The sequence below is a fragment of the Trachypithecus francoisi genome, unplaced genomic scaffold (genome assembly GCF_009764315.1).
Source record: "Trachypithecus francoisi isolate TF-2019V2 unplaced genomic scaffold, Tfra_2.0 Contig01440, whole genome shotgun sequence".
NCBI lineage: Eukaryota > Metazoa > Chordata > Mammalia > Primates > Cercopithecidae > Trachypithecus > Trachypithecus francoisi.
Window position 1 is genome coordinate 27,885,600 of NW_022681431.1, and position 144,179 is coordinate 28,029,778.

A 144,179-nucleotide genomic window follows, 5' to 3' on the forward strand; every position below is an offset into this window, starting at 1 on the left:
CATGTGGAATATATCAGTAAATCTTTCACATGGACTTAAAATATGTATTTTGAAGTTGTTGTGTATATCTAATAGATCATTTTTGTCTATCGTGTTGCTCAAATCCTTAACTATATTTGATGATTTTTCTACTTCTCTTTTTGTTCTATCAATATTTGCTTCGTACATGTTGAAGTTATATTAAAAGTTGTAAAATATTTTAACTATAATTATTATAACTTCATAATAACTTGACCTTTTGCATTAGTATACATTCTTCTTTTATCTCTACTAATGCTGTTAGACTTAAAGTCTATTTGCTTTATTTCGTAGAAAGTTCTTGTGGTGTATATTTGTTCATCCTTTACTTTGAATGTTTGTATACCTGAAAATGTGTCTTTTTTCAGCAGCATATGGTGAAAAATTTTTCCAAATTTTAGGATCATTGTCTTTGATTAATTACAGACCATGACACTATAACATAACAACATATCATTGCAATTTGAAATATAACAGTGGTTTTTAACGATGGTACCACCTCATTACATTATGGTATTTCCTTATACCATGCCCCTACTGACAGAATTAGTGTCTACTGACCAACAGAAATAGTGTGAGATAACTTTAAGAAACAGAAATTTGTAATGTAAAACTCATTATCATGCATTTTTAATAAGCAAATTATCTGTGAAATTATACAAATATACATATATTTTCTGGTCAAATTAAAAATCACAATATGCAGGTTTGAGTCCCAGGAAACCAGGCAATGTACATTCTTTTTTTTTCCACTTTTTTGTGTCCATCCATCGCAGATAATTACTCTAGAAGACTGAATAAATGAAAAAAGTCACCTTTATCAACAAGTAAGTTACAATGACAGCTAGTTCAACAAATAGCATGCAAGTAACCTTATTGCAAAGTAGACCTATATCATGCAATTTATTTTTAGCCAACATTTTAAATACACAAATGCTAAAGAAGTAAAATTAACTAGAGAAAAGAATTTAAAAATAACACTGTAAGAAATTTTTAAGTGAAAAATTTCAGTATCATTTATATCTTGATCATGTCTATTATAAATTCTGAAAAATATAATTCTGAAAAATATTCTTCAAATTATATTATATATAGCTATATGACTGTCACTACTTAATATGTATTCATCTATACATTCTCTCTCTTTCTCTCTCTCTTCCTCCCCCCCGCCAACCCCCTATCCATAAAATATTTGGAACTCACTCATGTCCTTTGCAGGGACATGGACGAAGCTGGAAGCCATCATTCTCAGCAAACACACACAGGAACATAAAACCAAACACTGCATGTTCTCACTTATAAGTGGGAATTGAATAAAGAAAACACATGGAAACAGGGAGGGGAACATCACATACCAGAACCTGTCAGGGGTTGGGGGCAAGGGGAGGAAGACCATTGGGACTAATACCTAATGCACATGGGGCTTAAAACCTAGATGATGGGTTGAAAGGTGCAGCAAACCACCATGGCACATGTATACCTATGTAACAAACCTGCACAGTCTGCACATGTATCCCAGTACTTCAAGTAAAATAAATTTTAAAAAATGAAAGAAACTTACAGTGATATCATGGCATCTCTGTTGTCCAGACTACCCTTTAGGTTCACTCTCACTTTCCGGTGGCCTGCATATTAAAAATAAAAATAAGATTATACTTTCTTCAGGACGATTTTACAAACCTCTGTATTATCTATCAGTCTTGAAACAGTTCTGAATTTTTATCTAAGAACTGGGTTCACCCATTATTTGAGAATACCCTATCACTAAGAACATCTCTGCCCTGGTAATCAAGACTAATAATGCACATCTTTGCATCACTGAATATGAAAAAAAGCACAGTGATATATGTTTACCTGAAAATAAACTTAGATCACTTTTATATTCATAATATTATTGGTTAAGTATCTTTAAACTTTTTTGCTATTCGTTTTCAACCCTATTAATTTCCATTCATTTTACTAGCTATGTTTTCTTCCCTAAAGATATTTGATATCAGTTTTTCCATAATAGTTATCCAATATAAGAAAACCACTTTAGCATACTTAAGTATTGACTAAATTATGACTAGTTTAGGTGCTGTATATTATTTCAGCAATTTCAAATCAACTTTTAAAATATATTCCCTCCTCATTTACATTGCCATATTATTTTAAGTATTTTAATGAAATTCAATTCATTTCAAGTAAAATGAAGGACATAGTTATATAACTCCTAGGCAGAAATCATTTTATAGCATTTTCCTTGAAAATAAATAATCCAGTTTTGATGTTTACTTGTATTCTTGTAGCATATATTCAGATATTTTTATTTTTAATAACAAGTTATTTGTTTTATATTTTCTGTAGAATAGATGTGGCTATCATCTAGATTTTTAGTCTTTTATTACATATTAATTTTTAATCTTTTTCTACTTCTAATTGCTTGTGTTTCCATTTACATTACTACCAAAAAAAAGCTAAATTACTTTCCTGGGTTTTCCTATTGCCTTTCATTAAAATAGGATAAAAATTCACTAAGAGATATAAATATTACAAAGTTATTTAAGTATTATTAAGTTAAAATACATATTTCACAAGATCAAATAATAAAAGAAGGTAATAAATTTAAAGATAAACTTTAAACTTTCATGGACAGCTAAACTTTAACTAATCTTGCCCCTAAAAAGTCCAGATTCTTATACGATTAAAATTGTCATTTTTTTAAGTTAAAAAAATTAATATGCAATTTATTAAAGTTATAAATAAAAGGAAAAACCTAGTTTGTCCTTACACTTTTAATTTCAGCTTAAATAACTTATTATTTTAATTATAGATCTAGAAAATTTGGCAGTCATTTCTAAGAAGGCTCTGATCAATTTTGGTCTCGTTTATGAACTTACTCCTTTAAACTTTTGTTATTGCATTATTCATCACATGTAATATATTTGCTTAACTTCCTAAGTATAATTGGTTGACAAACCTTCTTTTTTTAATTATACTTTAAGTTCTAGGGTACATTTGCACAACCTGCAGGTTTGTTACATATGTATACATGTGCCATGTTGGTGTGCTGCACCCATTAACTCGTCATTTACATTAGGTATATCTCCTAATGCTATCCCTCCGCCCCTCTTCCCACAATAGAACCTGGTGTGTGATGCTCCCCTTCCTGTGGCCAAGTGATCTGATTGTTCAGTTCCCACCTATGAGTGAGAACATGCTATATTTGGTTTTCTGTTCCTGCCATAGTTTGCTGAGAATGATGGTTTCCAGCTCTAGAAGACTGATGGCATTTCTATGCATCCATGTCCCTACAGGACACAAACTCATCCTTTTTTATGGCTGCATAGTATTCCATGGTGTATATGTGCCACATTTTCTTAATTCAGTCTGTCACTGATGGACATTTGGGTTGATTCCAAGTCTTTGCTATTGTGAATAGTGCTGTAGTAAACATATGTGTGCATGTGTCTTTATAGCATCATGACTTATAATCCTTTGGGTATATCCCCAGTAGTGGGTGGCTGGGTCAAATGGTATTTCTAGTTCTAGATCCTTGAGGAATCACCACACAGTTTTCCACAATGGTTGAACTAGTTTACAGTCCCACCAACAGCGTAAAAGCATTCCTATTTCTCCACATCCTCTCCAGCACCTGTTGTTTCCTGACTTTTTAATGATTGCCATTCTAACTGGTGTGAGATGGTATCTAATTGTGGTTTTGATTTGTATTTCTCTGATAGCAGTGATGATGAGCAGTTTTTCATGTGTCTGTTGGCTGTATGAATGTCTTCTGTTGAGAAGTGTCTGTTCATATCCTTTGCCCACTTTTTGATAGGGTTGTTTGTTTTTTTCTTGTAAATTTGATTGCATTCTTTATAGGTTCTAGATATTAGCCCTTTGTCAGATGAGTAAATTGCAAACATTTTCTCCCATTCTGTAGGTTGCCTGTTCACTCTGATGGTAGTTTCTTTTGCTGTGCAGAAGCTCTTTAGTTTAATTAGATCCCATTTGTCAATTTTGGCTTTTGTTGCCATTGTATTTGGAGTTTTAGACATGAAGTCCTTGCCCATGCCTATGTCCTGAATGGTATTACCTATGTTTTCTTCTCGGGTTTTTATGGTTTTAGGTCTAACATTTAAGTCTCTAATCCATCTTGAATTAATTTTTGTATAAGGAGTAAGGAAAGGATCCAGTTTCAGCACTCTACTTATGGCTAGCCAATTTTCTCAGCACCATTTATGAAATAGGGAATCCTTTCTCCATTTCTTGTTTTTGTCAGGTTTGTCAAAGATCAGATGGCTGTAGATGTGTGGTATTATTTCTGAGGACTCTGTTCTGTTCCATTGGTCTATATCTCTGTTTTGGTACCAGTACCATGCTGTTTTGGTTACTGTAGCCTTGTAGTATAGTTTGAAGTCAGGTAGCATGACGCCTCCAACTTTGTTCTTTTGACTTAGGATTGTCTTGGCAATGTGGGGTCTTTTTTGGTTCCATATGAACTTTAAAGCAGTTTTTTCCAATTCTGTGAGGAAAGTCACTGGTAGCTTAATGGGGATGGCATTGAATCTATAAATTACTTTGGGCATTATGGACATTTTCACAATATTGATTCTTCCTATCCATGAGCATGGTATGTTCTTCCATTTGTTTGTGTCCTCTTTTATTTCACTGAGCAGTGGTTTGTAGTTCTCCTTGAAGAGGTCCTTTATATCCCTTGTAAGTTGGATTCCTAGGTATTTTATTCTCTTTGAAGCTATTGTGAATGGGAGTTCATTCATGATTTGGCTCTCTGTTTGTCTGTTACTGGTGTATAAGAATACTTGTGATTTTTGCACGTTGATTTTGTATCCTGAGACTTTGCTGACGTTGCTTATCAGCTTAAGGAGATTTTGGGCTGAGACGATGGGGTTTTCTAAATATACAATCATGTCATCCACAAACAGGGACAATTTGACGTCTTCTTTTCCTAACTGAATACCTTTGATTTCTTTCTCTTGCCTGATTGCCCTAGCCAGAACTTCTAACACTATGTTGAATAGCAGTGGTGAGAGAGGGCATCCCTGTCTTGTGCCAGTTTTCAAAGGGAATGCTTCCAGTTTTTGTCCATTCAGTATGATATTGGCTGTGGGTTTGTCATAAATAGCTCTTATTATTTTGAGATACATTCTATCAATACAAATTTATTGAGAGTTTTTAGCATGAAGGGCATCTATTGAGATAATCATGTGGTTTTTGTCTTTGGTTCTGTTTATATGCTGGATTACATTTATTGATTTGCGTATGTTGAACCAGCCTTGCATCCCATGGATAAGCCCACTTGATCATGGTGGATAAGCTTTTTGATGTGCTGCTGGATTCAGTTTGCCAGTATTTTATAGAGGGTTTTTGCATCGATGTTCATCAGGGATATTGATCTAAAATTCTCTTTTTTGGTTGCATCTCTGTCAGGCTTTGGTATCAGGATGATGTTGGCCTCATAAAATGAGTTAGGGAGGATTCCCTCTTTTTCTATTGATTGGAATAGTTTCAGAACGAATGGTACCAGCTCTTCCTTGTATCTCTGGTAGAATTCAGCTGTGAATCTGTCTGATCCTGGACTTTGTTTGGTTAGTAGGCTATTAATTATTGCCTCAATTTCAGAGCCTGCTATTGCTCTATTCAGGGATTCAACTTCTTCCTAGTTTAGTCTTGGGAGAGCGTAAGTGTCCAGGAAATTATCCATTTCTTCTACGTTTTCTAGTTTATTTGCATAGAGGTGTTTATAGTATTCTCTGATGGTAGTTTGTATTTCTGTGGGGTCGGTGGTGATATCCCCTTTATCACTTTTTATTGCATCTATTTGATTCTTCTCTCTTTTCTTCTTTATTAGTCTTGCTAGCAGTCTATCAATTTTGTTGATCTTTTCAGAAAACCAGCTCCTGGATTCATTGATTTTTTGGAGGGTTTTTTGTGTCTCTATCTCCTTCAGTTCTGCTCTGATCTTCATTATTTCTTGCCTTCTGCTAGCTTTTGAATGTGTTTGCTCTTGCTTCTCTAGTTCTTTTAATTGTGATGTTAGGATGTCAATTTTAGATCTTTCCTGCTTTCTCTTGTGGGCATTTAGTGCTATAAATTTCCCTCTACATACTGCTTTAAATGTGTCCAAGAGATTCTGGTATGTTGTATCTTTGTTCTCATTGGTTTAAAGGAACATCTTTTTTTCTGCCTTCATTTCGTTATGTACCCAGTAGTCATTCAGGAGCAGGTTGTTCAGTTTCCATGTAGTTGAGTGGTTTTGATTGAGTTTCTTAGTCCTCAGTTCTAGTTTAATTGCACTGTCATCTGAGAGACAGTTTGTTATAATTTCTGTTCTTGTACATTTGCTGAGGAGTGTTTTACTTCCAACTAGGTGGTCAATTTTGGAATAAGTGCTATGTGGTGCTGAGAAGAATGTATATTCTGTTGATTTGGGGTGGAGAGTTCTGTAGATGTCTATTAGGTCCGCTTGGTGCAGAGTTGAGTTCAATTCCTGGATATCCTTGTTAGCTTTCTGTCTCATTGATCTGTCTAATGTTGACAGTGGGGTGTTAAAGTCTCCCATTATTATTGTATGGGAGTTTAAGTCTCTTTGTAAGTCTCTAAGGACTTGCTTTATGAATCTGGGTGCTCCTGTATTGGGTGTATATATATTTAGGATAGTTAGCTCTTCCTGATGAATTGATCCCTTTACCATTATGTAATGGCCTTCTTTGTCACTTTTGATCTTTGAAGGTTTAAAGTCTGTTTTATCAGAGACTAGGATTGCAATCCCTGGTTTTTTTTTGTTTTCCATTAGCTTGGTAGATCTTCCTCCTTCCCTTTATTTTGAGCCTATGTGTGTCTCTGCATGTGAGATGGGTTTCCCAAATACAGCAGACTGATGGGTCTTGACTCTTTATCCAGTTTGCCATTCTGTGTCTTTTAATTGGAGCATTTAGTCCATTTACATTTAAGGTTAATATTGTTATGTGTGAACTTGATCCTGTCATTATGATATTAGCTGGTTATTTTGCTCGCTAGTTGATGCAGTTTCTTCCTAGCATCGATGGACTTTACATTTTGACATGTTTTTGCAATGGCTGGTACCTGGTGTTCCTTTCCATGTTTAGTGCTTCCTTCAAGATCTCTTGTAGGGCGGGCCTGGTGGTGACAAAATCTCTAAGCATTTGCTTGTCTCTAAAGGGTTTTATTTCTCCTTCACTTATGAAACTTAGTTTGGCTGCATATGAAATTCTGGGTTGAAAATTCTTTTCTTTAAGAATGTTGAATATTGGTCCCCACTCTCTTCTGGCTTGGAGAGTTTCTGCCGAGAGGTCTGCTGTTAGTCTGATGGGCTTCCCTTTGTGTGTAACCCGACCTTTCTCTCTGGCTGCCCTGAACATTTTTTCCTTCATTTCAACTTTGGTGAATCTGACAATTATGTGTCTTGGAGTTGCTCTTCTCCAGGAGTATCTTTGTGGCGTTCTCTGTATTTCCTGAATTTGGATGTTGGCCTGCCTTCTTAGGTTGAGGAAGTTCTCCTGGATGATATCCTGCAGTGTTTTCCAACTTGGTTCCATTTGCCCTGTCACTTTCAGACACACCAATCAGATGTAGATTTGGTCTTTTCACATAATCCCATACTTCTTGGAGGCTTTGTTCATTTCTTTTTACTCTTTTTTCTTCACACTTCTCTCTTTTCATTCATTTGATCTTCAATTGCTGATACTCTTTCTTCCAGTTGATCTAGTCAGTTACTGAAGCTTGTGCATTTGTCACGTATTTCTCATGTTATGGTTTTCATCTCTATCAGTTCTTTTAAGGTCTTCTCTGCATTGATTATTCCAGTTATCCATTCATCCATTCTTTTTTCAAGGTTTTTAGTTTTTTGCGCTGGTTACATAGTTCCTCCTTTAGCTCTGAGAAGTTTGATCGACTGAAGCCTTCTCTCAACTCGTCAAAGTCATTCTCCGTCCAGCTTTGTTCTGTTGCTGGAGGTGAGCTGCATTCCTTTGGAGGGGGAGATGCACTCTGATTTTTTGAATTTCCAGTTTTTCTGCACTGCTTTTTCCCCATCTTTGTGGTTTTATCTGCTTTTAGTGTTTGATGATGGTGATGTATTGATGGGGTTTTGGTGTGGGTGTCCTTCCTGTTTGTTAGTTTTCCTTCTAACAGTCAGGACCCTCAGCTGTAGGTCTGTTGGAGTTTGCTTGAGGTCCACTCCAGACCCTGTTTGCCTGGATATCAGCAGCAGAGGCTCCAGAAGATAGAATATTGCTGAACAGCGAGTGTTGCTATCTGATTCTTGCTCTGGAAGCTTCATCTCAGGGTGTACTCCACCGTGTCACGTGTCGGGTGTCGGTCTGCCCCTAGTGGGGGATGTCTCCCAGTTAGGCTACTCAGGGCTCAGGGACCCACTTGAGCAGGCAGTCTGTCCGTTCTCAGATCTCAACCTCCATGCTGGGAGATCCACTGCTCTCTTCAAAGCTATCAGACAGGGGCATTGACCTCTGCCGAGGTTTCTGCTGCTTTTTGTTTAGCTATGCCCTGTTCCCCGAGGAGGAGTCTACAGCGGCAGACTGGCCTCCTTGAGCTGCAGTGGGCTCCACCCAGTTCGAGCTTCCCGGGGGCTTTGTTTACCTACTTAAGCCTCAGCAATGGTGGGCACCCCTCCCCCAGCCTTGCTGTCACCTTGCAGTTAGATCTCTGACAGCTATGCTAGCAATGAGGGAGGCTCCAAGGGCGTGGGACCCTCTGGGCCAGGTGTGGGATATAATCTCCTGATGTGCCATTTGCCAAGACCCTTGGTAAAGTGCAGTATTAGGGTGGGAGTTACCCGATTTTCCAGGTGTTGTGTGTCTCAGTTTCCCTTGGCTACAAAAAGGGATTCCCTTCCCCCTTGTGCTTCCCAGGTGAGGCGATGCCTTGCCCTGCTTCAGTTCTCGCTGGTTAGGCTGCACATGTCCGACATGCCCCAGTGTGATGAACCCGGTACCTCAGTTGAAAATGCAGAAATCACCTGTCTTCTGTGTCACTCACGCTGGGAGCTGGAGGCTGGAGCTCTTCCTATTCGGCCATCTTGGGCACGCTGCCCAAATTGCAATTACTATATATGTATATATGTATGTGTATGTGTGTTTGTGTGTGTGTGTGTGTGTGTGTGTGTGTATAATTTTTTCTTTTTTGAGTCTCAGTCTCTCTTTGTTGCCTTGGCTGGAGTCCAGTGGCACAATCTTGGCTCACTGAAGCCTCTGCCTCCCAGGCTCAAGTGATCCTCCTGCCTCAGCCTCCCGAGCAGCTGGGATTATAGATGCATGACACCAAGCCTGGCTTTTTTTTGTATTTTTCTGTAGAGATGGGATTTCACTGTGTTGCCCAGGCTGGTCTTGAACTCCTGGCTTTAAGTGATCCACTCACCTTGGTCTCAGAAAGTGGTGGGATAACAGGTGTGAGCCACCACCTCTGGCCATTAGTTATTCATATATGAGTTATTAAATTCTCATATAAAGACAATAACTGAATTTGAATTATTACTCATTACATCTACCACATTGCTATTTATTGACTATGTTCATAAATTATACAAATAACAAATCTTAAATATGAAATCAACGTACTCATCGCTTGAATAGTCCTCAGTTCTCCATTTTTTCCTTTGGAAATAAACTTTCACCATTATAGCAATCAGTACACAGAAAATAATAAAGAAAGGAATGAATAAGAAAAATGGCCATCTCATTGGTTTGGAATGGTAAACGTTCTCCATGTAGCGCCTTTCTAGGAGAGAAAAAAATCACAGATTTGAAAGCAAGCACCAGAAATATAGTAAAGATGTTTCTGTATTTTACTAAGTCTACCAGAATAGAACCTTTGAACAATTTAATAATTTTAAAATTAACATATTTTATATGAAATAGATAGCTTGAAAACATAAGTGCCCAAAGTGACTCTTGTAACTCTTTTTAAAATGGATAGCTATATATCATGGGCTAATATTTTGCTGAGGATTTTTATATCTCTATTCATGAAGAATATTGTTTTGTGATTTTCTTCTTTGTTGAGTTCCTTGTTTGAATTTGGCATCAGGATTATGTTTTCCTCATACAATGAGTTGACAGGAACTTCCCCCCTACCGTTTTCTGAAAATAATATTGCTTTCTTTCAAGAATTTGGTTTGGTTCACCTGTGAAACCATCAATGCCTATAATTTTTTGTTGTTGTTAATTTTTTTTTTTTTTGGTGGTGATTTAAAAAATAAACCCACAGATTAAGAAGATGTGTGGTTTCTGACTTTTTGTTTATGCCCTTTGGTTTATAATCCAAATAGTCCTTTTCACATCTGACTACCTTTATCAGCCTGTTTCTTGCCTGTAGTTGATTGTAGACCAATGAACATATATGCTACCTTGATCACTTTCAATCTGAGCTAATATAATTCCTTTGAATTTCTCATGTATCAAATAAAACCACAATCCATTAAACAAAGACCACACTCACAAATTTCTTTGACATATGCCTTTCTCTGTATTGGATCCTGTGAGGCTGTTATGAAATTACCAGTTTAAAATTCTTAGTAGCCTTATTGTTTGAAAGTTTTTATGATGCATTTACATAAAATACTTAGAAGCCCTTTTGTATGGATGAAAGAGTCTCTAAGAGATATCAACTTAAGTTTTCCTGAGATTTTAACAGAGGTGTTTACAAAGGCCTTGCTTAATTTTGATTTGAGATAAAATTTTATTGCTCTTATCTCAAATTTGGCCTTTCATTGTTTCTTACTTTAAGAAACTTGCGGAGAATGAAAATTAGTTTTACTTTCAAACCGATAAAATCCTTGCATGGACCAATGTCCTAGAGAGTCTCATTAATGTTTTTTTCCAGTCATTTCATAGTAGGTATGAGTTCAATTTTCCACATTACCAAAGGCAGCAGTGATGCCTAACAATTTACCACTTCATAATAATGGTTTCACTTTCTGCAACGTGTTTTTAAACTGTCCTTGAATTGCTCACCAACTTCAACATGTACTAAGACTTCAATAGTTTCCTGCCTTTCTATCTTCCATGCACTATCCAATTTCAAAGCTAAGGCCACATTTTAGATTTCTATTACACAACATATCAGTAGCTAAATTTTTTAAATTATTTATTGCTGTATAAGAAATTACCTCAATGCTTAGTAACTTAAAACATTCTATTTTGCTCACAATTTTGTTGGTTATGAATTTGAGGAGGGCTTATTAGATGGTTGTATTTTTGTTTCTGAGTGCAATCAAATTTCAGATATTGCTGATAATTTTCAAGAAGTGAATGAGAGAATGAGATTTCCAGGAATGAGAGAAGTAAGGATTCCAAAATACCTAGATAGGGTCTGTAGGAAGACCATGAGAGTCCTAGAATGTTAGTTCTTCATATTTTGTTGATCAATCATACCACTAAAACCAACCTGGAAAGGAGTGGTCTCCACTGCTCATTGGGAAATGGCATGTGTGTGCATGAATAGAAACAATTAAGAGCAGCCAATGGGAAGATAAGCTAATTGTTGTTAGTAAAATGGAAATAGCTTGAAAATACATTAATTACAAAGTTTTAAACTTACTAATCTATTACTATATAACATAAAATATAATATTTCCAGATACTGGAATTAATGTGGAAACTACCTATGACTCAAAATTAGAAAAACGGCTCTAATTGTATGTACATTTAGATTTTTATGTCAAAGAAATGTCCTAGCCCTAAGTATTATTGGATATGCCAGTTAACTTCTTGCTTTCTCTAAAATTCATCTAGGCTTTTCCTCTGCTTTGATCAATATCACAGGGAGTCACACTACCCAAGTTCCTTGATCTGCTGTCTTCCAGTCAGTTTTTATCACTGGGAATCACTGAGTAAAATTTGGAGGATTCGAAGAGTAAAAATAGCTCTGATATTACTCCCCCTTCCTCACCAGCATCACCAACAGTGACTGTATATTCTCTATACCTCCAGTTCATGCTGGACAGTAACTCTCCCTGTGGTTCCAATCCCGCTATACATCCCTGACCAGAGTTATATATCATGCTAAATAGCCCAGATTCTGATTCTAGTAATACCACCTCTTTTTATTGTCCCTCTAACCCTAAAAAGTGGTAGTCATTTTCTGGGTTGCCTCACCTTTCTCTGATTATCATCTCATCTATGCAATTACCAGATGCCTTACACTGCGTTCTTTCTGTTTGAAAGACTAAAGTGATTTGTGTCTTTACACCTGGGTTCTGACTGATATATCATATTTATAACACATGCTACATATGTTGTAATATATTACTCTCTGGAAGTGGAAGTAAAACATACATATTCGTATGCAGTTTAATGTCCAAACATAGTCTAGATATAAATTGGTAGACAAAATATTATGTTATTAAATTTAATAAATTCAAATTATGTTTTAATTATATTTCTGATATATTATTAATACTTACCAGGGAGCCTGGCTGGTACAGCTACAAGTGGAAAATTGCCACTGTCAATACTCCCACCAGGCCATGTATCTGATTGAACTGAGCAATCTGGAGGTAAATATGAAGCACTACAGTGACAGTGCTTTTTGTTATTGCATACCTAAAAGAAGGAGAAATATCACCTTATAAGATAAGCAACTAGATTTATATGTGTTCAAGTAGAATTATAAAATAATATGTATCTCAGATAAGGCCAATTTTCCTATATGTTGTGTATGGTGAGTGTGTGTGTGTGTGTGTAGCAATGCATTTAGTTTCCTAAAATTAGACTCAATGATTTCTATTTTCACCTCATAGTATGCTACTTACGCCTCTATGGTTGCATTTGTCTGTAGTACAATCATAACCCAAGTATGAAGAACTCACACATCTTTGATTCTTGCAAACCTGAAAAGGATGAGCAAAAATAAGTTAATTGACATGCCATCTAGAGTTGCTATTTAATTAAAAGCATTCCATACCATACCATATTACCATGAACTAATAATTCTTAGCAACAAGAATTAGAATACTAACAATGAACAGTTAATGTATTGAGCTACTATCTTTCCAGCACTAGATGAGACACTGATTATCTAGGAGTAAGCAAAACAATAACAGCTTCTTCCCTGCTTAGACTGGGATAGCAGGTACAAATATGAAATGAGTAAAACATAAATAAGTATGTAATAAGTGCTGTAATGAAAAAATTGACTTATGAAAGCATAAAATACAGGAAATGTGTCAAATATTTGAGAACAGTAAAACCTTCTCATTGAGCCCTGATGATAGATCAGAATTAATTGGTATAGAAGTAAAAGACAGAGTATTATAAAAAAGAAATAATATTTAAAATGATTCTGCCTTGGAAGAACATATTGAACCTTTGAGAAATCTAAAGGGCAGTGTGGCCATTCAGTCATTCATTAAATACATATTTGAGTGCTACATATGTACCTGGCCCCAAGAAGGCATCAGTGAACAACACGAATCTCATCTTGTTCATATCATAACAAAGAGAGAGAAACAAACAAAACACTTGATATTATATGAGAGAAGATATTTATTGGCATGATTGTGTAGAATCTTATATTCTTCATGAGCAAGTTGGACAAATACAGCAATTTGCTGAATTTACATATTGGAAGAGGGAAAGCTGATAAAAGTAGGTTTTGGAAAAGACAATGGAAAGGGCAATAGCCTGAAGATGCAAAGTTAGAACGTCACTGCTGTGGTCCACAGAAATGATAACTCTACAGTGAAACTGAGTGGCGATGAGGATAGAAACCAGTAGATGTATTTGAGATAGAAAGTTTAAACCAGCTGAGCTGGAGAAATACACATAGGAAAAAGAGATGGATGAATGACACCAAGGATTCTGACTTGTTTAATTATCTTGCTGGTAGTTAAATCAACTGAGATAAGGAAAGTTAAGCATAAAGACAAAGGTTTAGTAATTGTTTTCACAGATCTCTTTCGACCTATATCAAAGAATACTATGTTTCGGCCGGGCGCGGTGGCTCAAGCCTGTAATCCCAGCACTTTGGGAGGCCGAGACGGGCGGATCACGAGGTCAGGAGATCGAGACCATCCTGGCTAACACGGTGAAACCCCGTCTCTACTAAAATATACAAAAAATTAGCCGGGCGAGATGGCGGGCGCCTGTAGTCCCAGCTACTCGGGAGGCTGAGGCGAGAGAATGGCGTAAACCCGGGAGGCGGAGCTTGCAGTGAGCTGAGATCCGGCCACTGCACTCCAGCCTGGGCGACAGAGCGAGACTCCGTCTCAAAAAAAAAAAAAAAAAAAGAATACTATGTTTCAAAAGAACAAAAAAGGTTTGATGAACTCATACAAACACCCAAAGCGACTAATGGTAAGCCCAAGAACATGTAATTGGAAATATTTTTTACTTTAAAAGTTTGCTAAAGAATATTGGCAATATTTTGGGAGATTTTTTCTCTTATAATATAGGATCATAACACACTCACTTTTAAAGTCAGAGAGTTAATCTGTTCACATAGTTTTTGCCCAGTATTATTGAGTATGAAAAAATACATTTTTGTGTTGGAGAATTATGGCAATGCATACCTCTGTTTAAGATTTACAGGGAAATGGACTAATGATGAATAGATGGCCAGGTTATCTTGGATGGCTGTGGTACTAGCATAAAAAGTACTAGCTCTGGATACTGTATACAGATTAGTGCTGCTGTAGTTATAAATCTATTCTGTTAGCATGCTTCCTTCACATCTAACTACAATTTAAATAGAGAAGTTAGATATATAATTTGCAGAGCTATTGTCCAGAAAAAAGTAAACCTAATTCTCAGAACCATTAAATATATTAACTGTCTAGAGAAACAAAAGTTGAGGAAGGGTTGTTGGTATTACTGGTACCCTTTTTCTGCAATGAAGTGCTGTTGTGGTTTTTGGTTTTGTCTGTTTGGTTTTTGTTTGTTTGTTTGTTTTTGCTTTAACATGCCTGTGGCAGAGTGCCTAACTTCAGTTGCATCATGCAAGAAGTTTCGCTAGGGAAAAATTGCATCCAAATTAAGAAACTAGCTAAAAGAAATTAAAATTATTTATAACCATATAGCAATAGTAATATTAGATAAAAAATACAATTCTTTTTTATTCTTCACCGAACTCTCTAAAACAGATTTATTTTTGTTCTGAGATCAGAATCATAATGCAGCCTCCTTTATTGTCATTAGGCAGAAGAGGTTCCTACAGAAACCCTCTTGTTATGGAGGGACTAAAATACTAAGGGAAATAAAATCTGTACATACTTTTTTTTTTTTTTTTTTTTTTTGAGATAGGGTCAGTCTGAGTCTGTTGACCAGGCTGGAGTGCAGTGGCATGGTCTCAGCTCACTGCAGCCTATGCTTCCTGGGTTCAAGCAATTCTCATGCCTCAGCCTCTCAAGTAACTGCGATTACAGGTTTGTGCCACCACGCCCAGTTAACTTTTGTATTTTCAGTAGAGATGGAGTTTCGCCATGTTGGCCAGGCTCATACTCTTTTTTTAAAGGCATAATTGTTGCAGAGATAAAAATCATTTTTAGGTTCAGAAAATGTGAAACAATGTGATTCCACAAAAGCAACTAAAACTGAAGGCAGTGCTCCTCCAGTGGCCACCGATGGCCCAGCATTTGGATTTAAATGATCATTTGCACCCTACAACAGTGGCGAATTCCAAGCAGGTTATATCAAACTTTCAATAAATAGTCTGGGGAGGTCCATCAGAAAAATGGTGATATAGGAAACAAAACAAAATCTGGCTGAAATAACATTATAGGAGCTCCGCCACCAGTCAAAGGTCTATAGCAACAAGTAAAATACTGAAGAACACATTGTCACAGTCAAAATGGTAGAAAATGTTATGGCATTTTTGTCTGAATGAGGCAGCAGCTAGATTCTCAATCCCTTCCCTCAAACTGAAGGATGCAGCACAGATCTTATTGGCAATATTCTAACTTGTCTGGTAGCTGCCTTAAGGACTGGTTTTTGATTTGCCTAACTCAAATCTCAGATGGAAAGAAGCAGTATAGACTGCTAGGGAAAGCTGCAGGGAGAGTAACATTTGCAGACACCTGGGGCAAGAGATTATAGTAGAGACATAATTGCAGCTCCCACAATACCCACAGTGTCATGGGAGGGACCTGGCGGGAGGTATTATGGTGGCAGGTTTTTCCCATGCTGGTCTCCTGACAGTGAATAAGTCTCATGAGATCTGACGGTTTTATAAAGGGCAGTTCCCCTGCACACACTCTCTTGCCTGCCTCCATGTGAGATATGCCTTTGTTCCTCTCTTCTGCCATGATTGTGAGACCTCCCCAGCCATGTGGAACTGTGAGCCCATTAAATCTTGTTTTCTTTATAAATTACCCAGTTTTAGGCATGTGTTGATTAACAGCATGAGAACAGACTAATACAGTAAAATTGGTATCAGGAATGGAGTGCTATACCCAAAATGTGGAAGCAATTTTGGAACTGGGTAACAGCCAGAGATTGAAATCATTTGGAGGGCTAAGAATAAGATGGGAAAATGTGGGAAAGTTTGGAACTTCCTAGAGACTTGTTGAATGACTTTGACCAAAATGCGCTTAGTGATATGAACAATGAAGTCCAGGCTGAGGTAGTCTCAGATGGAAATGAGGAACTTGTTGGAAACTGGAGAAAAGGTGACTCTTGTTATGTTTTAGCAAGGAGAGTGGCAGTATTTTGCCCCTGCCCCAGAAATCTGTGTAACTTTGAACTTGAGAGAGATGATTTAGGCTATCTAGCAGAAGAAATTTCTAAGCAGCAAAGCATTCAAGAAGAAGCAAAGTATAAAAGTTGGAAAAATTTGCAGCCTGATGATGCAATAGAAAAAAAGAACCCTTGTTCTGGGGAAAAATTAGAGTCTGCTGCAGAAATTTGCATAAGTAATGAAGAGTCAAATGTTAGTCATCAAGACAGTGGGGAAAACATCTCCAAGGCATATCAGAGACTTTCATGGTAGCCCTTCCCATCACAGACACAGAGACTTAGGAGGCAAAAATGGTTTCCTCGGCAGGGCCCAGGGTCCCCCTGCTCTATACCACCTCAGGACTTGGCACCCTGCATCCCAGCTACTCTAGCTATGGCTAAAAGGGTCCAAGGTACAGCTCAGCCCATAGCTTTAGAGGGTGCAAGTAATAGTAAATCCACCGGAATAGTAAATCCACCACCTCATTAAAGCATAAATTTCACAGGACCTATAAAACAGTAAAACACACACACACACACACACACACACACACACACACACAAAGAAAAACAAGGTATTTAGGCTAGAAATAGCATGAAAATGGGGCAATTAAACAACCTGCCACCTTGCCCAAGTTTGTAGAATGGCTCTGTTCCGTGAAAGTTCTTTACTAATTTCTTTAGTATTATCTGAACTTTGGGGTCAACCTGAATATAAAGCTTATGGTCATCCCAGATCCTTTCTGAGTATGCATCTTTCCTAGGCCTGTGTGTGGTTTTTTAGTTTCTCAGATACATGGTTGATTTAAAATGTATTATTTTTCCAACTCATCCCATCCTCATCCTAGTGTTCTTAAATGGCTACTTGATGAGACATCACTTTTGTCATGAACACTGTGGCAGGGTATTGCCTGTCATATATTCTTCATCCCATTCACTAACTGTGGATATAACCGGAGTTCCAATCAACCATTTTGAAGGCAATATGAAAGAGGGTCACAAACAAGATCTATAGCTAAAAACTGGACTGAGTCTGGATCATTGATGACATAATGGCACCCAGTAACTGCACTGGATGGACAAACTCCAAAATTACTTTGTATTATGGGAAAAAAAATAACTACCAACTATTTAAGCCACTCTTGGTGGTTCCCATTTCCTGTGCAATTCCTACCTCACATAACATATTTTAACCTGTTTAGAAACAACGGAGAATTTAAAATGTAAGATAGTCTTGAGCATTAATTGGTAAGAAGTTTTCAAACTAAATTTAATGAAAGCAAATGTGTTGCACTATTTTTTAAATGACTTACATTTTGTGTGAGAATTTGGAATGACAATTTTTTTATTTATATACGCTCTTACTTTCTAATTTTCTAAATGAATATTAGTAAAGTTAGTATAGCTTTCCTTTCCCTCTTTTCTTCAATAAGGGGCTTACTGTATTGTGTTACTTATTAAGCCAGAGAGGCTTTATAATTTAAACACGAGACTAATTTGACCTTGCACCTCCTTATGTATATATGTGTTTGTATGTAAGTAGTTCATATTTCATATAATAAAAAAATCTCGGAAGGCAAAAACTATTGATATATATGCATGGCTACCATTTGAGTGCAAAGTAAGAAAGATAGATATGTAGATAGATAAATATTCTACAACTCCATATGTGTGTGCATGTCTATGAAAAATTGATGGAAGGTTCCTAAAAATAAAAAGCTATTACATCTCAGATATGTGACTTTGATTGATTTTTTCTTTATTCTGTGAGTTTGTTTATTATTTTTGTCAGTAAAATGGGCATATATTATTTTAATGGCTATTTTAAAATAATTATACCAAAAGATAATTTATGACATTAGATGTATTCTCTATGTAATATGAGATAATTTAATAAAATACAGTAAATGAACAATGCAGTTCTCAAATCAGGTAATACACACATTTCAATGAAAAAAGTACTAAATAACCAAAGAAATAGTCATAGCAATGTCATCTATGCATGATTGCAAATATTTTATTCTTTTAATGTTTGTTTTTTTCCTGATTTTCTGTATTGAATATGCACTTAAATTCTGAGAGAAAATACTAATTATGTATCATTTAAGAACAGAGTCTAGGCCAGGTGCAGTGGCTCATGACTGTAATCCCAGCACTGTAGGAGGCTGAGGTGAGTGGATCACCTGAGGTCATGAGTTTGAGATCAGCCTGGCCAACACGGCAAAACCCCATCTCTACTAAAAATATAAAAATTAGCCAGGCATGGTGGTACCGCCTGTAATCCCAGCTACTCAAGAGGCTGAGGCAGGAGAATCATTTGAACATAGGAAGCAGAAGTTGCACTGAGCAGAGATCACACCACTGTACTCTAGCCAGGGCGAGAGTGAAATTCGTCTCAAAAAAGGACAAAATCTAAAATATTAGGAAATTATTTGGGAATAAAAGACTACCTACCTTATTTGGACCACAAGAAGTTCCATCTTTTATCCACATCTTTTGACTGTCTTCATGATCACTGGCAAATTCCACAGCAACGCAGAGATGTCCACTTATATTGGCATAAATAATAGTGGCTCTTGGAATTGGTAATAAAAATTCACCTGCATATTTACATATTAATTTTCCGCACTGCAGATTGCTATAATTTATCCATAAATAAGAATTATTAATTTTAATTTAGAGAAGTACAGTAATATAATTTCTAAAATAGATTTAAATAAAGTATTCAAGGTTTGCAAGAGAATATACACAATTCATTTTAAAACACCAAAAAAAAAGGGCCTTGCCTAAATTGCCAATAATAACTGAACATTTTAGTAATTATGATCTAAGGTTGGTGCAAAACTAATAGTGGTTTTTGCCACATTTTTAATGGCAAAAGCCGCAATCGTTTTTGCACCAACCTAATATTCCCTAGTTAGTCTGACAACTTTTTTTGTGACTCCTTCACTTTCCTTTGAAACTGAAACAAAATCAAACCCAAGCTCAAATGAATTTAACATCTGTTCACCTTTTGAGTGATTTTAAAAATGAAGATTTCAAGGTCACTCACATTAATTAACAAAAATAATCACTGATTAATACTACAGGGTTATCGCTATATATATCACATAAGGTAGTATGTCCTACAGATTAATGTGAGCATTTGCCTATAGTACATGCTGCAAACCATAAGATTTTTATTTGGCCCTTGCATCCTGTTTGGAATCTTAAATGCTACCACATGACCATTGCTACATCAGAAGATTCAGGAAACCATGGAGGCAGAGTGACTAACCCTAGATCAAGTACATATGTTGAGATAGACAACATATGTTATCTAAATAGCCTCCTAATCAGCAAAATCTCAGCAGTGATGAAAATCTAGATGTCTTCGAGCAGTTTTCTATGGTCTGAACTTTTCTCCCTTTGGTCAAAAGAAGACAACGAAAATGGGCAAACCAGCCCCTGAAGTGGTCAGGCGTCATCGAGCAAGGACTTGGAGTTGATAAAAGTTGTTCTGCACTCATAGTGCACACACCTGTTAAACATTAAGTAATTTCATAGAACATCAACCTTAGGCAAAGCCATTCTGCGACCATGAAAGATTAAGAAAATAAGCAAGTTCACTTCATAGATCATGTCTGAACACAGAGGAGAAACAAACATTGTCCAAGCCACAAATTTACTGGACATTCAACTAATATGTGTGACTATTGCTTCTTTAGCAATTACAGCTTTAGCTTCACTTTAGTCTTCCCTCTTCATATATAAGATTAAGATACACAATCATACAATTATTAATATCTCTACTTTAAAACATCTAATTTACAGCAAATGTTTATTTCCTGAAACCTTCCTAAAAATCACCTAACTCGAGTCCAAATCTCTAGAACTGGCATGCTCCACAATTTCTCGTAATGTGCATTCTCACCACTCAACATGTAAAAAAACCCAACTTGTTCAACTTCAGCTGCCTTCTTGGTGGTCTTTGGCTGGAAGGCATTGTAGTAAGGTAGGAGTGTAATCTAAAACACACATGCTTACACTTTGAAGGCACTGGAATGTAACCAGAAAAGGAAGGACTATATAACTGAGTTTTAAGAATGGGAACTGTAGCACCAGATATTCTGTAGATGTGGCTTTGTTTAATAATTTATGAAAGCACATCCAAGGTTGAAGATTCTTAGCTTGAATAATCCAAGACATAACTAAAATACAGGCCTAATATCAGTTAGTTGACTGGAAACTTAGACTGAGAAGTAAAATCTGAATATAAATTTCAGATTTATATGCAGCCTGAAACCTGGATGACTACTGAACTAATTAAGCATGTGTGGTGAAGAATCCAGGGAGCACATAAAAAGCATCTCCTGGAAGCATAAAGAAATGAACAATGTTTTCAGCTCCTGCTCAGAGATTTGGTTTGTAGTTTGAGTCTAGCGATGTTAAATCTCTTCCATTACAAAATTCTAGCCTTCAGAAAAGCCAAAGTGAATGCAATTTCCATTATGTAATAGTCATATTATATGATACAAAGTTAAAAATATGCTAAACATACAAAGAAAAAGTGAAATATAACATAGAGGGCCCATACATGACTAGATATCAATACCAATACTACCCAGACATTGCATTCAGCAGAGAAGCCCTTTAACGCAGCTAACATAAAAAGCATCAATGATGCAAAGCAAAATGTAGTCAGAATAGCTAGACGTTTTCCTTTAGTAAGTATATACTTTAGCAGTTACAAAACAAATTTCTGTGCATTTGAAACTTGAGTATATGAGGAAGCAACTTGTCTACTAAGATGTACTTTATGGTACTTAATTAGAATTTGAATTATTACTAAGTTCATATCTTAAATTCAGAGATTTAAATAAATGAATATGTGCTACATGTATGTGCATATATGAAATGCATGTTCTAGCTCTGTTGACTGAGAAGGTTGAGAGGTAATGAGAAACAGTAGACATGCAGACTACTGGTGCTTAGGTATTTATTTTCAAATACCGTCTTCTAAGAAAAAGAACCAAGGCTCCTTGGATAAATAGTTGAATCCAGAACAGAAGTAGAAGTGCAATGCAGCCTATGACATCTTTTCATGTGCTGGAAAAATTTGGAAGTTATTAAAAAGTCATACAGACTTTTGAAAAGGACACATTAACCAACTCAAAGGGATTTCCAATAGTCAAAATTAAGATAATTTGAGAAAGTATCAAAATAAATAATGATAGTAATGTATTCTATCCTATTAAATAAAATAACAATTACTGTGTCTAAACTGATACACATAAATATATAGATAAGTAAATAAATAAAAGTATAGAAGTAACTACTTCTTCCTACAGTACATTTCTAGCTAATAAGGGCAAAGTCAATAATACAGTTAGAAAATCACTAATGGATTTTAAAACTAGTTAAAGTGTGAGGAGAAACGGAATATGCCCAGGGTCTCAATACAACTCCTCCAAAATTACATGTTAAACCCAAAAAGAAAACAGTAATTTCACAGCTGAAAGATTTAGAGAATAATGACTTTATAAAAACATTTAATCTAAAATGTTCAGTACTGAAAGAAAATGGCACATACCTTTACAAAAATCCAGGGTACAACAACATCACTTCAGTGACAAACATGCCAAAATGTATAACTTACATATAAGTATGAAAAATTTCAAAGAAATCTAAATTGTGGGAAAATTCTTCAAATTACTTAACCGATAGTATTTTTAAAAAACTAATAAAAAGAAACAAATAAAAACAAAGAAGTTCCAAATGAAAGAACTCTAAAAATACATTATGAGTAAATATAAATATCTGACACTGGGTTTGTTCCTGAACAAGGAAAATAGCCTAAAATTACTCAGAACAATAAATGAAATGTCAATATGAACCATGTTTGATAGCTATAATAAGTTATGTAAGAACATATATTTATTTTCAATATAAACACACTGATATATTGAGGAATAAACAAGCACAGTTTTCATCTTACACTCAAACGGTTCAGAAACGTAATTATGAAGAGAGGAGAGGAGAGAAGAGTTAGAACAGAAGGGTAAAGCAGTAGGAAAAATGTAAACAACCTGTAAACCTAGGCAAAGGGTATATGGGAATTCCTTGCACTCTTCATGAAAACTAGAAATTTGTTACAGAAGTTTTACTTTACTTTGGAAATAATATCAACATAAAATTTTACAACAAAGGAATGGGTATCAGTAACATTCTAGTTCTAATTTATTTATTTATTTTTTATTTTTGTGGTGGAGTCTCGCTCTGTCGCCTAGACTGGAGTGCAGTGGCGCAATCTCGGCTCACTGCAACCTCTGCCTCCCAGATTCAAGTGATTCTCCTGCCTTAGCCTCCTGAGTAGCTGGGAGTAGAGCTACCCGCCATCATGCCCGGCTAATTTTTGTATTTTTAGTAGAGATGGCGTTTCACCATGTTGGCCAGGTTCGTCTCTTAACTCCTAATCTCAGGTGATCCACCCGCCTCAGCTTCCCAAAGTGCTGGGATTACAGGTGAGCCACTCCGCCCGGTCTTCTAGTTCTAATTTACAAAATAATAGTAACAGATAATAGTTAGCACTCATATAGTACATACTACATATCAGTCACCACTCTAAGTATTTTTCATACAGCATTTATGTTTCCCACTGGCACCAAACTGGTGATGTTATTAATATTCATATTTTACATATGAAAAATAACTGAAATACGTGCCTGAGGTCACACGAATAGGTAAAGAGTGGAGTTAGGATTTAAAACCAAAATGTCTGGCTGTAGAGCTCATATTCTTAAAAACCACGCTTTGGCCGGCCGCGGTGGCTCCCGCCTGTAATCCCAGCACTTTGGGAAGCCAAGGCAAGTGGATTACGAGGTCAGGAGATCCAGACCATCCTGGCTAACACGGGGAAACCCCGTCTCTACTGAAAATACATAGAAATTAGCCGGGCGTTGTGGCGGGCGCGTGTAGTCCCAGCTACTCGAGAGGCTGAGGCAGGAGAATGGCGTGAATCCGGGGGGCGGAGCTTGCAGTGAGCCGAGATCACGCCACTGCACTCCAGCCTGGGTGACAGAGTGAGACTACTTAAAAAAAAAAAAAAAAAAAAAGAAAAAAAAGAAAAACATGCTTTGCTTCTTAATTCATGTATTTTAACTTCATTACTAGGAAGATTGTCATGCTTTGTAAAAATTAAAGTGATAGCGTCACTGCACTCCAGCCTAGGCAACAGAGTGAGACTCCGTCTCAAAGAAAAAAAAGGAAAATTAACATAATAGCATGTATAATAAAAATGATTACTGATGGGTAATTAATGTACCTTATGAAAATTAAACACTTTGTGGAAAAATACAAGGGATAATTTGGGTATAGGAAAGGAGAAATGTGTCTATGATATTTATAATTTGAACAAACACGGTCTTACTTTATGTTCAGGGGATATTTTGCTTACATATACACTTAATTGTTTGATGTTATTTTCAAATATAAGGTGATAAATAGAAGGTCTAAGACAGATTTCTGAAAACATACTCAGCTTCACACTGTATGTATCCTGAATCACCTATACCACAGTTTCCAGATACATCAGTCTTTGAATTAAGGTAAGAATAACATTCTCTAGGACCAAACTCTGCTTCTGGAAATAAAAAGATGTGGTTAGTCATATCAAACTTATATTAATTAAAATTAAATAACAAATACACTTAAAATTCTGAAATGGTTTAACATATTCATTGTACAAAATAAGATCATACTATAACAATCAAAATAAAAACTAGATTTAAGATCACACAAAACCACTTCCATGAAATGTTTAAAAATTGAAAGGACTCTGGTATGCTGTCCAAAGACATATCCTAGACATACTCCAGAGTTAACCACTGTATTCAGTTTAGCCTCTAATCATAGTAAGTCTATAAATGCATATCATATCTATTAGTAGGTAGGAAACTTTTTTCCCATATTGACTTATTTGTCCATTATCAGTTTTAGCATGAATGTCTTTTCAAGTCAAACCACTAACCAATTATCTTATGTTTTACATCATAATTTCCTCAGATCAGAAATATATTGGAGTCACAATTGATTCATTTGCCCTCCCATCATCCAATCCACCTGCATAATCTGTATAATTTTAATTATCATAAGATCCAGCCTACATGGCCAGGCACGGTGGCAAGCCCAGCACTTTGGGAGGCCGAGGCGGGTGGATCACAAGGTCAGGAGATCGAGACCAGCCTGGCTAACACGGTGAAACCCCATTTCTACCAAACCTACAAAAAAAAATTAGCCGGGCGTGGTGGCGGGCACCTGTAGTGCCAGCTACTCGGGAGGCTGAGTGAAGTCTCACTAACAGAGTGGACAGACTCAGATCTCAGCAGCAACCCACAGGTGCTGTAGTGAACTGAAAAGTAACAGTTCATTTTGTCCTAGAGGTCATTTGCAAAGCTGGTTACGGGTAAGAGGCCAAAATTTTAACCTTGGCTAGGGTAGCAAACCATTGCTGGTAGACAAAAAATAGGCCAAAACAAAGAAATAAAGCCAAAATCTACAGACCAAAATGAATTTTAGGTATCCAAGAGAAACTACTGAAAGACAGTGTGATGATACATTTTATGTGTCAACTTGGCTAGGCTATAGTCCCAAATTATTCAATTAAACACTAATCTAGGCATTGCTCTGTAGGTATTTTGTAGGTGTAATGAAGTCTAAAATAAGCTTATTTTATTTAAGAAATATTATCCTAGATAATCTGGATGGACCTGATTTAATTATTAATAGTTGAAAGACCTTTAGAGCAGACTTCCCTGAAAAAGAAAACAATTCTGCCTGTGAACTTCAATTTATGCTTCACATTTCTATTCTGCCCTTTTAATTGTCTTGCCCTACAGATTTCAGGCTTGCCTAGCCAGCCCCACGATCTCATCAGCCAATTGTTTACATAGATATACATTCAAACTTCTATATACAATAAAATATCTCTATATCTATATCTATCTACCTACAGAGAGGAAGAGAGAGTGCAGAATTACATATCCAAAGAATTCTGTTTCTCTGGTGTAGTTCTGGTTGATAGAATTGATAAACAAAGGGGTCAGTGACGTTTTAACTTGGGCATATTCTCATTTGTTCTCAGTGTCTCATGATAGATGAAAGCCAGCAGGCTTACAGTTAATGAAGACGTCACATCTCTGTTGGAGCTCTGTTAAAGCACTATGCCCAGAGGCAGTCAATAACTTCCCAAAATATTTTATCTAAACTTTCAATTCCCTGGAAAAATCTCTATTTGGTGGCTGGGGCTACTTGATTTGATTTGGAGCTCAGTTAAAAAAAAAATGAAGAAAAAAAAATCTTGACTTTCAGAGTGAGGTAAATTAGATAGGTTGGTCATGGCATCCCTTAAATGAGAACAAATTTGCAAAATAGACGGCGAGAATAAACCTCCCAACAGTGCACAAACTGCATCCTGGGATACTGGTCAGAACATCCTGCAGCAAGGAGATAAAGGAACATAAGGGAAAACGCCCAAATTGGTTCAAGCACAGAAACCCATGATTTGTGTCCTTGGAGTGACCTATGCTCATTATAATAGTGAAAAAGGCACCCTTGGGTGGAGAATTAAAATGCTAATGAGAAATGTGATGTATGTACTAGCATGTACAGCAATAGCACATGTGCATTCAGGAGACCCCTCACGACATTCTAAACAACAGTGCCCATGCCCACGCTTTTATGAATAATCATGTTAGACTCCAATAAGGGGAAGTTCCTCAATGCCAACTGACCCTCTTATTCTTGTGCAGCCTGCTCTGATGCAGCTATCAGAGTGTACTTTGCTTTGCAGTGAACTTCTTTACTTACTTTCCCTTTGGACTTGCTCTCAAATTCTTTTATGCAATGAAGTAAAGAATCTGAACTGGTTCACTGACAACAAAGGCATTACTGAAATAATATATATCTGCCAGCAACATCACCAGTGCCTAAGGCTGTGATTTCAGTTGAGGCAAACAAGAGCTCAATGGAAATTTTAAAGGAATTCCTGGAGAGTTAGATGACTATATGAAATGGAATAACTCAAACCTATTATTCACTCTGATTCAAATTTGTCAGTCACAAAATGATTAGCTGTTTTTCAGTTGCCATCGACTCCCAGGTTGCCAATCAAATAACCTGAACCTGAGCAGGCTGGAACTGAAGTCAACCACATGCAGAACCGAAATACTAAAATCTAGGTGCATGGACCAAATTAAGAAGCAAGGGGTTGGATGCAGTGGCTCACTTCTATAATTCCAGCACTTTGGGATGCCAAGACAGGAGGATTACTTGAGACCTGAAGTTTGAGACCAACTTGGGCAACACAGCAAGACCTCACCTCTACAAAAAAAAAAAAAAAAAAAAGTGAATGGTGATATGTATCTGTCGTCCCTGCTACTTGGGAGGCTGAGGCCAAAGGATCACTTGAGCTCGGGAGTTGGAGGCTGAAGTGAGCTATGACTGTATCACTGTACTACAGTTTGGGCAAGACCCTCACTCCCCTCTTCCCCCAAAAAATGAAGGGAGGAGAGTCCTGTTTTGTTACAGTAAAAATTTAAAAGCTGAGGACCTGACACCGCCTCTTTGCATGACCCAATCAGAGCCTTTCTCATCTGTCTCATAGTTACCATCTACCTATATAACCTGCCCCCAGACGCTAGCTTAAGGAAACAGATTTGAGCATTGCCTTTTGTCTCCTTGCTGGTGGACCTCACAATAAAGCTTTCTCTTTTCTTGGAAGCTGATGCTATTAGTATTGTCCTCTATGCACATCTGGAAGTGAACTCATTGCTTGGTAACAATGTAACTGGATCTAAAAAGCTGCACACAGGCCAGGCGCAGTGGCTCAAGCGTGTAATCCCAGTACTTAGGGAGGCCGAGGGAGGCAGATCACCTGAGTTCAGGAGTTTGAGGCCATCCTGGCCAACATGATGAAACCCTGTTTCTACTAAAAATACAAAAATTAGCCAGATATGGTGGTGTGCACCTCTAATCCCAGCTACTCAGGAGGCTGAGGCAGGAGAATCACTGGAACCTGGGAGGTGAGGGTTGCAGTGAGCCAAGATTGTGCCGCTGCACTCCAGCCTGAACAACAGAGCAAGACTCCGGCTCCAAAAAATTTTTAAAAATTATTTTAAAAAAGTAGCTGCACACATACCTAGAATAGTTCTGAGAACAGAGTTTTCTAGTCATTCCTAACTCCATGGTGTTTAGGTCCTGCACAAGCAGGAAGCGAAAGCTAAGGCTGTCTTATAAACTGCTTGAAGTTTGAATCTGTCTTCTCACAGAGATACTTTTGGCATAGGGTAGAAAACATATAACTAAGGCATTAAAAGAAATCTGAAAGACTATTGGCAGCCACTAATAATGCGGATGTAGAGTGAGCCTTAGGAAGCACTCTGGGTCCGTATAATGGAGAGAGAAGACTCAAATAAATAAAATCTGAAATGAAACAGAAAACATTACCACTGATACTACAATGATATCTTGTGATATAAAGAATTATAGGAGACACATATAAATAGAACAACTATATGCCAACAAATTTGATAACAGAAAAAATAGATAAATTCCTGGACGCATCCAACCTACAAATATTAAATTATGAAAAAAATAAAAAATTGAAATACACCAACAATGATTGAGGAAATTAAATCAGTAATAAAAAAGTTTTTCTTTCACTCTCTCTTCTTTCTCTCTGCCTTTCTGTCTCTTTCTGTCTCTATTTTCCTTCTTTAATCTGAAAATCATCCACATTGTGGTACCAAATTACCCATTTTCCCAGGAGAACACGTTTTCATTTTGTAAGTTTCTTTCTTTGCATCTTTGTTTTGTTTTTCTTCAAACTAACAGTCATTCCTAATTGTATGTTCATTTTGGTTATTGATAAGTGCCTTGCAATCCCTTTTTACACAGAAATTAGAGTTAGACTTGCGACTTGTTCCAGTTGAGAATAAAGGTGCCCCACCTGTTTCTATGAACATCCTAAATATTTCCTCTGTCAATATTTTTTCTGATATAGGAATGAAATACTGTTGGCATTGTTGCTGTTTCCATATTATTTAGCCAACAATTTTGTATATGGTTTGCACCACGGTTTTCTTTTTTGTTTTTAACGTCAGTGCACATCACGCCTCAATAACTTCAGAGTCCCTGGACTTTCATGAAACTTCCTTATTGTTTCCACAGGTGATTTTGTGCACCTGAATGTGTGTGCCTACATATGTGGTTTAAACTGCATTTATATGACCACTTATAATTATTTTACTGTCTATAGTCATATTACTTATTATATATTTACCAAAAAAAAAATGGTGAATATGAAGTAAAAGCATAGTTTGTGTTCAGTCTACTTTCTTCCTTCTTGAACTCAGAAGTCCCATAGACTTTAAATCTTTCCCTCTATTATTTTGATGAAAGTCGTTAACAACATAATGATTTCACTTTTAATTAAATTAATTTTTAATTTCTAGCTACTGATATTTTACTGATTTTTTTTCTGGCAGTATTCTTTTTTTTTTTTTTTTTTTTGAGGTGGAGTCTCACTCTTTCTCTCAGGCTGGAGTGCAGTGGCATGATCTCAGCTCACTGCAACCTCAGCCTACTGAGTAGCTGGGATTACAGGCGTGTGCCACCAAACACGGCTAATTTTTGTATTTTTAGTAGAGATGGGGTTTCGTCATGTTGGCCAGGCTAGTCTCGAACACCTGACCTCGGATGATCTGCCCACCTCGGTCTCCCAAAGTGCTGGGATTACACGCGTGAGCCACCACACCTGGCCATATTCTTCTCTTTCTATAATTCTTCAGAATATTTAAACTAAATGTGACATTTTAAAAATCACAGTCATGTATCAGCATCTATTTCTGTTCAGTTTCCAGAAAAAACACATATATGAGAAATGAAATGATAATAAATACCTCCGCCAAATGTGTCCATACATTGTTTATCCCCACTCATACAAACTCCATCTATACAGACCCATTGATTCGGTCCACATGGATGCCCAGTCTGAATAAAGTGGTTTTCTGGACATGACGCAGATGTTCCATTGCAATATTCAGGAAGGTCGCATTCTTCAGAGGAAGGCCTACATATTCTTTCTTGTGACATAAACTGAAGGGGTGAGGTAAATGATATTGAATTAAGCAAAATGAGAATACATAAGTATAATGATAACTACTTATGTAGGTAATACTGAAATAGTTCAAAAAGCTCTTACTAGACAATTTTCACAGCATGGTCCTTCAGCACAATTTGAACCGGCTTTAAATCTACATGTGGCAGTATCACAGCATTTGGCTCCAATAAGGAAACAATTCTGTAAGGCAAATCAAATGATCTGAAGTATTTTCCTACTTGTATTCATATTGTAGACATATTCATAATGACAACATATTATATAACATACACATAGATGCTTAACTTACATGTTTGCAAACAGAAAAATAAAACCACTTACTCATTTACTTAACAGACATTTATTAATTACCTACTAATTGTCAGACCATGTGTTGCTCATATTGCTAGAACAGGTTTGGTTACACTGATAAAAGGATTCTCTGAAGCCCTGGAGTCTGCCATAGTCAAGTTACTGAGAAGAGCTGGCTCTTGTAGATAGAGATAGTTAAATACAAGACGTAAAATAAACAGAAGTTATACTTTAAAAATTCTATTGTAGTGACTACTTATTAGAGCCTTCTGAATCTAACATTGTAACAAGTTTCTGCATTTTATGGTATATTGTTGATTTATTTCATTTTTAATTCTCTAAGGTCTGGAAAAATGATATTATTTTTGAGAATAATGAAGTTGTCACCTTTACATCATTCACTCATATCTTATTATGCCTTGTTTTATGCTTTAGTTCATCTATGCCCAGTGAATATGCTTTTAAAACTTCTATTACTAAAGTTAGTAAAAGCAATAGATAAGAAGGCTAAAAGACAATGCATTCTCACACACACACACACACACACACACACACACACTCTCTCTCTCTCTCTCTCACACACACACACACATTTTTAAAATACCCAGAAATTTAAAATAGGATAAACTGGAAAAAGAAATTTGATAAATCACACAAAAATAAATCATGGATTTAGTAGTCTTCATATGAGTTATAGCAAGATACTTACTCGAAGCACAGAGTAGTCAGTATTTTTCACAGCTATTCTGTCTAAGAATTGTCACTGTCATTGCTATCTACTGTAATTCTAGAGGGGAAAGTTATATCTTAGTGATTTAAGCCTCAATTATATAACATTTAGAGAGCTTAGATACATGACTGTCAAATTGAAGAAGAAAGTTTCAAGATGTTTCCATTCAAACCCAACCAAGCAAAAACAAGTGGGTGATGAGGAACAATTTTTTAAAAGCATATCGGGCCAGGCGCGGTGGCTCAAGCCTGTAATCCCAGCACTTTGGGAGGCCGAGACGGGCTGATCACGAGGTCAGGAGATCGAGACCATCCTGGCGAACACTGTGAAACTCCGTCTCTACTAAAAAATACAAAAAACTAGCCGGGCGAGGTGGCGGGCGTCTGTAGTCCCAGCTACTCGGGAGGCTGAGGCAGGAGAATGGCGTGAACCCGGGAGGCGGAGCTTGCAGTGAGCTGAGATCCGGCCACTGCACTCCAGCCCCGGCGACAGAGCAAGACTCCGTCTCAAAAAAAAAAAAAAAAAAAAAAAAAAAGCATATCACATATCTCAGGATCTATAAACATACTTTACATACTTTTCTGGTTGGAGGGCTACATGAGTGACTACTGTAGGGCACAATGAAGTCTACTTAGTCTGTGATCCTTTTGAGCCTGTACTATTCACTGTGAGTTTCAATATCTCCTCTACCTCATTTCATTCCCTTTGTCTCTGCTCTCCTCATCTCCCTTCAACCCAGGCGCTTTATCTAAGATTTCTGTGGTTTGGGAAAACTAGCTGTTCTTAATTATGTATGTTACAAATCTTTTTGACTTAAATATTGACCCGGATTAAAATATTCAAAAACCACAAATGTGCTCCCTAGGTTTTCTTGCTCCATAGTGAAAGCTTTAAAATATCTCTTTATGAACAACAAAGGAATTTAGGTTAAATACTAGGTTTAAATTTCAGGCTTAAAAACTAGGAAAGTCTATACTGAAGAGGAAGAGATTGAACCCACATCAACTCAGTTGTGAAATTAGTGGACTTGAAAATTTCTTATATGAGAGATTAGAACGGTGCTTGCCAGGGACTTCAGGGAGGGGAAAACGGAGATGACGGTCAAGGGGTATAAAGTTTCAATTCTGCAAGATGAACACGTTCTGGAGGTCAAACATGACTACAGTTAACAATATTGTATCATATACTTGAACTTTGCTAAGAAGGTAGATTCTGAGTGTTCTCGCCAGAAAGGAAAATTTTTAAAAAGCAAAAGAAAAGGAAAAAATAAAATGCCAGGGTGAGATTACAGATATGCTAGCTATCTAGATTTTAGTGGGCATTTCAAAATGTACTCATATACTCAATCATCAAGTTATATAACTTAAATATATACAATTTTAAATTGTCAGCTATACCTCAAGAAAGCTGGCATAAATAAAGGAAAGTTACCTGTATATTCATACAAATCCACGTAGATCTACAAAGCACTGAACCACTATACCAATACATATAAGTGCACTCATTAGTTGTTATAACACCTACGCAGCCTCCTGAATCATTTGCAGAAAATTTAGCTTGATAAATTAAGGAAAATGGCAGTTTCACACTTGAATTAACAAGTAATTTTTGCTGCAATTTCAGTTCATAGCCTCCCAAATTAGTACCAACCTGTTTGGTCCCACAGTCACACTCCTCTCCTGCTTCCAGCTTTGCATTACCACACACTGCTTGCTGTTTGAAAAAAGGATCTAAGCGAGGCTGATTATGAAGACACTGGGACTTCTGCTTTGAAATAAAATGTGCAAAGTCTTCGATGCTGCAGTTACTAAAGATCTTCACACCACTGAAATGACTAAAGACACATCAAACTTCAAATTTTAATGTAAGGGTTTCCGTAAACTACCTACCCTTAGAATAAACCTATGTAATACCATTACACAACAGACCAAATTCCCAAGTCTGTGAGTGTCAAAGCTTTCAATCTCTGTGCACGAAAAGTCAACTGTGCAAGGAGTAAATCTTTTAGTGGAAGTAAATTACTAATCCATAAAGTTTTATTGGCTCTCCTATGACACTTATTCATGACACTGTTCTCTCTTGTTTAAGCTATTATTTTCCAAAGTGCCCCAATTGCTGTTTCATTTGTGCTCTTTCTTTTTATAACTTCTAAGTGCTGGGACACCCCTGCATTAATAAAGAAAACAGGATTTCCTTTTTTTTGTTTTTTTTTTTCTTTTTTTTTTGAGACGGAGTCTTGCTCTGTCACCCAGGCTGGAGTGCAATGGCACGATCTCCGCTCACTGCAACCTCCATATCCCCAGTTCAAGCAATTCTCCTGCCTCAGCCTCCTGAATAACTGGGATTAGAGGCGCAAGTCACTATGCCCTACTATTTTTTGTATTTTTTTTAGAAGAGATGGGGTTTCACCATGTTGGCCAGGCTAGTCTAGAACTCCTGACCTTGTGATCTGCCCACCTAGGTCTCCCGAAGTTTTGGGATTACAGGCGTGAGCCAAGGCGCCCAGCCCAGGCTTTTCTTTTTTTAAGAAATCTATATTTATTCATAGGTTATTGTATCCATGTCTATAGTTGTAAATAGCGTCTATGCCCAATAGCTCCGATACTTGTTTCTCTAGTGTTGTCACCTGAACTCGAGTCCAGAGTCTGATGCTTTATTCAGTGCTTCTTCTTAAGTGTATTTTATTGGCACCTTAAATATAAATTCCCTATACTCTTGATTCTTCTCCCCAAAACCACCCCTCACAAAGTATAACACAGTGTTTCAGAATGTGGACTCTGTGGCCCATCAAAACAAATGAGTTAAAATCTTGGTTTTGCCATTGTTTGCCCTTGTAAAAAATTTTAAAATTATATGCATTTTAGTTTCCTCCTTTCAACATGAAGATAAATGTATTATTTATCTCGTAAAGTTGTGAGAGTATTATACATGTAAAGTACTAAAAACTGTGCCTATGCATAGTTTGTACTCCTAATATTTTCAAATTCACTACAGGGAAACTCCAACTGCCTAGTTGCTCAGGACAGAAACCTTGAGGTTATCTTATATTTCTCACAAACCCCTTATCTGCCAAGAAATTTTGTCAAATCTGTCTACTCTATATATTCAATATGTGTTCCCCATAACAACTATCTACTCACAGACTGCCCGGTCTCTCGTTACAGATTAATGTGATCGCCTACTAGCTCACCATATGCTTCAATTCTTGCCCTTTGCATTTTTTCCTCAAAACACAATCAATTATGTTTCCTAAAAAAGTGGCAATTTTATATTAATTCCATATTTAAATTCACCTATAGTTTCTCAATCATTCAGAGCAAAATCAGTAAAATCAGTGTGATGTATTCACCAACTCATCAGAGGTCCTTCTCCTAATCAACTTCAACTCACTCTACTCAAATAGGTGGATCTCTTACTGTCCCCTCCATCAAATATTCAACTGTTTCCTCTGCCTGGAAAATGATTCCTTAGTATCCATGCATGGTTCCCTTTCATTCATTTCACATGTCTCTACAACATTTATGAAAACAGATATTTCCAAGCACACTTTAAAAATACCGCTTCCTTACTACCCTTTATTCCCCTTACTGACATTTGTTTTACTTCAGAATGTTTACCAAAAACTGAATGTTACTAATTCAATCATTCAATAACTATCTTCTGCTAGCTCTTTTTTTTTTTTTTTTTTTTTTTTGAGTCGGAGTCTTGCTCTGTTGCCCAGGCTGGAGTGCAGAGGCCAGATCTCAGCTCACTGCAAGCTCCGCTTCCGGGTTTATGCCATTCTCCTGCCTCAGCCTCCCGAGTAGCTGGGACTACAGGCGCCTGCCACCACGCCCGGCTAGTTTTTTGTATTTTTTTAGTAGAGACGGGGTTTCACCGTGTTAGCCAGGATGGTCTCGATCTCCTGACCCCGCGATCCGCCCGTCTCGGCCTCCCAAAGTGCTGGGATTACAGGCTTGAGCCACCACGCCCAGCCTGCTAGTTCTTTTAAAGGTGTGTACTATTGAAATCACGTGCTACAAATAATATATTAAGTTTAATTTTGTTACAATTTTGATTATTCTAAGTAGTATTAACAATGTTTAAAAAGATTATAATCACAAGGATCTATATTTTGATGGAAGACATTGTTAAAAGGAATGTGATGAGTTTTAAGGTAATAAACTTGATGGTATCAAACTCCAGTCATTTGGATTTTCAAGGGAAAATGTTATTCACATGAAGACCTCGAATAAATTTAGAATTTTCGAACAAACTAACAGTGTTAGTATGACTTGTTTTGTGATCACAACCTGGTTGAACATCCCCTTCAGTTCCATCAACCTTAAATAATGGAGTTATTATAAATTGCCAAGAATTCAATGATTACTATCTAAATACAAGAAACCATATAGAAAAAAAAAAACTGATAGAAATTTAATATTACTGAGACCCAGGCATTGAAAGATACGTTTACCATGTGTGAACTGGTTTATGGAATATACACTTTCTGGTAATGAAATTAACATTGTCATTAGAAAGTAAAATATCAAGCAGAATTGCATCTGATTAGAATACTTGTTTTGCAGCTTGAATCTATAGAGATTTGCTGGATGTTTTCATTCTCTATTCTCTCATTTTTTTCTTGATAATAGAGCCTCTGGTTGTTAGTTGAATGCATGACTTCATTGTACAATGCCTAAATTTCTCAGTTTTTAATAAATGAGTGAACATATATAGAAGTCAATTGATTGACCTAAGACGAGCCATAAGTTCAAGTTCTAGGAGGTAATGAGATAGACATGTTTTTGTAAGCTCCTTTATCCTACTGGTCACCTTAAATTTGATTAATTGTTGTAATTAAAACTTCCATTAGGGATATGAGATTATTTTGGGAATGGAAGCCACTGTGTAGAAATACAGCATGAAATTATACTGTGAAATATCACACAATTATACTGTGAAATATCACACAATTAATAGAAAGGTAATTTCTCAAAATAAACTTTTCTTTGATTGTAGCCATTATTCCTTTGTGTTTTCTGTAACTTACAGCAAAATCTAAATATAAATTTAATCCCAATGTAGATTTCAATCAAAATATTTCTTTATCAACCACATTTCAACCATTCATTTTCTCACTACAAAATTGCAAAGTATTTGCAAAAGAATGAAATATTCTAGTGACAATACAATAGAAAATAAAAGCATGGAGCATCTTTTTCCTTAATTCATAATCAGAACATCAAAACATGTGTCTAATATTCTGTATTTTTAAAAAGGAAGTGCCATTTGCTAGGAAGAACATTAATATAACCTATATTTAATTATAATTTTGAAGGAATTACTACAGGCATCTTAATTACTAACTGAAAACAGAAAAATAACACCTCACCACATTCTCTCACATTCTATTGTACATGATGGAAAGAATCAATTTGAAAAAATGGAAAACAAAGAAAGACAAAAATAAACACAATTATTAAATAAGTCTCATGAAATGCAAAAGATAGACATCTAGAAAGTATATTTTTGGACCACAGCAGATATTAAATCAGATAACAAAAAGATATTTAGGAAATCCACAAATATTTGAAAATCAACTAACCTACATCTAAAATAGCAAGACAAAGAAAAAACAACAAAAACTTGAAAATATTTCAACTAACTGGAAACGAAACACAAAATATTAAAAATGTGTGATGTGTAATTGAAGGTCAAGTTCTAGGAACTTGTGATTAGAAATGCAGAGCTTTAAAGGGTTTGCACAAAAAGAAGGGAGGTTTACAATCAGTTATTTGAATTTTACATTAAAAATTTAGAAAAAGGGATGCAAAAATTTACCACAAACTAAGTAGAAATAAAGGAAAACAAAGTAGATAGGCCACGGGAAAGAGTCAATATGATTAAAATATGGTTCTTTGAAAAAAATTAATTAATTTGATAAAATCTAAGTTAGAGTGATTATAAAAAGAAAGAAACTCAAATGATCAGTATCCGAGATAAAAGAGGGCATATCACAAATTATCCCATTGACTTTTAGAGGAAAATAAATGAAGGCTATGAAAATTTTTATGAAAAATTAATCAATTTTGAGGAAACAAATCATTTATTAGAAGAAGGAAACTAACCAAAATCTAAATAGCCCTATATCTCAAAAATGACCAATTAAACACCTTCCAAAAAGAGTTATCCAGGTCCAGTCAGCTCCAATGATACATGCTATAAAACAATTTAGAAAGAAATAATAGCAATAGTACAAAATCTCTTTTAGAAAGTTATATGAAACCAATGTAACTGTGATACTAAAACCAGTCAAAGGAATTGCAAGAGAGTTACTACTAAAGATCTGTGTCACTCATTAATATACAGGCAAATATACTTTGCCAATATTAGGGGGGAAAATCCAGCTACACAAAGGATTAATACATTAAAAGGATAATTCATCATTCCTCGATGCAGTTTATCCCAGAAAAGCAAGATTATTTAAACAACTAAAAATGAATAAAATATATTTCAGTGTGTCAACAGAATAAAGTAGAAGAAACACATGAGCATCTCAATATTTGATGAAATATATTCATAATGAAAACTCTGATAAATGAGGGTTACAAAGCTTTCTCAATCTGATTACAAGTCTCTCTGTAAAACCTTCAGTTAATGTATTTATTGGTGAAAAGTTACAAGTCTTGCCCTTAAATCAGAGTGAAGCAAAAACAGCCACACATGAAACTTCAGTTTTAAATAATACTCGAGGCCCAAAGCACTGCGATAAGGCAAGATACAGACGTTTTAAAAATATAAAGATCAAAAAGGAAGATGTATTTATAATATATAATTACATATGAATATAATTCTCATGAGACTAAATTAGAAGTTCCAGAATGAATATGTTAGTGTAGCAAGGCTTCAGGATACAAGCTCAATAAAAGTTAATCAAAATCATTTCTATAAACTTGTCACAAACAATTGCAAATTTCATAGTCTTATAAACATGGTGCAACTAGAAAAACAATAAGAAACCTATTTCCAAAGGAAAAAAAAAAAAACTAAGGAACGAGCTCCAACCATGATGGCAATAACTCATCAGGCATCCTAACAAAATTGCCTGTTTCAAAATTGAACAGAGAATATTTTGACATTATGCATGAGGATGTGGAGAGCCCAAAGAACTTCTTATATTTGTGATTTTCTTATCTTTCCCATCATTTTTTTACCATCACAACTATTGCAATCATTATAATCAACATGATGAGCAATATATCATTATCATCAATGTAAACAACTATATTGTGGTCGAGATAAATAAAAGTTTAATAAATAATACTCAACATTATTAATACAAACGATATAAGTGTCATCTGTCTTTGTTTGGATTGGCCATGAGAAAACACTCTAAAGCATGAACTTGATTGTAGGAATTTTATGTGGGAGGTGATTCTAGGCAGCAGGAATAAGGGTGTAAGGATGAAGAAAGAGAGGAGGAGGAAAAGTCAATGTCAGCATGTATTATTGAGATGGCAATAATGACTTCTTTCTGCTGGGCCCACAGAAAAATGTACAGAATATTTACAAAATTTTCCCTAGTTGGTCAGGAATCTGGTGTTTCACTAAAGTGGCTGAAGTTTGCTCCTAAAGAAGGAGTGCATGCCTTTCATTTTAAGACTTCTTTTAGGGTGTGCTAGGAAAAAGGCTGGTTGACCATCATAGATGTCAAAGACCCGGTCCTTGAATGCTTCTTTTGAAGTAAACACTTTTCTGGTGGAACTTGAAAATAAACATCTGAATGTGTTGTGCCCATTCTAAATAAATCCACATACTTCTTCCCCACACTTTCTTGTCTTTAAATGTCCAGTTTTACAGCATCTAGATCATTGACTAAGTATTCAAGTTATTTTCCACAACATAGGAATCTGTGTAGATTCCAATCTCTGACACTTCTCTCATACAAGGTGGAAAATTCGACATATTGTTTGCAAATATGCCAGCATGGGGACATTTAGCATCCTTACAGTCTTTAGGTCTAAATCTAATAGGACTCTATATGAAATTGACTTTTAAAAAACACTTCAACTAACATATTGAAAATAGACTGAGACTTGTTTGTTTTTTCCCTCCATCAATCAGTTTTAGAAAATCCCTACGAGGCTATTAGTGTGTAGTGACTGAGAAATATTGGTGAAATAGATGTAGGTGACATGAGGATCTGGGATCCCTGTTCTCTTATTTACTTGTACTATCTGGACCTCCGCTAACCAGCTCCCAGATTTACCATTTTGGTCATCAGATAGATTGAGCTTATAAATATTCTTTGTGGCTCTAAAACACCCCATTTATGATAAACACAATGAACTTCAATAACATAGCAACTTACTATTTCCTGGATACATGCTCAAGGCTACAAGAGCCCAGTAGCCCATCGGAAGCTATAGCAGAACTATAGGTCTGCACTGCAAATCTCCTGCTGATACTTGCCAGAGACTCCACATGTACGTAATCTACCAGGAATATCCTTAGTATCATTGTATTGAAATAATCACAAGAACCAAAGACAAGGCATCTGGCACCACAGCCTGGACCTGCTGCAGTGCACTTTTCACATTATCTTTTGCCAAAGGTGCCCTTTCAGATCATGTATCAGATCATGACAATCCTTTCATAAAGTTTTGTTTTCTAAAGTCATTCTGGGGTAACTATTTTAGGACAGGTTCCCCACCCCTGCCACCCCAAAAAATAGGAGCCTGAGATAAGAACTTAAGCACAAATATTTTAGGGAGCAGGAGTGAGGGAATGAAGACAGTGAGATGTTTCCTGCTGCAGGCGATGAGGCTTGATTCTCTAACACATCTGAGAAACAAAGAATGCCTCCAAGAATATCCATCAGAAAGACAAGAGGCTGGCTCCAGTTACTGCCTGGTTTCCTTAAATCCCCTGGCTATTTGATCCTATTTCTACAAAAATTCATAATGTACTATAAGAATACTGTTGATATCAGCAAAAAAAAAAAAAAAAAAAAAATCACTAGATCGTTAAGGCCTGATTAGAATACTGCAAAAGACTTTCTCTCATGACAAAGAAAAAGCTGAATGGCAGCATCTCTGAAATCAACAGATGCTGAGACTTCAGGCTGAACCAAGGCAGAATGAAGGACAGTCATGCAGACAAGTTCACACTAATAAATATGTTTTGTGTAGTGATCTCAAGCTTGCATTTGGCTTATCAAATCATGCATCAAGTTGTAAAATTATACAAGTAAAAATATTGATAAATGTAGTGATCGATCGCATGTGAGAAAGCCAGTGTGACATTTAATTACAAGTGATATTGAGATAAATATGCATCATGGGAGTTGGAATACACATTTTGGTCCTGGAGTCCTCGGTCACAGCTGATAGCCATTATTATTTATTTTAACACCTTAAACTGTCTTCAACTAAATACATTAAAATTACATTAAACTATATATGTAAAGTATAAGTCAGAAATCTTACATTGCTTCTGGATTCATAAGGCAGACAGCTCCTGAGCACTGGCATTGGTTAACGTCATCATAAGTGATCCCCATACTAAGGCTCAACAATTGAGCTAAAATAACTGCGAGAGATTCCAGACTTATGGTTCTGGGGTGCTGAGAAGAAAAAAATAGATGTACACGTTTTGGGAGATTATTTTGTTTACTTGGAGAACAATGCAATTATTAAAGAGTCACATGATAAAATGGAATAGGGGCATCTGTTATCCCCAAAAGTGGCATCCATGTTGGCCTAATTCATTATAAATATAAGAAAATTGTGAAAAATAAAATCTGAGGTTTTACTAGTATGTAAATGGATGACTCATTTGGTGGTCTCAGACAAAGAAAAAAATATTGCCCCAGGAATTTGTTAGTTATGTCTAACAACAATTACAGTCATATTTATATTCACAAAAGATAATATTTAAAGATAAATGCATAGAAAAACATAGCATCAAATTATGAAATTTGGTCATTACTAGAGGCTGGGAAGGGTAGTACAAGGGGGGGGTAAAGGTGAGATGGTTTAACGGTAGAAAAACACAATTAAATAGAATAAGGTCTAGTATTTCTAGGACAATAGTGTTACTTCAGTTAACAACACTTACTGTATGTGTTGAAATATTTGAGTGGAATTGGAATGTTCCTAACACAAAGAAACGATAAAGGCTTGAGGCGATGGGTATTCCAATTATCCTAATTTAATCATTACACATTGTATGCCTGTACCAAAACATCACATCTCCCCAATAAAAACATATAACTACTGTGTACCCATAATAAAATTAAAAATTAAAAAGTTGATTCTTCAAAGATAATATTTTATATAACCATTTCATACATGTATTTATAAACTCATGAGTTAACCCATTGAATTAATTAATATTATGGTAATAATGACTGATAATAAGATTTCTGACTTTTCAGTTGTTTCAATTTTATTGGGAAAATTAAAATACCTTTATAATTTCTCTTTTTGTAAGAGTAAGATGTTTATTATAGTGCATTTTGATCACACTATAACACGAATTTTGGGAAAAATCCACATATCCTGCTACCCCTTCAAATATATCTAATAACATTTTGATGAATATACTTCATGATAGGTTTCTAGGTATACATTTTGGTTTCTTCTGTTTGCCTCTGTAAGTCAATTTTCCATCATTTTCTCCCTTGCCCTCTACCCCAAAAAGATGACACACATAGATTATGTCAGAGGCATGCTTTGCCCTCAAGTTTTGTCTTGATTAATTCTAATAGAGAGAAGAGAACGAGATGTGAATGAAACTGAAGTATTTATTCCATCATTGCAATGTGCTTATGTCTCTTTGAACCCTTGATGGGAGGTCTACCTTCTGTCTGTGACTCTGACAAAATGACTCCCTTCCCTCCATCAACACTTGGTACCAATTAAAGTTCTTTAATACTTGCATGGAGGTACTGCAAAGGCTCTACATTTTGCATGGCATGGATAAATACTCCATTTATCAAATTTCCACATTTTAATATTTCATCTGCTTTCAGAGAGACAGTGATAGGAAGAAGAAGAAGGAGGACAAGGAGGAGAAAGAAGAAAGGAATGAAAAGGAGATGGAAAAGAAGAAGGAGAAGAAGGGAGAAAAGGAGAGAGAATGATTCTACAGGGAATAAATTGAAGGATTCAGCTAAATTTCGAAAGGCTAAATACTGTAGTAGTATATTAATACTGGAACTGTTATTTTAAACCACCTTGTTTTTGAGATATTATAGAAAAGGCTTATTGACCAATAAATGCATCTTTATACTTTTCTCTTTTTCTCCTGTTTCCTGTCATCTCTTATAATTCACTAAGATGGAGACAACAACATCCAATGATTTCACTTTAGGCATTTATATAAAAGCAGGGTTCTTTTTTTCCTTCATGTTCAGTTGCTCTTGCCTTCCCTGTATTCTTAATAGTACATATATTTGGATCTTTCCGTTTATTGTATTTCCTTTCAGAGACACTTTCAAATGTCTTTGATCATTACAGGATCAAAGACATGGTTTTACATTTGAGATGACGTTTCTTCACATTTTGTTTGTGATCATCTCACTTTGGATTTCTCTTAATCAGTTTGGCCTGCCGTAACAAAATGCCAAAGAAGACTTGATGGTTTAATCAAGAGAAATTTATTTCCTTGCAGTTCTGTGGAATTTCACAGTTCTAGAAGTCTAAGATCAGGGTGCTGGCAGGGTTGGTTGGCATCTGCTGAGAACTTTTTGGCTTGTACTAGAGTGCCTTCTTGCCGGCCTTTCCTCTATGTGCACATGGAGAGCCTTATCTCTGGTGTCTCTTCCTCCTCTTCTATGGATAGCAGTCCTATTGAATTAGAGCCCCACCTCCCGCCCCCTCCACCATGACCTATTTAACCTTGATTACCTCTTTTCAGATCCTGTCTCTGAATATAGTCACATTGGAGGTTAAGGCTTCAACATATGAATTCAGGGGGGACACAGTTCAGTCCAGACTAGCATAAAAAGTTTTTTAAAGATATGGAAAGCAGTAAGAGAATTTCCTACATAGGCCCTTGCTATTATTATCTTTAATTTGAAAGCCAAGTGACAATAAAGCAAAACTATACTTAACACTGAATTTAAAAAAATGTATATTTAGGGACAAAAAATTTCAACAAAGCAGACAATCTTCTTTTGGTGAATATACCTGTTTAGAACCATAGTTTTCAAATAATAACAGCAACAAGCATTTATTAGGCTTCTTATATGCCAATCACCAGACTGAGAAATTTGTAAACAGGTGGGGATTTGTTGAGACTTGTTTTTTCACATAACATGTGAGTATTCTCTATAACGTGCCTTCCATAGAAGTTTTTTTTAAAAAAACACTCTTGTCTCTAATTTTATGTATCAACATTCTATCTATGCCTTTTTTTTTCTTTAATGAACACGTTATATTTTGTTCAACTCATTATTTAGTCAAGGATCTGGTAAGATGTTCACACCAATTCAAAGAGTATATTAGTCTGCTCTCATGCTGCTAGTAAAGACATACCCAAGACTAGGTAATTTATAAAGAAAAAGAGGTTTAATGGACTCACAGTTTCACGGTTTCACGTGGCTGGGGAAGCATCACAATCATGGTGGAAGAGGAAGGAAGAGTAAAGGCACATCTTACAAGGTGGCAGGCCAGAGAACATGTGCATGGGATCTCCCCTTTATAAAAGCATCAGGTTTCACGAGACTTATTCACTATCACAAGAACAGCATGGGAAAGACTCACCCCCTTGATTCAATTACCTCTCACTGGCTCCCTCCCATGACACATGGGAATTACAGGAGCTACAATTCAAGATGAGATTTGGGTGGGGACACAGCCAAACCATATCAAAGAGCATTTGAGAAGCTAGGAGTATATTAATAAACATGTTAGGATAGAGTTGTAGGTTTTAGATACAAAACTGATTAGTGTTTTAGAGAATAATAAATAATATGTGGGTTATCTAGTCCACCAGAGAGAAATTATTTGCATCTCTACCAGACAAAAATCTGCACATTTACCTCTGCCACCAAATAATTGCAAACAGCCCAGTCAATTGAAAGTCAAGCCCAGAATAGCATTGAAAGAACACTCAATAATCTCTTTTGCCTATATTCAAAGCTTTTCACTGTTTGCACTCTATTTCAGTGGATTGTTAGTATATACCTACTATATGTTCAGGATCATTATATAATGCTACTAAGATTTTGCTTCATCTTAAGTAATAGAAACCAAATACATATGGATTTCTATTTAAAGAATATTTTGCTGCTTTATATTACTATTGACACATAAATTGACCTATGGTTGCTATTTTTGGTCTGTCTCTTACCCTTTAGGGGTTAAAATTTCTGTGGTTTTACAAATGGGTTTGAAACTTGTAGAGAAAATGCAATCTAATGATCTTTGTCTTTTACAGTTGAAATTAAAACATTTTTATCTCTTTTGATTATTGTCCTTTGGAATTATTTAAAAGCTTGTTTTGCATGGTGCTTTCATACCTTTTAAATAATGTTTTGGATTTGATACAGTTTCATATACATATCAATGTGTGTGTATATATATTATGTGTATTTCTGTACACATTATACACATTCATATACATATAATTTATGTATACTTATGTGAAAACACACATATACACATGTATTGGGAAAGTGCATATGTGTGTACTTGTGTGTGCGCATGTGTGTGTGTGTCACATGAACCTATATAACTACTACTTTGTACTAGATACAAAATACTTTCATCACTCAGGAGGTTCTTTTCAGCAAGTTTCCAGGCATTACCTCCCCATAAAATATAATCTTTATTTTGATCTCACTACAGTGGGTTATCTTTACTTGCACTTTAGCTTCATAAAAATGGCACCATTAAGTATTTATTATTTTATTTCTGGCTAGTTTTTCTAAAAATATAGTTTTGGAAATTCTTTAATTTTGAGTGTAACTGTACTTCTTTTAATTTCTGTGTAGTGCACTACAGGATATGGATATTCCACAATATGTTTATGCATTTGAAGGATAAAATGCCTCAATATTGTTGATACTAATCTCCCTGAAATTGATCTAAAGTTTCCATAAAAAGCAATAACAATCAAACAGTTTTGTTGAAATTGACAAGCTGATTTTAAAATGGAAATGCAGAGGGCTTGGAATACCTGAAACAGTCTTGAAGAATAACAGACTAGTAGGGTGTACACTACCATTTTCGATGTTTCAATATTAAGGTAGAGTCCTTATGACAACATGGTGTTGGTGAAAGGACATACAAAAACACCAATGGTCATAAAAGATTCCAGAAAGAGGCCAGCAATATGGCGAGTTGATCTCTATAACAAAGGCACAACTGTATTTCTTTGGAGGAAAACTAACCTTTTAAATAAGTTGTTATGAAGCAATTACCTATCCAATGTGAGCTGATTTTGTCCCCTATTTTTTTTTTTTTTTTTTTTTGAGACGGAGTCTCGCTCTGCCGCCCAGGCTGGAGTGCAGTGGCCGGATCTCAGCTCACTGCAAGCTCCGCCTCCCGGGTTCACGCCATTCTCCTGCCTCAGCCTCCCGAGTAGCTGGGACTACAGGCGCCCGCCGCGTCGCCCGGCTAGTTTTTTTGTATTTTTAGTAGAGACGGGGTTTCACCATGTTAGCCAGGATGGTCTCGATCTTCTGACCTCGTGATCCGCCCGTCTCGGCCTCCCAAAGTGCTGGGATTACAGGCTTGAGCCACCGCGCCCGGCCTTTGTCCCCTATTTTACACCAAACACATTTTTTTAATGTGGGTTATACATCTACAATTGAAAGGCAAATCAATCAGGCTTATGTTAGAGGATAGAATAGCTTCATGATCTTAGAATGGGCAAATATTTCTTGAAGGTGTCTCTTTTTACATTAAGTTTGCTGAGAGTATTCAGTCTTTCTTTTTTTTGTCATGAGTAGGTTCTAAATTTAACAAATGTATCTTTCTGTATATATTTTTTTAAAAAGTAGATTATGATTGATTTTCAAATATGAAATTCATCTTGTATCCCTAGAATAATTTCTATGTATTCACCATGTCATCCATTTTGATATATTGCAGAATTCTTTTTGTTAACATAAATCTCAAATCATAAAACAAGGTGAGAATTAGCCCCTCCTTTTGTATTATCTAAAGTAACTTACTACAAGCATTAAATATTTTGGAACCAATTTTATGGAAATCATGTGGGCCTAGATTTTTTGTTTTGGAGGAAAGTGTTTTAATTATAGACTCAACTATGCCAATGGTTCAATGGTGATTCAGATTTACTTTTCTATTTACTTGAGAAAATGTATTACTCATAAAATTTTATCCATATTTATTGCCATTAATTGGTTGAGGATATGCCATCTTATATGTACAATACATGTCCCTTTATTCAACTAATATTTGGATAACTTGTTTTTTAAGTTTTTTTGAAATAAGATATCCATTTTGGTAGGTTGTTATAAATTGTATATATCAAGAATATTAGTTTGAACTTTGATGATTTTCTTCAATATATTTTGTATTTCATTGATAGCCAATATTATCCTTAAAACTTATTCCTGGCCGGGCCCGGTGGCTCAAGCCTGTAATCCCAGCACTTTGGGAGGCCGAGACGGGTGGATCACGAGGTCAGGAGATCGAGACCATCCTGGCTAACACGGTGAAACCCCGTCTCTACTAAAAAATACAAAAAAACCAGCCGGGCGAGGTGGCAGGCGCCTGTAGTCCCAGCTACTTGGGAGGCTGAGGCAGGAGAATGGCGTGAACCCGGGAGGTGGAGCTTGCAGTGAGCTGAGATCCGGCCACTGCACTCCAGCCTGGTCGACAGAGCAAGACTCCATCTCAGAAAAAAAAAACAAAAAACAAAAAACAAAAAACTTATTTCCTACTTTCTAGTGTCTCTTAGCTTAACTCACCATCTATATGCTTTTTGGAGGTGGAGTTAGATAATCTACATTCAAACTAACTTTATTTTTATTTATACATTAAAGCTATAAATGCATTACCTCTTAGTTCTGCCTTTTTGGGATCCTATAATTTTAGACATGCTGTATTTTTAATGCCACTTAGCTCAAAATGAGTTATCTCATTATTTTATTTACCAATCTTTTGAGATGTTTTAAGTGATATTTCTATTATTTGGTTCTCATTTAAATCCACAATTGTCAGACACTTTTCTCTGTAAGATTTCAATCATTTAATATTTACTGACACTGCCTTATTTCTTACCGTATTATTTGTTTTGGTAAATACAACATTAGTATTATGTTGCTCTTTGGTATAATATTTTAGAAAAATATATTTTGATGAAATGAAAAATTATATTGCTGAGGTAGGTTGTTTTTTTCCATTCTTAAATATGATTATGGATCTCTTTTTCCTTTATTCTCTCACATTTGCAGTATATATTTTGAAGCAATGTAATTAGATGCATACAACATTATGATTGCCATCTTCCCCTTCAAAAGTTCATCATAATTACATATTCCTCTTTATTTCGTCTAGAACATCCTGCCTTAAGACTACTGCTATGGACTAAATTGTGTCCCTCCCACTCCAAATTCATATATTGAAACAGTGACCCTTAACATGACTATATCTAAAGGTACATAATTGTCTAATTGTACCCCTTGAATATATATGATGTTTGTCAATTAAATATTTTAAGTTCAGACACAGTGGCTCATGCCTGTAATCCCAGCACTTTGGGAGGCCGAGGTGGGCGGATCACAAGGTCGGGAGATCGAGACCATCCTGGCTAATATAGTGAAACCCCGTCTCTACTAAAAATACAAAAAAACCAGCCGGGCGAGGTGGCAGGCGCCTGCAGTCCCAGCTACTTGGGAGGCTGAGGCAGGAGAATGGCGTGAACCCGGGAGGTGGAGCTTGCAGTGAGCTGAGATCCGGCCACTGCACTCCAGCCTGGTCGACAGAGCAAGACTCCATCTCAGAAAAAAAAAACAAAAAACAAAAAACAAAAAACTTATTTCCTACTTTCTAGTGTCTCTTAGCTTAACTCACCATCTATATGCTTTTTGGAGGTGGAGTTAGATAATCTACATTCAAACTAACTTTATTTTTATTTATACATTAAAGCTATAAATGCATTACCTCTTAGTTCTGCCTTTTTGGGATCCTATAATTTTAGACATGCTGTATTTTTAATGCCACTTAGCTCAAAATGAGTTATCTCATTATTTTATTTACCAATCTTTTGAGATGTTTTAAGTGATATTTCTATTATTTGGTTCTCATTTAAATCCACAATTGTCAGACACTTTTCTCTGTAAGATTTCAATCATTTAATATTTACTGACACTGCCTTATTTCTTACCATATTATTTGTTTTGGTAAATACAACATTAGTATTATGTTGCTCTTTGGTATAATATTTTAGAAAAATATATTTTGATGAAATGAAAAATTATATTGCTGAGGTAGGTTGTTTTTTTCCATTCTTAAATATGATTATGGATCTCTTTTTCCTTTATTCTCTCACATTTGCAGTATATATTTTGAAGCAATGTAATTAGATGCATACAACATTATGATTGCCATCTTCCCCTTCAAAAGTTCATCATAATTACATATTCCTCTTTATTCGTCTAGAACATCCTGCCTTAAGACTACTGCTATGGACTAAATTGTGTCCCTCCCACTCCAAATTCATATATTGAAACAGTGACCCTTAACATGACTATATCTAAAGGTACATAATTGTCTAATTGTACCCCTTGAATATATATGATGTTTGTCAATTAAATATTTTAAGTTCAGGCACAGTGGCTCATGCCTGTAATCCCAGCACTTTGGGAGGCCGAGGTGGGCGGATCACAAGGTCGGGAGATCGAGACCATCCTGGCTAATATAGTGAAACCCCGTCTCTACTAAAAATACAAAAACTTAGCCAGGCATGGTGCCGGGCACCTGTAGTCCCAGCTACTCAGGAGGCTGAGGCAGGAGAATCGCTTGAACCTGGGAGGCAGAGGTTGCAGTGAGCCGAGATTGCGCCACTGCACTCCAGCCTGAGCAACAGAAGCAAGATCTGTCTCAAAAAAAAGAAAAAAAAAAAAATTTAAGTGAAAAATCATATGCTGATTATTCTTTCTTGTTTGTACTCAACCAAAAACCACTTGTGTTGTGGTTTCACATACAAACTTTTAGGAAGGAGCAGCATCAGAAGGATACAGACTCTAAATTGTAATCTACAGCCCTGCAGGATTGGGTAGAAAGGGTGGTGGGAATTTAAACATCAAAAGGCAGAACTTCAACTATTTTCTTCAACATCTCACTTCTGTGGACATTGTCTATAGCTGATTTTTCCAGTGAAATGGGCAGGCAAAATAACTGTGGAGAATAAGAAAGAATACTGGAAAAGCTTTCTTCCAATTGTCGTCACTAGAGAGACCATTCTTCTCTGCCCATGAGGCATAAACTGTCCAGTAAACTATGGCATTTTCTTCTTCCTGGTAGCTAGCCTGTCTTTAATTTAAAAATTTTGTTGTTATTGTTGAGATGGGGTCTTGCTCTGTTGACCAGGCTGGAGTGCAGTGGTGAAATCCTGGTTCCCTGCAGCCTTGAACTCCTAGGCTCATGATTTTCCTACCTCAGCTCGGACTATAGGGGCCTTCCACCATGCCTGGCTAATATTTGTAGTTTTAAAAATTATTGTAGAAATGAGTTCTTACTATGTTGCCCATGCTGGAATCCTGCCCTGTAGAGAAAATCAGTTCTGCTCTCCTCTTTGTTAATCAGTGAAGGCCTTGCACTCTCCATGAGAGAGTCTTATGATTTCTTACTATGGCATGTGATGAAATAAACAAGTCAAATTCCAGCATTTGAGACCAGATAACTCACTTAACCATAAGTATAAGCCACATTCTCCAAACTTGTTTATAAATATTGAAGATTAATTTTTGTTGAGCATTTTCTTCATATGTTGTTGGCCACTTGTATGTCTTCTTTTGAGAAGTGTCTGTTCATGTTTTTTGTCCATTTTTTAATGGGGTTATTTGTTTTTTGCTTGTTCAATTGTTTCACTACCTTATAGATTCTGGATATTAGGCCTTTGTAAGATATATAATTTGTGCATGTTTTCTCCCTTTCTGTAGGCTGTTTACTCTGTTGATATTTCTTGTTGTGCAGAAGCTCTTTTGTTTAATTACATCTCACTTGTAAATTTTTGCTTTTGTTGCAATTGTTTTTGAGGGCTTAGTCATATTTTATTTGGCAAGGCCAAAGTTCAGAATGGTGTTTCCTAGGTCTTCTTCTAGAATTCTTATGGTCTGAGGAGTTACATTTAAATATTTAATCCATCTTGAGTTAATTTTTGTATATGGTGAAAGGAAGGCATCTAGTTTTATTCTTCTGTGTACGGCTAACCAGCTAATCATTACAGAAATGCAAATCAAAACTCAATGAAACACCATCTCACACCAGTCAGAATGGCTCTTATTACAATATAAAAACAACAGACGCTGATGAAGCTATGAAGAAAACAGACTGCTTATACACTGTTGGGGGAACTGGAATTAGTTCAGAAACTGTGGAGAGCAGTTTGGAGAGTTCTCAAATAACTTAAAACAGAACTACCATTCAATCCAGCAATACTGCTACTGGGTATATATACAAAAGAAAATAAATCAATCCCAACACTTTGGGAGGCCAAGGCAAGAGGATCACCTGAGGTCAGGAGTTCGAGACCAGCCTGGCCAACGTGGCGAAACCCCGTCTCTACTAAAAATACGAAAATTAGCTGGGCTTGGTGGTGAGTGCCTGTAATCCCAACTACTTGGGAGACTGAGGCTGGAGAATTGCTTGAACCTAGGGAGGTGGAGGTTGTAGTGAACCGAGATAGCACTATTGCACTCCAGCCTGGGTGACAGAGAGAGACTCTTGTCTCAGAAAAAAAAAAAAAAGGTAAAAAAAAGACAGAAAGAAAGAAAATAAAATAATTCTACCAAAAAGTCACTGGCACTTACATGTTTATCATAGCATTATTTACGATAACAAAGACATGGAATCAACCTAAGTGTCCATAAATGGTGGAATGGATAAAGAAACTGTAGTACATATAAACCATGGAATACTATGCAGCTGTAAAAAAAATCATATCTTTTGCAGCAACATGGATGCAGCTAGAGACTATTATTCTAAGTGAATTAACTCAGGAACAGAAAATCAAATACTGCCTGTTCTCACTCATAAGTGGGAGCTAAACATTGGGTCCACTTAGACATGAAGATAGTAACACTAGAAACCAGGAACTACGCGGGGTTGGAGGAAGGGTTGAAAAACTAACTAGTGGGTACTATGCTTGGTACCTAGGTGATAGAATCAATCATATATGAAACCTTAGCATCTTGCAATATACCCAGGTAACAAACTTGTACATGTATGCCCTAAATCTAAACTAGAAGTTGAAATTATTTTTATCTCCGTTTAATTGATTCATCTCTTTATTGCTTCACTTAGCTTCACTTCATTTGTTCATTGCCTCTGTGAAACTCCAGTAGATATTGTACACTCACACAACAAAAAGGCAAGTTCTGTTTGTTAGAATAGTGATAGTATTATGAAATAACAGCAAAAAGTATCAGTTTTGAATACACTAACATTCTCTAAGATAATTAATGTCAGTTAGGACATTTGGTTCTGTTTTATTCTTTACTTATACCCTATGAAGCATTTTAAGGCAACTGATACTTTCAAATGTTTTATTTAAATCTGGTTCATAATTATGTTCGCTATATAATTAGGAAAACATACAAAATCTAAGTTTTAGCCAAAGTTAATTATTAAATATTAAGATTATGAAAACTTGAAGAGCACTTTACAGTAAAAGTAAACTAGTTCACTACCTTAACTTTCTAGAAAGGATATCATGAACTCATGATAGGAAATTGAAAAATTTTTATACGTAGTGAATTCAATGAGCACTTCTTATAGTTTAAACATTTCTATCAGCAACAGTGACAAAGACGCTTAAAACAATGCAAATTTTAATATACATAAAAGTTAACTATGAAAATGCATAACTGTATACTAATTCATGTAGCATGCTTTCTTTCTTTCCTTTTTTTTTTTTTTTTTTTTTTTGAGACAGAGTCTCGCTCTGTCGCCCAGGCTGGAATGCAGTGGCGCGATCTCGGCTCACTGCAAGCTCTGCCTCCCGGGTTCACTCCATTTTCCTGCCTCAGCCTATGGAGTAGCTGGGACTACAGGCGCCTGCCACCATGCCTGGCTATTTTTTATTTTTTATTTTTTAGTAGAGAAGGGGTTTCACTGTGTTAGCCAGGATGGTCTCCATCTCCTCACCTGGTGATCTGCCCGCCTCGGCCTCCCAAGCATACTTTCTATACATAACCATACCATACCAGAAGAACTCCTCCTGCATAGTTTGCATCACACATCTTCCCTTGAAAGGTTGCACCAACATAATTTGACTTTTCTCTGTAACTTAAGTTTAAAAAGGGATCATAATCACATAATTTTGTAAAAATTAATATGATTTTTATAAGACAAATTTTACATTTATGATAATCATTAATATTTCCATCTAACATTAATGTAGCATAGCACAAGATGTGACTAAATCTTTCTACTTCTTTTAAAAACATAAAATAGATTTTAAGAACAAATAATGAAAAGTGTATTTTCATATGGATTTCTGTAACATAACAAAGATTTATTTTATGTAGATTTTAAAAACTAAAACAGAAAAACTGAAGGAAAAAAACAAAAAATAATAAAAATAAATAAAATTACTTAAAAGTAAAAAGCTAAAGTAATGCAACTGGTTAATGAGCAGAATCACTCTATGGACAAAAGTCTCTAGTTATTCAGACAAAATTAGCCTTCCAGAGACATGAAAAAGGCATGTTATATTTAGGGGACAGAAGATAAAAAGTAAAATGTTTAAAACTCCATGTATAATCTTTAAAACTCTCTCTCTGCCTCTCTCTCTCTATATATATATAGATATATATACATATATATACACATACATATATCTTCTGAATATTGATAAAAGAAAAACAGAGTCTATTAAATAGGAAGTTTAATGTACTAAAACCTTAAGCACAAGGCAGATATATTAGAGATATTAAAACATAGTGTTTCAATTTCTTTGCTTACTTTTTCATTTATAACAACAAATCATAACAAGAAGCCTGAATTACTGTGTTTATAGAATTCAGATGTTTCTCTGAATAGATATTGTGAAAATTTTATGCATTGTGTGAGATATTCACGAAGGTGGTATACACTCTTGGGAAAGAAGTAATATGGGAACAAGATTGACGAGTGAGTTTTAACTTCAAACCAATAAACACATTGATATCAGTAATTCTGTTATAAACACCATGTTGTGAAAAATATTTAAATGGTGTATATAAGAAAAAAATAGATTTTTTAATACACATTTATCAACTGTCAGATACTGGGTCAGATTGCATACATTTTCTTCAGGTAAACTTTATATAATGTCAAGATATGCTTACACAAGTAAAAATGCCACATCATGAGGACGTAAAACAAGATAAGATCTTTTCCATCTTAAAAATGTGTGTAATAACTCTTTAGCATCGCCAGTGGTTGCAATTTTATTTTCATCTATCCAAAGCTCCAATGAAGACAGAATAATTGTAATATTAAGTGAAACAAAAATCTAAAATAGAAAACACAAAAATATGTTTGAATGTCACAGTTTTTAAAAATTAGATGTATATGTTTGAAAACAAATTTATGACAAATATTAAGCAACTAAACTGTAAGTCTGCATTTGATCTTTTAAAGTATATTAGTAAGTTTAAAATGTTACTAATAAAAAAGTAATACTTGAGATTTTATAATGCTTGCATTTAAGGAAGCCCCATACCCCCTGCTTTATGTAATTTAAGTCTTTCAGTAACCAAATGAGGTGCATACAATTATTATTATTCCTACTTCAGATAAGTAGAATTTAAAATAAAACTTAATTTCCCCGACACCACACAACATGTGGCTTCATGTAGTGTCATAAGGAGGTATAGAAATTGTTTTAGTAACACAAGAAGTGCGAAAGTACTAAGAAGCAAACACTTACAGCATTCGTCAATCCAATCAACTGGAAAATTTTTTGAGTGACAACAGTTGTAGCAGACCCCATATGATTATACTGTAAAACATAATTACCTTTTAGATATAAATATATATTGTTTAACGTTTAATGATTGTTATTGTTTCATTTAAAATTCAATTTGGTGAAGTAAGAAATTATTTAAATTACAAACATGTTAGTTTTAGACATTATTTTCTTATACAAATGATATGTTATATGCTCAGTAAAAAAACTGAAAAATATGAATTGGAATTTATATTTTTTCCATAGAAATTTAAAAATTATAAACATAAAAAAGGTATAATTCTACTATCAATAAAATAATTATAATAATTATTAAAAGAAAGGTTTAGCTCTAAGCTGTAATGTTTAGATGTGTTTATAGGAGACATAGCACATTTTTGAAGATACAATTCACGTAAAAGTAAAGGATCTTAAAAGATACACCATACAAACAGCAATAATAAGAGAGCTGGGATGTATATCAGGAAGATATAAAAGTTATAAACATGTATACATCCAAGAACAGAGCCAGAGAATTACACAAAGCAGAAAACAACAGAATTGAAGGGAGAAATAGAAAATTCAACAGTCATATTTAAAGACTTAAGTAAACAGCTTTCAATAATAGAATACCTGGACAAAAAATCAACAGAGATATTGAAGACTATAACAAAATTATAAGACAATAAATATCTATAGTACATTTCACTATAAAACAGCAAAATATGCATTCTTTTTAAGTGCCCATGGAACATGATCCAGAAATAGAGTGTAGAAAAATGAAAATGATTCAGAATGTCCATAACAATTTTAAATAAGAACAGAGTTGCAGGACCCACATATTTCAATTTCAAAACTAACTATAAACTACAGTAACCAAGACAATTTGTTACTGACCTTTTATTAGATTTACAGATCAGTGAAATTGAGTGCCCATAAATAGATTCTAATATTTATAGTCAATTAATATTTGAAGAAGAATCCAAGAAAATCAAATGGAGAAATATTGTTTTCAAAATTAAAAACTTTATGCTTCAAATGACACCATCAAGAAAAAAAGACAACCTTCAGACATAGTAAAAATATTTGCAAAATATTATATCCCATAAAGATCTAGTATACAGAATATATAAAGAACACTCACAACTAAACAACAAAAAGGCAACCTAATTAAAACGTGCAAATAATGTGAATAGACATTTCTCCAAATAAGATATGCAAATGAATAATACACAAATGCAAATATTCTCAACTTCATTGCATATTAGGGAACTGTAAACCAAAACCAGAATGAGAAACAAATTCACATCCATTAGAATCACTGTAATTCAAAAGACACACAATAACAAGTCTTGGTGAGGATGTGAAGAAATTGGAATTCTTATGCATGCTGATGGAAATATACAATGGAGCGATCATTTTTGAAGACAGTTTGTCAAATGTGAAATGGAGTTATCTTATAATCCAACAATTTGCAGTTCTCATTCTTCACACCTACCCAATATGAATTAAAATGCATGGCCACACAAAAACTTGTACACAACTGTTTGCAGCAACGTTATTCATAATAGCTTAAAAGTGGAAAAAGTGAAATGTCCATCAACTAATGAATAGGTAATCAAATTGTGATACAATAGGATAGTATTTTATAGTAAGAAGAAATACAGTACTAATCTATGCCATAACATATATAAACCTAAAAATCACTAAGGTAAATGAAAAAGTAAAGTCATAAATCATTACATATTGTACAATACCATTTAAATGAAATGTGCAAAACAGAAAAATCTGTATAGTCAGAAAATAAATTGGTGATTGCTTGGCCTGTGGTACAGGAAAATAGAGGCAGAGGGATTGGGAGTAATTGCTAATGGATACAAAGTCTTTTTGTAAGGTGATGAATATTCTAAAATTAGATGATTGTTATTATTGTTTGCACACATCTGTAAATATACTAAAAGCCATGGAATTTTACATTTCAAATAGTTTAGCATCATAAAATGTAAATTACATTTCAATAAAGCTTTTTAAAAACAACATCAAAAAAAGGAATTAGAACTTCCAAATCTTCTCCTCTTTTCAAGGAGATCAGTGGTACATCTCTCCACTATAAGCAGGTTATAGTAAAGGGCCTTTTGAAAGGGAACAACTCCTGAAAAGAGAGAGATTAAATGTAATATTTTAATGTCCCCAATTAACACTCCAACTACATATTTTATTAATAGTGCTTTTCCCCACAACAAAAATATGAAGATACAGAGTTTACCCAAAGAAAGAGCAGAGTTCTCCCCACTTGAAAATCCCATGCATCTAAACAGTTTTCAACTTTGATTTTAACAACTAAATATTGAAATATAATTATAACAGTTACTTTTTTTTTTTTTTAAAGAAAAGGATGTAAGGCCTCGAATGGGGTGACTTATGATAAGTTTCATGTCAATAAACTAAAACCTAAATTGTTTACTTGAAATATCTGACCTTTCAAGAATCAGGGGAGAGATAATAGCCAAGCAGGCCAGTTTTTGAAAAAACAGAACATTCTCAGTAACCAATCAAAAGGGGCCCAGTTAACCTAAGTTAGCATAATAAGAAAGTCCTCTCTGCTTTAACCCATATAAAGAATGTAGCCTGATGCTAACAAATCTGTTTTTGCACTTGCTGTTTCCTCATTTCTGATAAATTTACCTAACACAGCTTATGTCTACTGGGTGCTGCCTGGTTCACGAATTATATTTAAAATCAGTTAGATCTTTGAAACTCAGCTTGTCAGGATTCTGCTCTTTGACAGTCTTTGGAGATGGTATCTGAAGGAGGCTTGTGGCTATCCCTGTAACCCATGAGGTATGCAGGTGAGGTGACTGCTGGCTTCTTTAGACTTCTCTGTCCTCCTCACCAAACCCAGAATTTGTCAGTAAGTTCCTCTTGAATTTCAGCTCTACTCTCTTAGTTGAGCTCCCTGATACTTTTGGCTTTCCAGTTCAAGGTCCTTTTGTGCTGTAGCAAAGCATATGACCTTTGGGTGTTTTGTGGTGATCCATCAGACAGAAAAGGGCTGCAGCTTTAGAGGTAAAGGATAGCTGCTGCCACATTCACAGGGATTTTCTTTCTCTCCTTCTTGTTTCTTGCCTTATATGCAAAGGTAAGGAAAATCATTGACTAGATTGGTCAAAGGAATCTCAGAGATGAGCCACAACTTGACTGATGAGCATGGATCAAACACTTAAAAGCTGTTAAAGTGTCTGCCACCTAAAACTAAGATTCCTGTGTTAGGATAAGTTGGTGACAGAAGAGGTTAGCTTGACACTAGTGTACTTACCACTTGCCAGCTTCCAGAAAAATTTCCATTCAGTGAAGAATACTATAAAGTATCATACAGCACAACAGTGTAGCACTATCATCTTGGGCTTTTTTTTTTCTCAGCTCCAAGAAACCCAAGACACAATACAAGAATGGAATATTTACATTCTAAAGCATCCAGTACTCTATCTTCTGGTATACCTGCTTCTCTTATGCTCAAAATGTATGTTCCTGGAAGCTGTAAATATCTTCCAAAAAAAAATGGTAAGACCTTACTAAAGATAATTTAGAATTTCAATGGCTTTTATGAGGAATGCTACAATTGCACAAAATCATCCACCTAAGAGGTGCACACGAAAATAAGCACTCCCAAATTAGGCATAGAGAATGGTACATCTATTTTCATTGATATGAAGTAGTTTCTATAAGACCTCAGGATTCTAAAACAACTTCACTAAAATATTCATTACAAAAGACTGTAAGACTGATGAAACCCCTATTGTCCCTCTCTTTCCTCCTCTGCCTACTAATCTTTTCACTTAGTTGGCTTCTCTCCTTAAGGAACAAAATAAAGGTAGATAAATGCCTTGTAAAATTAGGCCTTCAAATCAATCAGGCGTGCTTCTTTAACCACCTTTATATCTTGGTCAAGATCTTGAGCTCAGAGCAGTGGTTAAAGGCATCGCTGTTCTAGAAAATCCCAAGAAACCATCCCCAAAGTATTTTCTCAAAAACAAAAACAAAAAAATCGTGAAAGGATTGCAAGTCAATTTTATAAATAGAAAAAGAATGAACCCAGGCTCTGACTATAAGGTAAGACTAAAAGCACTATTTTTAAAACATTCTGGTCTATGTATGTTGAGCCCAGACATAGAAAATGTTTTTTCTGCACTCTGTGATAATAGGTTTAACTGAATTCAGAAATCTAGTTAAAAAACACAAACTGTGTTGGGAAGACACTGATACAACCAAAATATGCCTTTATGGCACAATGACTAATTCTAGTCAGTTATTTTGAGATCTTTTCATAAGAAAAAGTTGCATCAAATCTCCATGTATAGGGAATCCTCCCTCCATGCGCCAGGACTAAAATTATAGAAACTCTTACATTGGAGAAAAGGCATTGGCTTAAATCTACATAGCAAGCCTTGTATTTAGGTTTAAGATGCTTTTCACAATCATGTTGTCTTAATGGACTTTTACCCCCACCCTTATTTATTTCAGCAGATGATAGTATTTAGGTATGAAGTCTGCATTCTGTGCCTTTTAAATGTCAATTCTTTACCTTATCATACTTAAATGCCATCCCTTTAGAAATGCAAAATGAGGGTAGCCATCTGTAGATGGTTATTAAGAAATGGAATGAATAAAATGGACATTAATTGGGTTAAAACAAAAGTCTTAATGTAACATTATCAAGGGATGGATGGACCAAAGGGATACCTTGGCAACTTCCCTAACATTAAAGAGTGTTAAACAAGTCTGCCCTATTTATCCATTGGGAGAATTTTTTAAGCTAGAAGGCAGAGATTACAATGAGAAACCTGACTTGTAACCACTTGAGGCAATGGTCAGGTAGGTTAATCAAGATAAAGACTGACAAAAGGACAAGGGTCCTTTGGTTCAACTCACTGATAGGGACTCAAAGTCTTTTGCATAAGAGTAGGTAAAACGGTCAGGGCAAAAGAAGTTTCCCCAACTCCTTGATATGGGAGCCTCATGTGCTGTGGTGTCAAAATCTATTGGTAAAGCCCTCACTTGGGCTACAATTTGATTGAGGGAACATAAAAATATAAGGATTGATAGGTTGCGAACTAGTGAATTTCTATTTGAGGGACATAAGTCTGCCAAGTCACATTTCCTCAGACTAAGGAAAGTCTATACAGCCCATAATGTCCAACAATGGGCAGAAATAGCCTCGTCAGAGAAGTAGTTTGATACAGAAGTGAAATGGAAATTTGGAAGATTTGTTGTCTAAAAAGGAAGAGGGCGGGGACAATTGGAAAAGTGGCAAATAAAAAAATCTTAAAAGTCTGTTTTAGCCATCTGGGTGAGTAATCTTGTTCCATTAGCTAGAAATATAATTCTGATCCAGATTTGCATGTGCTTTTATGAACTAGTGAGTTTTGTGTTTCACTGCATCAGGCACATGGCTAAAATTTTAGACTAAATACTGCAGGATCTGCTTCTGTGTATGTTGATGTAAGCCTTGTAATATATATGTATGTTTGTATGTAATATATACAGGGTATTTTTCTATCTTCAAATGGTATTGCCAACATTAATATATACTAAGGATCTCTATTTAATTAACTTGAAGAAAATAAGTGTATATAAATGAAATATTTCTAAAACTGCTAGAAATATGGGAATGAACTCAAATGCTTTTCATGTTCACTTGTTTGTGGATAACTTCAGTGAATGAAAAGTTAGCTAAACCATGCTGGTTTATTTAAAATAGACAAGTCTTTGGAGTTGTCGGCATGTTCTACTTAGGTTTCCTAATATAATAAGCTCATGTTATCTCTGTATTATGCAATTCATAAACAAGAAAAAAATTCAATGATGAATATCTTTGTTTTGTGTTATACTTTATCTACTAAAAAAAAATAGATCCCTAAATATCGTTGGTAATTTACACTTTTAAAGTTTTGCTAAGTTAAGTTGAAGAATAGATAATTATGAACTATCTAGATCATTTTCAAATAAGGTAAATGGTGAAACATTAATTTCTGAACATATGTTTAAGCTGTAAACTCAAAATAAAATTCTAAGGCCACCAATCATCTGAATGGACCCCTCCTCTTGGCCATAGCATTCCAAAGTTGACCTGAAAAACAAGTTCAGGCCATGATGGGAAGAGGGGTGGGGGTAAAACATGCCTCAGTATACCCTCCTACTTTTCGGAATTCAGGAAAAGACAACAAGCATTAACAACAACACAGACCATAGTCTGATAAGAAACATTTACAACCTATTCTCTCTGAAGCCTGCTACCTGGAGGCTCTATCTGCATGATAAAACCTTGGTCTCCACAACTCTTAGTTGGAAACCAGACATTTCTTTCTATTGATAGAAAGCACTCAACCATTTAACAATCAGAAAATTTTTAACTATACCTACCACCTGGAAGACCCTGCTTCAATTTTTACTGTCCTTCCAGATTGAACCAATGTAAATCTTACATGTATCAACTGATGTATTATGTCTCCCTAAAATCCGTAAAAGAAAGCTGTACCACAACCACCACTGCACAAGTCATCAGGACCTCCTAAGGCTGTTATAAGCATGTTCTTAACCTTGGCAAAATAAACTTTCTAAATTCATTGGTACCTGTCTCAGATACTTTGTGGTTCAAAAAGTTTATATACTTTTGGTATCTTGTTTTTATATGGTATAAAGAAGCTAAAAATATTTGGATTTGTAAATAAACATGAAAAATTGTATCATGAAGAAATACATGTTTCTCACTGCACTTTTGTAATAATTAGGCCAAGTTTAATGAGACTAGATTTATTCTGCAAACCAAATGATCTTTCTTTATCTTTAATAGAAACAAGGGAAGCTATAGAGAGAAAAAGAACCTGTTTCAGAAATAGACTATATACACTCATTAGATTCTTTTTTTTTCCCCCCTTTTTTCTTCTAAAAAAAGGGGGGGAGATACATGTGCAGAATGTGCAGGTTTGTTACATAGGTATATGTGTGCCATGGTGGTTTGCTATACCTATTGACTCATTCTCTAAGTGCTCTCTCCTCAGCCCCCACCCCGAAACAGGCCCTGGTATATGTTGTTCCACTCTCTGTGTCCTTGTGTTCTCAATGTTTAGCTCCCACTTATGAGTGAGAACATGCGGTGTTCAGTTTTCCATTCCTATGCTAGTTGGCTGAGGATGATGGCTTCCAGCTTCATCCATGTCCCTGCAAAGGACACGATCTCATTCCTTTTTTAGGCAGAACATTATTCCATGGTGTATATGCACCATGTTTTCTTTATCCAGTCTATTATTGATGGGCATTTGAGTTAGATCCATGTCTTTACTATGGTAAATAGTGCTGTGATAAACATACGTGAGTATGTGACTTTAGGGTAGAATGATTTACATTCTTTTGGGTATATATCCAGTAATGAGATTGCTGGGTCAAATAAACCCAAATGAGATTTGGGTTCTAGGCCCTTGAGGAATCTCCATACTGTCTTCCACAATAACTGAACTAATTTACATTCCCACCAACAGTGTAAAAGTGTTCCTATTTCTCCACAGCCTCGCCATCATCTAGTGTTTCCTGACTTTTTAATAATCACCATTCTGACTTGTGTGGCATAGTATCTCTTTGTAGTTTTGACTTGAATTTCTCTGATGATTAGTGATGTTGAGTTTTTTTTTTTCATATGTTTGTTGGCCAGATAAATGTCTTATTTTGAGAAGTGTGTTCATATCCTTTGCCCACTTTTTAATAGTGTTTTTTTCTTCTTATAAATTTGTTTAAGCTCCTTGTAAATTCTGGATATTAGACTTTTGTCAGATGAGTAAATTGCAAAAATTTTCTCCCATTCTATATGTTGCCTGTTCACTCTGATGATAGTTTCTTTTGCTGTACAGAAGCTCTTTAGTTTATTTAGATCCTATGTGTCAATTCTGGCTTTTGCTGCAATTGCTTTTGGCGTTTTCATCATGAAGTCATGCCTATGTCCTGAATGGTATTGCCTAGGTTTTTTTCTAGGGTGTTTATGGATTTGGGTTTTACATTTAAGTCTTTAATCCAACTTAATTGTTGTATAAGATGTAAGGAAGGGGTCCAGTTTCAGTTTTCTGCTTATGGCTAGCCAGTTTTCCCAGCACCATTTACTGAATAGGGAATCCTTTCCCCATTTCTTGTTTTTGTCAGGTTTGTCAAAGATCAGATGGTTGTAGATGTGTGGTGTTAATTCTGAGGTCTCTGTTCTGTTCCATTGTTCTGTATGTCTGTTTTGGTACCAGTACCATGCTATTTTGCTTACTGTAGCCTTGTAGTATAGTTTGAAGTCAGGTAGCTTGATGCCTCCAGCTTTCTTCTTTTTGCTTAGGATTGTCTTGGCTATATGGGGTCTTCTTTCATTACATATGAAATTTAAAATAGCTTTTTCTAATTCTGTGAATAATGTCAATGGTAGTTTGATGGGAATAGTATTGAATCTGTAAATTACTTTGGACAGTATGTTCATTTTCATGATGTTGATTCTTCCTATCAATGAGGAAGGAATGTTTTTCAATTTGTTTGTGTCCTCTTTTATTTCCTTGACTTTTAGTTCTCTTTGAAGAGGTCTTTCACATTCCTTGTTAGCTGTATCCCTACATATTTTATTTTCTTTGTAGTGATTGCAAATGGGAGTTCATTTATGATTTGGCTCTCTGCTTGCCTATTGTTGGTGTAAAGGAATGCCTGTGATTTTTGCACATTGATTTTATATCCTGAGACTTTGCTGAAGTTGCTTATCAGTTGAAGAAGTTTTTGGGCTGAGTGATTGGGTTTTCTAAATATAAAATTATGTCATCTGCAAACAGACAACTTCACTTACTCTCTTCTATCTGAATACATTTTATTTCTTTCTCTTGCCTGATGGCCCTGGCCAAAACTTCCAATACTATGTTGAATAGGAGTGGTGAGAGAGGGCATCCTTGTCTTGTACCAGTTTTCAAAGGGAATGCTTCCAGCTCTTCCCCATTCAATATGATATTGGCTGTGGGTCTGTCATAAATAGCTCTTACCATTTTGAGATATATTCCATCAATACCTAGTTTATTGAGAGTTTTTAACATGAAGGGATGTTGAATTTTATCAAAGGCCTATTCTGCATCTAGTGAAGTAATCATGTGGTTTTTGTCTTTGGTTCTGTTTATGTGATGGATTACATTTATTGATTTGTGTATGTTGAACCAACCTTGCATCCCAGGGATGAAACCGGCTTGGTTTTGGTGGATACGTTTTTTGATGTGCTGCAGGATTTGGTTCTCCAGTATTTTATTGAGAATTTTTGCATTGATGGTCATAAGGGATATTGGCCTAAACATCTTCCTGATTTAGTCTTGGTAGGGTGTATGCATCCAGGAACTTATCCATTTCTTCTAGATTTTCTAGTTTATTTGCATAAAGGTGTTTATAGTATTCTCTGATGGTAGTTTGTATTTCCATGGGGTCGGTGGTGATATGCCCTTTATCATTTTTTACTATGTCTATTTGGTTCTTCTCTCTTTTCTTCTTTATTAGTCTAGCTTGCAGTCTATTTTGTTAATTTTCTTCAAAAAACCAGTTCCTGGATTCGTTGATTTTTTGGAGGGTTTTTCATGTCTCTCTCTCCTTCAATTCTTCTCTGAACCTAGTTATTTCTTGTCTTCTGTGAGCTTTTGGATTACTTTGCTCTTGCCTCTCTAGCTCTTTTAACTGTGATGTTAGACTGTCAATTTGAGATCTTCCTAGCTTTCTGATGTGGGCATTTAGTGCTGTAAATTTTCCTGTTAACATAGCTTTAGCTGTGTTCCAGAGGTTCTGTTACATCATCTCTTTGTTCTTATTGGTTTCCAAGAACTTCTTGATCTCTGCCTTAATTTCATTATTTACCCAGTAGTCATTCAGGAACAGGTTGTTCAATTTTCATGAAACTGTGTGGTTTTGAGTGAGTTTCTTAATCCTGAGTTCTAACTTGATGGCACTGTGGTCTGAGAGACTGTTATGATTTCAATTCTTTTGCATTTGCTGAGGAGTGTTTTACTTCCAATTATGTGGTTGATTTTAGAATAAGTTCCATGTGGCACTGCGAAGAATGCATCTTCTGTTGATTTAGGGTAGAGAGTTCTGTAGATGTTTACTAGGTCTACTTGGTCCAGAGCTGAGTTCAACTCCTGAATATCCTTGTTAATTTTCTATCTTTTGATCTGTCTAATACTGACAGTGGGGTGTTAAAGTCGCCCATTATTATTGTGTCTAAGTCTCTTTGTAGTTCTCTAAGAACTTGCTTTATGAACCTGGCTGCTCCTGTATTGGGTACATATATATTTAGAATAGTTAGCTCTTCTTGTCAAAGTGTTCCCTTTACCCTTATTTGTGTCCTTCTTTGTTTTTTCTGATCTTTGTTGGTTTAAAGTCTGTTTTGTCAGAGACTAGCAGTGCAACCCCTGCTTTTTTTTTTTGCTTTTTTTTTGTCTTCCATTTGCTTGGTAAATTTTCCCCCATCCCTTTATTTTGAGCCTGTGTGTCTCTGAAAGTAAGATGGGCATCCTGAGTACAGCACACCAATGGGTCCTGACTCCTTATCCAATTTGCCAGCCTGTGGCTTTTAATTGGGGCATTTAGCTCATTTATATTTAAGGTTAGTATTGCTATGTGAATGTGATCCTGTCACATGATGCTATTTGGTTATTTTGTACACTAGTTGATGCAGTTTCTTTGTAGTGCCATTGGTCTTTATATTTTGGTGTGTTTTTGCAGTGGTTGGTACTGGTTTTTCCTTTCCATGTTATGTGCTTCCTTCAAGAGCTTTTGCAGGACAGACCTGGTGGTAAAGAAATCCCTCAGCATTTGCTTGTCTAGAAAGGCTTTTATTTCTTCTTCACTTAGGAAGATTAGTTTGGCTGGATATGAAATTCTGGGTTGAAAATTCTTTTCTTTAAGAATGTTGAATATTGGCTCCCAATCTCTTCTGGCTTGTAGAGTTTCTGCTGAGAGGTCTGCTGTTAGTCTGATGGGCTTCCCTTTGTAGGTGACGTGACATTTCTCTCTGGCTACCTTTAACAGTCTTTCCTCCATTTCAACTTGGAGAATCTGATGATTATGTGTCTTGGAGTTGATTTTCTCATGGAGCAGTTTAATGGTGTTCTCTGTATTTCCTGAGTTTGCATGTTGGCCTGTCTTGCTAGGTTGAGGAAGTTCTCCTGGATAATATACTGAAGTGTGTTTTTCAGCTTGTTTCCATTCTCCCAATCTCCTTCTGATACTCCAGTCAATCTTAGGTTTAGTCTTTTTTTGAAGTCTCATATTTTTTGAAGGCTTTGTTCATTCCTTTTCTTTCTTTTTTCTCTGTTCTTATCTGCATGTCTTATTTAAGTAAGGTGGTCTTCAAACTCTTATATCCTTCCTTCTGCTTGGTCAGTTCAGCTGTTGATACTTGTGTATGCTTCATGAGGTTCTCATGCAGTGTTTTTTAGTTCCATCAGGTCATTTATGTTCCTCTCTAAACTGGTTATTCTAGTTAGCAATTCCTCTGACCTTTTATCAAGGTTATTAGCTTCTTTGCATTGGGTTAAAACATGCTCCTTTAGCTAATCATAGTTTTTTATTAACCATCTTCTGAAGCCTACTTCTGTCAATTTGTCCATCTGATCCTCTGTGCCAGTTCTGTACCCTTGATGGAGATACACTGTGATCATTTGGAGGAGAAGGGGCTCTCTGGGCTTTTGGGTTTTCAGCATTTTTTCATTGATTCCTTCTCATATTTGTGAGTTTGTCTAGTTTCGGTCTTTGAGGCTGCTGACCCTTGGATGAGGTTTTTGTGGGGGCCTTTTGTTGTTGCTGTTGTTGATGCTATTGCTGCCACTTTTGGCTTGCTTTTCTTTCAATAGTCAGGTCCCTCTCCTGTAGGGCTGCTGCAGTATGCTGGGGGTTCACTTCAGACCCTATTCATCTGATTTGCTCCTGTGCATGGAGATGTCACTCAAGAAGGCTGGAAAGCAGTCAAGATGAGTGCCTGCTCCTTCTGCTGGGACCTCTGACCTTGAGGGGCACCAACGTGGTGCCAGTAGGGTTACTCTTCTATAGAGGGTCTGACAACCCCTCTTGGAAGATCTGACCCGGTTGGGTGGCATGGGGAGTAGGACTTGTTTAATGAAGCACTTTGTTCCTTGGTGGAGAGGGTGTGTTTTACTGGGGGAAACCCATTCATCTGGGCTGTTCAGATACCTCAGAACTACCAGGAGGAGAGGCTAAAGTCTGCTGCTCCGCAGAGACTGCGGCCGCCCTAGGGGCTCAGGCCCACAGAGATCCGGGCTCTGTCCCTGAGTCTCTGGCTGGAGTTATTAGAGATGCTACAGGGAAGCCCTGTCCACTGAGGAGGATGGGTGAGGATTAGACCTAAAGAGGCACGCTGGCCGCAGACTGCCACAGCCAATGTGTTGGGCAGTGGGGACATGTCTTGGGAACAAGCCATCCAGCCTTCCTGGCTCCAACACAGGGAAAGAGCACCCTGGAGCTATAGAAATGGCTGCCGCCCTTACCCTGAGCTCAGCATGGTAAGCAGTTGCAGTCCCAGAGCTGGGTTGCTGCCCCTCCTGCAAGGAGCTCAAATGGCTTAGACAGCAGGCAGCCTCAGCCAGTGCTGGTCGCCCCTCCCTGAGGAGTTAGGTAGGCGTAAGCAGATTCCAACGGAAAGGCTCTAAGAATCTGCCTGTTCCATGGTTGGAATGCTAGGCCCCGGAGGCGTGGGTGGGTTCACAAGTGGGATCCATAGGTTGCACAGTTTCCCCAGCTGGGATGCATGCTCACTCACTGCCTCCCTTGGTTCCCCTTCCCCATGTGGCTCTCAGGTGGACTGCTGCACCACACTGCTCTTCCTTCTCTCCGTGGGTTATGCCAGCCTTCTAGTCAATTTTGATGAAAGAACCTGGATACCTTAGTTGCCGCTGAAGGATTCACATGCTTCTTATGGCTTTTTTCAATGGGAACCTCCAAATGCTGCTGCTTCAAGTAGGCCATCTTGTGCCCCGACCTCATTATTAGATTCTAGCTCTGTTCATTGTTTTTGAGGTTTCGTTACCCACCTATAAAGTGACCTGAATCCTGAATTCTTCTCATTTCCTCCAATATCTGTGTGTGACCCTTCACACTCACATCTTCAGTTTTCTGCACTTTTCTGACTTGGAATCACTAAAAACGAAAACTACCTTTATTATTGGAGCCCCTACAAACTGGAGCCGAACAACTTCATGTAAATCTCAAGAGAAAACCTTTGTGCCCAATGTACAAGATACTCAGAGAGTTCACCAAAGCTCCTGGTGCTATAACCAGGGACATCCTAACTACAAGCCAGAAAAAAATAGGCTTTAAGCTCAGATCTGGAAATCTTTTCAACTAACTGCCCTCTGAACTCAGAGAAAAAAAAATCATTTTTTCTAGCCATCAACTTTTGTTTTTCTTTTGTTATTTTAGTTGATTTGGCGTAAGGTGACTTTGAGTCAAAAATTGAACCTCTGTAATCAAGAATTATGACCAATTATTGGATACAGTTTTGCTAGTAGGTAGTCTAGTAGTCTCTGGAGTGCCGTGCCTCCTCTCATGAATCTTAATGCTTGCTTGCAGCTATCCCCCACACAGTTGATCTCTCTAATTCTATAATTAGAACAAGATTGAGAGTAACAGAAAAGATCAACCATGGATCCTGAAATTGTGATTTGAATATTTCACTCTGAGACTAAATAAAAAACTGCAGCATCATGATGACTGAGAGTGGCACAAATGCCTTAAATTTTGATCAAACCGCTCAGCATCACTGGGAATCTGGCAAAAGGTGGAAACTGTTAAAGAAATCATGGCAGGCCCAAAACGAATCATTCATAATATAAATCCACATGACCATCTACACTTAAGTTGTTTACTTGCAAGATGTGGCCTTCTGAGAAATCAAGGAAAACATGACAGCCAAATCCCTAAATGGTCCAGTTTTCAGAATAAATAGGGGATTCTCAGCAACCAATCAAAAGGTGCCCAGTCAACCTGAGCCAATATAATGATGTTCCCTCTGTTTTATCCCGTACAAGCAGAGTGATCTCATGTTAAACAATCCATGTTTTTTGCACTATGCTTCTTCCTTGTTTCTGATAAAGCTGCCTTACAAAAGGTGACTTTTCTGCCATGCCTGGAACTCCTATTTTGAAGACTGGATGTTGCCTAGTTCATTAATTGCTGATAAAAGCCAATTCAAACTCTAAAACTCCGTTAGCTAAAATGTTGTCCTTTAGCATAATTAATTTTGGGGATAGAAATAAGAATCAAAGTGAAAATAAGACTAGACTGAAAAGATACTAGGAGTGGTACTGGGATTAGTAAATACAGATGATCCTTTTAAGGAGCGTTATAAATGAAAGCAAAACATTGACATATTAGCTGGAGAGAAGGAAGATTATCTTTGTTTATTTGTTTTGTTTTGTTTTTAATATGGGAGAATACTTATTTGATGATGGCCAAGAACTAATAAGAATTGATGTGGACAAGAATTGTTAGAGCCACATCCTTAAGGAGCTGAGTGTGAATGTGCACATTTGGAATTCTAGTGTTAGACTGGGGCACCATCTCATTCATGGTAATGACAAGGAAAACAGAGTACATGATTAAATATCCAGGCTAAGTGCTTGAGAAGTGACAAGAGTTTGTGGATGTTCTCTTCTGATTTCTTTTATCGCGAAATATGAGTCAGCAAGGCAAGACAGTGGAGAGCAAAATGACGTTTCAGGATTTATGGAACTAAAATGAGAACATGCCCTATCATTGTTTGCTTTATTGAAGTTGTGAACAAATTATTTGTCAACTTGTATTTAACCAGGTTTGAGGTTTTTCCAGAGAGGAAGCTAAAGGGAAAATGGCAAGGGAGTTGCAGGTGTTTGTAGGGGAATGACAGTAATCATGAAACCAGAGGATATGTGATTTTCAATGGAAGAACTGAGTACATGGAAAGGGACAATGCAAAAATAGTAGAATTGATGGATAAATGTCTTGGTGGCATAAAATATTAAAGTCTGGAAATGGGAAAGAGAAATATAAGAGGGAGTATTCAAAGATTGAGAGGCTTGAATATAAGAGTAGGGAAGAGTAATATGATAGTAATCCTCAGGTATAATATATAATGATGAAAGTCAGTGGCTGAGGCAGGTTGATGAGCAATACTATTGAAGTAGAGAAATCAGGGAATTAAAAAGTAAGACACTGGAAGAAATACTTATGTTGACATTAAAATTATAAAAAATTATGATATGAGTATTATTAAAATATGGGACAGTCATCAAAATGCTGAACACTTCAGTAAAAAATAAGTATGGTAAAATTTAAAAATAGGTTTTTTTTTTGCTTCTGAATACATGGTATTTTGCATTCTGGTAAATTTCATATCTTTACATGTCTTGCTTAAAGTACTTGCAGTATCTTAGAGTACACTTCTTCTCTACTCCTTGAATTTGAGATGTGTGGAGCAATCATGATTGCCTTAGTCCATTCAGGTTGCTATAACAAAAATATCACAAGCTGAGTAGCTTATTTAAAGAAACATTTATTTCTCACAACTCTGGAGGTTGGAACATTCAAGATCAAGACACTGGTAGATTTGGTGTCTGATGAGGGCTCATTTCCTCATGGATGGTACCTTCTAGTTGTGTCCTCATAGAGTGAAAGGGGCAAACAAACCTTTTTAGGCCTGTTTTACAAAGACATCAATCCCATTCATGAGGGCTTTGACCTCATGACCTAATCACCTCTCAAAGATCCCCCCTCTTAATACCATCACATTGGGGATTAGGTTTTGATAGGCACAGGAGGCAGTCAAATGCCTAGGCAGATAGGCATGGGTCAAGAAAAATGACTAGGGGATCTAAAGGTGACTATGACAAGGAGTAGAATGTTTATTAAAAAATATCTAGTTTACAAAGACAATGAAAAGCAAATTCACAGAAATAAACTTAAAACATGTAGTGAGACTCCTGAAATGGCAAAAACGATAAGCTCTGCAAATCCTTTGCACAATAAACAAAGATAAAACAAGACAAAATTGTCAAAAATCATTTCAAGACTCTGTAAAATGACCAAAGGAATACAAAACTTTAAGACTAATTGATTAAAGAAAAACTATTAATGCTATGGTAAAATAATAATAATAATAATGGGAATCGTGGCATTTTAACTGAGCTGTTCCCATCTTCATCACTAGCTCTAGCCTGTAGCAATTCTACCATAACAGCTCAATCCAGGAATCTAATGGTTTCCCTATTAAAGTATAATGACATGATTTGAAGCTGACAGGTGGGAGTCCACATGCTCAGGTACATTGTCAAAAACAATAATTACCTGTGGCAAATGAATAGGGAAGGCCAACATCACGTCTAAACATAGATTGTGAAACTGATGATATTAAGCAACAGACCAGAAGATTAGCCAGAAACATAACATGAAATTGTGGACAATACAACAGCCATAATGGTCTCAAAAGCACCCATGTAGTCATGGCAGTCAGGAATATTCTGTGTATATACAAGGTAGTATCCATGCTCAGGGGAAATTGGAAAGGGCCAAGCTATGCACAAATTCATGGCTGACTCACTGGTAGAGGAGATGGGAGTAAGTCCTACAGAAAGTAAAGTTTCTCTGAGTGAAAATTGCCTGGATATTGAATACTTTTTCCAACGCAAATGCAAATCCATTGACAAAGAGTGGAAGCTTTATTTTCTCAAGTTGTTGGAACATAGACTCTGACCAGTCACTGACTGACCACTAAGATATGCCAACCCAAGGACAACCACTAGGAATCCAGGCTCAAAAAATGAAAATGGGGTTAAAAAAAATGCAAAGACATCAGTGATGACACACTGCTAAAGAGGCAGAATCTTCAGAATTGCTCCAGCAAAGCACCAAACAAACAAACAATGGAAGAATAGAAACAACGATTTCAGAATTCAGAATTGCCCAACTGTATTATATTAAAAATGTCCAGTTTTCAACAAAGTATGACACATAATAAAAACAAAACAGTTATATATTATATATTATATTATAAATATTATATTATTATAAATATATTATATATAATATATATATATAATGCAGGTAATATAAACTGTGTTCTAGTGTTTTGTGGAGGTAAAACTTGTGAGTGATAAAATAAGATATTTAATTGAGAAGATTTCCAAGAAAATGTTAGAGCAATGAGTGGCATGGTACCTCCTGACTGTTACCTTGAAATGCAAAATGATAGAGATAAATTCAAGAGAAACTGTAAAGCAAAGAGGAACCAAAAGTTGAAGATTTGGAGATTTCCTGCCTATCTTTGCTGTAAAGATTGTTCTGAGGAGAACACTGAGGAAATGGCTGCACAATCATTTGATAAAAACCTTATGGAATTATATGAGTGAAAACACTGCCTATTTTAACTGAAGGGGATACAGACAGTACACAATGAAGGAGGGCTGCCAGATTTTTTCGATTTGACAGGATGGAACGATAGATCTGAAATGAGCTGAAAATTAGCACTATTATTCAAGAAGAGGAAAAGATAGCCTGAAGGTGACTCAGAGATGATCAGAGCCACTGCCTTAATTTCCACAGTTTGGATGGCCTCTGCCAGTAGCCTTGCTGGCAGGACCACCCAATGACCCCAACCATGGAAGTGACACTGCTCTCCCAGTAGACCTGGAAAAGTGGCACCAAGCCGAAGAGCATTATTCTTGAAGCTTACAATCTAAATAAATTTGTCTTGCTAGACTTTCAGACTTGCTTGGAAGCCATGGCCCTTTGCTTCTTTCCTGTTTCTCCCTATGGAACACAAAGTTCTCCTTATCAGGTTTCATAGCTGGAGGAGAATTTTACCTCAGTATGAATTGTACATCCTGTCTCACCCATGACAGATTGAGATGATATTTAGATGAGACTTTGGACTTTAAATGTTAGAGTTGGAGCTGTTAGGATGGAATGAACACATTTTGTTTGTGAGAAGGACATGAATATGGGGAAGTGAAGGATGGAGTGCTATGGAGTAAATGATCTCTCTCCAAAATTTCATATTTTGAAACCCTGATCCCCATTGTGACAGTATTTGGAAATGGTATCTTTGGGATATCATAAGGTTTCCATGAGTCATAGGGTGGGCCCCTCATTATGAGATTAGTGCCCTTATGGGAAGAGATACTAGAGAGCTTGCTTTTTGGTGGCCATCTGTAGGCTAGGAAGAGAGCCCTCTCCAGAATGTAACCATGCTGCTACCCTGATCTCAGATTTCCAACATCCAGAATAAATATAGTGCACCATATATACAAAAGAAACCTAAGAAAAACATTAGTAAGCTGAAGTCAGAAATATATAAAATGATTATGCATCATGATCAAGTGGAACTTTAATGTCAGACACTTAATATAATGACCAAAAATTCCCACAGTCATCTGAACAGACACAGAATGTACATTTCACAAAACCCAACACCTACTCATGAGAAAAACAACAATAACAACAACAACACTGCAGCTAATATTTATTACCACATTAAATGGGGAGTCTATGACTTTCCCACAAACATTAAAACTACAACACAAGTCCTCTCTCAACTTACATTTAAACATTGTCCTGGAGATTCCAGCAAAGGTAATATTGCAAGAAAATAAATAAAAAGGCTTCACATTGGAAAGGTTAAAACAAAGTCATGTTTTATCACAAAATGATCCTGCATGCAGAAAGTCTTAAGGTATACACACAAACATACACACATACACAGAGAATTACAAGTAATGAACATTTTTTGCAAAAATCACAAGATACAAGATCAGATAACTTTTTTTACACTACCAAATGAACAATCAAAATGAAAATATGAAAATTAATCATATTAGAAACAAGATTAGGAAATATGAATAGATTTAACAAAAAGCAAAAGACTCATATACTGAAAAACTACCAAATATTGCTGAGAGAAATCAAAGAAGATCTAAATAGTGGGGTGGACATATGATGATCATGGATTACAATATTCAAAATTGTTAAAATAAATATCCTTTCCAAATTGATCTATAGAATTAACACAGTATCTATCAAAATACAATCATCCTTTTTGCAGAAATAGATAAGGTGGTCTTAAATGGAAATTCAAAAGACACAGAATTGCTAAATATTTTTTAAAAAAATAAAGAAAAAATTGGCCAGGTGCGGTAGCTCATGCCTGTGATCCCAGCACTTTGGGAGGCCAAGGCAGGCGGATCACGAGGTCAAAAGATTGAGACCATCCTGGCCAACATGGTGAAACCCCATTTCTACTAAAAATACAAAAATTAGCTGGGTGTGGTGGTGTGTGCCTGTAGTCCCAGCTACTTGGGAGGCTAAGGCAGAAGGATCTCTTGAACCCAGGAGGCAGAGGTTACAGTGAGCCGAGATTGTGCCACTGGACTCCAGACTGGTGACAGAATGAGACTCTGTCTCAAAAATAAAATAAAATAAAATAAAATGAAATAAAATAAAATAAAAGTTGTAGGAGAGGATGTGAAGAAATAGGAGTGCTTTTACACTGGTGGTGGGAGTGTAAATTGGATCAACCATTGTGGAAGACAGTGTGGTGATTCCTCAAGGATCTAGAACTAGAATTACCATTTGACCCAGCAATCCCATTACTGGGTATATACCCAAAGGATTATAAATCATGCACACATATGTTTATTGCAGCACTATTCACAATAGCAAAGACTTGGTACAAACCCAAATGTCCATCAATGATAGAGTGGATTAAGAAAATGTGGCACGTATACACCATGGAATACTATGCAGCCATAAAAAAGGATGAGTTCATGTACTTTGCAGGGACATGGATAAAGCTGGAAACCATCCTTGTGAGCAAACTATTACAAGGACAGAATACCAAACACTGCATGTTCTCACTCATAGATGGAAATTGAACAATGAGACCACGTGGACCCAGGGAGGGGAACATCACACACTAGGGCTTGTCGGGGGGTGGGGTCTGGGGGAGGGATAGCATTAGGAGAAATACCTAATGTAAATGATGACATAATGGGTCCAGCAAACCAACATGGCACATGTATACCTATATATCAAACCTGCACATTGTGCACATGTATCCCAGAACTTAAAGTAGAATTAAAAGAAAAAGTTGTAGGACTTAGATTTTCTGATTTCAAAAATTTCTGCAAATCTAGAATATTCAAGTGATGACATTCAAGTACTGGTGCTTTGACAGACATACTGATCAGTGAAAACAGAATTCAGAATCCAGAAATAAATGCTTAAATAAATATTGATTACCAGTTGATTATGGACAAAGATGCAAGGCATTTCCCTGGGGAAATGATAACATTTTGAACAACTGGTCTTGTTCTAATTAGTTTTACACATGCAAAAAGATTAATTTAGAACCATATTTCACACTATACAGAATAATTAAATGGGACTTATGCCTTTATATTTGCAAATATTTCCTAGTAAAAATTTTCTAGTAAAAATATTTGCAAATTTTTCAGTTGAAAAATCTGTGTATAAAATATATGAGGGACATTTATATTTTAATATTAAGGCAAACAATAAGATTAAAAAATAGGCAAAATATTTGAATAGACATTTCACAAAAGAACATAGATCTATGGTTAATACACATATGAAAAGATGCTCAGCATTGTGAGTCATTAGAGATATACAAATTAAAACCACAATGTGATAGTAGTCAACATCCACTAGAATGATTATAAACAAAGGGACAAAAACAAGTATTAGCAAAGATGTAAAGTGATTAAAACTCTCATATATTGCTGTTGGTAACAGAAAATGGTAGAGCCACTTGCAAAGTATTTTGTTCACTGTGTGCAATTCCCCCCACAGCAAAGAACCTGGTAAGACAATGCAGCCCTCCTTTTAAATATGAAAGGACTGGACATTTGAATAAAATGCTTAACATTAAATGTAGGTGCTGAAAACAAGGATATAATACTGAAAGGGTCTATGTTGAGAGCTGATGTACTGAAATAAAATTTTAATATTGTCTTCAGGGAGGCAAAGAAGATTTTGAATGCATGAAACAAGAATAGGAAGTTCAGGAATGAATACAGAGAAACACAATGCAAAACTCCAAAACACATTAAGAAAACTTCATATATTTTTCATGATAAAGTTGGAAATTTGTCTATAAAATAGGGGGAAAAATGGAAAAAAAAAGAAAATAAAGTTATTTTAGGAGTTCTTAATTTCAAATAATTGTAATTTAATTTCGTGAGGAAATCTTGAAAGACATAACATTTTGAATGATTAAAAATAAACTTATTGGTTGGGTGCAGTAGCTCACACCTGTAATCCCAGCACTTTGGGAGGATGAGGTGGGTGGATCACCTGAGGGCAGGAGCTCAAGACCAGCCTGGCCAACATGGTGAAATGCCGTCTCTACAAAAATACAAAAAAAATTAGCCAGGCATGATGACAGGTGCCTGTAATCCCAGCTACTAGGGAGGCTGAAGTAGGAGAATCGCTTGAACCTGGGAAGCAGAGGGTGCAGCAAGCCAAAATCATGCCATTGCACTCCAGCCTGCGCGACAAAGTGGGACTCCATCTCAAAAAAATAAATAAACAAACATAAAATGAATAAATAAATAATAAACGTTTTGATCACTTATTTTACCCAAGTTTACAACATTTATCATTAAAATACTTTATCACCACCTTTCATCCCCAGTATAAGCCATTATTTTCCTGTCTACCAAAAAAATGTACAGATGGGAAACTTTTATTTCTTTTTAAATAATATCTGAAATGTCAAGCATTATTTTTAAAATTCAATATGGTTCTAGAACACATACAAGTTTCTATAATAATTCTAAAACTATTTGTAAACTATTATAGAGGTAGCAATTACTTTCTTTACATCACTATTCATAAAATTAAACACTATATAAAATTTTATTCTCAATTTATTCCTGATACTAATAATTTAAAGTGCATTAACGTAGAGCTAAGGCCAAATCATCATTAATTCTTTTCTGTTAAAAATTTATTCCAAATTATTATTATAATCCCTCATTGCAAATATTAAATGACATAAATAAATCAGAATATACTTACCAATTGTTTTTCAACTACAACATGCATTTCTATATACTTTGCAAAATCTTTCTGCAGCTGAAAAAATCCACAAATTTTACATCAAAATTACAGAATTACTTAAGTATTTTTAGTGCATATCACTACTATTAATGAACTAAATATTAAAAAAACACAGTTTTGCATATAGAAATAAAACCAGATAATATAAGCAACACTTGATATCACAAAATCTTTTTCATCTATTTGTCACTTTTCTGAACCTAATCAATTATTTAATTTACTTGGGAAACAACTTTCCTCTATCTTCCATTCTCCATACTTTCATTGGTTCCAAGCTCTTCATATTATTCTCTCTTTTACCAGGCCTGCCTTACAAGAGCTCCTGAAGGAAGCACTAAACGTGGAAAGGAACAACTGGTACCAGCCACTGCAAAAACACGCCAATTGTAAAGACCATTGATGCTAGGAAGAAACTGCATAAATTAATGGGAAAAATAACCAGCTAACATCATAATGACAGGATCAAATTCACACATAACAATATTAACCTTAAATGTAAGTGGGATAAATGCTCCAATTAAAAGACACAGACTGGCAAATTGGATAAAGAGTCAAGACCCATCAGTGTGCTGTATTCAGGAGACCATCTCATGTGCAGAGACACACATAGGCTCAAAATAAAGGATGGAGGAAGATCTATCAAGCAAAAGGAGAACAAAACAAAACAGCAGGGGTTGCAATCAAGTCTCTGATAAAACAGACTTTAAACCAACAAAGATCAAAAGAGACAAAGAAGGCCATTATGTAATGGTAAAGAGATCAACAAGAAGAGCTAACTATCCTAAATATGTATGCACTCAATACAGGAGCACCCAGATTCATAACGCAAATCCTTAGAGACCTACAAAGAGTCTTAGACTCCCACACAATAATAATGGGAGACTTTCACACCCCACTGTCAACATTAGACAGATCAACGTGAGAGAAAGTTAACAAGGATATCCAGGAATTGAACTCAGCTCTGTGCCAAGCAGACCTAATAAGACATCGACAGAAATCTCAGCGCCACATTGCACTTATTCCAAAATTGACCACATAGTTGGAAGTAAAGCACTCTTCAGAAAATGTAAAACAGAAATTATAACAAATTGTTTCTCAGACCACAGTACAATCAAACTAGAACTCAGGATTAAGAAACTCACTCAAAACCACTCAACTACATGGAAACTGAACAACCTGCTCCTGAATGACTAATGCATACATAATGAAATGAAGGCAGAAATAAAGATGTTCTTTAATGAGAACAAAGATACAACATACCAGAATCTCTGGGACACATTTAAGCAATGTAGAGAGGGAAATTTTTAGCAATAAATGCCCACAAGAGAAAACAAGAAAGATCTAAAATTGACACCCTAACATCACAATTAAAAGAATTAGAGAAGCAAGAGCAAATACATTCAAAAGCTAGCAGAAGGCAAGAAACAACTAAGATCAGAGCAGAACTGAAGGCGATAGAGACACAAAAACCCTTCAAAAAAATCAATGAATCCAGGAGCTGGTTTTTCGAAAAGATCAACAAAATAGATAGACTGCTAGCAAGACCAATAAAGAAGAAAAGAGAGAGGAATCAAATAGATGCAATAAAAAACAATAAAGGGGATATCACCACCGACCCCACAGAAATACAAACTACCATCAGAGAATACTATAAACACCTCTACGCAAATAAACTAGAAAATCTAGAAGAAATAGCTAAATTCCTGGACACATACACCCTCCCAAGACTAAACCAGGAAGAAGTTGAATCCCTGAATAGACCAATAACAGGCTCTGAAATTGAGGCAATAATTAATAGCCTACCAACCAAAAAATGTCCAGGACCAGACAGATTCATAGCTGAATCCTACCAGAGGTACAAAGAGGAGCTGGTACGATTCCTTCTGAAACTATTCTAATCAATAGAAAAAGGGGGAATCCTCCGTAACTCATTTTATGAGGCCAGCATCATCCTGATACCAAAGCCTGGCAGAGACACAACAAAAAAAGAGAATTTTAGACCAATATCACTGATGAACATCAATGTGAAAATCCTCAGTAAAATACTGGCAAACCAAATCCAGCAGCACATCAAAAAGGTTATCCACCACGATTAAGTTGGCTTCATCCCTGGGATGCATGACTGGTTCAACATATGCAATTCAATAAATGTAATCCGCCATATAAACAGAACCAAAGACAAAAACCACATGATTATCTCAATAGATGCAGAAAAGGCCTCTGACAAAATTCAACAGCCCTTCATGCTAAAAACGCTCAATAAACTAGGTATTGATGGGACGTATCTCGAAATAATAAGAGTTATTTATGACAAGCTCACAGCCAATCTCATATTGAATGAGCAAAAACTGGAAGCATTCCCTTTGAAAATTGGAGCAAGACAGGGATGCCCTCTCTCACCACTCCTAGTCAACATAGTGTTGGAAGCTTGGCCAGGGCAATCAGGCAGGAGAAATAAATAAAGGGTACTCATTTAGGAAGAGGGGAAGTCAAATTGTCCCTGTTTGCAGATTACATGATTGTATATTTAGAAAACCCCATTGTCTCAGCCCAAAACCTCCTTAAGCTGATAAGCAAATTCAGCAAAATCTTAGGATACAAAATCAATGTGCAAAAATCACAAGCATCCCTATACACCAATAACAGACAAACAGAGAGCCAAATCATGAGTGAACTCCCATTCACAATTGCTTCAAAGGAAATAAAATACCTAGGAATCCAACTTATAAGGGATATAAAGGACCTCTTCAAGGAGAATTGCAAACTACTGCTCAATAAAATAAAAGAGGACACAAACAAATGGAAGAACATTCCATGCTCATGGATAGGAAGAATTAATATCGTCAAAATGGCCATACTGCCCAAGGTAATTTATAGATGCAATACCACCCCCATCAAGCTACCAATGACTTTCTTCACAGAATTGGAAAAAATTACTTCAAAGTTCATATGGAGCCAAAAAAGAGCCCACATTGCCAAGACAATCCTAAGCCAAAAGAACAAAGTTAGAGGCATCATGCTACCTGACTTCAAACTATACTACAAGGCTACAGTAACCAAAATAGCATGGTACTGGCACCAAAACAGAGATATAGACTAATGGAACAGAACAGAGCCTCAGAAATAATACTACACATCTACAACCATCTGATCTTTGACAAACCTGACAAAAACAAGAAATGCTGAAAGGATTCCCTATATAATAAATGGTGCTGGGAAAACTGGCTAGCCATATGTAGAAAGCTGAAACTGGATCCCTTCCTTACACCTTGTACAAAAATTAATTCAAGGTGGATTAAAGACTTAAATATTAGACTTGGCCGGGCGCGGTGGCTCAAGCCTGTAATCCCAGCACTTTGGGAGGCCGAGACGGGCGGATCACGAGGTCAGGAGATCGAGACCATCCTGGCTAACACGGTGAAACCCCGTCTCTACTAAAAAAAATATAAAAAATTAGCCGGGCGAGGTGGCGGGCGCCTGTAGTCCCAGCTACTCGGGAGGCTGAGGCAGGAGAATAGCGTGAACCTGGGAGGCGGAGCTTGCAGTGAGCTGAGATCCGGCCACAGCACTCCAGCCTGGGCGACAGAGCAAGACTCCATCTCAAAAAAAAAAAAAAAAAAAAAAAAAAAAATTAGACTTAAGGCCATAAAAACCCTAGAAGAAAACCTACGCAATACCATTCAGGACATAAGCATGGGCAACGACTTCATGACTAAAACACAAAAAGCAATGGCAACAAAAGCCAAAATTGACAAATGGGACCTAATTAAACTAAAGAGCTTCTGCACAGCAAAAGAAACTACCATCAGAGTGAACAGGCAACCTACAGAATGGGAGAAAAGTTTTACCATCTACCCATCAGAAAAGGGCTAATATCCAGAATCTACACAGAACTTAAACAAATTTACAAGAAAAAAATCAAACAACACCATCAAAAGTATGCAAAGGATATGAACAGACACTTCTCAAAAGAAGACATTTATGCAGCCAACAGACACATGAAAAAACGCTCATCATCACTGGCCGTCAGACAAATGCAAGTCAAAACCACAATGTGATACCATCTCACACCAGTTAGCATGGCGATCATTAAAACGTCAGGAAACAACAGGTGCTGGAAAGGATGTGGAGAAATAGGAACACTTTTACACTGTTGGTGGGACTGTAAACTAATTCAACCATTGTGGAAGACAGTGTGGCGATTCCTCAAGGATCTAGAACGAGAATTACCATTTGACCCAACCATCCCATTACTGGGTATATACCCAAAGGATTATAAATCATGCTGCTATAAGGACACATGCACAACTGTTTTTTGTTTGTTTGTTTGTTTTTGTTTTTTTTTGTTTTTTTGTTGTTGAGACGGAGTCTCGCTCTGTCGCCCAGGCTGGAGTGCAGTGGCCGGATCTCAGCTCACTGCAAGCTCCGCCTCCCGGGTTTACGCCATTCTCCTGCCTCAGCCTCCCGAGTAGCTGGGACTACAGGTGCCCGCCACCTCGCCCGGCTAGTTTTTTGTATTTTTAGTAGAGACGGGGTTTCACCGTGTTAGCCAGGATGGTCTCGATCTCCTGACCTCGTGATCTGCCCATCTCGGCCTCCCAAAGTGCTGGGATTACAGGCTTAAGCCACCGCGCCCGGCCACACAACTGTTTTTATTGAGGCACTATTCACAATAGCAAAGACTTGGAACCAACCCAAATGTCCATCAGTGATAGCCTGGGTAAAGAAAATGTGGCACATATACACCGTGGAATACTATGCAGCCATAAGAAACGATCCATTCATGTCCTTTGTAGGGACATGGATGCAGCTGGAAACCATCATTCTCAGCAAACTATCACAAGGACAGAAAACCAAACACCACATGTTCTCACTCATAGGTGGGAAGTGAACACTGAGAACACTTGGACACAGGGTGGGGAACATCACACACCCGGGCCTGTCATGGGGTTGGGGGTGGGGATAGCATTAGGAAATATGCCTAATGTAAATGATGAGTTAATGGGTGCAGCGCACCAACATGGCACGTGTATACATATGTAACAAACCTGCATGTTGTGCACATGTACCATAGAACTTAAAGTATAATAAAATAAATTAAATAAATCTATGCAAATAAATGTGTGTGTTGAAAAGGTGGACAGAAAAAAAAAAAGAAAACTACGCAGGTTTTGAGAGAATGCCAGGAAATGTGTGTGTCAAAAAGGTGGGCAGATGCCAATTTTAAAAATCCACAGGCCAGGCATAGTGGCTCACACCTGTAATCCCAGCACTTTGGGAGGCCGAGGTGGGTGGATCACTTGAGGCCAAGAGTTCAAGACCAGCCTGGCCAACATGGTGAAACCTTGTCTCTACTGAAAATACAAAACATTAGCTGGGCATTGTGGCTAACACCTGTAATCCCAGCTTCTCAGGAGGCTGAGGCAGGAGAATCGCTTGAACTGGGAGGCAGAGGTGGCAGTGAGGCATGATCATGCCACTGCACTCCAGTCTGTATGACAGAGTAAAACTCTGTCTCAGAGAAAAAAAAAAAAATCCACAAAATCCATGCCATTTTATTAAGACAAAGTAGCCCTAGAAGGAGACAAAAATGCTTACATATATGATATTGAAAGAGGACTCCAAGTTCAGGACAAAGGTTGTGTTGGCCAAATAAAGACTAAGGAATTGGATCTAGCTAGAAATATCAGAGAACACACAGTACTACACTGATCCACTTGCAATATGTATGAATTAAATATTCAGATTTTAAAACATCAAAGGTCTTTGGTAAAAATATTCAGGAAGTTGGCAGGAAAATGTAGATGACTGACTAATCAATAAATAGATAGACAGATAGATAGATACGGGGTGTGTGGATGCAGGTGTCTCTGTGTGTGTGTCAATTGAACAACCAACATGTCCTATATTGCATGATCAACTCAGGAGAAAATCTGGACTGGGAGTGAATATCTGTAGGTCACAATAGGTAAAGCCATAGAACTATATATATATATATATATATAGATAGATAGATAGATAGATAGATAGATATAGATAGATATGTACTATATATATATAATATGTGATGCTAACAAGCTCAAACATGAGATATAACACAGCAAATATCAATATTTAAAATGTGAATGTATAAGGAAAAGTCAGAAAAAGTAAGAAAGAATGAGAAGCAAGAGACAGCATTATTGCAGAAAATTAAGATGACTACAAAGTTCTAGGGAATTTTTACTTTCACTCTTTAAAAATGTATCTCAATATTTCAAAAAGCCAATTTAACAATGGATCACCACTGGTTATTTGTGGAGACAGAAACTGCATTTTTGTGAAATTAATAGTTAGTGAGATACCAGGATGGATAGTTCCACTTACTCTAATGCAAAGCTGGTATGTGAAGAAATGGAAAGTGGTAGGTATATAATAGATTCGATTTTATTTTGTTTATTTTAAAATCTATTTTTAGTATTAAGGAGATATGATTATGTTCATATAATGAAGGAACCATAGATGATAATTCAAAATATTACATATAATAAAATGATTAATGGAATAAGGTTATAGGATCTTTCTGTTTAGAATTATGAGAATGGAACTTAAGTGAGAGAAAATAATAGATATTCAAATTTAGGAATTACATTTTTATGTTGGAAGTAGGAGGAGGACAAAATGAGGCTAGCAAATAAAATGAAATAGAAGGTCTAGGAAGGATAGGAATACAGATGGTTGAGAACTGTGATTTCCCCACTGCTCTACATTTTCAGGTGTTTCTTTGAATATGCTTATTTGTTCACATTTTGTAAATGAACTTAATAATCAACTTGGTAAGCACTTCCTGGTAGAAGCTTCTCGGTATTTTGGGAAATGGGGCAGGGAATTATATGAAATTTTTAATCAAAACAAATGAATAACTTTATGACTTTTTAAATACAGCAGAAAGAATACTTAAATGATAATAATTTTTATTTTCAAAAGTGATGACAGCATAAAACAGCATGAGGGAATGAACAGAATGAGAAAATATATGAATTATTTAAAACAATAATGTGAGTAATAGTAGTAGTAGTCCTATGAGGTATATGATATGTAAGAATAAAAGCATATATGTTTTTATTTTTAAACAAACAAAATAAAACAAAAAAATGATAGCACAAAGTAGAACTTCTAAAGTTTTAAATACTTCCACCACAATTAGATATCACTTCACATATAATAGGATGGCTATAATCAAAATGACTGATGACAAATATTGAAAAAAAAATGCACAGGAGGCCAGGCGCAGTGACTCACATCTTTAATCCCAGCAGTTTGGGAGGCTGAGGTGGATGGATCACCTGAGGTCAGGAGTTCAAGACCAGCCTGGCCAAAATGGTGAAATCCCATCTCAACTAAAAATGAAAAAAATTAGCCGAGCGTGGTGGTGTGCGCCTGTAATCCCAGCTACTCGGGAGGCTGAGGCAGGAGAATCACTTGAACCTGGGAGGCAGATGTTGTGGTGAGCAGAGATCATGCCATTGCACTCCAGCCTGGGCAACAAGAGTGAAACTACGTCTCAAAAAATAAAAAATAAATAAATAAATAAATACATGTGGCGGAATTGGAACCCACAGATGTTCCTTCAGGAGATATAAAACTGTCAACCACATTGGACAAATAATCTGGCAGCCACTCAAAATGTGAAACACAGAGTCTGTCTATGACCTACCAATTCAAATCTTAGTAACTACCTTGAGAAATAAAAACATATATCTACATAAAACATATATTAATGTTCCTAGCAATATTATAATATTTAAAAAGTAGAAACAACCAATTTGTTCATCAGCTTATGACTATATGACTTATGAGTGGTATATTTATATCCAGGCATATGTTATTCAGCCATAAACATAAATGAGATACTGATGAACTTTGACCACCTTATAAGTGAAAGAAGTCACAAAAGATATTGTAAGACTCCAGTTATATAAAATATCTTGAATAGGCAAGTCTATATCTAAAACAATAAATTTGTAGTTTCCCAGGAAGGCAGGAGAACGAAGAAGGACTGCCATGGTTATAAAGTTTCTTTGTAGGGCATAGAGTCTCTGTCACAACTACTCAACTTTTCCACCGTAATATGAAAGTATATATAAACAATATATAGAACAGCAGTAATAGATGTTATTTATACAAACAGGCTGTGGGCCAGATTTGGCCTGAGGGCCATAGTTTGTCAACTCCTAATTAGACTAACCACTAAAATTATTATGCTGTAAAAATTGTTTTGTATTTATAGAATATATAATAACAAAATATATGAAACAATATATAATGTAAAAGTTCATTAGAGGAGAAAAATAAAAATACTTGATTAATAAAAAAGATGTAACAGCGTGATTAAATCCCTGAAAAAAATAAATAGATTAGATATAAAAGAAGAAAGAATAAAGGAATAAGGAACATATAAGACAAATAAGAAATGACAAAGTAGTAGATTAAATCTAAATTATATAAGTGTGTGCATTAAAAGTAGATGCAATAAATAACCTTGACAACTAGAAAAGTTGAGCTCATAGAAGTAGAGAGTGACATTGTGGTCATGAGAGGATAGGAAGGGTCAGGGGAGGAGCGGATGGGGAAAGGTTGGCTATTGGTTACAAAAGTACAGCTAGATAGAAAGAGAAAGTTCTAGTGTTCTGTAGCACCATAGGGTGACTATAGTTAACAATAATTTATTGTATGTTTTCAAGTAGCTTAAGCAGGGAATTTTGAATGTTCCCAACACAAATAAATGATAAACGTTTAAGGTAATAAATATGCTAATTACTCTGATTTGATCGTTACACCTTTTATTCACGTATCAAAATATCATTCTGTATCCCATAAATAAGTGTGATTATCTGTCAGTCAAAAATAAAATCGTCAGATGTCATTTAAAATGTTTAAAAACTTAGTAATATGTGCTTTAAAAGAGATACACTTTAATTAAAATATTATTAGCTACTCTGACCACACAAAAAAGAAAATATTTAAATTAATAAAATCAGAAATGAAAAAGAAGATTACTAAAAATCTTACTGATATTTAAAGACCTACAAGGGAGTCCTACAAACAGCAATATGCCAAGAAATAAATAGGTAAAACAGAAAAACCTCTATAGACACAAATTACCTAAATCGACTCCAAAAAAATTAGAAAATTATAATAGACTTACGAGAGAAAATTTAATTACTAATAAAAATCATTCCCTAAAAATGTCCAATCCCAGATGGATTTTACAGATGTTGAAGTAATTAAGCCAATCCTACACAAAGTCTTCCAGAATAGAGGAGACAACACTTCCCAACTCATTTTGTGAAGTTTGTATCACCCCGATACCAAAGACAGAGAGAAATATCATATGAAAACAATTCCACACAGCAATATTCTTTATAAATATAAATGAAAAAATCTTCAAAATTACACTAGCAAACTGAACCCAGGAATAGGTAAAAGGAATTATGCACTATAACAAAGAGAGATTGGATACAAGGTTAGTTTAATAATCAAGTCAATTAATGCGGAATACCACATTAACAAAATAACGATAAAAATGAAATTATTATCTCAGCAGATGTTGTGGAAAAAAATATCTGACAAAATCCAAAATCCCTTAATGACAAAACAAAAATCATTAACAAACTAACATTGGATGAAACCTTTTTTAACCTGATAAAGGGCACTTGTGAAAAAATTACAAAAAACATTATGCTTAAGGGTGACAGACTGAATCTTTTCTCCCTAAAAGTGGGAAAAGATGAGAACATTTCTTCTCACCTATTCTATTCAACATTATAATGGAAGTAGTAACCAGGGCAATGAAGTAAGGAAAAGGAAATTTGAGATATCCTAATTGGAAAGAAACAAGATAAATTATCTTTATTCAAGATGGCATGACCATATTCATAAAAAGTCACAGAGCTCAACAGAAAACTAATAAACAAGTTTGTCAAGTTAGCAGAATACAAAACCAATATGGAAAATTCACTAATTACCAAATACTAATAATGAGAAATCGAAACAGATAAAAAATTTAAATAACATCTAAAATAATAAAACTTCTATAAATAACAAAAGAAGCTTTACTGAAGACTTAGACTTAAATATATAAAACATTGCAGAAATAAATTAAAGAATATCTAAAAAATAAAAGCTACCTACTGCTCATGGATAGAGTTAATATTGTTAATATAGCAATATTCCTCATATTTATCTACAGATTCAACACAATCCTGGGTGCCATTTTATGGGAATTAACAATAAATTTTAAAATACTTTTGGAGATGCATAGTAGCCAGAATAACCAAAAGTATCTTGGAAAATAAGAATACTGAAGGATGTACACTTACCAATTCCAAATCTTACTACAAAAATACAGTAGTAAAGAAAATGTGGTAGTGGCATTAGAGTAGACATAAAGATTAACGGACTATAATTTTAAGTGTGGTAATAATCCCTAGCATTTATTGTCAACTGATCTTTGAAAAAAAATCAAGAATGTTCAATGGGGAAAAAATAATCTCTTCAACAAATGGTGTGAGAACAGCTGGATATTGATATGAAAAAAATTTGAATTTCTACCTCATCCAATACAAAATATTCAAGTGTATCATATATCAAAATGAGATTAAAGAATGAAACATTTAGAAGAAGCATAAGAATAAATGATGTGATATTGGTGTGATAATTAATTTTACCTGTAAACTTGGCTGGGCCCCTGTGCCCAGATATTAAGTCAAACATCACCCTGGATGCCTTTGTGAACGTGACTTCTAGACAAAATTAACATTTAAGTTGGTAAAGCTCTAGTAAAGCACATTACTTTCATTATGTGGGTGAACCTCATCCAATCAAAGCCTTTTTTAGAAAACAGAGTATTTCCTAAACAAAAGGGAATTCTGCCGGCAGACTATGTTGATCTTAAAATGCAAATCTTCCTCGGATAACCAGCCTGCCCGCTTACCCTACAGATTTTAGATTTACCAAGCCTTCACAATCATCTAAGCCAATTCCATAAAATCTCTCTATCCCTCTCTCTGTATGTACAAAACACACACACACACGCACACACACATATATATATATCTCTTGTTGGTTTTCTATTTCTCTGGAGAACCCTGATACAGATGTTGGTACCAGGAATGAGGTACCAAGAAAACAGAATCTTAAGGGGACATCTTCTGACTTGGTGCTGGGGTTTTGGGAATTTGCCTTCTACTTTGAGAACAGATAGTTCATGGCATGATGAATAGAGACAGGCAAAATTTTACCACTGAATACTTCTGATCAAACACTTATGAAGGCAAGGGTCTTGGTGACCATGTATATGATACTTTTGAACATTTTTGCCAAACTAGCAAATATAATGAGATTGGTTGCTCCTAATGTTGCTGGACAAAGTGGAGAAAGAAGAGCATAAGCTTAAGCATTTCAATTACCATCTCAAGTGATGCGTAAATTACCCAAAAGCTTCTTTGTATGTCTTGAAATAAATGTTTATATCCTATAGCCACGGAACTGAGATTACTGAAAACCAAACCCAGAATCTTATCCTGTCAGTGGATGAATTACAGCGCAAACTGAATTCCCAGCCTCCCATGGTATGCCGTTAAAGAGAGAGCATTGAGTGGGAAGCAGTGGGATCCTGAAAATTGGAGTGGGAACCTAGAGAAGGACCCCAATGAAGCTGGGGCTATAAAACTCCTAAATGCTGATGAATCTTATTTGCTAGTGGAAGCAAACTCTCTCTTACTTTATGAGGAAATTAAATAACTCTGAATCTCTTGAGGAAAATATAATGACCTCCCCTGAGGTAGTTCCCTTACAAGATAGGGGTGATTCTCCTCAGGACCCTAGATATGTATCTGCATTGTTTATGTGGACGACATTTGTGTTTGTCACACCAGAACTTTAACATAATGGCAGTGGGGAAAAGAGTGCATCTGCTGACAATAAAGGTCTAGATTACGGAAAAAGATGCCACTAACAGTTGAAAATGTCATGATGAGAGTTCTGGAAAATTACAAAACTAGTTTTAAGGCTTAATGATATAAGTTATGAAGTTTCTGGTACATGTATCCATACACGTGGTTATATGTTTTGGTGCTTATGGGTGTGTAAATACAAAATTTATCAACTATAAATTTCAGTGCTTACAATCCTGTATAGTAATAACCGTAGAGTCTGTTCAATTAACCTACCTTTACGCTTAGTAATTTAAAGGACAGATCTCTTGATTCAATATCCTTCTCATTATATAAGGAAACATCTGCTTTCTTATGTTTTACTTGGTAAATTACATGTTCAAAGCCAACTGAAGACTCCAGGGGTTCTATTCCATAACTAACATTTTCAAACTGTAGTATACCCCTAAAAAATTAAAAAAAAAAATTAGTAAGTAAAATAATGCCTTGTGGAAAAGCCAATAAAACGTCCCTTAGCATTATTTTTTTCGTGGTATGCAGATCATTTGTAACCCGAGTCTAAGGTGATAAAACAGGAGAAAGTTACTGGGAATCCACACACTTACTGAGTAACACCGTGTAATAATACTATTAGCATTTTCCTAGCTATTCATATTTCATGGCTTCCAAATATATTTAAAAAATCATAATTCTGCATAAAGGCAGGAACCATTGTGAAGTATTTCCATACCAGGCTTTGTGAGTGGCAGTTTTCCCACAATAGTCATGCCTCACTTTAGAACCACTGAATATTATGTTAAAATGTTTAAAATAATTTTGAAGTAAATATTTTATTTTGTAATTCATAAAACAGTAAATTACAACCTGAGTCCTGTACATGTGCTAACCATCACCACAGATTTTGGATAACCTTCAATATACCCTTGGTAGTGGCAGAAATTCTGAAAAATAAAATACGCATATCTCCATTAGAATGGTTTGTGTTATAGATACATTTTTCAAATATGTAAAACATGTATGTGTTTTGTTTGTATGCATCAAACACTCATTGTTTCAAAAATTGATTTATAATGTTATTAGATGAGCATATGGCTCTGTTTTCCAAAGTACTCTCCACAGATTCATAAAAAATGAGTATATTTTCATATTTCTATATGTTTTAAATTAAATATGACATTCTCAGTTGTTAAAGTGAGGTAAACATCTTCAAAACTTATTTTTTTCATACTTTTCTGACAATGTTGCATGGTAGATAATGGTAAATAAGCAAAGTTAATTTTTAATTTCATCGAAATGTTTTTCAATTCCATCAAAATGTTTTCATTTGCAAATTTCACCTGGAATTTGTATTGACCTTTGCTTTATAGTTCATTTTTCTACTATGATACCTAAAATCTCAGTTTGTACCACTTTCCAAATACCATACTTCATCGACTCAATACATTGCATTTCTATTTCCATCTTATTTAAAATTTTACATGAAAATATTTATGCTTTTATTTTTATCACCAATTGGGGTGTACTTCAAACTTATATAATGAAGGTAAAAACATCTTGAACATTCCACAGCTTTTATCTCCTTCCTTCCAAATGTGGTTTCTAATACCCATGTTGATAATATTTCTGAATCTGTGGAATAATCAGGAAGTTACATCAACCTTGAACATATGGTATCATTGAGAAACTTAGAAATGAATGAATAAGTCATTTTTAAGCCGCATAGGATAAAATTTTCATGGAAGAATCAAAAAGCTTCACTTATTACCCAATATCCTTTCCTACTTTATTTTTACTTTTTATTTTTATCATTGTCAGTTTTGCATTGTTTGCCTTCACTATAATATTTTCTTGTTCAATATTACATTTGGACTTGAAAGGTATGTGTATACATTTGATATATTTGCTGAATGTCTTTCTACTTCATTTAGAAGTTTACGAAGTTTCTTTCGACTTCATTAATTATTGGAAGAGAAACGTTTAAATCTTCAAATATAATTTATTATTTGTCTATTTCTTTCATTTCCGCCAATTGCTGCCTTTCACAATTTGAGGATTTGAGATTTGTTTTTTCTGTTTTGTTTTGTTTTTTGTTTTTTGGTTTTTTTTTTGAGACGAAGTTTTACTCTGTTGCCAGGCAGGAGTGCAGTGGCGTGATTTCAGTTCACTGCAATCTCCTCCTCCCAGGTTCAAGTGATTCTCCTGCCTCAGCCTCCTGAGTAGCTGGGACTACAAGTACATGCCGCCACGCCCAGCTAATTTTCGTATTTTTAGTAGAAATGAGGTTTCACCATTTTGGTCAGGATGATCTCCATCTCTTGACTTCGTGATCCGCCCACCTTGGTCTCCCAAAGTGCTGGGATTACAGGTGTGACTCACCACACCCGGCCTGAGGTCTGTTTTTATGTGTGCACACATTTTAGATTGTTTAAGCATCCTGGCAATTTTGCCTTTTAATTATGATGACTATCTGTTTGTCCTGGAGATATGACAAAATCCAGGACAATGATGAATGGCTTACACTTGTCCTACTCTGGATGCAGGGAATAAACCCTTTTCTCATCTAGTTGGCTATTTTTTCTTTTGTAGATAAGTCTTTATTTATCAAGATAATATGACTTTAGGAATGGGAATCATGTGTGGACTTAAGAAAAATAAATAATCCAATAAATACACCTGTTCCCAACCGAATTGAATGAGCTTTTTCCTAGGATAGAGGTAGGCCTGCAACCTTGGCAAATGTAATTTATTTTCATGGCAGCATATTTTTACTACATTTGAGATCAACATACAACTACTTACCACATTCAGACTGTTGATGCTTTGAATGCTCTGTAGCATTCTTGCTTTTTTTTTTAACTGTCATGGTTACCTCTTGGGAGGTAGGAAGCAGAGTTATATATGGAAGAATGATGCAAAATACAGGTGTGGGATATTGTGATCTCCTCTTCCCCTGTCTTGGATTCTCACTCTGTCTTCTTTCTCTCCTCTCTCGCATTTATGCAAACACAAACACACAAACACACATATGCACACACACTCATGGAGTTGTGTACTCTTTTGTGCAAAACTTAAAGCAACTGACCATATCTATTATTTCTTCTGTTGAAATCCTAGCCTTTCTAAAAATGCTTTACTTTCAAAACACTTGATTGAGTTGCTATATAAAAATCAGGAATGCAAATGGAAAACACAACAGCAATTAGTAGAGCAGAGTTGAGGTTAAAAAACATGATTTTTGGGGCATGAGCAATCTTGGCAATTTTATTCACTCTTCTTTACTATTTTTATAACAAACTATAGATAATATTAAATTAAGCTCTACATGTTCTAAATAGATGAAAATTTAATATACTCCTAAACATGTGTGACATTTCATGTGTACTTATTTGGTCCTTGAACATAGTTCAAAGAAGATTTGATTCTTATTTTCTCTTCAGATTTAGCTTTCCTGATACAAGTCATGGTTTTTCATTTTATGTATTTCACAACATATTTAGTGCCTATCACCTAAGGTACATAAGCCCTTGGATTAGAGACTTAAATGTTAGACCTAATACCATAAAAACCCTAGAAGAAAATCTAGGTAGTACCATTCAGGACATAGGCATGGGCAAGGACTTCATGTCTAAAACACCAAAAGCAATGGCAGCAAAAGCAAAAATTGACACATGGGATCTCATTAAACTAAAGAGCTTTTGCACAGCTAAAGAAACTACCATCAGAGTGAACAGGCAACCTACAGAATGGGAGAAAATTTTTGCAACCTACTCATCTGACAAAGGGCTAATATCCAGAATCTACAAAGAACTCAAACAAATATACAAGAAAAAAACAAACAACCCCATCAAAAAGTGGGGAAAGGATATGAACAGACATTTCTCAAAAGAAGACATCCATACAGCCAACAGACACATGAAAAAATGCTCATCATCACTGGCCATCAGAGAAATGCAAATCAAAACCACAATGAGATATCATCTCACACCAGTTAGAATGGCAATCATTAAGAAGTCAGGAAACAACAGGTGTTGGAGAGGATGTGGAGAAATAGGAACACTTTTACACTGTTGGTGGGATTGTAAACTAGTTCAACCATTATGGAAAACAGTATGGCGATTCCTCAAGGATCTAGAACTAGATGTACCATATGACCCAGCCATCCCACTACTGGGTATATACCCAAAGGATTATAAATTATTCTACTACAAAGACACATGCACACGTATGTTTATTGCGGCACTATTCACAATAGCAAAGACTTGGAATCAACCCAAATGTCCATCTGTGACAGACTGGATAAAAAAATGTGGCACATATACACCATGGAATACTATGCAGCCATCAAAAAGGATGAGTTTGCGTCCTTTGTAGGGACATGGATGCAGCTGGAAACCATCATTCTTAGCAAACTATCACAAGAAGAGAAAACCAAACACCGCATGTTCTCACTCATAGGTGGGAACTGAACAATGAGATCACTTGGACTCGGGAAGGGGAACATCACACACTGGGGCCTATCATGGGGAGGGGGGAGGAGGGAGGGATTGCATTGGGGAGTTATACATGATATAAACGTTATGCACATGTACCCTAGAACTTAAAGTATAATAAAAAAATAAAAAATAAAAAAAGAAACATTACAATCATGTCTTTTTGGTTAATCATCTGTTCGATAGGGCTAACTCAGTACATCAGTATACATCATCAACAGGAAAACATTGGCCGGGCGCGGTGGCTCAAGCCTGTAATCCCAGCACTTTGGGAGGCCGAGACGGGTGGATCACGAGGTCAGGAGATCGAGACCATCCTGGCTAACACGGTGAAACCCCGTCTCTACTAAAAAATACAAAAAATTAGCCGGGCGAGATGGCGGGCGCCTGTAGTCCCAGGTACTCGGGAGGCTGAGGCAGGAGAATGGCGTAAACCCGGGAGGCGGAGCTTGCAGTGAGCCGAGATCGCGCCACTGCACTCCTGCCTGGGCGACAGAGCCAGACTCCCTCTCAAAAAAAAAAAAAAAAAAACAGGAAAACATTAAACTTATGCCACAAAGCCATGACCCAACCCTTTAGACTCTTATAATATGTGGACACTAAATAAGGTGATCATAGAAACTCCCATGACAAAAATAAAAGAGATCATAAAAAACATACCTGAAAATCTTGGTCAAGTGGTTTCATAATTCCTGTGCCATTATAACTGTAAACTCTAAAATTATGGGATAAAAAATTTCTGAAAAATGAAGATAAAATGAAAAAAAATTGTTTCTTAACCTTTTGTTTTGAAAATTGTATTGTATTAATTATAGATACATAGGTTGACACAGAAAGAGCAAGAGAAACAGAGAGATATTTTCTAAATGCATGGATTTTGTTCAAAATTTTATTCAAACATCTTAGACTTCACTCACTCTATCATTACTCCATCCTCCTAGCTGTTTTCCAAACACAGCAGGCAAGGTTGGACCTCAGGATATTTGTACCATTTTATTCCTGGAAAGTTCTTCAACATAGTTCATTGCTCTCCATCTACTTCAAGTCTTTGCTTATACATCAACTTCCTACTGAGATTTATCTTGAAAATTTTATTTAAAATGTCAACTTGTTCAATCACCAAAGAATAGGATATTTAAACCATACTCTAACTTTGCTCTATAGTTTTTGCCCAAGCATATATTACCTTCTCACACTCTTTCTACTCTATTTATTTATTATATAATTTTTCGTCTCATTTGACAATAATATAAACTCAGAGATTTGTATCTATGTTGTTACTAATACTAATGCACCCCAAGCATCAGTATTGTTTGCCAAAGTTACATAAAAAATTAAGCTAATCTCTGAAGATCATAGCATTTTTTTTTTCAAAATTGATGACACAGTATCAAAAAACCTGTATGTAAATCAAGTAGGATAAAGGGAAATAAAAGTCAGATATAAACATATCATCAAAAGAAAAACAAAAGACTAACAAAAACCCAGATAAACTTTAAAGATCTTTAAAGTTTCTTTAAAGTCTCAAGAAAAAAAGATGTTACTTTTGAAGAAACAAATAATTCTTAATAAACAAATTAACAAATCATTCAGCGAATTCATCAATAGAAAAGGAAAAACAAAAGCCAGAAAACAATGGAATGATTATTTAAAAGGCAAAGGACATCTTTTTCAAAGACATCTTAGCATTTATTCCAGCAAAAATTTGTAAGAATATAGTTAAGTTGTTTCACACTAATTTCAGCATCATTTTTTTATTTCCATTTCTGTGAAAAATGTCTTTAGAATTTTCAGGGGGTTTACACTGAATCTGTAGATTGCTTTGGGTATTATGGACACTTTAGCAATATTTATTTTTCCAGTTCATGAACATGGTTTATCTTTCTATTTATTTGTTGTTTTCCTTCATTTCTTTTAACAATGTTTTATAGTTTCCAGTGTACAGATCTTTTACCTCCTTAGTTAAATTTGTCTAAATAGCCAAAACGATCTTGATCAAAATGAACACAGCTAGAGGCATCATACTACCTGACTTCAAACTATACTGTATAGCCATAGTAACCAAAAGAGCATGGTACTGGTATAAAAATAGATATATAGGCCAATGGATCAATATAGATATAAGAGAAATAAAATCACACATTTACAGTCGGTTGGTGTTTGACAAATGTTAAGAAGACACAATGGGGAGAGGACAGTCTCTTCAATGAAATCACATAAAGAAAACTGGACACCCACATGCAGAGAAACAAAATTGCATCCTATAACACACCATATTAAAAACTCAAAATGGATTAAAACGTAACAATAATAGTTGTGATGCTAAAATTACTATAAGAAAGCAAAGAGGAAAAACTTGACATTGGTCTGGGCAATGATTTTTTGGATATGACTACAAAAGCACAGGTAACAAAAACAAAACTAGACAAAAATTAGACAAATGGGAATACATAAGATTTAAAAGCTTCTGTACAGCAAAGGAAACAATCAACACCACGAAGAGACAACCTAAAGAATGGGAGAAAAGATTTGTCAACTACACGGCTAATAAGGGGTCAAAATCCAAAATGCATAGGAACAAAACAACTCAATAGCAAAAAAAAAAAAAAATTGAAAATGAGCAAAATACCAAAATAGACTTTCTCAGAAGAAGACACACATATGGCCAAGAGGTATATGAAAAAATTCTCATTATCACTAATCATCAGAAAAATGTATATCAAAACCACAATGGGCGGCCGGGCGCGGTGGCTCAAGCCTGTAATCCCAGCACTTTGGGAGGCCGAGACGGGCGGATCACGAGGTCAGGAGATCGAGACCATCCTGGCTAACATGGTGAAACCCCATCTCTACTATAAATGCAAAAAACCAGCCGGGCGAGGTGGCAGGAGCCTGTAGTCCCAGCTACTCGGGAGGCTGAGGCAGGAGAACGGCGTAAACCCAGGAGGCGGAGCTTGCAGTGAGCTGAGATTCGGCCACTGCACTCCAGCCCGGCGACAGAGCAAGACTCCGTCTCAAAAAAAAAAAAAAAAAAAAAAACCACAATGGGATAACAGCTTACTCCTGTTTAATTGGCTATCATCAAAAAGACAGAAGATAACAAGTGTTGGCAAAGACGTGGAGAAAGGGGAACACTTACACGATGTTGGTGGAAATGTAAATTGTACAACCATCATGGAAAATAATAAGGAGGTTTCTCAAAATGCCAAAAATAGAACTAGTGTATGATTCAGCAATCCCTCTACTGGGCGTATATCCAAAGCAAATAAAACCAGTATGTTGAAAAGATATCTGTAATAAACATCTCCCAGGCTTATTGCAGTAGCACTCACAACAGTCAAGATATGGAATCAAGCTTAAGTGTCCGTCAATGGACAAATGGATAAAGAAAATGTGGTATATATGCACAATGGAATACTAGGCAGTCATAAAAACAAAAGAAATTCTTTCATTTGTTACAGGCTGGATGAATCTGGAGGGCATTATGTGAAGCAGAATAAGTCAGGTTCAGAAAGAAAAATATTACCTGATCTCATTTATATGCAGAGTCTAAAAAATTCAAACTCATAGAAGCAGAGAGTAGAATGATGGCTTTTAAGGGCTAAGAGTGGGGAAATGGGAGATGATGGTTAAAGAGAAGAAATTTTCAGTTAGAAGTAATAAGTTCTGGAGAGTTTTAGTACAACAAGTTGAGTGTAGTTAGTAATGTTTTATACTTGAAAATTGCTAAGAAATTAGATCTCAAGTATTCTCAACCTCAAAAAAGGTAAGTATTTGAAGTGATGGATATGTTAATTAGCTTAATCATTTCACAATCTATACATATCTAAAAATATGCTGCAAACTGTTAATATATATAATTTTTTCTGTCAATTAGACCTTTATATAACAGGAAGGGGAGGAATATAATTAAATAAAGATATAATGACAAATAAAAACACATATTATTTAAAACAAGCAGTCTTATAATATAAATATATTAAGAATTTCTCAGATATATCAAAATTAGCTCCAGATAGAAGCACAGAAATGTAGGGAGAACTGAAGAGCACCAGAATTGGTAAATTTTGGTTAAATTAAAATGAATACTGACTTTATAAAAAATAGTAATACTTCATGGGGATATAAAAATATACAGGTTTGTGATGTGTAAAAAAAATGAAGGGGAAGCAGAGGGTAAAGGGAGTTAGAGATTTAAGGATCTAAAAAATACGGTAATTGGTAGTAGGAATAATTTGTAATAGATTCAATTACTTAAGAGTTGATATGTTAACACAGAGAACTACTAAAAGAAGAGTAAAAGAATGTATCACAAAGAATTTAACTGAGGAATAATGTATAATATAAATTAGTAGATTCAATCAGATACAGGCAATGAAGAAAAAAGAGGAATATAAAACAAAAGATAAAACAGAAAAAATAATGTTTCCAAAATCACATGAAAATGTAAACAATCAAGAAGAATAAGCACACCTTAAAACTGAAGGACAAATTTGGTTATAAACACCTGTTATAAACTCATAGTAGTTAAAACTATGACTTTTGGACAGATAAATAGACAGGGTTTAAGAATGAGCATTTATGGCCGGGCGCGGTGGCTCAAGCCTGTAATCCCAGCACTTTGGGAGGCCGAGACGGGCGGATCACGAGGTCAGGAGATCGAGACCATCCTGGCTAACACGGTGAAACCCCGTCTCTACTAAAAACACAAAAACTAGCCGGGCGAGGTGGCGGGCGCCTGTGGTCCCAGCTACTCGGGAGGCTGAGGCAGGAGAATGGCGTGAACCCGGGAGGCGGAGCTTGCAGTGAGCTGAGATCCGGCCACTGCACTCCAGACCGGGCGACAGAGCAAGACTCCGTCTCAAAAAAAAAAAAAAAAAAAAAAAAAAAAAAAAAAAAAAAAAAAAAAAAAAGAATGAGCATTTACACAAAGAGAAGAGAACAAAGAATCCAGAGACTCCTTTATATACAGTCATTTAATTTATAAAAAGGATTACATTACAGTGGAGTGAAGAAATATCTTTTTTTTTTATTGTGCTGGGTCCACTGGATGCTAATTTGAAAGAAAAATAATTGCCAAAGCATCTATGATGAGGAAAAAGGTGAAAAGGCTTTATATTTAGGCTATCAAAATTTATCATAAACAGACAAATAGACCAAAAAGTTTAATCAAGAGCCTGGAAACAGATAAAACCATATATAGGCCGGGCGCAGTGGCTCAAGCCTGTAATCCCAGCACTTTGGGAGGCCGAGACGGGCGGATCACGAGGTCAGGAGATCGAGACCATCCTGGCTAACACTGTGAAACCCCGTCTCTACTAAAAAATACAAAAAACTAGCCGGGCGAGGTGGCGGGCGCCTGTAGTCTCAGCTACTCGGGAGGCTGAGGCAGGAGAATGGCGTAAACCCGGGAGGCGGAGCTTGCAGTGAGCTGAGATCCGGCCACTGCACTCCAGCCCGGGCGACAGAGCAAGACTCCGTCTCAAAAAAAAAAAAAATATATATATATATATATATATATATATATAAATGTGTAATATATAACCATCATCACATAGAAGACATGTACAGAAAGACAGAAGATTCAATAAAGCTCTTGAAACATTTGAAAAATCATACAGAAAAATTAAATTGGTTGTCTACCTCACAGCATATTCAAAAGCCAATTTCTGTTTCAACAAAGACCTGCATGTGAAGGGCAAAACTAAAATATTTTAGAGGATTATATAAGATTTAGTCATGGCCTTTGAATAAGAAAGGATTTCTTATACAAGATACAAATATAACTTAACATAATGGAAGAATTATCTTTGCCAAATACCATAAGTGTGAAAACACAGGGAGAGAAAAGGTCAGATTAGAAATATCTTTTGACAAAGAACAAATGTCTTAAACATCTTTTTGGCCCGGCGCGGTGGCTCAAGCCTGTAATCCCAGCACTTTGGGAGGCCGAGACGGGCGGATCATGAGGTCAGGAGATCGAGACCATCCTGGCTAACACAGTGAAACCCCGTCTCCACTAAAAAATACAAAAAACTAGCCGGGCGAGGTGGTGGGCGCCTGTAGTCCCAGCTACTCAGGAGGCTGAGGCAGGAGAATGGCGTAAACCCAGGAAGTGGAGCTTGCAGTGAGCTGAGATCCGGCCACTGCACTCCAGCCCGGGCAACAGAGCGAGACTCTGTCCCCCCCCCAAAAAAAAAAAATCTTTTGACAAAGAACAAATATCTTAAACAGGCACTTCACAGGGAAGAAATTCCATATGGCTAATTGCTGTATTTAAAAAGTTAGAGAAATTATTTACAGTTGGAGAAATACATATTAAATTATTTATAGTTAGAGAAGTTATTTACAGTTAGAGAAATACATACTAAATCACAGTAGGACATAAGTATATAATTAAAAAACTTAAAACTTAAAACATCTATCACTATTAATAGAATATATAATTCAGAGGGGTGTGTAAATTAGTATAATGCTTTGGAGGAAATGTATGGTAATTATGAAAATGCATGTAACTTAACCAATCAGTATGCTATTAGTCATATGTGCTACAAAATATTGTGCATATGTCCAAAAGAATATATATTTTAACATAACCAAAGTAGACAGAAACAAAATGTTCAAAATAAGATGATATAAATTGTTGTATAATCATGAAATTGGATGCTACACAGTAATAAAAATGAATAAATTGGAATTCTTGCAACAACATTGAAAAACCTCACAAACATTATTTTGAGTGACTAAAACTAGAAAAATCATTATACTTCATTTATTTAGAGCTAGAAAACAGGCAAAAAGAAACCACATTAGCTAGGATAATAAATCATAAATAAAATCAGGAAAATGGATATCACAACAATCCAGAAAAGTAGTGAGAAGGACTGAGGGGCTATTACAGGAAATGATAAACAGCACAACTTCTTGAGTGCAGTCAATATATGTGTAAAGTCAGAGGGTTACATAAATATTCACTTCATGACACTTACTTAACTGCATAAACATATTTTATATTTTAATTTATGCCAATTTATTATGCAATGAACATTAAAAATGTTTAAAGATAATTGACAGTGATTTTGTGACAGAAAGGAGGCCTATTTCCTAGTTTCCATCACCACTCTTGATATTGAAATGACTGATGAACAATAATAATTTTCAAATACAGGACTACACTGTAAATAATGGGGTAATAAACTGGCCCATAGGTCAAATCCAGCTGATAGACAGTTTTTGAAAATAAAGTGGTTTTGCATAATAACCACACCCATCATTTGCAAACTGTTTATGGCTGCTTTTACAACAGCAGGTAGTTCCAAGAGAGTATATAGAATTCAGAGTCTAAAATATTTACTATCTCCCCTTTGCCAAAATATTTCCTGATTCTATTATATTATAGTGTTAATAGGAATGATTAAAGCAATAGAAACAAAGGCTGGTACCACAGCTGAAAGAGTGAGCAGGTGAAGCCGTGCAAAGTAAGATGGATTCTGGATCAGAACCATACCTTAAGAATAGCTGGTTTAATGTCCTCTGGTCATTAGCATGAGAACACATTATTTGAGACAATAGTTCCCAGCATCAGAACATATTGATGTGAGCCTTTAAATGAAAGGAATAGAGCTAGAAATTTCCTCTGGAATTTGCTAATAGAAACAAACAAACAAAAAATCAATACCTGCTTCTATCATCTCAGCATTTGTTTCATCCCAGAATTTATATTTTGAAACCTAATCACCAATGTGATGGTTTTAGGAGGTGGTACTTTAGGGAGATGATCAGGTCACAAGGCTGGAACCCTTCTGAATGGAATTAGTGTCCTTATGAAAGAGACCTCAGAGAGTTGACCTGCTCCTCCCACTGTGTGAGGGCACAGCATGGAGCAGCCATTAAGAACCAGGAAATGAGCCTTCACCAGACACTGAATCTGCCAGTGCCTCGATCTTGGACTTCCCAGTGTCTAGAACTATAAGAAATAAATCTCTTTTCTTTATAAGCTACCCAGTCTATGATTTTTTTTTTTTTTTTTTTTTTTTTTGAGGCGGAGTCTCGCTCTGTCGCCCAGGCTGGAGTGCAGTGGCGCAATCTCGGCTCACTGCAAGCTCCGCCTCCCGCGTTCACGCCATTCTCCTGCCTCAGCCTCCCAAGTAGCTGGGACTACAGGCGCCCGCCACCTCGCCCGGCTAGTTTTTTGTATTTTTAGTAGAGACGGGGTTTCACCATGTTAGCCAGGATGGTCTCCATCTCCTGACCTCGTGATCCGCCCGTCTCGGCCTCCCAAAGTGCTGGGATTACAGGCTTGAGCCACCGCGCCCGGCCGTCTATGATATTAATATTTTGTTCTAGCAGCCCACACAGACTAAGACACCTGCTGTACACAGACCCTGGACAAAAGGATGCTACCCGATACTGACTGAGGCAGAAATAGCATCACGTGCAGAAATAAAAACCCTAAACTATGTCTCAGGCAGACGTGAAATGGATTCCAAGCAGCCCTATTATCACCAAAATCCTGAGCTGATAAAGTGTAAACTTTTGATCCAGTTAATTGTCGTGGCAGGAACGAAGTAGAAGCATCCATAAAACCACTCCCAAAGAGAGGCCTCCACAACACAAAAAAGATGAGAGGATGGTAGAAAATAAGGTTCACTCAAAGGAGCTCATCAGTGATGGTTCCAAACATATGGAAAAGTCCAAAGTTTGAAAACTGGGAGAAATCATGTAGAAAAATAGCAATAATCAAGTAAACTGTGAAACTTAAGAATAAAGAGATTTTAATGTTGAAATGGATAAAAGATAGAGATAAAAAACTATAAAAGATTTACAAAGCACAAATATGTCACTGTGTACAGAAATCCTAACCATGAAAAACGTAGTCATTGAAAAATATTCTTGAAGAGTAGACTAGACATACATAAAGAGTGAAATGGAATACTTCCAGAATAAAGCACAAAATCAGGAATAACAGGAAACGTGAATGAGTAGGTAGAAATATGTGATAGATAAGTGGTCAAAAACGGCTAACTTTAGAGAACAAAATAATGATTCACTAAAATTTATATTAAGAGGTCCAAATGTATATTCAGTAGCATCCCAGAAAAGGTTAGTAGAGTGAGAAAAAGAAACAATTAAACTTAAAAATTGATGAGAATCTCCATGATTGATGCAAGGATGTTAATTCTCAAACTGAGAATTCAGAGTCCTGAGAGAGAGAAACAAAAAGAGATCAATGACTAGCACGTCATAGACAAACTATAGCATCTTAAAAGATATCAGAAGTACTCATCGGCTTTGGTGTTACCCTAAATATCCTACCAATCTGGATCTCTTCTCAGATTTCTCAAGAACACTTTGTGCAATGTCATAAAATTGGTTCCTGGTGTCCTTATTTTGTATATTTGAAAGCCCTCAGAGATGGTCATGTTGCCAGGAAAAGATACAGTTTGATGTTAGCTCTGCACACAGTCCACGCCTCATTGTCTTTTGAAAGTAAATATTGCTATCACCCTAAGCATCTATAAACTGTTGACCATGCCTGAAACTAACTAGTTACCAGGATACCCTGGGTAGGGACTGACAGGGCTTGAGGTAGACCAATAACAGTAGCTACTAAAGGCTTCAGTACTCCACCAGCGTAGGCAACCCAACAATACTTTATGTTGTCCCATCCCATAATATTATACACTTTATTCTTATCTGATGCAGGTAAAATGTGAAAACAATGAAAGCTTTGAATTTTACTTTTATTATATGTTTGGTTATTCATTTCTAAAATGTCTGATTTGTAATATTCTATTTCTTGCTGCTAATTGATATTTTACAATAATATTTTGAATGTTTTTGAGCCAAGAGTTTTTCGGCAACTGCTCTTAAAATTACAAATATCTGGTGATTCTCTGATGACAGCTTTGTAATTACATTCTAATTTTATTATGCTAGTCATTGAGGATATAGTTAGATTCAAAAGATTTTTTTATTTTAGTGTGTGATTTTTTTTCTTAAGTACCTTTTCACCGCTTGTGTGCAAGAAAATAACGACATTATTTGTAAGGTACACAGTATGTGATTCATCCATTACATCACCATAAATTGTACTGTATATTCTATACATTTTTTCTAATAGAAAAAAGAGCTTAAGAAATCTACTGTTATGGCTATATTTTAATTCAGATATTCTTATATGTCTAATTACACTTACATATTTTGATCTGTATTAAACATTTATAAATACTGTATCTGTGATGCAGAAAGTAATTTCAGAGGATGCTTTATTACTGGTCACTGACTTGCTCTCAGTCTCATCACTTGGCATTCTAAAGTAACAGCTGTTGGTGAGATGCTACCTAGGTTTGCTCTACGTATTTCTTGCAGAAGGCAGCACTTTTTTTTCTTCAGAAAAAAAGTAATTTTGAGTCTTTTTTAAATGGTATTTCTTCAAACTAGTACCATCCCTCTTATAAATAGAAAACATTTTCCAAAATTTATGATGTATAAAAAGATTGCAGCTATGGATTCTAGAAATGATACAGATGTATTTTTTATTTTTGTATTGATTTGGTAACTTCACTTGCAGGATTCTGCTTTTGATAATTTGTAGAAGTCTGTTCTCATCACTTGAAGAATCATTTCAATTTTCACTTTTCTTTATTTCTCTGTATATTTTGCTTGTTTTCCCCAAATTCATCAACTGACCTGAGATTGAATTTGGCTAATTACAAATTTTATTTAATTTTAAGTCCTTAATAAGTTGTGATAAAGTATGTAAACTAATTAAAAAATGTGTCATGATTCACAACATCCAGCAATCTGCTATGTTCTTTGAAATATACCTTGAATATGAGAACTTAAAAACAAGCCATATATATTTTTTATGAGAGATAGAAAATTATCAAAATTCATCCTCTATGAAACCTCTTGGATAACCAAATAAAAATCTGGTGCTACTGGGAACAAGGAAGAGGGGCACATACACTCTGAATTCAAGTTTTAGATATGTGTCATATAGGCTTAAATCATATGATAAGGGACGAATGAATGGCAAGTAGCTAGAAATATTTTCAAATGCAAAATTACATTTTGGACAATTTCAAACAAAAATTATAAGTAGAACAAAGAGAATTGATAAAATAATAATGATTACCTACTTTTGCATTAAATTCGCAGTGTATGGTTTCCCTTCAATTACAATTTGGTAGGATACCTGGCAGGAGAGCACAGTAAAAATACAAAGAAAATGAGAAAAATGTTAGAAAGGATAACCATCATTTTACATTAATGATAATTACATTCTACAACACATTCATTTAATAAAAGGAGAAAAAACTAGAATTTAATACTGATTTATTTGAATGGCATTTGACATTATAACGACATTATAACTCTAGATTTCATAATCAAAATAATGAATAAAATACTGTATATATTTTATTTTTTCATTTTGAAATGTGTATGTTGATTTTATGTCCTGCAACTTTATTGAATTCATCTGTTTGATCTAACAGTTTTATGGTGGAGTCTGGGGTTTTCTATATATGAAATCATGTCATATGCTAATAAAGATATTTTATTTCCTTCTGATTTTAGATACTGTTTATATCTTTTTCTCTGTCCTTGATATCAGTACTACGTTGAGAGTGGGAATCCTCGTCTTGCACCACATCTTAAAGAAAAAGCTTTGGCCGGGCGCAGCGGTTCACACCTATAATCCCAGCACTTTGGGAGGCTGAGGCAGGCGGATCATGAGGTCAGGAGTTTGAGACCAGCCTGACCAACATGGTGAAACCCCGTCTCTACAAAAAGATAGAAAAAATTAGCCCGGCGTGGTGTGGGGTACCTGTAATCCCAGATACTCAGGAGGCTGAGGCAGGAGAATTTCTTGAATCCCGGAGGCGGAGGTTGCAGTGAGCCAAGATGGCGCCATTGCGCTCCAGCCTGGGCAACCGCATGAGGTTCCATGAAAAAAAAAAAAAAAAAAAAAGAGGTTTCAGTTCCTTTCCACTAATTATGATGTTAACTATGGGTTTTTCATAACTGTCCTTAATTATATTCAGGTACCTTCCTTCTAAGAGTTTTTTTTTTAAGACGGAGTCTCGCTCTGTCGCCCGGGCTGGAGTGCAGTGGCCGGATCTCAGCTCACTGCAAGCTCCGCCTCCCAGGTTTACTCCATTCTCCTACCTCAGCCTCTCGAGTAGCTGGGACTACAGGCGCCCGCCACCTCCCCCTCCTAGTGTTTTTTTTGTATTTTTTGGTAGAGACGGGGTTTCACCGTGTTAGCCAGGATGATCTCGATCTCCTGACCTCGTGATCCGCCCGTCTCGGCCTCCCAAAGTGCTGGGATTACAGGCTTGAGCCACCGCGCCCGGCCCTAAGAGTTTTTAATCAAGAAATGATGTTAAGAGTTTTTAATCAAGAAAGGATGTTAGACTTTATGGAATGCTTTTTCCTGGTCTCCTGGTGTCTTCATTATCCACATGCGTCTATGCTCAGATTCCTTGTTCTTTACAAGGACACCAGTTATATGATGTTAGAACCCATTCTATTCTAGTAAACTCATTTTAATTTAATTACCTCTTTATGAGTCTGCCTCCAAATATGCTTACGTTCTGAGGCACCAGGGGTTAGGACTGCAAGAAATAAACTCTGCTTTGGATTTGGGACAATTGTTCTGAAGATTCAACTTTTTAAAGTCATTTCTCAGTTAAAATATGTTTACTATTACCTCTTCTTCTTTTTCCCCCTATTTCAGGAATGCCAATCACTCTATGCTCAAGCTTCTAATTCTGTCCTTCTAGCCTTCCATATGTTGCATTTCATCTCTTCAGCTGTCTCTGTTCTACTCTAAATTCCTGACTTTTATATTTTCATATTGCATTTTCCACTTTTAGAAGTTGCATTCAGTCATTTTTAAAAATCTAAGTAATTTTAGGTTGAATGTTCTTATGGTTTTTAGTCTTTATTAAACTGTAATAATTTAAAATATATATTTTCATATTACTTTTATAGTATTTGTTGAATTAATTAGCATAATAGCCTCATTGATTTAAAAAATACTATTAATTTGTTTCTTTATATCTGGCACTGTTCTAGGCAAGAAAAATACAGACATTAACAAAATAGACAATTTTTTTTCTCATGAATTTGACAGTTGAAAATGGGCATTTTTTTTTTTTTTTTACTTATTGCAAATCACTATCTTATAACAATCAAGTTATTCTTGTTTGAAATACTTCTCTCCAAATAGATTCTCTGCTTATTTTCTAATATGATTAACATCCCCATAATTCTTTTACATTAAAAATCTGTCATAAAAGCCTCACTGCTTATTTTCTATTTAAATGATTTGTTTTATTAATAGATATGCATTCATTTAAAAATGTTTTACATACCATCTTAAGCTATAATGTCTGTAGTAGGATGACAAATGGATATATGCTAAGGAAATGTTTGCATTTAAATTACCAAGAATCTGCTACCAAACCAAAAAAGAAAAAAATTGATGTCTCAAGAGACCACATTCCACTTCAGAAATGGATTCTAGAACTTAGTGAAAATGACAAGAAGCTTTTAAATTCTAATTTTAAAAAGAGAATAATAATTCTGAACCAAAATAATCTAAAATAACATGAAAGAAAGAGTCCTAATCATTAACATATTTGCAATCAGGTCTAAAAAATCATTAATATAGCACATCATTAATTCAAGTGATCATCATCCCATATAAGCAAGCCAAGGCTTACTTGGCAACAATGACAAAAAAATTCCTCCAAATACAGCCTGAACGATGAGTGAGAACAGAATCTCTGGAACAATCAAGCCAATGATTATTCAAAGACATCCAAAAGGAAGACAGATTCAGAAAATGGACTTGGGGCTTTGATATCCAGCATCACTGCACTGTTATTTCTGTGAAACATTGTTGATCCTGGTTCATTTTCAAAAGGACTTTTCCATTCAGGAAAAATTGGGTATAAATAAAAATTGGGTATAAATATAAAATTCAACAGGTGTGCATGAACGGAAAATGGCAGATTAACTTCTTAGAAATAAAATATTTACATGATTTTTAATTTGTAAATAATGTTAGTGATTCATTACCTGCGATTCAATTTCTTCCTTTATTATTGACCGTATTTTCTCCGGAACTGTAATTTGCACAGGTAAACTATCAAAATCTGCAAAATGTGCAAAATGTTTTATTAGAACAATATCCATCATTTCAGAGCTTCTTTTATGAGTTTTTCATCTACATCTCTAATCTCTATTCTATACGCTGCTTCTCAGTTTTATTATCTTCCCATTTCTTTCTAAAATTACAAGGAGGCTTTTTTCTGGCTTTTTAATTTTTTTAACTTTTTATTTTATTTTTTATTTATTTTTGAGACGAAGTCTCTGTCGCCCAGGCTGGAGTGCAGTGGCACAATCTCCGTTCACTGCAACCTCAGCCTCCCGGATTGAAGCGATTCCCCTGCCTCAGCCTCCCGAGCAGCTGGGACTACAGGCACGCACCACCACCCCTGGCTAATTTTTTATATTTTTAGTAGAGAGGGGCTTTCACTGTGTTAGCCAGGATGGTTTCGATCTCCTGACCTCGTGATCCGCCTTCCTCGGTCCCCCAAAGTGCTGGGATTACAGGCGTGAGCCACCGCGCCCGGCCATATTTTTTTTTAAAAGAAGTAGGTATATTGCTTTAGGAGTATTACCCTGTAGGTAGGATCTGGTAACCTTGGGTCAATAGGCTCAAGCCCCTCACTCTGGACTCTTCATCTAGAGAGTAAAAAAGTTGGGTCTCAAGCTTCACTGTGGTGAAAAATGCAAAGCAGGATCTGAAACTACAATTTTGAAGCATCCTCTTAAGGCCTGGGACCTCCCATCTTTCCTAGGTTTCCAGGACGTGTGGGAAAGCCCTTATTCTCTATGGATTTTGGTTGGGGAAGGCGGCAATGTCGGGGATGAGCTCGGAGCTGCCGAGTTGGAAACCCCACAGGAAAACATCCTCCCAGGGATGTCCAGTGTAACTTGGAGGCAAAGGGAGAGTAGCGCCGAGGGTCCCAAAAGACCAAAGAAGGGGATTTTCTACTTACTACTGTCCATCCACAGCCCGCCGAGCCCGCTGAGCAGAAACAGGACGCACCACATGGCTTGAAGTCCTGGGTCCCAGCCGGAATAATGGCAGTTGGTGGTTACAGGGCTGTTGGGAGCGCGAGATGACGCCCCGGCCACGCAGCTGGAAGAGGCAGGCGGCTGGGAGAGCCCAGGTGGGCTGAGGTTGGGTGCGGTGCGCTGTGGAACGTGCGAACTCCCGGGCCCTGCGTCTTGCAGGACAAGCACTCCAGGGGACGTGATGCCTAATTCAGGCAACAACGACAACAAAATCACTTCCAACAGCTGAGGAACAAGAAGATTCATAAACACTTCTTAAGTAAAATTTTAATTGAATATATATAAACACGTATCAGGAGTTCAAGACCAGTTTCCCCAACATGGAGAAACCCCATTCCTACTAAAAATACAAAAAAAAAAAAAAAAAATTAACTGGGCTTAGTGGCGGGCACCTGTAATCCCAGCTACTCCGAACGCTGACGCAGGAGAATAGCTTGAACCTGGGAGGCGGAGTTTGCAGTGAGCAGAGATCTTACCACTGCACTCCAGCCTGGGCGAGAGAGCGAAACTTCATCAAAACAAAACAAAAAAATGAAAAAGAAAAGTATATAATAAGTCATAGGTTCACAGGTCAATATTCAAGTGAAAACGAAAAAAAAAAACAAACAGTGTAATTAGTACCACGATGAAGAAATGAAAAAGAACCACCCAAATCCCCAGATTCCCACTTCACAACCACGACTTCTAAACAACCAAAGATAAGTTTTGCAGTTTTGTCTGTTTTCGAACTTTTTGCAAGTAGAAGCAATCACCATGTACTCTTTCATATTTGGGTTTCTTTTTCTTTTTTCTTTTTTTTTAGATGAATAGAAAATTCTTTAAAATATACAAACTTCTTTTTTTTAATTTTTAATTTTTTATTCTTTAAGTTCTAGGGTACATGTGCACAACGTGCAGATTTGTTACATATTATACATGTGCCATGTTGGTTTGCTGCACTCATTAACTCGTCATTTACATTAGGTATATCTCCTAATGCTATCCCTCCCCGCTTCCCCCATCCGACGTCATACCCCTGTGTGTGGTGTTCCCGGCCCTGTGTCCAAGTGTTCTCATTGTTCAATTCCCACCTATGAGTGAGAACGTGCGGTGTTTGGTTTTCTGTCCTTGCCATAGTTTGCTCAGAATTATGGTTTCCAGCTTCATCCATGTCCCTACAAAGGACATGAACTCATCCTTTCTAGTTCTTTTAATCGGATGATTGTAAGGTTCATACAAAGCAATAGTTCTGTTTTATCCTCACTGGTGTATATTACAAATTCAATAAATATAACACCACTTGTTTTTCCATGTTACTATTAATGAATATTTGGTTTGTTTATTGTTCCAGCTATTAAAAATAATATTTAGCTACAAACATTCTTCTACATGCCTTTTGGTGTAATAAGTAAGGATTTCTTTTTTTCTTTTTCTTTTTTTTTTTTTTGAGACGGAGTCTCGCTCTGTCGCCCGGGCTGGAGTGCAGTGGCCGGATCTCAGCTCACTGCAAGCTCCGCCTCCCGGGTTTACCGCCATTCTCCTGCCTCAGCCTCCGAGTAGCTGGGACTACAGGCGCCCGCCACCTCGCCCGGCTAGTTTTTTGTATTTTTTGGTAGAGACGGGGTTTCACAGTGTTAGCCAGGATGGTCTCGATCTCCTGACCTCGTGATCCGCCCGTCTCGGCCTCCCAAAGTGCTGGGATTACAGGCTTGAGCCACCGCGCCCGGCCGATAAGTAAGGATTTCTACTGGGTATATTTCTAGAGTGAAGTGGTCGGATCACAGGGTATGTGTTGGTAGATACTTCCGACAAGTTTTCCAAGACTGTACTAATTTATGCTCCCACTAGAAGTGTATGAAAATTCTACTTCCTACACATCAATGCCTACACTTGTTTTCCTCCTCTCTCTGTCCTTCATTTTAGTTATTTCTGTTTCAATTTTCATTTTCATGGTGGTTAATGAACTTTAACACAATTTGATCTGTTTATTGCTAATTTATGTAGCTTCTTTGCTAAATACCTTTTTGAGACTTCAGTCTGATTTCTCATTAGGTGGCCTTGTCTCTTTTTTATTGAATGTGCAATCTGTTGATGAATTTAAGATGTGATTCCCTTGTTGGATATAATGATTGCAAATATCTTGTATACCGGGGCTTGCTTTTTCACTTTTAATAGAGTTTTGTAGATATAAATTAGTCTTATTCAGAATTTTATTTTATTTCAAATGTGATGAGGTTTTCAATGGTATGTATTTTTATCACAGATGTTGAATTTTATCAAATGCCTTTTCTGCATAAATGATGGGATTATATAGTTTTCTCCATTTTTTGTTAATATGATAAAATTATCGATTTTCCAGTGTTAAACTTGCACTCTTGGAATATACCAAATTTGGCCATGATGTCCCACCTTTTTATATTTTGTGGGTTTGATTTTCTACTGTTTTGTTTTGCATTTTCGCATTCATATTAGTAAAGATATTTATTGTAATGTTCTTTCATTGCAATGAACTTACCAATTTTAGTTTCAGAGACATGCTGCCCTCATAAAAGAAATTAAGAATTGCTATCTCTTCCTTTACTCTTTGAAACAGTGTAATGCTGTGAATTTTTTTTTTTTTTTTTTGAGATGGAGTCTCGCTCTGTCGCCCAGGCTGGAGTGCAGTGGCCAGATCTCAACTCACTGCAAGCTCCGCCTCCCGGGTTCACGCCATTCTCCTGCCTCAGCCTCCCGAGTAGCTGGGACTACAGGCGTCCGCCACCACGCCCGGCTAGTTTTTTTTTGTATTTTTAGTAGAGACGGGGTTTCACCATGTTAGCCAGGATGGTCTCGATCTCCTGACCTCGTGATCCGCCCGTCTCGGCCTCCCAAAGTGCTGGGATTACAGGCTTGAGCCACCGCGCCCGGCCAATGCTGTGAATATTTATTATTTTAGTGTTTCTTAGCATTTAGAAATACAGTGATTATGACCTGGAGTTTTCTTTGTGAGAAGACTTATTTACTTTTTTAATCTAATTTCTTTAAAGTATTCAGTTTTTTTATTTTCATCGTTTGAGAAAGCCATGTTTCTGAAGGAATTTGTCCGTTTATTCAGGGTTGTTAAATTATTGACAAAAGTTGTTCATAATACCTTCCTCTCCTCTAGCAACTTTTTTTTTTGAGACGGAGTCTCGCTCTGTCGCCCAGGCTGGAGTGCCGTGGCCGGATCTCAGCTCACTGCAAGCTCCGCCTCCGGGTTTACCGCCATTCTCCTGCCTCAGCCTCCGAGTAGCTGGACTACAGGCGCCCGCCACCTCGCCCGGCTAGTTTTTTTTTGTATTTTTTGGTAGAGACGGGGTTTCACAGTGTTAGCCAGGATGGTCTCGATCTCCTGACCTCGTGATCCGCCCGTCTCGGCCTCCCAAAGTGCTGGGATTACAGGCTTGAGCCACCGCGCCCGGCCGATAAGTAAGGATTTCTACTGGGTATATTTCTAGAGTGAAGTGGTCGGATCACAGGGTATGTGTTGGTAGATACTTCCGACAAGTTTTCCAAGACTGTACTAATTTATGCTCCCACTAGAAGTGTATGAAAATTCTACTTCCTACACATCAATGCCTACACTTGTTTTCCTCCTCTCTCTGTCCTTCATTTTAGTTATTTCTGTTTCAATTTTCATTTTCATGGTGGTTAATGAACTTTAACACAATTTGATCTGTTTATTGCTAATTTATGTAGCTTCTTTGCTAAATACCTTTTTGAGACTTCAGTCTGATTTCTCATTAGGTGGCCTTGTCTCTTTTTTATTGAATGTGCAATCTGTTGATGAATTTAAGATGTGATTCCCTGTTGGATATAATGATTGCAATATCTTGTATACCGGGGCTTGCTTTTTCACTTTTAATAGAGTTTTGTAGATATAAATTAGTCTTATTCAGAATTTTATTTTATTTCAAATGTGATGAGGTTTTCAATGGTATGTATTTTTATCACAGATGTTGAATTTTATCAAATGCCTTTTCTGCATAAATGATGGGATTATATAGTTTTCTCCATTTTTTGTTAATATGATAAAATTATCGATTTTCCAGTGTTAAACTTGCACTCTTGGAATATACCAATTTGGCCATGATGTCCCACCTTTTTATATTTTGTGGTTTGATTTTCTACTGTTTTGTTTTGCATTTTCGCATTCATATTAGTAAAGATATTTATTGTAATGTTCTTTCATTGCAATGAACTTACCAATTTTAGTTTCAGAGACATGCTGCCCTCATAAAAGAAATTAAGAATTGCTATCTCTTCCTTTACTCTTTGAAACAGTGTAATGCTGTGAATTTTTTTTTTTTTTTTGAGATGGAGTCTCGCTCTGTCGCCCAGGCTGGAGTGCAGTGGCCAGATCTCAACTCACTGCAAGCTCCGCCTCCCGGGTTCACGCCATTCTCCTGCCTCAGCCTCCCGAGTAGCTGGGACTACAGGCGTCCGCCACCACGCCCGGCTAGTTTTTTTTTGTATTTTTAGTAGAGACGGGGTTTCACCGTGTTAGCCAGGATGGTCTCGATCTCCTGACCTCGTGATCCGCCCGTCTCGGCCTCCCAAAGTGCTGGATTACAGGCTTGAGCCACCGCGCCCGGCCAATGCTGTGAATATTTATTATTTTAGTGTTTCTTAGCATTTAGAAATACAGTGATTATGACCTGGAGTTTTCTTTGTGAGAAGACTTATTTACTTTTTTAATCTAATTTCTTTAAAGTATTCAGTTTTTTTATTTTCATCGTTTGAGAAAGCCATGTTTCTGAAGGAATTTGTCCGTTTATTCAGGGTTGTTAAATTATTGACAAAAGTTGTTCATAATACCTTCCTCTCCTCTAGCAACTTTTTTTTTTGAGACGGAGTCTCGCTCTGTCGCCCAGGCTGGAGTGCCGTGGCCGGATCTCAGCTCACTGCAAGCTCCGCCTCCCGGGTTTACGCCATTCTCTCGCCTCAGCCTCCCGAGTAGCTGGGACTACAGGCGCCCGCCATCTCGCCCGGCTAATTTTTTGTATATTTTAGTAGAGACGGGGTTTCACCGTGTTAGCCAGGATGGTCTCGATCTCCTGACCTCGTGATCCGCCCGTCTCGGCCTCCCAAAGTGCTGGGATTACAGGCTTGAGCCACCGCGCCCGGCCTCTAGCAACTTTTTAAGGTCTATAGCACCTGCCGACATCTCTCTTCTTTCATTCTAAATATTGATAATTTGTGATGTTTCTCTTTATGCGGGGTAAATAGTTCTTGGAATTTATCATTTTTGTTAAGTTTTACAGGAACTCAATTTTGGATTTATTTACTTTTTCTATTGTATGTTTTCTGCTTTGTTGATTTTTGTTCCTGTGTTCTTTTCCTTTTTTCTACTTCGGGTGTAATGTTCTTTTTCTAGCTTCTAAGATTGGAAGTTTATATTATTTATTTTAAACATTTCTTCTTTGTAACCTATGTCTTTAAACTAATCTCCACCTATTTCCAAATTTCTATCTATTCATTGCTTTAACTTCACCATTGTATGTTTATACTTTATTTTTATATACTTTACTTTCATTAATATTCAATTCTAAATGTTTTCTACTTTTTGTCATGATTTCTTTTTGCCCTACACGTTTAGTGATGTTATTTAAATGCCACATATTTGAGCATGTCTTACTTTTTTTATTGATGTCTAACTCAATCCAGTTGTGATCATAGATTGTATCCTGAATAATTTCAAGCTATTGCAATTCACTAAGAGAAAATTCATTGCCCACTAGATGGCTCCTTACATTGAATGTTTCGAACCTTAAAAGAATGCAAACTGTAAAAGAATGCAGACTATTTAGTTGTAGATTATATTATTCTTTAAATGTCAACTAGATCAAGTTGGATAATACATTTTCAAATATCTTATATCCTTATTAATTCTTTTGCATGCTTGTTCTTTTATTATGTCCAACTAAGAATCCTTTTCTATTTTTCCTTTGTGTTTTATCAATTTTTAATTATCGTATTTTGGAGATAAGTTTTTTTTAAAAACTCATTTAGGGATGTTTTGTCTTTCTGATGAAGCGAACTTGTGTCATTGTAATGCCACTCTTTGCCCATGCTGACTTTTTGCCGTTAAGTTTATTTTATCTAACACTTCCATAGCCAGATTGTTTTTAATGATTAGAATTTGCTTGGGATAGTTTACAAAAATATTTCACTTTAAAGGCATGTCCTTAAGGTTTGTGCATATGCATTTGTGTATAAATAACATATAGATTTTTAAATTCAGTCTGATGGTCTTGACTTTAATTGAAATACTAGGTCCATTTCCTTACAGTAATTACAGACATGTTAAGTTTATGTCTCTCACCTACTAGTAGTTTTCTATTGTTTTCCTACTGGTTGTCTTGTCTTTTATTTTCACTTTCTTACCTCTTTTGGATAATGGAGGCTGCTTTAAATTTAATTTCACCTGGTCTCTTTAATTTTTAAATATACTATTTGTTCTTTTGGGGTTTTTTAGTGTTTAGAGATTATATTATATATCTTCAACATATTGCATTCCACATACCCATAGTAAACAAAGTAAGAATATTGCAACAAGATAATTCAATTTAATTTAATTTTATAGCCACGTATTTTCATATATACATATATGTACAATTAATAGGCTTTTTTAGGGCTGTTCTAGGTTCAGAAAAATACCCAGTGGAAAAGAGAGTTGTCACATATCCTTAACCCCACACGCACAACATCTCCCACTGTCAACATCCTACATCTGTATGGTACATTTGTTACAATCCACGAACATTGAACACACGGACACATCCTTAACAACCAAATCCATAGCTTACATTAAGAGTGACTCTTTGTGTTGTACATTCTATGAGTTTTGACAAATGTGTAATGATGTGCATCTATCATTATAGTGCCAATCAAAATTGTTTCCTTGCTCTGTGTTGCAATTATTAATCCCTCTTTTCTCTCTGACTCCCTGCCAACCACTGATTTTTTTACTGTTTCCATAATTTTACCTCTTCCAGAATGTAATAATGGAATCACCAGTACTGTAGCCTTTTCATTTTGGCTCCTTTCACTTAGAAATTTAAGGTTCCTGGCCAGGCTCAGTGGTTCACACCTATAATCCCAGCACTCTGGGAGGCTGAGGTGGGAGAATCACCTGAGGTCAGGAGTTTGAGACCAGCCTGGCCAAAATGGTGAAACCCCCTCTCTACTACAAATACAAAAATTAGCCAGGCATGGTGGTGGGCGCCTGTAATCCCAGCTACCTGGGAGGCTGAGGCAGGAGAATCGCTTGAACCTGGGAGGCAGAGGTTGCAGTGAGCCGAGATCACGCCAACACTCCAGCCTGGGCGACAGAATGAGACTCCATCTCAAAAAAACAAAACAGAAAATAATTTAAGGTTCCTTCACTTTTTTTCATGACTTGATAGCTCATTTCCTTTTAGTGTTGAATATTTCATTGTATGGGATTTATTACTATATCTACATCTCTATCACAAAATATTATATTACTATTTTATTTACTTAATTTCAGTCTCAATTTTTACAGGTCTTATATTTACACAGATAAATTCTCTCTGCTCTTAGCTTATAAAAATTGTTTTCAATTTTGTCTTCATTTCTGAAGTATATTCCTGATGGGTATAACATTCTACATTGACAGGTATTGTCTTCGCAGTAACTTAAGCATTTCATTCCAGTGATTTTTGCCTTCTGTTGCTTCTAATGAGAACTAGACTTTGCCTTCTGTTACGTCTAACATCATTCTTCATGTTGTTCCCTCTCAAATTTTTCTGTGCTTGTTTTAAATAATTTCTCTTTATCTTTGGTTGTCAGCAGTTTGATTATGATATACCTAGATGTGCAATTCCTTTATGTTGGTTATCGCAGAATGTGAAGTGTTTTCTGGGTTTATGAATTTATATTCTTTATCCATTTTTACAACTCTCAAATATTTTCTCTTTATATATTTTCCCTATCTTATTTTCTCTGCTCCTCATATTCTGAGTCTGATTGTATTAGACTAGATCATTTTATGGTTTCCCAGGTTCTGAAACTCTGCTCTGCTTTTTGAATTACTTTCTTTCCATGTTCTAGTTTGAAAAACTATAGTGATAGTCTCTGCATTAGGAAAACATAATCTTCCAGTTTGTCCTCAGCTTATGATTGTGAATATGTTATCAAATCTAGTATAACGATGGTTCAAGAAAGTATTAAGGGTATGCTCATAAAGCACAGAAATGGAGAGGGGAAAGAGCTTATTTAAATAAATAATGACAAATACTTCCCAAATTTGAAGAAAGATGTAAATATCAAAGTAGATGAAACTCGAGATTATCCAGTCAAATCCAATCCAAACAATACTAAATCAAGACTTACTATAATCAAATTGTCAAAAATTAAAGATGAGAAGATCCAAAAAATAACAAGAGAAAGGAAGCACATCACACACAAAAGAAATTCACGTTGCATATCAGATTTCTCAGCAGCAGGCCAGGAAAATAGTGAGATGATACGTTCATAGCACTGCCAGAAAGAAAAAAAAGAAAAAACAATAAAACAAAAAAACAAAAACCTATCAACTAGGAATACTTCACTGGGCAAAGCTATACTTCAGAAATAAAGAAGAGATAAAGACTTTACCATACAAGCAAACCTGAATGAGTTTATCACCACTAGCCCACCCTTATAAGAAATACTAAAGGAAATTCCTCAGGATGAAAAAATAAAGAGACTAATTAGTAATATAAAAACACAGAGATGTATAAAACTCACTGATAAGAGTAAGTACACGGTCAAATTCAGAATACTGTAATACAGCAATGGTGGTGTGTAAATTATCTCTTTATTAAGAAGGTTAAAAGAGAAAACCTACAAAAAAATGGCTATAATAATTTGTTAAGAGGAACACAATATAAAAGGATGTAAACTGTGGCATCAAAAACACACGTAGGGGGAATAAAAAGGTAGGGTTTTTATGCAATCAAAGTTAAGTTTAATTCAAATCAAAGTTAAGCAGCTTAAAATAGGCTATTATAACTAGATGATGTTTTATGTAGGCCTCACGGTAACCACACAGCAAAACCCAAAAGCTTAAAACATTAAAAAGTAAGAAATTAAAGCATACCTAGTTTAAACTGTTTTCTGTTGCTATAACAGAATACCACAGACTGGGTAATGAATAAGAGAGGCTTATTGAACTCATGGTGCTGGAGGTTTGAGAAGTCCAAGAATATGAGGCTGGCATCTGGTAAGGTCCTTTCTATGCATCATGACATGGCAGGAGACATCAAATTGTGAGACAGAGCAAACACAGTAGTTCTGGTCTCTGCTTCTTCTTATAAGGCCACTAATACCGTCATGGAGAATCTACCTTGATGACTTCATCTAATCATAATTACCACCCAAAGACATGACCTCCAAAAACCATCAACATATGAATTTTGGAATTTCATTTCTAAGACAGGAAATTTGGGGAACACATTCAAACCATAGCAATATTACTACAGAAAACCATATAATCACAAAGGAAGACAATGAAAAAGGAAGAAAGAAACAAAGAATCTATATTTTAAAAATACAGAAAACAATTAACAAAGCAGAAATATATAAAGAATTGTTACAATTCAACAAAAAAGAAAAGTAACCCAATAAAAATGGGTAAAGTATTTCAACATCTATTTCTCCAAAGAAGATATATTTTCAATGACTAATGACCCCATGAAAAGATGCTCAAGATCATTACTAATTAGATCATTAGTCATTAGGCATTAGAGAAACAAAATCCAAAACCATAATGAGATATTGCTTCACAAGCACTATAATCAATAAAATGGAAAATAAGTATTGGCAAAGATTGAAAGAATCCGAACTCTTCAAACACTGATGATGGGAATGTTAAATGGCACAGTTCCTTTGGAAATTAGTCTGGAAGTTCTTCAGAAAGATGAAAAATAGTTTGTCATATTGCCCAAAAATTCTACTCCTAGATATATACCCAAGAGACATAACAACATATGTTCATTTAAGAAGTTGAACACAAATGTTCACAGCATGATTATTCATAATATCCGAAAGGTGGAAACACTCCATTGTCCATCAACTGCTGAACAGATTAATATAATGTTGCTTGTTCATTCAGTAGGATTTCAGTCAATAAAATAGAATAAATTACTAATAATGTTAAACCTAGATAGATCTTATAAACATCAAGTTACATAATTTTTCATTCATAAGGGAAAGTCCTTCCTAAAAGGCCCCACCTCTTAGTACTATCACACTGGGGATTAAGTTTCAACATTTAATTGTGAGGAGACCCAAACATTCAGATAATTGCATTGGGTTTGGTGTAGCTGTTTCTTCTTTTTTTCTTTGCTTTATCTCTTTCTTTCTTTTTTTTTCTTTTTTGACAATTTGCATGAAATAATCTGTTTCCATTCTTTTACTTTCAACCTATTTGTGTCTGAATTTAAACTCTATTTCTTATAGAGACCATATAGTTGGATGTTATTTATTTATTTATTTTTCTAATCTCTTCCTCTTGATTGGTGAGTTCGAACTATTGATTGACATATAATACAATTGCTGATGAGGTAAGATTTAACTCTATCATTTTGCTCTTTTTTTTTTTTTTTTTTTTTGGTATGTGTTTAAGATTTTTTCCCTCTATTCATTTATAGCTTTTTTTGGTCAAATAGATATTTTCCAGTGTACTGTAATAATTCCCTCATTACTTCTTTTAACACATTTTTGAATGTTTTTGTAATAGGTTCCCTGAGAATTAAAATTAACACATTAATTTATAACAATATAGTTCCGATTAATACCAACTTAATTTCAGCTGTATACAACAATTTTCCTCTTATAAAGCCCCATTTCTCTCTCCTCTCCTTTGGATTTTGTTGCCAAATAAAATATACACCACTTAAAATGTATTTATAATGACTGCTTTTGAAATTGTCTTTTAAATCAGATAAAATAAAAAGCATTAGAAACAAAAATGTATTTATACTGTAAATTGTGTCACCTACATATTTACCACTGTCTCCTGTCTTTATTTCTTCATGTGGATTTTAATTACTGTCTAGTTTCCTTTCATTTCAACTTGAAGGACTTTCTTTAGTATATCTTATAGGGTAAGTCTGCAAGAAACAAATTTCTTTTTTGTTGTTTATGTGAAGATATCATTATTATCATTTTTGAAGGAAAGTTTCACAAAATGTTGAATTTTTGGTTGACATAGTTTATTTTTCAGCACTTTGAGTATGTCACCCAATTATCTCTAGATTCCATGGTATACGATGAAATCATCTTTGAATCTTACTGAGGATCTTCTACAAATAATGAGTTGCTTCCTTCTTGCTACTTTCAAGATTATATATCTCTGGCTTTTGACAGTTTCATTATTATGTGTTAGATATGGATGACTTGAGTTTATCCTTCTTGGAGTTTGTTGAGCCTCTTAGGTGTGTAGATTATTGTTTCTCATCAAATGTGGAAGTTTTCAGACCTTATTTCTTCGAATATTCTTTATGCCTTTTTATTTCTTCCCTCTCTTTTGGGACTCCCATTGTATGTTTGTAAGTCTGATTGTGTATTAGTGGTCTATGAAATTGTCATTTTTCTTTCCTTTCCTTTCCTCACCTGAATTTCTTCAATTGATGTCTCTTTAAATTCTTTCTTTGCTTTGAAACAAGCAATAAATACTGTATGTTCTCTTACAGTTGGGAACTAAATATTTGGTACAGAGGGACATAAAGATAGGAACAACAGGCCCTGGGGAATACAAGAGTGAGAAGGGAGGAAGGGAGGGAGACCAGTGTTGAAAAACTACTTATTGGATAATATGCCCACTTCATGATTGACAGGTTCAGTCATAATCCAAACCCCAACACTGTGCAATATACCTTTGGAACTAACTTACACATGTGCCCCCAAGATCTGCACTAAAAGTTCACTTAAAAAAAGAAGTGGGGAAGCAGATTTGTATTTAAATAAATAAATACATTCACTGCTTCTCTTCTGCCTGCTCAAAGCTGTTGTGAAGCCTTTCTAGTTATTTTTTTCTTTGAGTATTGTACTTTTTAACACCAGAATTTCTTTTTGATTATTTTTTATAATTTCTATTCTTTTCTTGATATTCTCTAGCTGGTGAGTCATGATTTTCATACTTTCTTTTAATCATTTAGACATGGTTTCTTTTAGGTCTTTGAATATATTTAAAATAGCTCATTTCGTGTCTTTGTCTAGCAAGATCAACATTTAGGATTCCTAGGGGAAAGTTTCTACTGCTTGTTTCTTTCTTGTGTATGGACCATAATTTTTCTGTATGTCTCATAAATTTTGCTGAAAATAGAACATTCCAAATAATATCATACAGCAACTCTGGAAGTCAGATGCTTCCTTCCTTCTAAGGATTACTATGACTTCTGCTTGTTATAATAGTTGTTTGTTTAGAAGCTTTCCTCAAATCATTCTGCAAAGTCTGTATCCATTGTTATGTGCAGTCACTGAAGTCTCTACTCAGATTCGTGGTTAGCTAATAATTAGACAGAGCTTATTTTAAATGCCTGGTGCCAACAAGCCTCCCAATGAGCTCTGTGTGCCTACTCTGTGATATCTTCAACACTGAACCAAACAGCTGAAAATCTTCTTAGCCTTCACCGCTTGCTTGCTCAGAGCTTCAAGGTCAGCCAGAGATAAGAGTTTAGGGCCTTCTCTTGGTCTCAGGTATCATCTGTGCATGTGGATAGCCCTACACATCCTTGTCGCCTTTCAGAGTTTAGGTTTTCAAAGCTTCTGTGAATATCTCACTCCCTGATGCCTTCTGTTAAATATTTTGGTCTGTCTGTTGTTTGTTCAAACTGTTATCCATTGCCTCAGGCTGCTGAAAATTTAAAACACCTGCCTGTAAATTGTTTTTTACAAAGGATGCTGGGAAGAAAAGCTTTTTGTATACACCTTCTAGTTTTGTATACACCTTCTAGTTCAATCTAATACAAGCATTCTTGTAAGTGGAGTCTTCTGGAGAATGACCAAACAGGTCAAATAATCCATAGAGCTCCGTGTTTGTTGTGCTTCCTCCATTGCCTACCAGGCTGCACTAGAAATGCAGGCTGTTATTTTTCAAGGACATTGTAGATCTGGAGAGTGATAGATAGGCTAGGACAGATTAAAATACCACTGTTCTTACTGAGATTTAGCTGTCTGTCTTGAATAAATGTTATCTGGGTGGCTGCAAGCCTTTGAATTTCCAGAGTTATGAAAAAGTTGATTCTGAGAAATTTTGACATTTGCTGATTGCTTATGGAGAAAAGAATTTTCAAAGATTAATATACCGTGACTTCTGATGATGCCCTATAATCATGTAGAACTATTTTTTAAACTTTGTATAGATCAGGGAACATAACAAAGCTGTTCTGTTAGTTTTACCATTATTGAAAGTTATGTTTTATGCACAATTCAATGTGAATAAATATGAATCTGTATTTTTTGCCTTTCCTTTCTTAGACATATAGTCTTCTTTTTCCGGAGTATGAAATTTAAATGTACTTTTGTATTTACCTCAAAAACTCAAGCTCTAGTGAATCAAATATCACTATCATGAATAGTAATAGGTCTCTAACCCAATCGTTTAAGGGAAAGATAGATTTATTAACATTTATTGAGAAGTGCAAACAACTCAAAAGTTTGGGCAGACCAGCTATTATGCAGTTTACCTGACTCTACTTCTTTAAGAGTTTCCCCATCGATTACTGAATACCCTTTGTGTCTTTTTCCTTCAATTACCCTGGAAGAACCATGTATGAATAAGTGTCGTCCTGTTTTGAAGGGGGTCTCTTCTAGGTCTGGTCTGACCTTTGGTAGTCAATTAAATTTAGACATAAGTGCTCCTTCTTTAGATTTGTATCTCCTGTTAGGAAACCTGCTGGGTTGAGTGAATTATTAGTAGTTAAGGTTAAATCATCTTTTTCTAGCAAAATAGCCTTATATTTCAGGATTCTGGAGTCAGCAAGCTACCTCCCAGCTTTTTGATTTAGTATTGTTCTAACTTGGCAGGGTGTGCTTACAGTTAACTTTGCCTTAAAAGTTAACTTTCTGCTTTCTTCAACTAATATTGCCATAGTGGCAACAGATTGAATGCATTGAGGCCACCCACAGGTGACAGGGTCTAGAACATTTGATAAGAAGGCTACAGGCTGCTGGCGGCCACCGAATTCTTGGGTAAGCATTCCTACAGCCACTCCATTATTTACATTGACAAAAAAGATGAAAGGGCTTTTCTAGAAAAGGCAAAGCTAACACTGGGGCAGTCATAAGTCTTTCTTTTAATTCCTCAATTTGGTCGACTTTCTCAGAAGTCCACAGGATTCAGATTTTTCTTGAGTACGCTTCTGGCATAGCAACTTACTGCGTAAGGTATATGAGTCAATCCATGAGCAGCAGTATCCAACTAATCCTAGAAACTTTCTGAGCTCATGCTTCGTTTGAGGCAAGGGTAAAGACACAATGCCTTCAACTCACTCCAGACCTATTCTCCGCTTGCCTGCACTTATTAAATGGCCTAAATATTTGACCTCAGGTTCTACATACTGAAGCTTTTTCTTTGAGACTCATGATCCCTCAGAATGTAGATAATCAAGGGTATGTATGGAAAAAGTGGTTACTTTTTCTACAACCTCTCCTGATATGAGGATATCATCAGCATACTGGAGTATGCATATGTGCTTTGGAACAGAAACCTTTTCTAGCACTTATTCTAGACTCTGACTAAACAGGTTGGATGTGTCTGTGAACACTTGGGGCAAAACTGTTCACTGATACTGTTGTTTTCACCCTGACTGGAGGGCTTCCCAGTCAAAGGCAAGTATGTCTTGGCTATTTTCAGCTATGGGGCAAAAAGTGTCTTTTAAGTCTATGACAGTAAAACATTGGTGATTATATGGAATTTTACTGAGAATAGTGTAAGGGTTAGGGACAACAGGGCAAGTGGTTTGGACTATTTGGTTGGCAGCTCTAAGATTATGTACTAACTGGTATGGTCTGTCTGATTTCTTGACGGGCAGTATTGGGGTGTTATAAGGAGACACACAAGGCTCAAGAAGCCCATTTTTCATGAGACTTTCAATTATGGGCTTTAACTTGATCTGTCCTTCTAAAGGGATAGGGTATTGCTTCCTCCTCAACACTTCCTAGGGGTTTTTTAGCTTGATGTGGATTGGGGGAATGTGAAGTTTTCCTCAGTTTCCTTCTCTGGACCAGACATCGGGGTGAATACATTTCTCATTTGCGGTGGTGAGTAAATTTAATGAGGTGAGGAATCCTGTTGGACTAACTCGTAAGCCTATGCCTAACTTCAACATTAAGCCCCTTCCTAATAAGTTAATTCCTGCCTCAGGGGTCAATAAAAATTGGATATGTGTCAATCGTTCTTAGTATTTAACTTCTGTATTTTCTAAGACTTTTGCTTTAAATCTTTCTCCTTTTAACCCAGAGACTAAAAGGTCTTCTGAAGAGCAGGCAATGTTAGATGAAGGAAAACAAACGGAGGAGCGAGTGGTCCCTGAATTAACTAGAAAGGTGATAAACTCATGATTGGGTCCCCATTCTAAATTTATTAAGGGCTTCTGGTGGGACTTGAAGTAAAAGAGACAGAGTCTCTGACCGTCCTCAAAGGGCATGAGAGGCAGGGCTTCTTTCTCTCTAATTCAGGACATTCTCTTTTGAAGTGGCCTGCGATTTGTAACACTTATCTTGTCCTTCTTCTCTCCCAGCTCTAGGATTTTGTGACTTTGTTACCTCGTACTCTTTAGAGACTCTGGTAGATGAGGGCCTGGTTCCTCTAGATGGAGGCTTGGGTCTTTTAAACAGCAGTCTAGAACCTTTGTAGTTTTTGGCCTCCTGGAAACTTTGTTTAAAAGTATGTGGATTTGGGGCCACCCGCTAGAAAGTGAATAGCGTACGTTTTGCCTTTTGTTTCTGTTTCTTTTTATGTCTTCTAACATGTACTTTTTGAGCTTCTCTGAGACGTTCACTCAGAGGTTGGCCTTCCCAATTTTTTAATGTTTGTAACTTTTTTGAAATATTTAACCAACTCTTAGTGACGAAGTGGAGTTTTAACAGTCCTTGTCCAAGGGGGTCTTCTAAGTTTAGGGCTGAATATTGTTTCATTTGGTCCTTCATTTTGTCTAGAAATTTCGTAGGCCTCTCATCGTTTTCCTGTTGTATATCAAGTGCTTTAGAAAGGTTGTGGGTTGGGGTACTGATGTCCTAATTCCCTTTATTATTATTTCCCTTAGGTCTTGCATATTTTCCTGGTGAGCTGGGTTATCATTATCCCATCAGGGGTCTCGGCCGGGAAACTTTTGATCCGCGGTAGGAACATCCTGACCGGGAGCTTGTTCATGCTCCCAAATTGCCATAGCAGCCCCATGGATCATCCCTCTCTCTTCCCCAAAGAAGAGAATGCCCAGAATGGACACTAACTGGAGCCAGGTGTATAACTGAAGTCTCAGGAATTGATTAACTTGATCTGCTACCCCATAAGGGTCATATAATGATGGCTTGAGTTCCTTCCTTAAATTCTGGACTTCTGAACTAGTTAAGGGAGCACTTACAAAGTCAATAGCCTCCACTCCTTGTGGTACTTCTTTCAAGGGGAAGAGAGTCAGAGCTGACTCCTTAGATGTGGAGGGAAATGGGAAATTTTGAATATCTTTTACATTGTTCTACTTCATGTTGGAGTCCCTTCAGGGAGGGGCACTTAGGCTGAGAGCGAACAGGTTCATGAGTGATGATTCCCAGGAATCAGGATTGTAAGGAGGAGAAATAATGTGAGGAGGGGAAGAATCTGGGGCAGGATCTGGGGCGGCAGCTGCCCAAGGGGAAGTATTGAGGGCACTGAGTGGGGGAAGGTGGTATAGGGGATCTCATGCACTGGAGTCCTTTGGCATGGGAACTAGCTTTTCTGAGTCTTCATTGTGAGGTGCTAGATTGGGTGTTTCCCTAGTTTTTTTAAGGGATAGAGGAGGACAGGTCTCTGTCTCCAACAAAGAGCATAGTCTAGATCCTCTTGAGACACTGGACTTTTTTCATTTACTTGTCAAATTAGGAGTTGACACATCACAACCTCATTCGACCCAAAATTTGGCCAGAAGATTGAGGGTTTAAGGAGGGGACTCTGAGTCCAAACAAAACAGCAATATTTTATCATTTGTTGTTTGTTCTTATGTTTAGTTCTCTTGTTTTTCCAATATTTTAACGTGAGACCTAAGGGACAATTTGGGGAAATATCTTTATTGCTTTTTTATCCTTTTTACTTCCCATTGTGCTTGGAGTGTTTCCCATGTTGGGTCCTAGTTAGGCTCAATTTTTCGTGTTAGAAATCTCTTGCCTGTCCTTCCCTGGAGGCTTATTAAGGCTTAGTTCCCTTGTATGAGGAATTCCTTGTCCGTCCTTCCATGGAGGCTTATTAAGGCTCAATTCCCTTGTGTGAGGTATCTCTTGCCTATCCTTTAGCCCCACCTGCTGGAAGTTCCTGGCACCTTTCTTTTACTTCGTCTGCTCTGGCCGCTTCCCTTGCAGGAATATTTCAGGTCCGTTTTAGCAGTGATGGCAGGTCAGTGTAAACCCCTGATGGGACCCCCCCACCAAGGGCCGCCCTAAGCCATATGAGGTGACCACAGAACTGCAGATTGGACTCACTCACTCCGCACAACAGTAGTGCTTGCTACCATTCACACACTGTTAACCTCCAGAATCCGGAACACCAAGGAAATACTTTGTCGCCCCTGCGACTTTTCTTAACTTGGTCTTTGCACAGAGTTTACCTAGTCGCTGCGGTACTTGAGCCCCCGTTTCCCAAGCTGTCAGTTTGTTCTTTTCCTGCATTGCTGAGAGTCTGGGTTTATTTGTCAAACTGGTTGGGTCTCGATTCCTCACCTTGAGGCCACCACAAGGTGACGGGGCGAGCCTCCCCACGGTAAAGTACTGGAGACCCCTCCCCAGAGGAGAATGGGCTCCCTGTACGGGCCACCAAAATTGTTACAAATGAATTTCCGTTGCCACAAAAGAAACAGCACTCAAACATAAATTTAGTTTCCTCAGCAAGGCAATTTACTTTTGCAAAAGGATGCCACTCGTGTCAATTAAGATAGCAAGTGCACACCAAACAAAGGAGACCAGGGAGTTTTTAAATCCTTAAAGCGATCCCCATGTCTGTGTCCTTCCCCATGGGCTGGGGTCAGACCACACAATCTGAGCTGACCCAATTTGCTACTTGTAAATATTTTTCTACATATGGAAGGGAGGGGGATGTGAGGTACAGTGGTGGAGTGTGTGAGACGTGCAGTTTCAGGGGAAAAATGGGTACAGGTAAACAAGGGAACAGATGTGAGTTACTGATTAGAACTCACGGGAGGTTGCAGCCCACATGATACACACAGTTACTGTTTACAGTAACTAGGGGCAAGGAGAAACAAGAAAGTTGAGTTTGAGAACAAAGGGTAAGGAAGTTAACAGTCTAAACCTTTTGAAGAGAAACTCAGAAAGATTCATTGTATTTTACGTGTATTTGAGTACCTGCTTTCAATTCTTATGAGAATATACTTGCAGTAGAATTGCTAGGTTATATGGTATTTTTATATCTAACTTTTTGAAGAACAGCCACACTTTCCACAGTGGCTAAACCATTTTTCACTCCTAACAGCAATATATGAGGATTCCAATCTTGGCAGTATTTGTTTCTTCTTTTCTTTCTTTAATATAGCCATTCAAGTAGATGTGAAGTGATATCTAACTGTAGTTTTGATTTGCATTTCCCCAGTGACTATGATATTGAGTGTCTTCTCATGTGCTTATTGGTAGTTTGTATATATTTGGAAAATTACCTGTTAAAGTCTTTGGACACTTTTTTTTTTTTTTTTTTTTTTTTTGAGACGGAGTCTTGCTCTGTCGCCCAGGCTGGAGTGCAGTGGCCAGATCTCAGCTCACTGCAAGCTCCGCCTCCCGAGTTGACGCCATTCTCCTGCCTCAGCCTCCGGAGTAGCTGGGACTACAGGCGCCCGCCACCTCGCCCGGCTAGTTTTTTGTTTTTTGTTTTTTTTTTAGTAGAGACGGGGTTTCACGACACTTTTTAATTGGGTTCTTTTTTTGCTGTTCAGTGATAAGACTTAGTTATATATCCTGGATTCTAGATCCCTTATGTATATATAAATAATATATATTTTATTAATACCTAAATATGGTATTTTCTCCCATTCTATAGGTATTATTTCACTTTCCTGATAATGTCCCTCAATACACAAAATTTGTATATTGAGGTGATGATGATGTCTTATTTATGCATCATTTTCTTTTTTTCCCCTCATGCTTGTGGTGTCACATCTGAGCACTCATAATAAATACAAAGTCATGAAATTCTGTCCATAAATTTTCTAAGAGTGTTATAATTTTAACTCTTATATGAAATCACGGATCCATTTTGAGTTAATTTTGGCATATGGTGTGAAGTATAAGTCCAACGTCATTATTTTGAACATAGATATCTGGTTATCCCAGCGCCATTTTTTGAACAGACTCAATGTATGGTCTTAGCATTCTTGTTGAAAATCAATCGGTCATATGTGTATAGAGTTTCTTCCTGGACTCTCAATTTGGTTCCATTGTCTATATGTCATTCTTTATGCCAGTACCACACTGTTTTGAGTACTATTGTTTTGTAGTAAATTTTGAATCACTAACATGTGAGTTTTCCAGCTTTGTTCTTCTTTTCTTACATTGTTTTTGTTATTCTTGGCCTCTTTGAATTGCATATGAAGTTGTGGCATGACTTTTACATTTCTGCAAAATAAAAATCTGTGAAATTTTCATAGGGATTGTGTTGATTCTGTAGATAGCTTTGGGTAGTATTGTCATCTTAACAATATCAAGGTGATGACAAATATCCATGAACTAAATATGCATGAACACAAGATATTTATTTAGTTTTTCTTAAATTCATTGAGCAACGTTTTATAGTTTTCAGTGTACATAAAAATCACTTACTCCTTGGTAAAATTTATTCTTTCTTCCAATCCTGATGGCTTTTTTTTCTTTTTTTTTTTTTTCATTTTGCTCTGGCTGGAACTTTCAGTATAATGTTAAATAGCAGTAGTAAAAGTGAGCATTTGTTCCTTGATCAAAATTGTGAACACCAAGTATCTGAGACAGGTCTCAATCAATTTAGTAAGTTTATATTGCCGAGGTTATGGACGTACCTGCCACACAGTCTCAGGAGATCCTGACAACATGTGACCAAGGTGATTGGGGTGCAGCTTGCTTTTATACATTTTAGGGAGACATGAGATATCAATCAATATGTGTAAGATGTACATTGGTTCTGTCTAATAAGGCAGGACAACTTGAGGCTGGGGCTTCCAGGTCATAGGTAGATAAGAGAAAAAAAGGTTACATTCTTTTGAGTCTTTGATCAACCTTTCACTGAACACACAATTTACTTGTGAGAAGGGGACAGAGGAAGAGTCACTTATGCTTTAGTCTGGCTCAGTGAATCTACATTTTTACATAAACAATAGGGCAGAGAAAGCAATCGGATATGCATTTGTCTCAGGTGAGCGGAGAGATGACTGAGTTTTGTCTGTCCTTCGTTCTGCAGCTGTGAAGATAAGCTATCAATTTACATTAACTAGGTGAAGTTCAACAGAACTGTTTTAGGGTAAAGATCTTGAGGGCCATGAGGACTTTCCTTGTGGGCAAATTGTGAAGGAAGAACGTAGCTGTTTTTAATCTTTTTTGCTATCTTATTTAGAAATAAAATGAGAGGTAGGTTTGCCTGATGCAGTTCCCGGCTTGACTTTTCCCTTTGGCTTAGTGATTTGGGGGTCCCTTATTTCATTTTCTTTGAACAGTTCTAACATGTTCTGTGTGCACTTGAGAAGAGTGTACATTCTGTTGTTGATGGGGAGAGTGTTCTACATATGTCTGTTAGGTCTAGTTGACCTAACAGGTTGTTCAAGTCCTCTATTTCTTTATGATCTTTTTTTCTGGTTATTATGTTCACTATTGAAAGTAGACTATGAGGCCGGGCGCGGTGGCTCAAGCCTGTAATCCCAGCACTTTGGGAGGCCGAGTTGGGTGGATCACGAGGTCTGGAAATCGAGACCATCCTGGCTAACACAGTGAAACCCCGTCTCTACTAAAAAATACAAAAAAACTAGCCGGGGGAGGTGGCGGGCGCCTGTAGTCCCAGCTACTCGGGAGGCTGAGGCAGGAGAATGGCGTGAACCCGGGAGGCGGAGCTTGCAGTGAGTTGAGATCCGGCCACTGCACTCCAGCCTGGGCGACAGAGCGAGACTCTGTCTCAAAAAAAAAGAAAGAAAGTAGACTATGGAAGTCCCTATTTTTGTAAAACTGTCTGTCTCCTCTTTCAATTATGTCAGTGTTTGCTGCTTATTTTAGGGCCTGTCACTCAAGAGAGGTTGCAGCCCACATCATGTACACAGTCTTCTAGGCTGCCAAGAATACATGTGATTTCATTTTTAGGCCTGACTTCTGAGATATTGTTCCAAAGTCGAAGGAGCTTATTATTTTAACAGTGTTTGGTTAGAAGTTGTATTTAAATCTCTAGTGCCAGTGAGGCTTCTGCCCTCTGTTGTTGGATCTGTGTGCAGCATGAGGAATATTTCCAAAAATTCTTTATATCCTTTTGTCATATATCTTGAGTGTGTGGAGCTTAGCACTTGCATACAGCTTCCCAACCTCAAAGGAACAATAATGAAGGATAAAGTAAGAGATTTCTAGATAAACAAAAACTGGGAAAGTGTGTTATTACCATAGCCCTGCCAAAGATACTTTGGATATCTTTCCAAATAAAGGAAAGGACACTAGACAGTAATTCAAAGCTGTATGTACAAATAAAGAACACTGGTAAAATTAACTACATAAATAGATACAGAGGATAACATTATTTTTAATTTTTGGTTTATAACTTCTCTTTTGCTTTACTACCTGATTTAAAAGACAAATGTATAAAATAATTATAAATCTATGTTGCTAAGCACATAATGCTTAAAATGTAATTTGCAACAATAACCAAAACACAAGGATGGGAGGTAGGTAGAGCTATGTAGGAACAGAGTTTTTAAATACTGTAGGGGCTAAGTTGGTTCTAATTCAGAATAGATTATTGTATATTTTAGATTGTGAATTATAATCCTCAGGGTAATTACTAAGAAAATAACAAACTGTGCCATATAAAAGAAACGTACACAAACAGAAAAAAGAAGGCAAAGTAATACCCTAGAAAGTCAAACACAAAAGAAAACAGCAATAAAAGAAATACTAAAACAAATACTAAATAGTAAATAATAATAAATACTAAAAAAAATTATTGTAGATTTATACAGAAAGGCAGGAGTCCTTTTTTAACAGTAACTATTTTTAATGAAAATGGATTCAACTCTTCAATTTTAAGGAAGAGATTAGCAGAAGGATAAAATAACAAACAAAATGACCAAATTATTTATTGTTTAAAAGAAACCCATTTTAGATCTAAAGACACAAACAGGTAAAAAGTGAAAAGATGTAAAAATATTCCACGAAAACAGGAATCAAAAGAGAGCTCTGGTGACTATCAGACAAAAGAGACTTTAAGTAAAAATTGTTACTAGTGACAAGTGCAGTATACATGGATGAAATAGTTTTCTCATCTAGAAGATAATTATAAACAAATATTGCCTAACAATAGTACCTAAAAGTACATAAAATGAAATCTAAAGGGAAAAAATACAGTTCTACAATAATAGTGGACAATTTCAATACCTGACCTTCAATAACGAATAGAATAATGAGACAAATTATCAATAAGAAAATAGAGGACTTGACAACACTGTACCCTAACTGAATCTAATAACATATACAGAACACTGCACTCAACAATAGCAGAGTGTCAATTCTTCTAAAGTACACTTGGGGCCGGGCGCGGTGGCTCAAGCCTGTAATCCCAGCACTTTGGGAGGCCGAGACGGGCGGATCACGAGGTCAGGAGATCGAGACCATCCTGGCTAATACGGTGAAACCCTGTCTCTACTTAAAAATACAAAAAACTAGCTGGGCGACGAGGCGGGCGCCTGTAGTCCCAGCTACTCGGGAGGCTGAGGCAGGAGAATGGCGTAAACCCGGGAGGCGGAGCTTGCAGTGAGCTGAGATCCGGCCATTGCACTCCAGCCTGGGTGGCAGAGCAAGACTCCGTCTCAAAAAAAAAAAAAAAAAAAAAGTACACTTGGGACATTCTCCAGCATAGACCACATGTTTGGTTGGAAAACAAGTCTCAATAAATTTAAAAATATAGAAATTATACAAAATATTTTCTCTGACCACAACAGAATAAAACTAAAAATCAAGAAGAGAAGGAAAACAACAACTCACAATATGTGGAAAGTAAACATCACTCTTACCTAATATGCCACAGAAGAAATCCCAGGGGAAACTGGAAAATACTTAGAGATAAATATAAATGAAAATACAGTTACCAAAACTTATAACTTATGAGATGCAGTGAAAGCAGTGCTCAGAGAGAAATTAATAGCTGTAAATGCTTAGATTAAAAAGGGTAAAGATCTCTGATAAATCACCTAAATTTACACCGTCAGAAGCTGAAAAAAGAAGAACAAATAAATTCAAGACTAGCAAGAGAAAGGCACTAGAGGTTAGTATAAAGGTTAGAGCAGAGATAAATGAGAAAGAGAACAGAAAAACAATAGAGAGTATCAAAGATTGGTTATTTGAAAATATATTTGAAAAATATCGATTAACCAAGGGAAAAGAAAAAGAAATCTTGAATTACTTACACCAGTGATAAGGACAAGAGAGAACTTTTTTGCACTTAAGGCCTGATTGGTTATGTTTAAATGTGACCTCTGCATGAGAGGACCAAAAGAACACCTTATTTAGCAATTTACAAAAGCAGAATAAAAACACATACAATGATCTGGAAACAGTAAAGAATGCCCACTTTAATAATAATAATGATAATTTTTTATTAATTTTACATTTGCAAAATATATTTATGTCACTTTTCTTCCTCTTTGGTTCATTTTATACAACTCAGATGTCTCTGCTTTTGTTCATCAAGTGTCACACTAAAGTAAATAAATATGTTAAATTATGTAGGTTTTCTGTAATAAACCCAAACCAGTAGAGCTAGATTTAGTTGCTCCAGCAATCTTATTTGCAACTCATTCCAATGGTTGAAACAATTATTTATTTTTATAATTTTTAAAAACTTTAGCCAGATAAGCTATTGTGTGTGTGTGTGTGTGTGTGCGCGCGGTGTGTGTATACATAGAAGTTTGCTAGAGCAGTGTGAGATACTGAGTACCACCACCCAGAGAGAGGTGAGACAAACAAGCTTACATAATGGTCCAGCCAACCCTTAAAAGACTTGAGCGGTCAAAGACTCAGTTACCCCCAAAATAAACCAGAGGCTGAGCAATGGGGGAATTAGGGGATCTATCACCACAATGAAGGGTCAGTGACTGACACATTTAGAAAGCAAAGACTAACCGCATTCCTGTTACACTGGAGGACACAGAGCAACAGGAGCCAGTTTTCAGGCAGAGATCAGGGAATGCAATCCATCTTGCGTCTGCAGCTGAGGGTCCCTGGCACCTCCCCCAGAGGACACTGGTAGCATGTCAGTGGTCCTTTACTTCACCCAGTGACAATGACTTAAGGGTCCCAGAGTGTGAACCTGGGCATCCCTCTTACTGGTCCCAAGGGTTCTCCCAAAACGGATACTATTCCTTCCGGGGGCTTGGCCAAATCCATTACTAGCCTTCCACATCCAACTCAGCCCCAGAAAGGGAGTCTCTTTTTGTCCCGTGGGGTCTCTGAGTTTGAGGTAATGCCAATGTACTGGAGGTTGTAGAAAATAACCTATGTAGTGGGGCGGTCACTTTAAAACTTAAGCAATCTACACGCAATATTAGCTAGTGTTTTAATCTCAGTGACACTTTTTACCAAAATAGTTTCTCCACACAACTTATAATGTATAGGGCAAATTTTAAAATACTGCTGGAAATGGCTGGGCATGGTGGCTCACACCTGTAATCCTAGTACTTTGGAAAGCTGAGGCAGGTGGATCACTTGAGGTCAGGAGTCCCAAACTACCATGGTGAAACCCCGTCTCTACTAAAAATGCAAAAAATATTAGCTGGGTGTGGTGGCGGATGCCTGTAATCTCAGCTACTCGGGAGGCTGAGGCAGGAGAATTGCTTGAACGGGGAAGATGGAGGTTGCAGTAAGCTGATATCACCTACTGAACTCCAGTCTGGGAGACAGAGCGAAACCCTCTCAAAAAATAAAAATAAAAATAAATAAATAAATTGCTGGAATATAATATGTTTTAAATTTCAATGTTGAAATTCCTGTGGGAAATAAAAGGCGACACACTATTTTTCCACTTTCTATCTCATGTCTGTGGCTTCAAGTGCAAAAAAAGTTCTGTCTTGCTGCTTGTCACTGGTATAATGATTAGTTTGTTTTCCTGGCTTTGCTCTTAGGAACATGAACCTTTTTGTGGCTTTATGGAATGGAATATTTCTAGTTGTTTAATCTCAAGAAAATATTTTTACACTGTGTAAGTGATGATTGCTTTCAGTTTAAATGATTGGCATTAGTGTATATAAAGTAAAATTATCTCTGGCCAGGCGCGGTGGCTCCAGCCTGTAATCCCAGCACTTTGGGAGGCCGAGACGGGCGGATCACGAGGTCAGGAGATCGAGACCATCCTGGCTAACACAGTGAAACCCTGTCTCTACTAAAAAATACAAAAAAAACCTAGCAGGGCGAGGTTGCGGGCGTCGTAGTCCCAGCTACTCCGGAGGCTGAGGCAGGAGAATGGAGTGAACCCGGGAGGAGGAGCTTGCAGTGAGCTGAGATCCGGCCACTGCACTCCAGCCTGGGTGACAGAGCAAGACTCCGTCTCAATAAATAAATAAATAAATAAATAAATAAAATTATCTCAAAATTTATTATTTTTCTTGTTACTTTTAAACACCGAAAAATAAATGAAAATCTATAAACCTTTAGTCATACTCAGCCAGTTAAGAGTTTTTCTTTCAGATTTTATCATCAAGAGTTGCTTATAAATATTTATGACATCAAACTCTTCCAAGATTAGCCATCTTAAAAAAATGGGACATGAGTCACAAACTGGTTTGGTTTTTCGAGAATTCTTGATGTGAATCCCACCTTCACTTGACCATGTATTCCCATGAAGGTACTCTCTCTCTTGTTCCTTGTTACCAAACTAATCTGAGAGAACGTGGACTTGTCACATCATCATTATCATGCTCGAATACTTCAAATGATTCCTTTGCCCAGCAGACTTCGTTTTGGTACAGTGGGGTCATAATTGGTAAGATGGGTAGGTTTTAAAGACTGTGCCTAAAGACAAAATTGGGCATGCTCAAAATGATTCTTGAACATCTCCTAAATTACCAATAAAGTTCCCTTTACTGCCATAAAAAAATAAAGATCAAGCTAGTGGTCTTCCTGCCTGCTCTGTGTCGTAAAATTTGGTGCCTTATTGCATTATCAAAGGGAAGGCAAGACTGGGTCGTCTAGTCCACAGGAAGACCTGCACCACTGTTGCCTTCACATAGATTAACTCAGAAGACAAAGGAGCTTTGGTTAAGCTGGCAGAAGCTATCAGGACCAATTACGACAGATATGGTGAGCTCTGCCGTCAGTAGGGAGGCAATGTCCTGGGTCCCAAGTCTGTGGCTCACATTGCCGAGCTCAAAAAGGCAAAGGCTAAAGAACTTGCCAGTAAACTGGGTTAAATGTACACTGTTGAGTTTTCTGTACATAAAAACAATTAAAATAATACAAATTTGCCTTCAAAAAAAAAAGAAATCTAGAAAGAGAACCACAAAATAACCTCAAAAAGTACGGGAAAGTAAATAACAAACTGAAAACAGAAATGAATGAATAAAAAAATAAAATATACAAGAGAACATTTTTAAAAGCTGGAATTACAGGCATGCACCCCCACGCCCAGCTAAATTTTGTATTTTTAGTAGAGAAGGGATTTCACTATGTTCGCCATGCTGGTCTCGAACTCCTGGCCTCAAGTGATCTGCCCGTCTTTGCTTCCTAAAGTGCTGGGATTATAGGCGTGAGCTACGGCTCCTGGCCGCAGTTCAGTACTTCTAATTCTGCTGAAGCATCAGACAAATCAGCTTTTACTGTTATGGCTGAGGTAATGGTCTTTGTTATAGGGTAAACTAAGGCTGTCCTGACATGCTGAAACAAGAGTTAATGACATCGAAAACTAAGCCATTACACCAATTAGACTACACTGACTACACCTGAATTAAGACTATTTGAGAAAACATGACCTGGATTATTCCACCAGAAAATGAAAATGATCCTTCACTAGCTGAGGTTCTGGATGGCATGAAAGAAACAAAACAAAATGTATAGCAGAAAGCATGTCTCTGTCAGTTCAGAATGCTTTTTAAAAAAATACCATAGACTGGGTGACTTAAAAAACAGAATCATTTTTTCTTGCAATTCTAGAGGCTATGAAGTCCAAGATCAAGGAGGTGATTTGGTTCTTGGTGAAAGTTCTCTTCCTGGCTTGCAAGTGACCTCTTTCTTGGTGCATCTTGGCATAGTAGAAAGAGGAAGGTCTGGTGTCTCTTACTTTCCTTAAAAGGGCGCTGATCCCATCACCAGAGTTCAACCTGCATGACCTAGTTACTGCCCGAGGGCCCTACTTCCAGACACTTTCACTTTGGGAGTCGAGGTTTTAACACATGAGCTTTAGAAAGACACAAACATTCAGCCCATAACAAAAGAGGAAGCTAAAAACATCAACTGTTGCCTTGTTACCCATTTCAGAAAAGACTTTTAACAGCTATGAGTAAATCTCCTCTTATTTCCTTTCTCATTATACATGAAGATTGACATTTGTCAAACTTATGGTTCATTCTTTAATTAGAGAACATGCAGGCCAGTTAACTCCCAGAGATGAGGACAGTGACTGAGGAGGCTTTGTGTGTCCCTTTCTGAGAAGATGAATGTGTCCTCATTTGCATGAGCAATGATGCCTTTTAGGAAGTCAGTTATGTGTAAACAGTATGTTGCATGAAAGTTTAAACACAGCCGGGTGTGGTGGCTCACGCCTGTAATCCCAGCACTTTGAGAGGCCAAGGTGGGCTGATTGCCTGAGGTCAGAAGTTTGACACCAACCTGGCCAACATGGCAAAATCCCATTTCTACTAAAAATACAAAAATTAGGGCTGGGAGCGGTGGCTCATGCCTGTAATCCCAGCACTTTGGGAGGCTGAGGCAGGCAGATCACCTGAGGTCGGGAGCTGGAGAACAGCCTGATCAACATGGAGAAATCCCATCTCTACTAAAAGTACAAAATTAGCTGGGCATGGTGGTGCACCTGTAATCCCAGCTACTCAGGAGGCTGAGGCAAGACAATCACTTGAACCCAGGAGGCGAAGGTTGCGGTGAGCTGAGATTGTGCCACTGCACTCCAACCTGGGCAATAAGAGTGAAAACTCCATCTCAAAAATATATATATATTAGCTGGGAGTGGTGGCACACACCAGTAATCCCAGCTACCCGGGAGACTAGATCGGAGAATCACTTGAACCTGGGAGGTAGAGGTTGCAGTTAGCTGAGATTGCACCACTGCACTCCAGCCTGGGTGACATGGCAAGACTCATCTCAATAACAGCAACAACAACAACAACAAAAATGTAAACACAAATAAAAGGGTACGTTTATGATTATTTGCCAAAAAAGAGAACGCACCAAGTAGTATCTGTCATATCTCAGCTTCAGTTTCCTATCGAAACCCTGCTTGCCCTCACGGCTGTATTCCCCAAAATCCTTTGCCAGTTCACTTTTTTTGTGTGGGAATGGTGGGGGGGTTCTGCCAATGGGAAACAATCGCAGGAAATATGATAATGGCAAGAGGAAAAAAAATTTTTTTCTAATATTTGACAGTGGCAGATACAGTGGTAAAAGGAGAGGCAGTGAAATGGAAGGAATGGTGAGAGTGGGCAGAGCGTAGACTCAGGATACATAGTGTGGTTCTGACTGCAATGGCATCTTGTGAAGCAGTTGCAAGCTCTGAATAATATTCTTACTTTTGTTCTATTCCTGGGGACCGTAGTAGCTTCCTGCAGTTGTCACTGATTATGTAATTTTTTTTTCCTCCGGAGCCTCCAAAATTCTATATAACCAATAATTTATAAAATTCTGGAAGATCTATTAAGAAAATTTTAAAGTGTAACCTAAAGCTTACAAAAGTCACTGCCTCACCCCCAACTCCTCCCTTTCACAGTTTTTGGGCACAGATGACTTCAACTATGTATATACTAAAAATCAAAGGAAAAAATATTTGAACCTTAAACAAATCCTTCAATGCATTAGAAAAGCAGGAGGTGGTCCATAAATACCTTTTATAAGTCAGCATAACCTTTATATTAAACCTGACAAGACATTTAGGAAAAGGAAAAAGTACAGGTTAACATTATTTACAGAGTAGGCCGGGCACAGTGGCTCACGCCTGTAATCCCAGCACTTTGGGGGCCTGAGGTGGGTGGATCAGCTGAGGTCAGGAGTTCAAGACCAGCCTGGCCAACATGGCGAAACCCTGTCTCTACTAAAAACACAAAAATTAGCTGGGCTTGATGGTGGACGCCTGTAATCCCAACTACTTGGGAAGCTGAGGCAGGAGAATTGCTTGAACCCGGGAGGTTGAGATCGCAGTGAGCTGAGATTGTGCCACTACACTCCAGCCTGGGCGGCAGAGAGAGACTCCTTCTCAAAAACAAACAAACAAGCAAACAAACAACATTATTCACAGAGAAACTATAATCTTAAGAAAATCTTAGCACCCAGGATTTAGTGTTATTTAAATAATATAATGTGTCATTAATAAGTTGGATTTTCGCGGTAATTCAAAATTGGCTTAACATTTAAAAATAAATAAATGTGACTTCCAGCTTCTACCTTGGGATGTTGAGAAATAAAAGAAGTGTCATTCTCAGTCTTACAATACAAAAAGGGCCTGATCAATTTTAAATTTATGACTTTTTGGAACTCATCGGAGGGCTGGTATCATGGAGAAATTAAAACTGTTCCAAAATCTAAGGAGAGGCAGTGTCTGCTTTCAGACAAAAACAAGTTATCACATTAGGCAGGCAGAGCTAAACACTATTAGACTTTTTTAAACTTAACACTTTTAAACATTTTTAAGCTAAAATGGCTGAACAATGGGTGATGACTGAGTGAGGGCTGGAAAATAGTTTGAAACACCTGGGACAGGTAGAAAGTGAAGGAATCTGTATTTCCTTTTGGTCTCTGTCTTTATGAACAGTGCGAGCTCTAACAGCAAAATGTGCAAAGAGCTCTAAGAAGTATTTATTGTGATACAGACGAGGAGGAGGAGCCTAGCAGCCATGAAGAAGGAGCAAGAGATCGTTCTCTTTTACATCCACTATAAAACAAGTCGGCTTGCCGGACTTAGTGAGTTAATGAACACTAATTGCAAATGGGGGGAAAATCGTCGCAAAAAGAAAAAAAAATCCTACTCTTGAAAAAGAGCCAGGATTAAACACTGAGCACAAGAAAAAGAACCACATTCAGAGAGATGCAAGAGAATGGAGAAGGCCGCATCCCGAAGACTCAGGAACAAAATGCATGCTCCAGACCGACAATGAAAACAAGAGACCCCACCACTCCAACCACCAAACTAAGTTAGCTTTAAATAACAAGTGACATCCGTCTCTAAAATAGACATCTTAGAAAAAAAATTAAAAATAACATGTGACAATAGAATACTTCTGAGAGAGAGGCAGGAAAGTGTTAACCTAAAGAAATAAACTGAGGCAAAAATTAATAGACAATTAATCTGGGCCACGGTTGAAGGCAGCTAGCTACCCAGGACACACTTCCTGTTTGCCTTGAGGAATGTTCTGCTCAGCCTTTGTTACATCAGGGTCTTAAGGCAAAAGGGAACAAGGAGTGGACTGACACAAAGCTGCTTGATAGGAATCCCCATTGGTTTACAGAAATAATACTGATTAGTAGTTGGCTATATATTGTTGATCTATAGGGTATCAGTTATGGTGTTCAGCAGATGTAATTTTATGGCTACTTCACATCTGTATGTCTAGATCCCACACAGAAAGTGGCTTCAAGAGGTAATTATTTAGTTCAAGGAGGTAGCAGAACATAACTGCTGTCACACACTGTCACATTTCAGTGCCTCTCTGGGCCTGATAATTAAAGGAGCTCATGTTCCTCAGATAAATTTCTTTTCTTTCTTAAAAGGAATAGAGGATAGAAAGAGACCCTCTCTGATACACAGCACAAAAAGAATAGCTAAAACTCAGAATCAGACTTGGATCTGCTTAACTAATGCCCCACCCAAAGTATAAGCAAACTCTAGAGGAATTTGAAGCCTGTGGTGCGCTGAAAATAACCATGTGACGACAACCACGTGACTCCTAAAAAGATTAGCAGGACGGGTACAGTGGCTCACACCTGTAACCCTGAGGTCAGGAGTTTGAGACCAGCCTGGCCAACATGCTGAGACCCCATCTCTACTAAAAATACAAAAAAAAATTTAGCTGGGCACGGTGGCATTCACCTATAATCCCAGCTACTCGGGAGGCTGAGGCAGGAGAATGGCATGAGGATTAAGAGATTAAAGTAAAAGACAGGCATAAGAAATGATAAAAGTATTATTTGGGAACTGATAAATGTCCGTATTTAGTGTACATTTAATAAAATGACATACATAAGCACATACAAATCATTTTACATAATCTGCTGTGGAATACATTGATGCCTTTTCCACCTTGCCTCTGAAGTGTTTCCTCTTCCTTCCTCCCTATCACTTTCATCATCTTCTGTCTCTGCTGCTGCATTACTTTTAGGGCTACCTCCTCCAAGCAGCAAGTGAATTGTTTTGTTCCAAACATTTGTGCTAGTTGACGTTCCTCCTCCTCCTTTTCTTTGTGTTCTTCTTTTCTTCCTCCTCCCTTCTCCTCTCCCCAATTTCTTCTCCTCCCCCTCCTGCCCCCCTTCTCCTTCTCCTTCTCCTTCTTCTTCCTCTTCTTCTTCTTCTTTCTTCTTCAGGGTTCAGATGTTCCATGATCAGTTTGAATTCTAGATACTCTTTTACTATACTCTCATGCTGGATAGTTTGTAAAGAAAGAGGTTTATCTCAGGGTTCTGCAGGCCATAAAAGAAGCATGGCTCCGGCATCTGTGTATGGTGAGGGCTTCAAGCTGCTTCCACTCATGGCAGAAGGTGAAGGGGAAGTGATGGGGAGCCAGTGTGCTGGGCTTTTTTAACAATCAATTCCCATGGGAACTAATAAAGGGAGGCCTCACTCATTACCGTGAGGACAGCACCAAACCATTCATGAAGGATCTGCTCTTATGAACCAAACACCTCCCATTAGGATCAAAATTCAACATGAAATTTGGAGGAGACAGATATCTAAACTATGTCATTTGTGTAAATACAAAATAAAATTAAAAACCTGGCAAATCAAACCAGGAAAAGCCATGAAGGGAGGGTTCTCATGCATGAATCCCTGATAACACAAATGGCCAGGCACAGTGGTTCATGACTGTAATCCCAGCACTTTGGGAGAACGAGGTGGACAGATCACTTGAGGTCAGGAGTTCGAGACCAGCCTGGCCAACAAGGTGAACCCTCCATCTCTACTGAAAATACCAAAAAAATTAGTCGGGCATGATGGCACACACCTGTAGTCCCAGCTAATGGGGAGGCTGAGGCATAAGGATTGCTTGAGCCTAAGAAGCAGAGGTTGCAATGAGCCAAGATCATACCACTGCACTCCAGCCTGGGTGACAGAGTGAGACTCCATCTCAAACAAACAAACAAACAAAAAAACTATCACAAAACACTCTACATAAACCAAAACCTTGCATAAAGTTATCTTATACGAGGCTTGGCAGTTCCCTGTTAGAATACACCCCCTAGATCAACAGGGAAATATTATAGCTACAATTGAGCCTTTTTCTTTTAAAATACTCACAGAATTTAAGCAAGCTATTAATCAGTATGGACTAGGTTCTCCTTTTGTAATGAGACTGTTAAAGAATACTACTGTTTCCAGTCAGGTGATTCCTACTGACTGGGATGCTCTTACTTGAGCTTGTCTAACTCCTGCTCAGTTTTTACAATTTAAAAATTGGTGGACAGATGAAGCTTCCATTCAGGCTGCTTGCAATGCCCAGGCCCAACTTCAAATTAATATACCTGCAGAGGAACTTTTGGGGGTCGGCGGCTGAAGTGGTTTAGATGGACAAGTGGTCATGCAGGATGATGCCATAGAACAGCTTACAGGAGTGTGCATTAGAGCTTGGGAAAAAATCACTTCAGGTGCAGAACAATACCCTTGCTTTAGTGTTGTAAAACAGGTACCAAAAGAACCATACGTGGATTTTATAGCTTGGTTACAGGAGTCTCTTAAAAAGTTGATTACAGATTCGGCTGCACAGGATATAGTGTTGTGGTTATTAGCTTTCGACAATGCTAATCCCGATGGCCAGGCTGCTCTGCAACCTATTAGAGGAAAAGCACATTTAGTCAATTACATCAAGGCCTATGATGGTATCAGAGGTAATCTGCATAAAGCTACTTTTTTGGCATAGGCAATGGAAGGACTGAGAGTGGATAAAGGAAATACTCTGTTTCCTGGAGCTTGTTTTAACTGTGGGAAGCATGGTCATACCAAAAAAGAATGTAGAAAAAATCAGCAAGTCAGGCTGCCATATAGGGAAAAAAGAAAACTGTTGAGTCTGAAATATGTCCACAATGTAAAAAAGGAAAACATTAGGCTAATCAGTGTCACTATAAGTTTGATAAAGATGGGAATGCGATTTCTGGAAATGCTATGAGGTGCCTGTCCCAGGCCCGGTTTCCAACTGGGGCATTTCCAGCTCAGGCCATTCCCTCACCCCTGTACAATGTCTGTCCCCCGCCACAGCTGATAGTTCCACAGTAGATTTATGCTGCACAAAAGCTGTGAGTCTTCTGCCTGGGAACCCCTGCAAAAGGTCCCAACAGGAGTCTGTGAACCCTTGCCAGCGGGGATTATAGGATTACTTCTAGGCAGGTCTAGTTTAAATTTAAAAGGGGTACAAATACATACAGGAGTCATTGATTCAGATTACAATGTGGAAATTGAAATTGTTATATCTACTTCTGTTCCCTAGAAAGCAGAGCCAGGAGAGCGCATAGCACAGCTCCTGATTGTGCCATATGTGGAAATGGGGAAAAGTGAAACTAAATGAATAGGAGGATTTGGAACCACAAATAAACAAGGCAAAGCAGCTTATTGGGTAAATCAAATTACTGATAAATGTCCTACCTGTGAAATAACTATTCAAGGAAAGAAATGTAAAGGTTTGGTAGATACAGGAGGACATTTCAATCATTTCTCTACAACACTGGCCGTCCATGTGGCCAGTTCAACCTGCTCAATTTAACATAGTTGGGGTTGGTAAAGCCCCTGAAGTATATCAAAACAGTTATATTTTGTATTGTGAATGGCCTGATGGACAACCAAGGACTATTCAATCAATTATAACTTCTGTACCTATAAATTTATGGGAGAGAGATTTGTTACTACAATGGAGAGAACAAGTTCTGATTCCAGAACAATTATATAACCCTCAAAGTCAACATATGATGCATGAAATGGGATATGTCCCTCGTATGGGAACTAGGAAAAAATTTGCAAGGTTTAAAGGAACCTTTTGAAGGGGAAAGACAAAGTTCCCGCCAAGGTTTAGGATATCATTTTTGATGGTGCCGTTGTTAAGCCTCCAGAACCTATACCTTTAAAATGGTTAATGGATAAGCCAATTTGGATAGAACAAAGGCTGCTGAGTAAAGAGATACTGGAGGCTTTAGATGACTTAACACTGGCCTTTAATAGCCTTAGATTTTTTTTTTTTTTTTTTTTGAGACAGAGTCTCGCTCTGTCCCCCTGGCTGGAGTGCAGTGGCGCGATCTCGGCTCACTGCAAGCTCCGCCTCCCGGGATCATGCCATTCTCCTGCCTCAGCCTCCTGAGTAGCTGGGACTACAGGTGCCCGCCACCATGCCTGGCTAATTTTTTTGTATTTTTAGTAGAGACGGGGTTTCACCGTGTTAGCCAGGATGGTCTCGATCTCCTGACCTTGTGATCCACCCACCTCGGCCTCCCAAAATGCTGGGACTACAGGCGTGAGCCACCGCGCCCAGCCTAATAGTCTTAGATTTAAAAGACTGTTTCTTCACTATCCTCTTAGCTGAGCAAGACTGTGAATGGTTTGCATTTACAATTCCTTCGGTAAGCAACCTGCAGCCTGCTAAGCATTTTCATTGTTTTACAGATAGGTCTAGTAATGGTAAAGCTTCTTATTCTGGCTCAAAAAGTAAAGTTTTCCAGACACCCTATACTTCAGTTCAAAAAGTGGAACTTGTAGCTTTAATTGAGGTATTGACTGCTTTTAATATGACTATTAATGTGATTTCTGATCCTTCATATGTGGTTCATTCCACACAGTTAATTGAAAATGCTCAGTTACGATTTCATACAGAAAAACAACTGATGATAAAAACAACAAAGGGGGAGAAACAGGGATTATGGGACAGCTCATACACAATTGAATCTAGCATTATTAACTTTAAATTTTTTGAGCTTGCCCAAAGGCCAGATGTTATCAGCAGCTGAACAGCATCTACGGAAAGCAGCTACAAAGACAGAAGCAAAGCAATTGATTTGGTAGAGAGATCAGATAACAAAAAGTTGGGAAATAGGTAAAATAATAACTTGGGGTAGAGGTTATGCTTATGTTTCTCCAGGCCAAAATCAACAGCCAATTTGAATACCATCAAGACACCTGAAACCTTATCATGAGCCAGATGCTGAGGAAGAGATTTTGGGGAGATCCCGAGGACCCCCTGGTTGCAGCCATGTCAAGGCTGACAGTGAGGAGGACCCCAACTGTCATATGCAACACCCATCAAACACAGCCATCCACCTTGCGACAGATCAAGAAACTGTCATAGATGGCAGAAGAAAACCTGAGGAAAGTGGGACAACCAGTCACAATGAGTAACTTAATGGTAGCTATGATAGCAGCATTCCTTCAATAAGGAATGCTTCCTTCAATAAGGGCTGACACAGAGAACAATTATACTTATTGGGCATATTTATCAATCTTGGCTGGCAATAATACCTGGATGTAATCACTCTGTGACACAGTTAAACATGCTTTCTGGTCTCAGTATTTACCATAATAAATCTGCTCCTATAATTGAGGCATTCTGCCCTCAAAAACCTATTTGTAAACAAAATAGAACCTGGCCAGAAACAATGAACGTACCT

General features: G+C 36.6%; 1 protein-coding gene across 2 annotated transcripts; it reads right to left on the reverse strand.

Annotated features, from left to right (window-relative positions):
- Positions 1–480: 480 nt before the first annotated feature.
- ADAM2 (ADAM metallopeptidase domain 2) lies at positions 481–107,886 on the reverse strand. 2 transcript variants are annotated; one of them, XM_033231957.1, is made up of 21 exons: positions 107,678–107,886; positions 106,692–106,768; positions 103,742–103,797; positions 93,258–93,336; positions 88,972–89,048; positions 88,384–88,552; positions 76,130–76,186; positions 53,987–54,058; positions 53,403–53,569; positions 52,278–52,359; positions 40,357–40,493; positions 32,537–32,720; positions 29,947–30,045; positions 29,645–29,840; positions 24,222–24,327; positions 19,161–19,344; positions 12,809–12,886; positions 12,461–12,599; positions 9,615–9,774; positions 1,580–1,643; positions 481–811 (listed from the first exon to the last, which is right to left on the reverse strand). In XM_033231957.1, the coding sequence occupies exons 1-20, from the start codon at positions 107,730–107,732 to the stop codon at positions 1,610–1,612; spliced, it is 2,208 nt and encodes a 735-aa protein (XP_033087848.1). In that variant the 5' UTR covers positions 107,733–107,886; the 3' UTR covers positions 481–811; positions 1,580–1,609. The 2 variants fall into 2 exon arrangements, with proteins under 2 accessions (XP_033087848.1, XP_033087852.1); XM_033231961.1 differs by lacking the exon at positions 9,615–9,774.
- Between the last annotated feature and the right edge of the window lie 36,293 nt (positions 107,887–144,179).

Excerpts from the sequence above, each read along its gene's own strand:
- ADAM2 (XM_033231957.1), bottom strand. The coding sequence starts at position 107,732 with ATGTGGTGCGTCCTGTTTCTGCTCAGCGGGCTCGGCGGGCTGTGGATG. Across the intron at positions 54,059-76,129 it reads TTGTAGTTGAAAAACAATTG|TATAATCATATGGGGTCTGC; the intron begins GTAAGTATATTC and ends TATGTTTTACAG. Across the intron at positions 40,494-52,277 it reads ATGCAGGAGGAGTTCTTCTG|CACCCCAGAACCATAAGTCT; the intron begins GTATGGTATGGT and ends TTTTCTTCTCAG.